We start from the raw sequence: 144,179 nt of genomic DNA on the forward strand, positions 1-144,179 counted from the left end.
GATCACAGAAGGTTAGTCTGCAGGTACAGCATGTAATAGATTGTGATGGTTTCTTGCGAGGGGAATTGAATACAAGAGTAGGGAGGTTATATTTCAGTTATACAGGGCAGTAGTGGGACCATATCTGGAGCACGGTGTACAGGACTGGTCTCCATACTTACAGGAGGACGTTAATGCATTGGAAGCAGTTTAGAGAAGGTTTCTCAGACTAATCCCTGGAATGAGCAGATTCCCTTCAGAGGAAAGGCTGGACAGGCTCGGCCTGTATCCTCTGGAGTTTAGTAGAGTCAGAGGTGGCCGAATTGAACCGTGTAAGATCCTGAGGGGATGTGACCGGGTGGATGTGGAAAAGGAGGTTTCCCCTTGTGGGAGACTCCAGAACGAGGGGTCAGAGGGGTCAGAGCGCCCATTTAAAACGGAGATGGGGGGGAGCATTTCTCTCTCTCAGAGGGCCACGGGTCTTTGGAATTCCCTTCCTCAAAAGGCAGTGGATACAGAACCTTTCAATCTTTTTGTGGCAGAGGGAGATAGATTCTCGATTCCTGAAAGATTATCTGGGGGGGGGGGGATATACAGGGATGGAAGGGGGAGGTTAAAATCAGATCAGTCACATTTTGTGGAGTGGGGGGGGGGCAGGCCCGAAGGCCCAAGCAGCCTATACGTATTCCTTGTTAGTAGGTTGGTGTGTTTTGTTGAGCTGACTGGTATAGTTTCAAAGCTGAAGCTTTGCTCTGTATGAGTTCCAATTGGACTCAGTCCAATGTCACTTCTCAGTTAAACCCCACTCTAGGCCATTAGCGTCGAGTAATGGAGGAATGATTCCACGTGTGCTACATTTCTGCAGGGTTGTTGTCTTGGTAAAGCAAAGATCTAGTTGCTTCTTCTGGGTGGACTTAAAAGATCCTCTGGCGAGGATTTTACTTCTGATCTCCTGGTCAAAATTCCTTCCTCCACTATCAACATCAAAACAGATGACCCTTTTTACAGATAATGGGGTCCATAAACCTTGGCCTTTAGTGACCTGCACCTCAGGTCCTGCAAGATATGAAGTAACAAAAAGCTTGGCCTGAAATTCAGGAGTGATGGAACTCACCCGCTCTGAAGTTCCAATTTATTCGCAGACTCACAGAATTCTGTCTTGACGTTTTGACTTTCTGCCAATCTCCTGCTTTCTCTGCTGGCACCCTGCACATCATTTCTATTTAAATAACCATAAAACGCCCCTCTCGAATGCCTCGATTTAACCTGCCTCCACCACATTTCTGAGCCATGTATTCCCGGCCCGAACTACTCCCTGGGCGAAGACAGGTTTTTTCTCACCTCGCGTTTAATTCTTTTGCAATGCACTTTACATCTGTGCCCACTGATTCTCGATCCGTTTTCTGAGTGGGAACACTTTTTTCCCTAACTACTCTACCCTGACCTCTCATGATTTTGAAAACTTCTCTTAGTCTGTTCCTGTTGAAGGTGAACTTCTTTGATCCATCCTCATAACTTTCTCATCCCTGGAACCATTCATATGCACTGTCTCCAATTCTTCCTTCCTCTAGTCCAGTGCCCAGACCTGTATACTATGGGTGGCACGGTGGCTCAGTGGTTAGCATTGCTGCCTCACAGCGCCAGAGACCCGGGTTCAATTCCCGCCTCAGGCGACTGACTGTGGGGAGTTTGCACATTCTCCCCGTGTCTGTGGGGGTTTCCTCCGGGTGCTCCGGTTTCCTCCCACAGTCCAAAGATGTGCAGGTTAGGTGAATTGGCCATGCTAAATTGCCCCTAGTGTTAGGTAAGGGGTAAATGTAGGGGTATGGGTGGGTTGCGTTTCGGCGGGTCAGTGTGGACTTGTTGGGCCGAAGGGCCTGTTTCCACACTGTAATGTAATCTAATCTAACAATCATCCAGCTGAGATTAATCTGTATCTTATATAAATTCATCTGAACTTGCCTCTTTTTAAACTCTACACCTCTATTTATAAAGCCCGGAATACACCCAGGTCTCTCTGCTGTTGCACGCCCCTTACAATACGCACACCCATTATATTAAACTCTCCATGTTTTTGATACCAAAATGTATACTTCTCTGCACTGACCATCCCATTGCCCACTTCTCCAAGTCATCAATGTCCTTCTGATTGTTCTCTCGCAGTTTACAGCTCTCCCAAGCTTCACTTCCTTTGCAAACTTTGATATTGCCCCTTGCAAGATGTTGACCATTTGCATACATCAGGAAAGGCCAGGATCCCAACACTAACCCCTGAGGAACTCCACTACAAACTTTTCTTCCATTGACCGTTTACTCTCATAATTGCCTTTCACTCAGCCAAATTTGTTACCATTTTGCTACTGTCCCTTTTAGTCGATGACCGAAGACTTTCCTCACGGGTCTGTTGTGTTGCATTGTATCTAGTGTCTTTAGGAAGCCTATGTACATCACATCAACAGCGTTACCCTCGTCAATCCTTTGTGTTCCCTCTTCAAATTCAGAGGTCACACAGGTTACAGTCCAACAGGTTTATTGGAAATCACGAGCTTTTGGAGCACTGTCAGGGGAACGCAGGGTTTCAGGACCTCTTGGACTGTAACCTGGTGTCATGTGACTTTGGCCACCCCAGTCCAACAACCGGCACCTCCACACTTTGGTTTCAAGTGGACAGGACCTGGGAAATGAATATTCAAGGCTACACATGCTATCGTAAGGACAGATTGATGGGCAGAGGGGGTGGGGTGGCCCTGTTGGTAAGGGATGATATTCAGTCCCTTGTGCGGGGGGGACCTCAAATCAGGGGATGTAGAGTCAGTATGGATAGAGCTGAGAAATTCGAAGGGTAGAAAGACCCTCTTGGGAGTTATCTACAGGCCCCCAAACAGTAGTATGGATGTAGGGTATAAGTTGAATAAGGAGCTGAAATTGGCCTGTCGCAAAGATATTACTACAGTTGTTATGGGGGATTTCAACATGCAGGTAGACTGGGAGAATCAGGATGGTATTGGACCTCAAGAAAGAGACTTTGTGGAGTGCCTCCGAGATGGATTCTTAGAACAGCTGGTTACCTCTTCAAAAACATTCAGCAATTTTGTTGGACATGATTTTTCCTTCATGAATGACTCTTCCAATTCGATCCACTTTTATCTGTGTGATTGTTAATTCTATCCTGAATAATCATCTCAAGTTAACTTGTCTGGGCTGTGATTGCTGAGCCAAACTTCACAACACGCTTTGAACAAGGACAGAGTGTTTGCAGTAAGGATAGGCGACAACACCTCCCCCACAATACTTTCAGCACCGGCTGCATACTCAGCCCCCTCCTATACTCCTTCCACACTCACAACTGTGGGGCCTATTTCTGTTCTAACTCCATTTGCAAGTTTGCTGATGACAACAGTTGCATTAAAGGTGTGGTTCGGGTCTCAAACGATGATGAGACGGAGCACAGGAAGGAGGCAGAGTGTGTAAGGGCATGGTGTGAAGACAACAATCTCTCCCTCAATGTCAGCAAGACAAAGGAGCTGGTCATTGACCTCAGGAAGGGCAGTGGAGGGCACACCCCTGTCTGTATCAATGGAGCTGAGGGGGAGGTGGTCAACAGTATCAAGTTCCAGGGAGTGATGATCGCCAACAATCTGTCCTGCTCCACCCACATTGACACAAGGGTCAAGAAAGCCCACCAATGCCTCTACGTCCTCAGGAAATTCGGCATGTCCACAAGGACTCTTACCGATTTTTACAGCTGCACTGTAGAAAGTATCCTATCCGAGTGCATCACAGCTTGGTACGGCAACTGCTCTGCCCAGGACTGTAAGAAATTACAGAGAGTCGTGAACCCAGCCCAGTCCCTCACACAACCCAACCTTCCATCCACTGACTCCGTCTACACTTCCCACTGCCTCGGGAAGGCAGCCAACATCATCAAAGGCCCCTCCCGCCCTGGATACACTCTCTTCCATCAGGCAGAAGATACAAAAGGATTAAAACACGCTCCAGCAGATTCAAGAACAGCTTCTTCCCCGCTGTTATCGGGCTTAAGAATGGGCCTCTCCTATACTAGAGTTGATCTTTTTTTCTGCACCTTCTCTGTAGCTGTAACGCTGTCTTCTGTATGCTGTTCTAGTACCCTCATGGACTGATGTAAGGAATGGTTAGTCTGAATTGCACACAAACCAATACTTTTCACTGTATCTCGGCACATGTGACAATAATGGATCAAAGACATCACCTGAACCAGACTGTCTGCATTCTCAATTATCCCATCAACTTGATCCTCATTGACCAAGGATAGGTTGAGTCAAGAGGAAGCTTTTTACTAAGCACCACAGAAATGGCAGGGTCAGCAACAGTCAAACCCAAGGCAGTCCCTGGTTGAGCATGAGGAATGTTTTATCTCATTTTTCTGTCAGCACTAAACAGCAGCATGTCATGACTGGCCGGGGTCCCTGAGTGATAAAGCATTGAAGAATGATAAATGGTAAAGAAGGAGACCACTCGGCCCATTGTGTCTGGGCTTGCTGTTTGTTAATCCAACTCACTGATACAAAGGCAAGGCCCCGCAGATGCTCAAAGTAGGATATATAGACCAATACATACATATACATACTATATATATATGTGCACACACATATACAGACCGATATACACACATACAGAGGAACCTCGATTATCCGAATATCAATTATCTGAATTTCGGATTATCCGACGAAGATCTCAATCTCAAGGTCCTGACAGAAACATTACATCTAAGTGGTGTTTCCAACCCTGATTGTGTCTTTTGTTTACAATGATTAAAGATGAACCCGGCTGACTGAAATACTGCCGAGAACAGTCCTGGACATTGACGGGAGCCCAGGCACCGTCTCCAAATGGCTGACCTCCCGCCCTTTCTCTCTCTCTCCCCTCACATTCTCACTGGAGTTCTACACAGGCATGTACCCCATGGAGGGGGTGGGGGGAGGGGACTGGGGCGTTCAGGGGACAGCAGGACAGGGGCGCGTGTGGGGGGGGTGGGGGGGGTGTCGGAGGTGTGCAGGGTGTCGGAGGCGAGGGGGAAGGCGGGTGGGGCGGTGGGTGTGCTGCTGTCTAGTCTCCTGAACGGGGAGCGGACATAGCAAGTGCTCACTCTGTCAATCCCATTGAACTGATGGGGTGGGAGGTGCTAGAGGCTTCAGTAATGCTGCAGCTCCCTTACACACAAGTGTGTGTCTGCTCAGAAACAAACCCTGAGACAGAGAGAGGGAGCAAGGCAGGCAGAGAGAGGAAATAGGCAACTACAGAAAACTACAGGCCCCAGAGGAGAGGCAATGAATCATTAACCGAATAATCAGTTACCTAAATGAAATAGTGCCTGCCCATCTCGTTCGGATAATCGAGGTTCCTCTGTATATTTATTTATTTATTTATATATCTATAAGGCTCTGGTCAGACCACATTTGGAGTATTGTGCGCAGTTTTGGGCCCTATATCTCAGGAAGGATGTACTGGCCCTGGAGCAGAGGAAGTTCACAAGAATGGTCCCAGGAATGAAAAGCTTAACATATGAGGGACGTTTGAGGACTCTGGGTTTAGACTCGGAGTTTAGAAGGATGAGGGGGGATCTAATTGAAACATATAGAATACTGAATGGCCTGGACAGAGTGGATGTTGGGAAGATATTCCTATTGGTAGGGGAGACTAGGACCCAAGGGCACAGACCTAGAGGAAAGGGAAGGCCTTTTAGAACGGAGATAAGGAGAAACTTCTTCAGCCAGAGAGTGGGGAATCTATGGAGTTCATTGCCACAGACAGGCATTGAGTAGATTTGAGAGTGAGATTGATTGGTTTTTGAGTATCAAGGGGATCAAGGGGTTACAGGGAGAAAGTGGGACAATGGGATTGAGAAACGTATCGGCCGTGATTAAATGGCGGAGCAGACTTGATGGGCCGAATGGCCTAAATTCTGCTCCTACGTCTTATAGTCTTATGGAAATATTGGAAACACTCACAGTTCAGGCACACATCTGGAGAGGAGAATAGAGGTGGGGTTACGACTGGGGGAACTGAGGAACAGCAGAAATGTAACAGAGTTTGAGCAAGTGACAGGGTGCAGATTAGCATCCAATCTTTCATTATTTAGTGGATAAAGTCAATATACAAAAGCTATGTCCTGATGGAGTGTGAATGACCCGGTCATGTCCATCTCCATCATTGGCCTCAACTAAGCTTTTCTGCGTTTCTTTCTGGCACGTGGCTATACCGCTCCCTAATGCAAATACAGATCACGAGCTCACCAGAAACAATTGGAAGCCAATGACGAGATTTTTACGAGTGCAGAGAGGAGCAACCTTCCGATTTGCTAATCCCAAGCAAACGAACAAAGACACAATGTCAAACACACACACAGACACAAAGTTGAAAAGGCGATAGTGAAACGGAAAATGAAAGTAGTATACAGCTTAAACATGGAAGTCAGGAGCAGGAATAAGCCATTCAACTCCTCAAACCTGCTCTGTTATTCATTATGCTCATTGCTGATCATCGAGCTCAATACTCTAATCCCACCCACTCCCATATCTCTTGAGCCCTTTAGCTTACAGTCCATAAGTTACATATGGTTAAGGCATGTGGTTTTAACCCGAGACCATGTTTGTTTAACTGATGTCTTGTATCCTCTGCAGCATGGAATATTCAATTGCATTTCAAATTCTTGGTGTCTTGGTAATTCTTTTTAATCAGCTCTGGGCACCGGGCACTTCTTGAGATGGTCAGAAAAACTATTTTTTAGCTGGTTCCAATTGTAAATCTCTCTCTCCTGCCTTCGTTGCTCAGCCCTTTGAGCGCAGGAGTTGGGACGTCATGTCCAGGTTACACAGGACATTGGTGAGGTCTCGTCTGGAGAACTGTGTCCACTTCTGGTCGTCCTGTTACAGGAAGGAGATTATTAAACTGGAGAGGGTTCAGAAGAGATTTACCGGGAGGCTGCCAGTTATGGAGGGTTTGAGTTATAAAGAAAGATTCAATAGGCTGGGACCTCTTTCACTGGAGTGTAGAAGGTTGAGAGGTGACTTTATAGAGGTTTATAAAATATGAGGAGCATAGAGAGAGTTAATGGTAGTTGTCTTTTCCTTAGGATGGGCAACTTTGAGACTAGGGGGTATATTTTTAAGGTGGGAGGAGAGATTTAAAAAAGACATGAGGGGCAAATCCTTTACACAAAGAGTGGTTCACATGTGGAATGAGGAAGTGATGGATGTGGGTACAATTACAATGTTTAAAAGATAACAGTCATGATTTGGAGATGCCAGTGTCAGACTGGGGTGGACAAAGTTAAAAATCACACAACACCAGGTTATAGTCCAACAGGTTTAATTGGAAGCACTAGCTTTCGGAGCGACGCTCCTTCTATCACCTCCTGATTAAGGAGCGTCATTCCGAAAGCTAGTGCTTCCTATTAAACCTGTTGGACTATAACCTGGTGTTGTGTGATTTTTAACATTTAAAAGCCATTTGGATAAGTACTTAAATAGGAAAGGGTTGGAGGGATAGGGGCCACGAGCAGGCAGGTGGGACCAGTTTAGTTTGGGATGATGGTTGGCATGGACTGGTTGGGCTGAAGGGTCTGTTTCCGTGCTGTATGACTCAATGACTCTACGCTCTGCCAGAAGCAGTTCCCTGAAATACAGCTGGTTTCCGAATTTCAATGGCTGAGTTCCTCGTTTTCAGGCTTGGAAATGGAAGATAATGCCTTTCATCTCCAATATGTGAAACTTATCATATAGGTGTAAGTTAAAATAGGATATGAGGGTCTCTTTGCATCTGACTGATGTCTTTGCATCAGTGCCTTTTGATAAAATGTTAATTTCACCTTAGATTATCTTTGTTTATTTCACATCGGTTTCACAACGCTGGGTTAACTAGCTGCTTTCTGGGATCATTTTCAGTCAGTGCTCCTTTTAAAACCATTCTGGACCACGAAGTCCTCAGTATTAAAATAAGACGATAACATTTGAAAATCATTTTTAAACTTTGGGACAGTGATCCACACATTCCACAGTTATATTCTGCATTTCAACTTGGATTCAAAGCCTGCTTTAGGAATATCAGCTGGACATCTCCCCTGAGCTGTGCTCCCCATCTGTATTTTAACCCTTCACCTCCCAGTTCTACCTCCATGGCACTTTTCCATAGGATATCCAGACCTGCAGCACATTGGTGTCTGCAACAAGACATAGAGTCATACAGCACGGGAACACACTCTTCGGTCCAACCTCCCGCATGGATCGAGGATTGGTTAACTCACAGGAGGCAACGGTGCAGATAAATGGGTGCTTTTCTGGTTAACAATCAGTGACTAGAGGTGTGCCTCAGGGAACAGTGCTGGGACCGCAGTTATCCACAAGTTACGTAGATGATTTGGAGTTGGGGATCACGTGAGGTGTGTCAACGTTTGCGGATGACACTAAGATGAGTGGTAGAGCAAGGTGTGCAGAGGACTGTGAAACTTTGCAAAGGGGCACAAAAAAGTTTATGTGAGTGGGCAAAGGTCTGGCAGATGGAGTACAATGTTAATAAATGTGAAGTCATCCATTTTGGTCGGATTAACAATAAAAAGGACTATTACTTGAATTGTAAAAAATGGCAGCATGCTGCTGCAGAGGGAGCTGGGTGTCCTTGTGCATGAATCACAGAGGGTTGGTCTGTAGGTACAACGGCTCATTAGGAAGGCAAATGGAACATTGTCCTTCTTACTAGAGGGACGGAGTTTAAAAGCAGGGAGGTTATGTTGCAGCTGTCCAAGGTGCTGGTGAGGCCACACCCGGAGAACTGTGCGCAGTTTTGGTCTCCTTACTTGGGAAAGGATGTACTGGTACTGGAGGGGGCACAGAGGTGATTCACTAGGTTGATTCTGGAGTTGAGGGGGTTGGCTTGTGAGGAGAGACAGAGGAGACTGGGATTATATTCATTGGAATTTCAAAGAATGAGGGAGGGGGGATCTTCGAGAAACATATAAAATTATGAAGGGAGTAGATAAGATAGAAGTAGAGAGGATGTTTGCACGGGTGGGTAAAAGTAGGACAAGAGGGCATAGCCTCAAAATTAGGGGGAACAGATTTAGGACTGAATTGAGAAGGAACGTCTTCACCCAGAGGGTTGTGAATCTGTGGAATTCCCTGCCCAGGGAAGTAGTTGAGGCTTCCTCAGTAAATGCTTCTGAAGCTAAGAGAAATCATTTTTTGAACAGTAAAAGAATTAAGAGTTGTGGTGAGAGTCAAAAAGCTCAGCCATGATCCTATTGAATGGTGGAGCAGGCTCGAAGGGCCAGATGGCCTACTCCTGCTCCTAGTTCTTTTGCTCTTATGAGGCCCTGACCGCCCTTGATCGACTGCGATGGGCTGGGCACGTCATCTGACATGAGATTCCCCAAGCAGGTGCTCTACTGCCAGCTCTGAAACAGCAGGCGAGCCCCAAGTAAAGTGCTTCGGCGACCCCCTCAAGGCCTTACTGGAGAAGTGCAGCATTCCCTCCGACACCTGGGAATCACTGGCCCAAGACCATCCAGAGTGAAGGAGGAGCATCCGGGAAGGCGTCGAGCGCCTCGAGACTTGCCCTTGGAAAAAAGCAGAAGCCAGGTGTAAGGAGCGTGGTGCCACACCAATGCCCCACTCACCCCTTCCCGTGACCACCTTCTGCCCCAAGTGTAACAGAGCTTGCTCACTGAGCTGGAAGGTTCATTTCCAGACATTTTGTCACCCTACTAGGTAACATCTTTAGCGGGCCTCAGGCGAAGCACTGTACATGACTCCTGCTTTCTATTTGTATGTTTGGGTTTCTTTGGGTTGGTGATGTCATTTCCTGTGCCAACATCATTTCCTGTGGTGATGTCATTTGCTGTTCTTTTTTCTCAGGGGGTGGTAGATGGGGGTCTAACTCGATGTGTTTGTTGATAGAGTTTCAACTATCTAAACTACAAACCTACATCCAGGACCTCAATCTGAGCTACAAATCTTCTCAAAACTCGCTGTAACAGAGGCTTGTGGTAGCTGCATCAGTCAGCAATGCTCCTGAGAGTGGAAGAGAGTCAACCTCATCTGCAATGGTGATGATGACACAGACATTAGACTACAACAAAGCAACACTGAGTAACATGTTATGCTTCAGGTGATCCTGAGGTAAGATGGAGTTTGAGATCTTTATACCCTCAGATCACATGGTATGAAACAGGGATGATATCATTGGCAAGGTATACTTATGCCCTGATTGTGATGACAGTTTAATCTCAGGCCCTTTATTGGAAGTTTATACAGTGATCTGACAATGGTTATTGAATGGGGCAATTGTCACAAACAGTCTTTGGGTGAGGATCCCCAACGTGTTGTGATTTCAGCGGGGATATCCCCAAAGGTGAGACAGGGTTAATTTTCGAGGAAAAGTTTGCTTCTTTCCAAAACACGAGAAAAGATCATAAAACATGGGACACATGCACACAGATTAGAAGTGAGAGCTGACTCTGAAAAAAACAAATCTGAAGCAGTTTGTTAAGGTGAGAAATGTTGGTAGCGCTGACGTTGGCAAGTGAGTGGTTGTTTGGAGAGTTTCCGTTCTGAGGCTTGATTAAACGAGTTTGCCGACTTTCCTCAAACAGTGGCTGATTTGATTTGGTCACAGCAACCAGGAAGACATTCTTTGGTTTTACCTGTAGGTGGGTAGCTATCAGCTGTGTCCCTTCATGCTTTAGTACAGTTGGGTTTGAACCAAAAACTAACATACTCTCACACATTCGCACACAGAGACTGAAATAACTGCACAGAGGCTGGTATCCCATCACCAAGTCACCCTGCATTTACTTGTGCACAGTACACTGGCTGTGGCCAGCCAGCTCAGAGTCACTTACTTTTCATTTTTTCTTGAGGAGACTCGAGTCTCCTGGTTGTAAATGTTTTGCCTTTGTTGAAAAAGCATCAAGTTCAGAAGGACATCCTTGAGGTAACGTATTTCTCACTTAAGTACATTACTGAGATATACAGCCAGGTCAGAGGGTCTCCAAAGTCTGAGGCTTTTTTTTTTAATTATGGGATTCCCTACAGTATAGAAACAGGCCCTTCGGCCCAACAAGTCCACACCAACCCTCCGAAGAGTAACCCACCCAGACCCATTCCCCTATATTTACCCCTGACCAATGCACCTGACACTATGGTCAGCTTAGCATGGCCAATTCACCTAACCTGCACATCTTTGGACTGTGGGAGGAAACCCACGCAGACACGGGGAGAACGTGAAAACTACACACAGACAGTCACCCAATGCTGGAATCGAACCCGGGTCCCTGGTGCTGGGAAGCAGCAGTGCTAAGCACTGAGCCACTGCGCTGCCCCCCTATCAGCCAGGATCCATATACCTGGGTCTTTGACGGTGGAGAGTTGAGATACCATTGTCCACTAGTCACAACCAAAGCTTGTGAAGGAGCGTCCTTGCTCACTGCGGTTGGATGTTCTCAGGTTGGCTCTAAGGCCCTAGGCCTCCCTCCCTCCCGGCTGGCCGCCATTTTGTCTCTGGTTGTTTTTTTTTGAGGAGATTCTAAATCTCCTGGTTTTTTTATTTGTTTTATTTTTCCCTCCCTCACACTACCGCCTAACTCCGGCAGTGCTTATATTTTTCCCCATGTTGTGTGTGTGCAGGTGTGAGACACAGTGAAAGACACAAGGTGCTCAAATCTTTATTCAGTTTCCACCACCAGGAAGAAAGGAAACACCCGAGTGGCCAGTGACGAGCAGGGCCCTTCTCAGAGGGCAATGCTGCATGATCAAACAGTGAAGGGGAGGGTAAGGATTAAATCAAAATAGAGTTGGACGGGGAAAGAATACACTCCACTCCCTGCGGCGCCCACCTCTCCCTGAACAGCTCAAGAGTGTTGGTAGACACCGTGTGCTCCTTCTCCAGGGACACCCGAGCACAGACATACCCACGGAAGAGGAGCAGGTAATCGGGCCGAACGACCCCCTCCACAGCCCGCTGCCTGGACCTGTTGTCTCTGGTTGCATTCATCAGCTGGGGATTTCCTGATTGACCCAGGTTAACAGCGGCCATCAATGACCTCGTAGTCAATGAGGTCAACCTGGTTCCAATCACTACAGAGACCAAAGATTGTAGTCGAGGTTGAACTCTCTTTTGTGAGTATTGCCGGAGGGCTAAGACATAAACATGTAGTTTGCTCAGAGCAGCCTTTCCTCCAACTCACATCGTGTCTGCAGTCTGGGACGCATCCCCCAGGAGATCACAGCTCAGCCTTTGAATAGATCTGTGTTGCAGTCCGAAGTTCCCTTGACACTCTTCAGGTGTGACAGTCTGTGCTTCCCCATAGGACTCGGTGCAAGGGATTTTCCCATACAACCACTGAAATGATTTACTCGACCATCTTTTGGCTTTATGTTCAAATGTATATGCGTACTTAAAAATTTAATATCCATGAGCAATTTGGAGTCATAATCCGTTGTGATGTAACATGGGTGAACTTTAATTGGTAAAGGAGTTAAAAGCCCCGAACACCGTGATATTTTCCCTTGAGGAAAAGGGAACAGGTAGCAAAATGGGCACCAATCATGGGACAGTAAATCGTACAGCCTTTGCTTTGTGTGACCATATTGATTTACGAAATGGCTCACAAATAAAAGGTAGGTCTGGAAATTAATATCGAAAAAGACTGCTGGGTATTATTTGATTAGTAAATGCAGATCATCTAATTATAATAATAAGCAAAAGTGGATCTCAAACAAGCCAGAATTAGATTATATCAGTCTAGGTGAATTTGAGGAAGACATCTCGGAGCCCTGTATTGATCCCTGGTGGGAGTTAAGTTAATTGGGGAAGTAAATTGCAAAATTGGATTGATAATTTGATGCTGTTTGTCTGAAAACCTACCCGGTGATTAGACATTTTGAAATCATATGTGATTCCAAGATTCTATAACTACTTAATAATGGATCCCAGAGTACTCATAAAATTAGATAATGTGACAAAAAGAAAGCAGCAAAGAACATGTTACAGATCCCTGTGGAGTTACCAATGACCTTCACAATACAAGAAACAGGAATGCTGGTTGAGTTTCCAAAACTCAACCCAAATAGCTGCTGAAATGGCTAAGAAATTGGAGGCCATGAATGAATCGTCAGACCCCCCCCCCCCCCCCCATTATGGATGGCGTGGTGGCTCAGTGGTTAGCACTGCTGTCTCACAGCGCCAGGGACCCAGGTTCAATTCCATCCTCGGGTGACTATCTATCGCTTCTGCGGGGGTTTCCTCCGGGTGCTCCGGTTTCTTCCCACAGTCCAAAGATGTGCAGGTTAGGTGAATTGGCCATGCTAAATTGTCCCATAGTGTCCAGGGATGGGCAGGTTAGGGTGGATTGGCCATGCTAAATTGTCCCATAGTGTCCAGGGATGGGTAGGTTAGGGTGGATTGGCCATGCTAAATTGTCCCATAGTGCCCAGGGATGGGCAGGTTAGGGTGGATTGGCCATGCTAAATTGTCCCATAGTGTCCAGGGATGGGCAGGTTAGGGTGGATTGGCCATGCTAAATTGTCCCATAGTGCCCAGGGATGGGCAGGTTAGGGTGGATTGGCCATGCTAAATTGTCCCATAGTGTCCAGGGATGGGTAGTTAGGGTGGATTGGCCATGCTAAATTGTCCCATAGTGTCCAGGGATGTGCAGGTTAGGGTGGTTTGGCCATGCTAAATTGTCCCATAGTGTCCAGGGATGGGCAGGTTAGGGTGGATTGGCCATGCTAAATTGTCCCATAATGTCCAGGGATGGGCAGGTTAGGTGAGTAAGCCATGGGAAGTGCAGGGTTACAGGGATAGGGTAGGGGTGTTGGGTATGGGTGGGAAGCACTTTGGAGGGTCGCTGTGGACTTGATAGCATGAATGACTTGCTGGTCTGCTTCCGTACAGTAGGGATTCTATGATCAAAGCCCCATGAGGGGAGACGATGGTGTTATAATGCCACTGGATGAGTAATTCAGAGACCTGGGTTAATGTTGCCAGCATATGGGTTCAATTCCCGCCATGGTAGCTGGTGGAATTTGGAAAGGAAAAGGGACTGGTGGCACAGTGGTGATGTCACTACCTCGAGGCCAGAAGATCCAGGTTCAAGCCCCACCTTTCGGTGTGCTGTCACATTGCCAAATGGGTCGATTTAAAAATAATCAGTCAACAGGGACTGTACACTTGAAAAACTCGACTATGAGGAGATTCTGAAAAGTTACAAAGGAGTTAAAGGCCATCAGAAATGAAGACAGGAGTAGGCCACACAGCTCCTTGTGCCTGCTCTGCCATTCAACTGGATCATGGCTGATCCAATTGTCCTCATCATCCTTGATTCCCCGACTGATCGAGAAGCTCTCTATCTCAGCCTTAAATATACACAAGGGCTCTGTCCCTACAGGTCTCTGTGGCAAGGAGTTCCAAACCCTATGAGAGAAGAAATTCCTCCTCATCTCAGTCTGAAATTGGTGACCTTTTATTCTAGCCCTTGACTCCCCCATGAGGGGAAACATTCTCTCAGCATTTACCCTGCCAAGCCCCTTAGGAATCCAACACTGAGATCACCTCTCATCCTTCTCAACTCCAGTGAGTAGAGTCCCAGCCTGTTTAACCTTTCCTCATCCCTCCACACCAGGGATCATCCGAGTGAACCTTCTCTGAACTGTCTCCAATGAAATGATATATTTCCTTATTTAAGGGACCAGAGCTGCTCGCAGTGTTCCAGACGTGGTCTCACCAGCACCTTGTACAGTTATAGTAAGACTTCCCTACTCTTACACTCCAACCCCCTTGGAATAAGGGCCAACATTCCATTAGCCTTCCTGATTCCCTGCTGCCCCTGTGTGCTAGCTTTCTGTGTTTCAGGCACAGGTCCCCTCACACCTCTTTGTGTTACAGCTTTCTGCAGTTTGTTGTGGTTCTGTTCGCCGAGCTGGGAATTTGTGTTGCAGACGTTTCGTCCCCTGTCTAGGTGACATCCTCAGTGCTTGGGAGCCTCTTGTGAAACGCTTCTGTGATGTTTCCTCCGGCATTTATAGTGGCCTGTCCCTGCCGCTTCCGGTTGTCAGTTCCAGCTGTCTGCTGCAGTGGCCGGTATATTGGGTCAGGTCGATGTGTTTGTTGATTGAATCTGTGGATGAGTGCCATGCCTCTAGGAATTCCCTGGCTGTTCTCTGCTTGGCTTGTCCTATAACAGTAGTGTTGTCCCAGTCAAACTCATGTTGCTTGTCATCTGTGTGTGTGGATACTAGGGATAGATGGTCGTGATAGCTGAACACCAACTAGCCACGAAACGACACGACCAGCTATCCTTAGTAGCCACACACGCAGATGACAAGCAACATGAATTCGACTGGGACAACACTACTATTATAGGACAAGCCAAACAGAAAACAGCCAGGGAATTCCTAGAGGCATGGCACTCATCCACAGGTTCAATCAACAAACACATCGACCTGGACCCAATATACCGGCCACTACAGCGGACAGCTGGAACTGACAACCGGAAGTGGCAGGGACAGGCCACTATAAACACCGGAGGAAAGATCACAGAAGTGCTTCACAAGAGGCTCCCAAGCACTGAGGATGTCACCTAGACAGGGGACGAAACATCTGCAACACAAATTCCCAGCTCGGCAAACACAACCACAACAACGAGCACCCGAGCTACAAATCTTCTCCCAAACTTTCTGCAGTTTCTCTCCATTCAGTTGTACAGCTACACAAGTGATGAGAAAGCATGAGTTATGAATGTGGCCAACCAGTTCAGTGAGTTTTCAGTAAAACCTATTGTAGAGAAGAACTGAAAGCACCAACATGATAAATGGAGAGAACTCATGTTTCATGGATGGTCGAGTTTGAATGCAAAAAATGTGGACCTTTCCTACTTTTATCATGGAATCCCTACAGTGTGGAAATAGGCCATTTGGCCGAACAACTCCACTCTGACCCACCGAAGACTTACCCACCCAGACCTATTCCCCTACCCTATTACTCTACATTTAGCCCTGACTAATGCACCAAACCTACATAACCCTGGACATTATGGGACAATTTAGCATGGCCAATCCACCCAAACCTGCACATCCCTGGACACTATGGGACAATTTAGCACGGCCAATCCATCTTAACCTGCACATCCCTGGGCACTATGGAACAGTTTAGCATGGCCAATCCACCCTAACCTGCACATCCCTGGGCACTATGGAACAGTTTAGCATGGCCAATCCACCCTAACCTGCACATCGCTGGGCACTATGGGACAATTTAGCATGGCCAATCCACCCTAACCTGCACATCCCTGGACACTATGGAACAGTTTAGCATGGCCAATCCACCCTAACCTGCACATCCCTGGGCACTATGGGACAATTTAGCATGGCCAATCCACCCTAACCTGCACATCCCTGGACTGTGAGAGGAAATCAGAGCACTCAGAGGGAGCCCACGCAGACACAGGGAGAATATACAACCTCCACACAGACAGTCACCCGAGGCTGGAATCGAACCCAGTTCCCTGGTGCTGTGAGGCAGCCGTGCTAACCACTGAGCCACCAAGCCACCCTCATTGCTTATTGAGGAGAAAGGACAAAATAAAGCTGCAGAAGGTGTGGATTGGACAGCAAAACGCTTCCTTGTATAATCAGCAATTGTCTATTTGCCATGAATCCAAACATTCATCACCATTACCACACAAATTGAAAGATAAAGTTTTGAAATGTGGACAGACAGGATTCATCAAAATGAAGACTGAGAGCATGGAATATCTCACACTGTGAACCCTTGGTTCTTGACTGGACAAAAGGTAGGAACATTAAACCATGATTGCAGCCCAAGGTAAATGAATCCCTTCATTTAGATTTGATTTATTATTGCCACATGTACCTCAGTACAGTGAAAAGTTGAGTTTTATATGCACCAAAGGCAGACTATACCATACAAAGTGTATTAGGGTGCTAGAACAGAGCCAGGAATACAGCGTTACGGATGCAGAGACGTTGCACCAAAAACAAATTCAACCTTAGATTTGAAATTTGCGCGGTCCATTGAGGAGTCTAATAACAGCGGGGAAGAAGCTGTTCCTGAATCTGTTGGTACATGTGTTTATGCTTCTCTGCCCGATGGAAGAGGTTGGAAGAGAGTGTACCCGGGGTGGGAGGGGTCTTTGCTGATGTTGCTGCCTTCCCGAGGCAGTGGGAAGTGTAGACGGAGCCAGTGGATGGAAGGTTGGGTTGTGTGAGGGACTGGGCTGTGCTCACAGCTCCCTGTAGTTTGTTACGGTCCTGGGCAGAGCAGTTGCTGTACCAAGCCGTGATGCATCCGGATCTATGGTGCATCTGTAAAAGTTGGTGAGGGTTCTCATGGGCTTGCCGCACTTCCTTAGCCCCCTGATTTGCTGTGCCTTCTTGGCTAACACATCAATGTCAGAGGTCCAGGACACATTGGTGATCGTCACTCCGAGGAACCTGATACTCTCGACCTCAGCTGCATTGATGTAGACAGGGGCGTGCCCTCCACTCTGCTTCCTGAACATCAACCCTCCCAAATGTGGAATGGCTTCCTTATCTGGGAAGCTATCTCTCATCTAATGCTGACATCAATGTGGCAATTCAACATTGAATTTGCGAGCATGCCTTCAGAAGCCTAAAGATGAGAGTCTTCAACATCCCTGCTGATCCCAAGATCCTTGTTTATATGGCACTCTCCTTCTGACTCTTCGATATAGCTCTGAATCTTGGACTTTGTGTAGACCCCACCTCCAGACCCTTGAGAAGCACCATCAATGCTGTTGGAGATGGATTCTCTGCATCACTTGGGAGGACAGGTATAGTAACATCAGAGACCGTGAAGCAGCCAATAGCAGCAGCCTCGAGGCCATGATCGTCTGAAAGCAACTCGGCTGGGCCGGCCATGTGCTTGGGATAATTGAGTTCCCACTGCCAAAGCAAGTCTTCCTCGCCCCAGCTCAGGGAAAGGCATTGGGATGAGAGGAGGTCAAAATAAGCATTTCGGAGACTCCCTGAAGGCTTCCCTTAAGACATACAGCGGAGATGTCAACATGTGGGAGTCTCTCGCTCAGAAGAAACCAACTTGGAGGAAGCTCCTGTCAAATGTACAGCGGGAGATGCGGCTCTCGGATTGTCCACACAAGACCCACTGAACCCCATGACCTGGGATACAGAATTTCCCAGGGGGACAGTCACACTCATTCGCTAGTGGTTGCTGATGGCACGGTTCCCTCCAAATAATATAGAGTCATGGAGATGTACAGCACGGAAACAGACCCTTCGGTCCAACTCGTCCATGCCGACCAGATATCCAAAATTAATCTTGTCCCATTTTGCAGCACTTGGCCCATATCCCTCTAAACCCTTCCTATTCATATACCCATCTGGATACCTTTTAAATGTTCATTGTACCAGCCTCCACCACTTCCTCTGGCAGCTCATTCCATACACGTACCACCCTCTGTGTGACAAAGCTGCCCCTTAGGTCCCTTTTAAATCTTTCCCCTCTCACCTTAAACCTATGCCCTCTAGTTTGGGACTCCCCCCTCCCGGGGAAAAAAGACCTTGGCTCTTCACCCCATCCCTGTCCCTCATGATTTTATAAACCTCTGTCAGGTCACCCCTCAGCCTCTGACACTCCAGGGAAAACAGCCCCAGCCTGTTCAGCCTCAAACCTTCCAACCCTGGCAACATCCTATTCTGCACCCTTTCAAGTTTCACAACATCTTTCCTATAGCCGGGAGACCAGAAGTGAACGCAGGATTCCAAAAGAGGCCTAACCAATGTCCTGCAGAGCTGCAACATGTCCTCCTATACTCAATGCACTGAGCAACAAAGACAACTGTATCAAATGTGTTCCTCACTGTCCTATCTACCATGTCATTTTGTCGTTTAATTCCAGGCCTAATTCTTAGAAGGGTTTAGATAAAGTGAATGAAGAAAAACTGAATCCAATTTGGATCAAGAATCAATGAAAGGGCACAGATGTAAGATAATTATTAAGCGAACACAGTGACAACATGACAAAACGTTTTTATGCAATGAGTGTTTATGCATATTCCCTAGTAGGTTAGAGAAAGGAATTGAATCAAACATGAGAGTGAGATGAATGAGTGGTAGCTCATCAGTGACATAGTTTTGGTGCGACAGACTTTGATGGGCTGAATGGCCTCTTCTCGACTGCATGATTCCATGATTGGATGAGCTCGCTCTTTGAAAGACTCAATGGACTGAATGCTATACCTTCAATGCTATACAATTCTATGATTCTCTAATTCTGTGCCCTTGTTTGTAATCCTCTTGTTGTAGAGGGGTGGGTGAGCTCATTTGTCAGAGTGGTCCCAACAGCATGGGTTCAGTACCCACAGCATGTGAGGTTGCCGTGCAGGTCTGTCCTTCTTGACCTCACCCCTTGCCTGAGACGTGGTCACCCTCAGGTTAAACCGCCAGTGGTTGCCTCTCAAATGAGAGAGTCGGGCTATGACGACTGAGAACAATAAATGCATCGGGTCAGACAGCACTCATGGAGAGAGAGCAAACTAACGTTTCGAGTCGAGATGAAATCAGACTCGAAACATTAGCTTGCTGTCTCTCCATAGATGCTCTGACGCACTGTGATCTCCAGCATTTGTTGTTTTTCAGTACAGATTCTAGCATCTGCAGTCATTTGCTCCCACACAGAGCGATGATGACTTTATTTGCTGTTGTTCCAATTCTCCCTCTTGTTCCTGTGCTCCTTGTACCTACTGGGTCCTGTTCTGATGAAAGGCCATTGGCCTTTCTCCACAAACACTGCCGGACTTGCCGAGTCAGAGTTGCCGGAAATACATTTCTGGAGCTTGCATCACATTTCATGCCCTGTGCTGCAGCCATGACTTGGCCAACATGTTGTACCTTGTGATGTCAGTTGGAAGGCAGAAAGACACATTACCAACTGGATGGTGCTTGGCTGTCAAACACCCATTTATTTTCTCCACTTTCAATATTTTTCCATCTGATCAAAGAAAATGACCAAAAAAAAAACATTTGCTTTTGATGTCCCTTTGACTTTATTTCTTCAAACTGGCAACAGCCTCAGGGTTAATCATCACTTCAAGGACACGCCAGGCCTAATCCTGGAAGATTGGCAACTTTTCTATTTAGAGTCACACAGCACAGAAACAGGCCTTTCGGCCCACATTGTCCATGCCGACCACTGAACTAGATCCATTTGCCTCTAAATCTTTCCTTATCTACTTCCAATTCTGGATTTTTTTCTGTATTCTTTTGTTTCAGATTCCTGTTCCTCATACTGTTCCAGTTCTTACTCCCATCGTAGGCACTGTTCGAGCTGTTACGCCCAATCCAAATCAACCTAGCTATCTCGCAGGGGGTTTGTGGAACAGCCATGGGTCCTGGCCCCATTTCTGAGGCCTATCTTGCACCATTAGATGATATTCCCTACAGTGTGGAAACAAGCCCTCCAAATTGTAGCCCGCCCAGACCCATTCCCCTCCCCTATATTTATCCGTGACTAACACACCTAACACTATGAGACAATTTAGCATGGCCAATCCACCCTAACCTGCACATCCCTGGGCACTATGGGACAATTTAGCATGGCCAATCCACCCTAACCTACACATCCCTGGGCACTATGGAACAATTTAGCATGGCCAATCCACCCTAACCTGCTCATCCCTGAGCACTATGGGACAATTTAGCATGGCCAATCCACCCTAACCTGCACATCCCTAGACACTATGGAACAATTTAGCATGGCCAATCCACCATAACCTGCAGCACCTGGGCACTATGGGACAACTTAGCATGGCCAATCCACCCTAACCTGCACATCCCTAGACACTATGGAACAATTTAGCATGGCCAATCCACCATAATCTGCACATCCCTGGGCACTATGGGACAATATAGCACGGCCAATCCACCCTAACCTACACATCCCTGAGCACTATGGGACAATTTAGCATGGCCAATCCAACCTAACCTGCACATCCCTGGGCACTATGGGACAATTTAGCATGGCCAATCCACCCTAACCTGCACATCCCTGGGCACTATGGGACAATTTAGCATGGCCAATCCACCCTAACCTACACATCCCTGGGCACGATGGGACAATTTAGCATGGCCAATCCACCCTAACCTGCACATCCCTGGGCACTATGTGACAATTTAGCATGGCCAATCCACCCTAATCTGCACATCCCTGGGCACTATGGGACAATTTAGCATGGCCAATCCACCCTAACCTGCACATCCCTGGGCACTATGGGACAATTTAGCATGGCCAATCCACCCTAACCTACACATCCCTGGACACTATAGAACAATTTAGCAAGGCCAATCCACCCTAACCTACACATCCCTGGGCACTATGAGAAAATTTAACATGGCCAATCCACCCTAACCTGCACATCCCTGGGCACTATGGGACAATTCAGCATGGCCAATCCACCCTAACGTACACATCCCTGGGCACTATGGGACAATTTAGCATGGCCAATCCACCCTAACCTACACATCCCTGTGACACTATGGGACAATTTAGCATGGCCAATCCACCCTAACCAACACATCCCTGAACACTATGGGGCAATTTAACACGGCCAATCCACCCTAACCTGCACATCACTGGGCACTATGGGACAATTTAACATTGTCAATCCACCCTAACCTACACATCCCTGGGCACTATGGGACAATTTAGCATGGCCAATCCACCCTAACCTGCACATCCCTGGGAACTATGGGACAATTTAGCATGGCCAATCCAACCTAAACTACACATCCCTGGGCACTATGGGACAATTTAACACGGCCAATCCACCCTAACCTGCACATCCCTGGACACTGTGGGACAAATTAGCTTGGCCAATCCACCCTAACCTGCACATCCCTGGACACTATGGGACAAATTAGCTTGGCCAATCCACCCTAACCTGCACATCCCTGGCCACTATGGGACAATTTAGCATGGCCAATCCACCCTAACCTACACATCCCTGGGCACTATGGGACAATTTAGCATGGCCAGTTCACCTTAACCTGCACATCTTTGGACTGTGGGAGGAAACCCATGTAGACCCGGGGAAGAATGTGCAAACTCCATTTAGACAGTTGCCCAAGGGTGGAATCGAACCCTGGGTCCCTGGCCCAGTGGGACTGCAGTACTAACCGCTGAGCACCATGCTGCCCGTTAGCAGGAGGTGAAAGTTGGCCCCAAGCACTTGTTTGCTGGGGCTCATGTCGCGCAGTGGTAGTGTCCCTATTGATTAAGAGATAGTCAAGTCCCACCTCCTCCAGAAGGGTGCAGGAACAACCCTGAGTAGATTGATTTGGGGGAAAAAAAACAACTTGTTTGCTCTTTGTCCAAGTTATTCAACTTCACTGCATGGGGGAGAGACAGAGAGAAGCAGAAACATGTCCCCATTCAACATTTGTGAAACCAATAAGCAGATATCTCTGCAAGGGAATATGGGAGCTTTAATTATTAATCATGATACAATCATGAATATTTAAAGCATAAATAAGTCCTTGCATTATTGTTACAGAACAGTTGAGTGAAGCGGAGACCAGGGGAGCATTAATTACAGTGACCCTCTATTGGCTGCATCTTTATGTAAAATTACTTGCATGGTTACACAATGAAAGGCTGGCAAATCTTAGTTACTTATCAGTCCCGAGTGAGGCGAGTAGTTGGAGGAGATTTTGAAGGGAATATTGGCCAGACGACCACTGTCCCTTGGTGAACCGAGCCATGGGATCTTTATTGTTTATCAGGATAGGGGAACACAATCAGAATTTAACAAGGCAGCGAAAAATACAGCGCTCCAATCTATGCAGTACACATTAAACCCACACTCAAATGACAGTGTGTCATTCTTCCCATGAGAATACCCCTGGGTTTCAGTAACATCTGCTTCTGTTACAATTTATGAATAATTCTGTGATCAATGTAGAGTGATAGATTAAAACTGTAGATTACCACATTTGAAGTATTGCTGGATTTCTTTCCTGCTAATTCGATTTAGAAGTGGAGATTAATTAACTTTAAAGTCCTTCTTCAGTACAGAGAAGAGTTCCAGTTCACTTGCGTCTTTGTTTGCTTCTCAGTTTGATTCCTGCAGTGCCTGATAAAGTTTGGCAAGTTTGCATGCATTCAGCACTTCCTGTTATTTATTCAGCGGGATGTGGCCTTCACTAACTGGACCAGCCTTGAGAAGGAGGTGCTGAGCAGCCATCTTGGACATTCAATTCAATGGGGCACTGTGTCCTCCATATTTCTTGCAATGCAACCCTTTCGTTTTTATACGCTAGGATTTTGGAAAGATAAGAACAGCTGTGATATTTTTGTTTGGACCACTTGTTGAAATAGGATATTGTACAGAGCTGAACAGTCAGAGGCAACTTCTGCTGTTTTTTTTCATAGAATCCCGACAGCGCAGATAGAAGCGATTCGGCACATTGGGTCTGCACTGTCCCTCTGAACAGCATCCCCCCAGATCCAGCTCTCCTACCCCATCCCTATAACCCCACATTGACCATGGCTAACCCACCTAGCCTGCACATCCCTGGACACTATGACACAACTTAGCATGACCAATCCAGCCTAACCTGTACACAATGGGGCAATTTAGCATGGCCAATCCCCCCTAACCTGTACATACCTGGACACTATGGGACAACATAGCATGGCCAATCCACCCTAACCTGTACATCCCTGGACACTATAAGGCAATTTAGCATGGCCAATCCACCCTAACCTGTACACTATGGGGAAATTGAATATGGTCAATCCATTTAACCTGTACATCCCTGAACACTACGAGGCAGTTTAGCACGGCCAATCCACCCTAACCTGTAAGCAATGGCCAATCCAACTAACCTACTTGGTTGGCCAATTCAACTCAGCCACATTAGGGAGATTTAAACAAGCCTTGGATAAGCACATGGATGATGATGGGATAGTGTAGGGGGACGAGCTGAGAATAGTTCACAGGTCGGCACAACATTGAGGGCCGAAGGGCCTGTCCTGCGCTGTATTGTTCGATGTTCTATGTTCTAACCTGCACATCCCTGAACACTACAGGGCAATTTAGCATGGCCAATCTACCCAACCTGCACATGGAGTCATAGAGATGTACAGTGCGGAAACCCTTCAGTCCAACTGGTCTATGCTGATCAAATTTGGTACATATCCCTCTAAACCCCTCCTATTCATATATCCATCCAGATGTTTTTTTTTAAATGTTGTAACCGTACCAGCCTCCACCACTTCCTCTGGCAGCTCATTCCACACACGCACCACCCTCTGTGTGAAAACGTTGCCCCTTAAGTCCTTTTTAAATCTTTCCCCTCTCACCTTAAATATTTGCCCTCTAATTTTGGACTCCCCTACCCTGGGGAAAAAGACCTTGTCTATTTACCCTATCCATGCCCCTCATGATTTTATAAACCTCTATGAGGTCACCCCTCAGCCTCTGATGCTCCAGGGAAAACAGCCCCAGTCTGTTCAGCCTCCTCCCATAGCTCAAGCCCTCCATCCCTGGCAACATCCTTGTAAATCTTTTCTGCACCCTTTCAAGTCTAACAACATCTTTCCTGTATCAGGGAGACTAGAATTGCATGCAGTATTCCAAAAATGGCCTCACCAATGTCCTGTACAGCTGCAACATGACTGCGGAGTGGTCACCCAGTCTCCGCTCGGTTCCCCAATGTACATTTATGTTCTGCCTGCATACAAGACCCCTGAGCTTCCAGTTGCCTGCCACTTTAACACCCCACCCTGTTCTCTGGCCAACAGCTCTGTCTCAGGCTTGCTGCAGTGCTCCAGTGAAGCTCAGCACAAGCTGGAAGAACGGCACCTCATTTTCCACTCGGGGACCCTGCAGCCCTCTGGACTCAATATTGAGATCAATAATTTGAGGGTCTGAACTCTCCCCTGTCCTAGCCCCTTACCCTACATGCCAATGCTTGTGATCACATGGTCTACCATTACACAATACCTATTGTTAACCACTAACAGTCTCCATCAACAGCTATTCACCCTCCCAGCCAGATCATTATCCACTCCTTCGTCTGTGCAACTGCTGTTCTCTCTGGAGGTAGGTTTGCTCGCTGAGCTGGAAGATTCATTTTCAGACGTTTCGTCACCAGACTAGGTAACATCTTTAGTGAGCCTCCGGACAAAGCATGTTTCCTGCTTTCTATTTATATGTTTGGGTTTCTTTGGGTTGGTGGTGCAATTTCCTGTGGTGATGACATTTCCTATGGTCATGTCATTTCCGGTTCTTTTTCTCAAGGGGTGGTAGATGGGATCCAAGTCAATGTGTTTGTTGATAGAGTTCCGGCTGGAATGTCATACTTCTAGGAATTCTGGTGCCTGTCGCTGTTTGGCTTGTCCTAGGATGGATGTGTTGTCCCAGCCGAAGTGGTGTCCTTCCTCATCCGTATGTAAGGATATTAGTGAGAGAGGGTCATGTTGTCCTCTCTCTTTGGGTTGTATCCCTGCCTATCATTTACTCCTTATCCCCTCAACCAACCTATCTGCAGCGTACAAACCGACTACCTTCAGCTACCTTTTCCTAGCTACCATCAGCTCTGAGGAAGGGTCACTCTGATTTTTCTTCTCAGGTGCTGCCAGACCAGCTGAGCTTTTCCAGCAACGTCTGTTTGCGTAGCTTTTCCCCAGGATAGGGGAGTCTAAAACTAGAGGGCATAGGTTTAAGGTGAGAGGGGAGAGATACCAAAGAGAATCCTGAGGGGCCATTTTATTTTTCACACAGAGGGCGGTGCGTGTCTGGAACAGGCTGACAGAGGAAGTGGTGGAGGCGAGTACGATTTTTTCGATTTAAGAAACATTTGGACAGGTACATGGATGGGATAGGTGTGGAGGGATAGGGACCAAATGGGAGCAAATGGGCCTCGACTAATTATGAAAACGGGGCAGCATGGACAAGTTGGGCTGAAGGGCCCATTTCCATGCTGCAAACCTCTATGCCTCTCTGGCTCTCCTTGTAAGCCTTTCTTACTTGCTGTCTTTCTGCAGTTCCAGAATGTCTGTAATAAGGTTCTTTTAGTAGTTTTGTTTCTGATTACATCTGGATGTTCCCCTCGAAAATTTCTTTCAGCTAACCAAGTCAAGATGAGTGGACCAACTCCACTCGTCTGTTGGTGACAACAGAGTTTGAATTTGTAAAAAAAAGATGACATTGCCAATTTAAGTGATAAGTACTTCACTGTGTGTAACCTGCTATAAGAAATAAGCAAGCCGGTTTTTCAGTTAATAAGTAAAGGCTTAGTTTTACCACTAAACTCAAGTCAGCAAGGGCACAGAAATTATTAACAAAAACGTTTTTATTGTCCAAAAACACCCAACTACTCAGGAATGCAAAAACTAACATGCAACATGATCTCCCCCTCTAGACATGCAAAACTCTGCAGAATATTTAACCTTAAGTCTTGGTAGCCATGATGTGGACATGCTGGTGTTGGGCTGGGGTGGACAAAGTTAAAAATCATACAACACCAGGTTATAATCCTTTGCCAGGTAGCTAGTGGGGCAGGATCATAGGACACAGAATTTATAGTAAAAGATCTTAGTGTCGTACAACTAATGCAAAGTATTGCACATAAAAAGGAGGTCCTCGAGGCCTGTAATATCTGAATTACTCCCAGTGCTACGAGCTAGTGAGGGTAGGAATAGGAGGATAGAGCAGATGAATGAGTGGCTGAGGAGCTGGTGCAGGGGAGAAGGATTCACATTTTTAAATCATTGGAATCTCTTCCAGGATAGAGGTGGCCTGAGCAAGCAGGATAGATTGCATATGATTTGGAAGGGAACTAACAGGATGATTTAAACCAGTCAGGTAGGGGGGGGGTTATGGTAGGACCCAGGGAGATAGTGAGGAAAGAGATCAATCTGAGACTGGTACAGTTGGGAAAGGGAGTGAGTCAAACTGTCAGGGCAGGAAGGAACAAAGCAGAGAACAAGGTAGGACTGATAAATTAAACTGCATTTATTTCAATGCAGGGGCCTAACAGGGAAGGCAGATGAACTAAGGACATGGTTAGGAACATGGGACTGGGATATCACAGCAATTACAGAAACATGGCTCAGGGATAGGCAGGACTGGCAGCTTAATGTTCCAGGATACAAATCCTACAGGAAGGATAGAAAGGGAGGCAAGAGAGGAGGGGGAGTGGCATTTTTGATAAGGGATAGCATTACAGCTGTGCTGAGGGAGGATATTCCCGGAAATAAATCCAGGGAAGTTATTTGGGTGGAACTGAGAAATAAGAAAGGGATGATCACCTTATTGGGATTGTATTATAGATCCCCCCAATAGTCAGAGGGAAATTGAGAAACAAACTTGTAAGGAGATCTCAGCTATCTGTAAGAATAATAGGGTAGTTATGGTAGGGGATTTTAACTTTCCAAACATCGACTGGGACTGCCATAGTGTTAAAGGTTTAGATGGAGAGGAATTTGTTTAGTGTGTACAAGAAAATTTTCTGATTCAGTATGTGGATGTACCTACTAGAGAAGGTGCAAAACATGACCTACTCTTGGGAAATCAGGCAGGGCAGGTGACTGAGGTGTCAGTGGGGGAGCACTTTGGGGCCAGCGACCATAATTCTATTAGTTTTAAAATAGTGATGGAAAAGGATAGACCAGATCTAAAAGTTGAAGTTCTAAATTGGAGAAAGGCCAATTTTGATGGTATTAGGCAAGAACTTTCAAAAGCTGATTGGGGGCAGATGTTCGCAGGTAAAGGGACGGCTGGAAAATGGGAAGCCTTCAGAAATGAGATAACAAGAATCCAGAGAAAGTATATTCCTGTCAGGGTGAAAGGGAAGGCTGGTAGGTTTAGGGAATGCTGGATGATGAAAGAAATTGAGGGTTTGGTTAAGAAAAAGAAGGAAGCATATGTCAGGTATAGACATGAGAGATCGAGTGAATCCTTAGACGAGTATAAAGGCAGTAGGAGTATACTTAAGAGGGAAATCAGGAGGGCAAAAAGGGGACATGAGATAGCTTTGGCAAATAGAGTTAAGAAGAATCCAAAGGGATTTTACAAATACATTAAGATAAAAGGGTGACTCGGGAGGGAATAGGGCCCCTCAAAGATCAGCAAGGTGGCTTTTGTGTGGAGCCACAGGAGATGGGAGAGATACTAAATAAATATTTTGCATCAGTGTTTACTGTGGAGAAGGACAAGGAAGACACAGAATGTGGGGAAATAGATGGTGACATCTTGAAAAATGTCCAGATTACAGAGGAGGAAGTGCTGGATGTCTTGAGATGCACAAAAGTGGATAAATCCCCAGGACCTGATCTAGTACCCTAGAACTCTGTGGGAAGCTAGAGAAGTGATCGCTGGGCCTCTTGCTGAGGTATATGTATCATCGATAACTACAAGTGAGGTGCCAGAAGACTGGAGGTTGGCTAACGTGGTACCACTGTTTAAGAAGGCTGGTAAGGACAAGCCAGGGAACTATAGACCGGTGAGCCTGATGTCCATGGTTGGCAAGTTGTTGGAGGGAATCCTGAGGGACAGGATTTACATGTTATTGGAAAGGCAAGGACTGATTTGGGATAGTCAACATGGCTTTGTGCGTGGGAAATCGTGGCTCACAAAACTGATTGAGTTTTTTGAGGAAGTAACAAAGAGGATTGATGAGGGCAGAGCTGTAGATGTGATCTATATGGACTTCAGTAAGGCGTTCGACAAGGTTCCCCATGGGAGACTGATTAGCAAGGTTAGATCTCATGGAATACAGGGAGAACGAGCCATTTGGATACAGAACTGGCTCAAAGGTAGAAGACAGAGGGTGGTGGTGGAGGGTTGTTTTTCAGACTGGAGGCCTGTGACCAGTGGAGTGCCACAAGGATCGGTGCTGGGTTTACTAATTTTCGTCATTTACATAAATGATTTGGATGCGAGCATAAGAGGTGTACAGTTAGTAAGTTTGCAGATGACACCAAAATTGGAGGTGTAGTGGACAGCAAAGAGGGTTACCTCAGATTACAATGCGATCTTAATCAGACGGGCCAATGGGCTGAGGGGTGGCAGATGGAGTTTAATTTAGATAAATGCAAGGTGCTGCATTTTGGAAAAGCAAATCTTAGCAGGACTTATATACTTTATGGTAAGGTCCGAGGGAGTGTTGCTGAACAAAGGGACCTTGTAGCGCAGGTTCATAGCTCCTTGAAAGTGGAGTCGCAGGTAGATAAGATAGTGAAGAGGTGTTTGTTATGCTTTCCTTTATTGGTCAGAGCATTGAGTACAGGAGTTGGGAGGTCATGTTGCAGCTGTACAGGACATTGGTTAGGCCACTGTTGGAATATTGTGTGCAATTCTGGTCTCCTTCCTATCGGAGGATGTTGTGAAACTTGAAAGGGTTCAGAAAAGATTTACAAGAATGTTGCCAGGGTTGGAGGGTTTGAGCTACAGGGACAGGCTGAACAGGCTGGGGCTGTTTTCCCTGGAGCGTCGGAGGCTGAGGGATGACCTTATAGAGGTTTATAAAATTATGAGGGGCATGGATAGGGTAAATAGGCAAGGGGTGGGGGTGTCCAGAGCTAGAGGGCATAGGTTTAGGGTGAGAGGAGAAAAATATAAAAGGGGTCTAACGGGCAACTTTTTCACACAGAGGGTGGTGCGTGTACAGAATGAGCTGCCAGAGGAAGTGGTGGAGGCTGGTACAATTACAGCATTTAAAAGGCATCCAGATGGGTATATGAATAGGAAGGGTTTGGAGGGATATGGGCCGGGTTGCTGGCAGGTGGGACGAGATTTGGTTAGGAAATCCGTTCGGCATGGACGAGTTGAACCGAATGGTCTGTTTCTCTGCTGTACATCTCCATGACTATGACTCAGACATACACACTCACGCCCTCTCACAGGCATACACTCTGTCACACTCGCACACACTCTCTCTCTCTGTCTCTCTCTCTCTCCCTCACACGCAGAGACACATTTCAATCTATGGGGTGAATTTGCATTTGCAAATATACACTATTTTGTTTGAAAAGCAACCCAATCTGTAGACAGTTCAGTCCATGTGATATTTTATAAATTCCCACTTTGGAAATTGACTCATTGCTGGGATGGAGACAGATTCTAACCACACACCTCGAATGCATCGCCTGAGCTGAGAGGTCACCTTTTCACTAATATAAAACCTTAAGTTATCTCAAGAATGTGACTTGAAAGAAGTTCTGGGATTTACATATTAATTAATTGAAACCTGCATCCTCATTCTAAGTGACTAAAGACTTAACAGCAATCTAGGTTTGTGCAATACTTTGCATTAGTTGTGTGTTACTTTGATCTTTTATTATAAATTGTCCTATGATCCTGCCCCACTAGCTACCTGATGATGGAGCAGCGTTCCGAAAGCTTGTACTTCTAAATAAACCTGGTTAAAAATCACACAACACCAGGTTATAGTCCAACAGGTTTATTTGGAAGCACTAGCTTTCGGAGCGCTGCTCCTTCATCAGGTGGTTGTGAAGTATAAGATGTAAGACACAGAATTTATTGCAAAAGTTTACAGCGTGATGTAACTGAAATTATATATTGCAAAAGACCTGGATTGTTTGTTAAGTCTCTCAGCTTTTAGAATGACCATGTTGGTTTCACTTCTTACATCTGAGCAGATCCGGTGTACGCGTAGGGCTTGTCCAGAGGGGTTGGCTGTTTTAATATGTTTCGAGTGGAAGCTGGAGACAACCAGTTCTTCATCCAGACACATGGAGCAGCCATGGGGATGAAATTTGTACCCACGATATGCCACCATTTTCATGCACAGGTTTGAACAAGACTTCTTCTCTACGCAACACTATACACCAACACTATACACCGGACATATTGACAACAGTTTCTTCCTCTGGACGCATGGCGAGGAGAAACAACTACAGTGATATCAACATGTTTCATCCCACCATCAAACTCACCACGGACTACTCTCTACCATCTGTCTCATTCTTGGACACATGTATCTCCATCAAGGACTGGCACCTCAGCACCACACTCTACCGCAAACCCATGGATAACCTCACAATGCTACACTTCTCCAGCTTCCATTCGAAACATATTAAAACAGCCGTCCCCTCTGGACAAGCCCTACGCGTACACCAGATCTGCTCAGATGTGGAGGAATGTGACGGGCACCTGGAAGTACTCAGGGATGCCCTCATAAGAACGGGGTACGATGCTCAATTCATCGACCGCCAGTTCCGACGTGCCACAGCGAGAAACCATAATGACCTCCTCAGGAGACAGACACGTGCTGCAACCGACAGGGTACCCTTCGTTGGTCAGTATTTCCCAGGAGCTGAAAAACTATGCCATGTTCTTCACAGCCTGCAACACATTATCAATGAGGATGAGCACCTCACCAAGACCTTCCCCACACCTCCACCTCTCGCCTTTAAACAACCACTAAACCTCAAACAGATCACGGTTCATAGCAAACTGCCTGGCCTTCAGGACAACACCATACAACCCTGTCACAGTAGATGCTGCAGGACGAGTCAGAGTGTTGACAGGGATACCACCATTACACGTGGGGACACCTCCCACCATGTACGTGGCAGCTACTCATGTGACTCAGCCAATGTTGTCTACCTCATACGCTGCAGGCAAGGATGTCCTGAGGCACGGTACATTGGTGAGACTGAGCAGAGGCTACGGCAATAGATGAATGGGCACCGCACACCAATCATCAGACAGGAGTGCTCCCTCCCAGTCAGAGAACACTTCAGCGGTCTGGGACATTTGACCTCAGACCTTCGGGTGACCGCCCTCCAAGGCAGACTTTGGGACAGACAACAGCGAAGATCGGTCGAGCAGAGGCTGATAGCCAAATTCGGTACCCATGGGGATTGCCTCAACCGGGACCTTGAGTTCACGTCACATTCAGGTGACCCCATTGCATCTCACACACACACACACACACACCCTCTCGCAGACATATACCTCTTTACACTCTCATCATCACGCCCCCCACTCCCCGACACACACACGTTTGTGGGGTGAATTTGTACTTGCAGAATTACATTTTATTTTGCTCAAAAACTCCATGTAAGATTCTGTAAATCTGTTTCTTTAGATTAGAATCAGCCTGAACGTTGTGTCACAGGCAGTCTCACCCAGGGCACCTCACACATTAAATGCATTATCTGGGCCGACATGACACCAATTGTTAAAGTTCACTTGAGAATGTAACTTGAAAAAAGTTCTGGGAGTTACATATGAAAGAACTGAAACCAACATGGTCATTCTAAAAGCTGAGAGACTTAACAAACAATCCAGGTCTTTTTCAATATATAATTTCAGTTACATCACACTGGGAACTTTTGCTATAAATTCTGTCTTACGACTTTATACTCCACAACCACCTGATGAAGGAGCAGCGCTCTGAAAGCTAGTGCTTCTAAATAAACCTGTTGGACTATAACCTGGTGTGGTGTGATTTTTCATATAAAATTTGGTCCCAGGGTTTCTCACTGGAGGAGCCATGGCTGATTGATTTCTCTTGTTCTCTTGCGGATAGTCGCGCTGAGTCAGAGCAACTGATTCAGTTGTTGATTCGGTTCCCTTTAAGAACTCACAGCTTGCAGGAGCAAAGTCTTCTGTTGGGCTTTCAAACCACAAACTTTAATGAGAGCAACTTGAGAGAAAGAGAGAGGGATCCATCTGTTTCTCACGGACTGTGACTTCAAAGCTTTACGATTACATCAATAAACTGGGTCAAGCTGTCTCTCTGAAAGCTTTGTTGACTGGATGTCTCCATCAAAGCAGCTACTGCTCTTTCCACTGCAACATTTTCACTTGGGTAGCCAGTGCAAATGGTCTACAAAGTGAGAGGGTTCAACAACAGGAGCAGGAATATCTGAGGATTTGAGTACAGGAGCAGGGATGTCTTGCTGCAGTTGGACAGGGCCTTAGTGAGATCACACCTGGAGTATTGTGTGCAGTTTGGGTCTCCTTATCTGAGGAAGGATATTCTTGCTATGAAGGGAATGCAATAAAGATTTCCCAGACTGATTCCTGGGATGGCAGGACAAACGTATGAAGAGAGACCGGATCGGTTAGGACTATATTCACTGGAGTTTAGAAGACCGAAGGCGATCACATAGAAACCTGTAAACTTCTGACAGGACGAGACGGGGTAAACACAGGAAGAATGTTCCCGATGGTGGGGGGAGTTCAGAACCAGGGGGTCACAGTCTAAGGACACGGGTTGGGCCATTCAGGATTGAGCTGAGGAGAAATGTCTTCACTGCCTGTGGAATTCTCTGCCACAGAAAGTGGTTGAAACCAAAACATTGAATGTTTCCAAGGAGTTAGATATAATTCCTAGGGCTAAGAGTATGGGGGAGAAATTGGAAACAGGGGACTGAGTTGGACAATCAACCACGATCCTATTGAATGGTGGAGCAGGGCCGAAGGGCCAAGTGGCCTACTCCTGTTCCTATTCTCTTTCTGTGTGTTATTTGGTTTAAAAGTACTCTTCTCAAAACACTTGAGAAATATAAAGATGTCAAGCCAATTATACATGTGTGTGTGGATAAACAAGTTCATACGACCAGCAAATGACACTAGAAATTACATATTTGAGAGAACACGTCTTCCGAGCAGTACATTTTCACATACACTCTAAGAGAAACAGGCAACACAAACAGAAACTGCTGGAGAAACTCAGCAGGTCTGGCAGCATCTGAGGACAGACAACAATAGTTCATGTTTTGGGTCCAGTAACCTTCTTCAGAAAGAGTATGTTCTCAGTCAGGTGCTTCTGAGGTCCAGGCAGTGAGTCACGATCAGTGGCTCCATAGCAGCCAGTCTGGGAGGGTGGAGTAGGTCTAACATGGTCAGGGAGATGGGCAGCCACCATTCAGGGCTCTGGACACTTCTTGTCCACGGCTGTCTGCTTAGGTAATTCAAGAGGGATGGTCCATAGTCTGTCTGTTGGTTCCATCCAGGGAAACTAAGGGTGATGGGAACATGTCTGTTAGCATTGGGACCTGCAGGCTGGTGGGGTGGGGAGGGGGGGGGGGGGCGGGGTGGATGCTGATTGTGAAGGGAGACAACAGTATCTGCATAAGGGGTTTTGGTATAGTATGGTTTGGTATAGTATGGATAGGAATGGCGTAATGGGGGAGGAAGACTCATCCACAGTCAGGGGCATCCTAGTTTCAAGGAGGGCAAAGTGTGTGACCTTTCTTGGCATGGTCAACTCATATGGGGAGGTGATGGCCTGGTAGTATTACCATAGGACTGTTAATCCAGAGACCCTGGGAATGTTCTGGGGACCTGGGTTCGAATCCCGCCACGGCAGATGGTGGCATTTGAGTTAAATAAATACCTGGGAATTAAGAACGTTATGGTGAATCCATTGCCAATTGTTGGGGGAAAAACCTATCTGGGCCACTAATGTCCTTCAGGGAAGGAAACTGCCCTCCTTACCTGGGCTGGGCCTACATGTGACTCCAGACCCACAGCCAATGCGGTTGGCTCTTAACTGCCCTCTGGGTAATTCGGATGGGCAATAAAGGCTGGCCTGGCCAGTGCTGCCCACATCCTGTCAGCGAATATTAAAAGAAAAGGGAGGTGCACCCTTTGGGTTGGTGGAGACCTGGAGGAGGCCAATCCTCTGGGAAGAATTATCAGGAAGGAATTTGGGATGTGCAGAGGTGCAGGCTGGAATGTGCACTGTTATGGACCAGACCAGACCTCCTCAAAATATTGTAAGAAGGTAACCTAGAGTCTAATGTTTTCTTATTTTAAAGGCAGATGTTCCGAATGCTATGTGAGTGGAACACAGTACTCGACGTTGAGCAAAACACAATTTATTTAAACACTCTAGTTAAAATACATTCAAAGAAAGAGGAATTTAGAATAACAACTCTAAAACTTAACAGAACAATAGATACAGTAACTATTACTTATTAACTGTTCTGGTGGAGTAACATCCAATAAACACACCCGTTGGCAAGAAAGAAAATTCAAAAGATTAGAAAATGGCTGTGACCACACCCAGAGTGGGTGGGATATGTGAGGGAGACGGATGGAAGACCCACCAATGATGGGGCTTTCGAAGGGCAAGAACATTCCACAGAACCATGTACTATCCAGGACACAGACCTGTGGGGTCCTTAATCCTTGGTGATCTTAATGCATTGGCTCCCTGTTTGCTGAGCAGCTCCCTGCCCTCAACATCACTGACCAACTCATTCACACCAGTATTGTTTTGGACATAGAGGCCAGGGAAAGAATCAAGATGTTTTAGGACTAGGGGCAATGGTAGCAGTGAGACCCATTGCCCTACGTTCATCTGGGTCATTTTGTTTCCAAGAAGCTCAACATAGACATGATCCATGGTCCATCCTGTGTGGGCATGATGTTCAGTGTGATGCTGGTATAGTTACATTGTGGGCTACACAGAGATTCAAACAAACAGATCTAGTACAAAAACAAGTAAGTTAATACAAATGTGATACTTCATATGCAGTGCATTGTCACTGAAGTGCCCTCCAAAGGTGTTCTTACCTTTCTCTCCTTCCCACTCTGTCTCAGTGCACATCTTGGCTCTGGGTGCTTACCTGGATAGTGCAGTCGATTATCCTTGGAGGATCAGCTGGATGATCCCAGAGGCATCTGTACCTGGATGTCCCTGAAATGTTGAGGTTCTTCTTACCAGAAGCAAGTGGATCCACCTCAGCTTGGACTTCCAAACATCAGGGTGGAGATAGTGGGCTCAGCCGCCCCGGGGCATCCTGAGAGGAGAATTCTGCAATGCCTTGCGTGTGGTTACTCCGCAACCGCCCGCTCTCCTCGTGAGGAAGGGACAGCTGGAGTCCTTGCCAGGTTCCCTGTCCCCCTCTCACCATGCCTTCAGTCCCAAGGACCAATGGTGAAGGTGATGGAATGCTGGTGTGAGCCCCTCTCCAATAGATCCCAAGAGTGCTGGATCTGACTCTCCAATGGCCACCACCAACCCCTCCATAGTACCAGCCAGACATTCTCCTGCTTGAGATAGTTGGGTTACCCACAGTGTAACTGCACCTCTACAGCATCTGGCCATTGAAGATCATTGTGTGCCATACACCTGTCCACCGCTCCTATTCCACCCTGTGCATGTCCCCCCACCCCAGCTCCTCGCCTGCTTGGTGCTGAGCAGAGATGTCCTGTGATGATTGACTTCCAACAACCACGACCATCGTCCTGGTGCGAGTATTGAATGAATATCTTTCACCTAACAATTAATTGCATAACCCCTTCAGAAAATTATAAATATTTCAAAATAACTCAAATAACTTTAGATTTGCTTAAGGGCAAATTACTGCAGATGCTGGAGATCACAGCAGGTCAGGCAGCATCCATGGAGAGCTAAGGTTTTTTTTGGATTAGATTAGATTACTTACAGTGTGGAAACAGGCCCTTCGGCCCAACAAGTCCACACCGACCCTCCGAAGCGCAACCCACTCAGACCCATTCCCCTACATTTACCCCTTCACCTAACACCACGGGCAATTTAGCATGGCCAACCTGCACATTTTTGGATTGTGGGAGGAAACCGGAGCACCCGGAGGAAACCCACGCAGACACAGGGAGAATGTGCAAACTCCACACAGAGATTCGCCTGAGACGGGAATTGAACCCAGGTCTCTGGCGCTGTGAGGCAGCCGTGCTAACCACTGTGCCACCGTGCCACCTACTAGGTCTAGCTGACTCTTCATCAGAACAAATTAGATTTGCTTACATTCATTTCAGATTTATTCTGAACCTAATCAGTCACGTGCAAACTGAAAGATTAAGGGAATGTTAAGTGAGTAGAGGTGTACCCCCATATCCGTGGGTGATACATTCCAAAACCTACTGCGGATGCTCAAAACCGCTGATAGTAGCGAATTGCTATCATTTAAATGGGAAATGTTCCACCCTGGCAGCCCTCTGGAATTATTTCTGGAATGTTCCATGTATTATTTTCCGATAACTGAAACGATGGAAACTGAATCCACGGATACGGAGGTTCTACTGTACTGGATGGATATTCCTACTTTCTTTGAAAAATTTTATATCTGTAACAAGTATAGTTTATAGTTTGGATTCAGTCATAAAAAGTAAGAACTGGCTACGTTCCCCTTTTGAGATTTATTTGCTTGTGTGACTCAAATTTTGGTTAACCACCAAGTCACATGCTTTTTCATTTGTGCACTGAAAACTTAAATTGTTCCCTACAGTATGGAAACAGGCCCTTTGGCCCAACAAGTCCACACCAATCCAGACCCGTTCCCCTATTACTCTACTTTACCCCTGACTAATCCACCTTAACCTACACAACCCTGAACACTTTGGGCAATTTAGCATGGCCAATTCATCCTAACCTGCACACCTTTGGATTGTGGGAGGAAACTGGAGCAGCCAGAGGAAGACACAGGGAGAATGTGCAAACTCCACGCAGTCGTCCAAGGCTGGAATCGAACCCAGTGCCTGGCGCTGTTAGGCAGCAGTACTAACCACTGAGCCATTGTGTCACCCCATCTAAATGGAAACAATAGAGACATCAGCATGTTCTGTATTAAGCATGCAGTGAACACAATTCCTAATCTCTGTTGGTAGAGGAATATTTACTGCAGATTTCCCCCAGACCCTTAGAAGATTTGGGAATTGAGCTAAAAATGAATGAGGAATAAATCTGTTAATGTATGGTAATAATCTAAACTGATTCGACTCCTTTGACCGAAAGCTGACCAGACTTAGTCGACCCAGTTACATGGCTTTGAGTCTGGCTCCCTCTAGTAGAAGTTGAGAAGAGTCAGTTGAGAGATACACCAACTGAGATAGCTCCGTGATTTGGAGATTCCCAAGTTGGACTGGGGTGTACAAAGTTAAAAATCACACAACACCAGGTTATAGACCAACAGGTTAATCCAACCTGTTGGACTATAACCTGGTGTTGTGTGATTTTTAACTTTGTACACCCCAGTCCAACAGCAGCATCTCCAAATCATGGCTACCATCGACACCACTAACTGCTGGCTTAAAGAAGATCACACATATCGAAACCTGTTGGACCATAACCTGTTGTTGTGTGATTTTTAACTAGGATAGCTCCAGATTTGGATCTCTGGTTATAGAGTCATAGAGATGTACAGCACGGAAACAGACCTTTCAGTCCAACACGTCCATGCCGACCAGATATCCCAACCCAACCTAGTCCCACCTGCCAGCATGTGGCCCATATCCCTCCAAACCCTTCCTATTCATATACCCATCCAAATGTCTCTTAAATGTTGCAATTGTACCAGCCTCCACCACTTCCTCTGGCAGCTCATTCCATACATGTACCACCCTCTGTGTGAAAACGTTGCCCCTTGGGTCTCTTTTATATCTTTCCCCTCTCACCCTAAACCTATGCCCTCTAGTTCTGGACTCCCTGACCCCAGGGAAAAGATTTTGTCTATTTATTCTATCCATGCCCCTCATAATTTTGTAAACCTTTATAAGGTCACCCCTCAGCCTCCGACACTCCAGGGAAAACAGCCCCAGCCTGTTCAGCCTCTCCCTATAGCTCAGATCCTCCAACCCTGGCAACATCCTTGTAAATCTTTTCTGAACCCCTTTCAAGTTTCACAACATCCTCCGTTAGGAAGGAGACCAGAATTGCATGCAATATTCCAACAGTGGCCTAACTAATGTCCTGTACAGCTGCAACATGACCTCCCAACTCCTGTATTCAATACTCTGACCAATAAAGGAAAGCATACCAAACGCCTCCTTCACTATCCTATCTACCTGTGACTCCACTTTCAAGGAGCTATGAACCTGTACTCCAAGGTCTCTTTGTTCAGCAACACTCCCTCGGACCTTACCATTAAGTGTATAAGTCCTGCTAAGATTTGCTTTCCCAAAATGCAGCCACTAGCATTTATCTGAATTAAATTCCATCTGTCACTTCTCAGCCCATTGGCCCATCTGATCAAGATACCATTGTAATCTGAGGTAACCCTCTTCGCTGTCCACTACACCTCCAATTTTGGTGTCATCTGCAAACTTACTAACTATACACCTCTTATGCTCACATCCAAATCATTTATGTAAATGACGAAAAGAAGTGGGCCCAGCCCCAATCCTTGTGACACTCCACTGGTCACAGGCCTCCAGTCTGAAAAACAACCCTCCACCACCACCCTCTGTCTTCTACCTTTGAGACACTTCTGTATCCAAATGGCTCGTCCTCCCTGTGTTCCATGAGATCTAACCTTGCTAATCAGTGTCCCATGGGGAACCTTGTCGAACACCTTACTGAAGTCCATATAGATCACATCTACCGCTCGACCCTCATCAATCCTCTTTGTTACTTCTTCAAAAAACTCAATCAAGTTTGTGAGACATTGTAACATTCCAAATGGTTCCTGCTGCCAATATTGTCATGGACAGTTGCAACTGTAAGTTATGGATTAGTGAGGACAAGGTCTTTCCCTCTTGTTGGTTCCCTCACTACGTGCTTCAGGCCCAGTCTGGCAAATACGTGTTTTCACAACATGACCAACTTGGCTCGTAGAAGTTTTACATTGATGTCCCCCACCCGGAGTACATTCTGTGGCCTTGCCACCTCAGTGCTTCTTCCAAGTGACCTTCAACCTGGAGAAGCTGAAGATTGAGGCAATGTTTCCTTGCCCATGTTTAACCTGCACAAAGTTGACTTAGGAGTCCTAGTTCAAGAATCTCTTCAGGTTAACAAGCAAGTTCACTTGGCAGTTAGGAAGGCAAATGCAATGTCCGCATTCATTCCAAGAGGGCGAGAATATCAGAGCAGGGATGTACTGCTGAGGCTGTATAAGGCTCTGGTCAGACCACATTTGGAAGATTGTGAGCAGTTTTGGGCCCTGTATCTAAGCATGTGCTGGCCTTGGAGGTGGGTCCAGAGGAAGTTCACAAGAATGATCCTGGGGATGAGGGGCATGTCCTAAGAGGAGGGGTTGAGGACTCTGGGTCTGTAATCAATGGAGTTGAGAAGAATGAGGGGGAATCTGATCGAAACTTACAGAATACTGAGAGGCCTGGATAGAGTGGACATGGAGAAGATGCATAGAAGGCTGGTCATGAAGGTGAGGTCGTGTGCGACCTCGGGAGAGCTAGCTAACTGGATTCAAATTGGCTCAATGGTAGGAAGTGATGGTTGAAAGTCGTTTCTCGGACTGGAGGCCTGTGACTAGTGGTGTGCCACAGGAATCAGTGCTGGGACATTTGTTATTTGTTATTTTCATAAATGATCTGGATGTGAATGTACAAGGCATGATTAGTAGGTTTGTGGATGGTACAAAATTAGGAGGTATCGTTGATAACGAGGAAGGTTATCAAAGATTACAGAGGGAACTTGATCAGATGAGAAAGTGGGCTGAGGACTGGCGAATGGAATTCAATCCAGATAAGTGTAAGGTGTTGCACCTTCGAACGTCAAACCAAGGTAGGACTTATACAGTAAATGGTAAGGTCTGGAGACTGTTGTGGAACAGAGGAACTTAGGAGTACATGTACATAGTTCATTGAATGTAGTGTCACAGGTAGACAGGGTGGTGAAGAAGCCATTTAGCATGCTGACCTTCATCGGTCAAGGCATTGAGTATAGGAGTTGGGACGCTCTGTTACAGTTGTATAAGTTGTTAGTGAGGCCACACTTGGAGTATTGTGTACAGTTTTGGTTACCCTGTTATAGGAAATACATAGTTAAACTGGAAAGAGTGCAGAGAAGATTTACGAGGCTGTTGTCAGGACTAGTAGGCCTGAGTTATCAGGAGAGGTTGGCCAGGATAGGACTTTACTCCTTGGAACATAGGAGAATGAGGTGTATAAAATCTTGAGGGGCATAGATAAGGATGAACGCATATAGTCTTTTTACCCAGGGATGGGGAACTGAAAACTAGAGGGCATAGGTTAAAGGTGAGAGGGGAATGATTTAGCAAGGACCTGATGGGCAATGTCTTCACGCAGAGAGTGGTGTGCGTATGGAACGGGCTGCCAGAGAAAGTGGTTGAGGCAGGTACAATAGCAACATTTAAAAAACCTTTGGATAGGTACATGGATGGGAGGGGTTTAGAGGGAAGTGGACCAAATGCGGGAAATTGGAACTAGCTAAATGGACGCTGGGGTCAGCATGTACCAGTTTGGGCCGAAGGGCCTATTTCCATGCTGTATTATTCTAGGAGTCTCTGACTTTTCACTCATAGGAGACACTAGGACCTGGGGGCACAGCCTCAGATTGAAGGGACGACCTTTTAGAACTGAGATGAGGAGGAATATCATCAGCCAGAGGGTGGGGAATCTGTGGAACACGTTGCAGCAGAGGGCTGTGGAGGCCAGGTCATTGAATACCTTTAAGACAGTGACAGATAGGTTGTTGATTGGAAAGGGGATCAAGGATTACAGGGAGAAGACAGGAGAATGGGGTTGAGAAACATTTCAGCCATGATCAAATGGCGGGCAGACTTGATGGGCTGAATGGCCTAATTCTGGTCTTGTATCTTATGGTGCAGATGGGATAGGACAGATTACATCTAGGGATGGCGATGGTGAACTCTGAGACGTTGGAAGATATAATTAGTATAACCATGCCAGGCTGTTACTTGACTCGCAGGTGGAACTGCCCTCCCACTGTGCATCGGCTCCCAGATGTTTGTAAGAAGGGTTTTGCTGAGGTGACTGGCCTGGGTTCACCTTGCGTGTTTCCAGTGCCTAAGTTGATGCTGTGTGGTCCAATCAGTTTGACCCCTTTTTGACCTTTCTGTGTACAGTCGGTTCTGCTATAAGGTCTCTTTCTTCAACATGAGTTGGCTTTAACTGTTATTTGTAGAACGCGAGCTTTCCTTACCTGTCTGGCTAGAACGTGATTCTGGCCCCACTAGTTCAGATGGTGCGGCCCTTGCGCGATTTTCTTATAACGCGAGATCGCACGAGAATGAAACTGTCACGTTATATCAGAACCGACTGTCGTTTTAATTTTAAATATCTTCTGTACATACAGAATGGCCACTTCAGGTTAAGAGCCAACTACATCGCTGTTGATCTGGAGTCACATGTTGGTCAGACAGTGTCAAGACAGCAGATTTCCTTCCCTAAATGGCATGAGTGAATGAGATGGGTTTAAGGAGGAGGATGAGGAGGAGGATGAAGGGAATATGGTGGAGAAGGGGAATGATAAACAGGACAATGAGGATGATGAAGATGAGGAGGAGAGGGAGAAGGGTGATAATGATGAGGAGGAGGATGAGCAGGAGTGGCAGGATGAGAAGGATGAGGAGGATGGTGGTCAGGAGGAGGAGTGGGAGGATGTTGAGAAGGATGATGATGGTGAGGATTAGGATGATCAGGTGGAGAAGGAGGAGGACGGGGAGGAGAGGGAAGAGGAGAGGATGATAAAGAGGAGGAGGATGATGATGATGAGGATGATGATTAGGAGGAGGATGAAGAGGGGGAGTATGATGAAGAGGGGAGGATGATGAAGAGGAGGATGATGATGAAGAGGGGAGGATGATGAAGAGGGGGAGGATGATGAAGAGGGGAGGATGATGAAGAGGGGGAGGATGATGAAGAGGGGAGGATGATGAAGAGGAGGATGATGATGAAGAGGGGGAGGATGATGAAGAGGAGGATGATGAAGAGGAGAATGATGATGAAGAGGAGGATGATGATGAAGAGGGGGAGGATGATGAAGAGGAGGATGATGATGAAGAGGAGGATGATGATGAAGAGGGGGAGGATGATGAAGAGGGGGAGGATGATGAAGAGGAGGATGATGATGAAGAGGGGGAGGATGATGAAGAGGGGGAGGATGATGAAGAGGGGGAGGATGATGAAGAGGGGAGGATGATGAAGAGGGGGATGATGATGAAGAGGGGGAGTATGATGAAGAGGGGAGGATAATGAAGAGGAGGATGATGAAGAGGAGGAGGATGATGAAGAAGAGGAGAATGATGATGAAGAGGGGGAGGATGATGAAGAGGGGGAGTATGATGAAGACAGGGAGGATAATGAAGAGGAGGATGATGAAGAGGGGGAGGATGATGATGAAGAGGAGAATGATGATGAAGATGGGGAGGATGATGATGATGAGGAGGAGGATGATGAAGAGGGGGAGGATGATGAAGAGGGGAGGATGATGAAGAGGGGGAGGATGATGAAGAGGGGAGGATGATGAAGAGGAGGATGATGATGAAGAGGGGGAGTATGATGAAGAGGGGGAGGATAATGAAGAGGGGAGGATGATGAAGAGGGGGTGGATGATGAAGAGGAGGATGATGATGAAGAGGGGAGGATGATGAAGAGGGGGAGGATAATGAAGAGGATGATGAAGAGGGGGAGGATGATGATGAAGAGGAGAATGATGATGAAGAGGGGGAGGATGATGAAGAGTGGGAGTATGATGAAGAGGGGGAGGATAATGAAGAGGAGGATGATGAAGAGGGGGAGGATGATGATGAAGAGGAGAATGATGATGAAGATGGGGAGGATGATGATGATGAGGAGGAGGATGATGAAGAGGGGGAGGATGATGAAGAGGGGAGGATGATGAAGAGGGGAGGATGATGAAGAGGGGGAGGATGATGAAGAGGAGGATGATGATGAAGAGGAGGATGATGATGAAGAGGGGGAGTATGATGAAGAGGGGGAGGATAATGAAGAGGGGAGGATGATGAAGAGGGGGTGGATGATGAAGAGGAGGATGATGATGAAGAGGGGAGGATGATGAACAGGGAGAGGATAATGAAGAGGAGGATGATGATGAAGAGGGGGAGGATGATGAAGAGGGGGTGGATGATGAAGAGGAGGATGATGATGAAGAGGGGAGGATGATGAAGAGGGGAGGATGATGAAGAGGGGGAGGATGATGAAGAGGAGGATGATGATGAAGAGGAGGATGATGATGAAGAGGGGGAGTATGATGAAGAGGGGGAGGATAATGAAGAGGGGAGGATGATGAAGAGGGGGTGGATGATGAAGAGGAGGATGATGATGAAGAGGGGAGGATGATGAACAGGGGGAGGATAATGAAGAGGAGGATGATGATGAAGAGGGGGAGGATGATGAAGAGGGGGTGGATGATGAAGAGGAGGATGATGATGAAGAGGGGAGGATGATGAAGAGGGGGAGGATAATGAAGAGGAGGATGATGATGAAGAGGGGGAGGATGATGAAGAGGGGGAATATGATGAAGAGGGGGAGGATGATGAAGAGGAGGATGATGATGAAGAGGGGGAATATGATGAAGAGGGGGAGGATGATGAAGAGGGGAGGATGATGAACAGGGGGAGGATAATGAAGAGGAGGATGATGATGAAGAGGGGGAGGATGATGAAGAGGGGGTGGATGATGAAGAGGAGGATGATGATGAAGAGGGGGAATATGATGAAGAGGGGGAGGATGATGAAGAGGGGGAGGATAATGAAGAGGGGAGGATGATGAAGGGGGAGTATGATGAAGAGGGGGATGATGATGAAGAGGAGGAAGATGATGAAGAGGGGGATGATGATGAAGAGGGGAAGGATGATGAAGAGGGGGAGGATGGTGAAGCGGGAGGATAATGAAGAGGAGGATGATGATGAAGAGGGGGAGGATGAAGAGGGGGAGGATGATGAAGAGGAAGAGTATGATGAAGAGGGGAGAATGATGAAGAGGAGGATGATGATGAAGAGGGGGAGGATGAAGAGTGGGAGGAAGATGAAGAGGGGGAGGATGATGAAGAGGGGGAGAATGATGAAGAGGGGGAGAATGATGAAGAGGGGAGAATGATGAAGAGGAGGATGATGATGAAGAGGAGGATGATGATGAAGAGGGGGAGGATGATGGTGAAGAGGATGATGGTGATGAAGAGGGGAAGGATGATGAAGGGGGAGTATGATGAAGAGGGGGAGGATGATGAAGAGGGGAGGATGATGAAGAGGGGGAGGATGATGAAGAGGGGGAGGATGATGAAGAGGAGGATGATGATGAAGAGGGAGAGATGATGAAGAGGGGAGGATGATGAAGAGGGGAGGATGATGAAGAGGGGAGAATGATGAAGAGGGGAGAATGATGAAGAGGGGGAGGATGATGAAGAGGGGGAGGATGATGAAGAGGGGAGGATGATGAAGAGGGGAGGATGATGAAGAGGGGAGAATGATGAAGAGGGGGAGGATGATGAAGAGGGGATGATGATGAAGAGGGGAGGATGATGAAGAGGGGAGGATGATGAAGAGGGGAGAATGATGAAGAGGGGGAGGATGATGAAGAGGGGATGATGATGAATTGCTAATTAGAAATGGTATAACGGCTGCAGAAAGGAAGTTTGAGGGGGATCTGCCTCTGGAGGTAGTATGGGCTGAAGTCAGAAATAGGAAAGGTGCAGTCACCTTGTTGGGTGTTTACTATAGGCCCCCCAATAGCAGCAGAGATGTGGAGAAACAGATTGGGAAACAGATTTTGGAAAGGTGCAGAAGCCACAGGGTCGTAGTCATGGGCGACTTCAACTTCCCAAATATTGATTGGAAGCTCTTTAGATCAAGTAGATTGGATGGGGCGGTGTTTGTGCAGTGTGTCCAGGAAGCTTTTCTAACGCAGTATGTAGATTGTCCAACCAGAGGGGAGGCCATTTGGATTTGGTACTCGGTAATGAACCGGGACAAGTGGTGGGCTTGTTAGTGGGTGAACATTTTGGTGATGGTGACCACAATTCTGTGACTTTCACCTTGGTTATGGAGAGAGATAGGTGCGTGCAACAGGGTAGGTTTTACAATTGGGGGAAGGGTAATTACGATGCTGTAAGGCAGGAATTGAGGAACATACGTTGGGAGCATAGGCTGTCAGGGAAGGATGTGGTAGAAATGTGGAACTTTTTCAAAGAGCAGATACGACGTGTCCATGATATGTATGTACCTATCAGGCAGGAAAGAAATGGTCGTGTGAGGGAGCCTTGGTTGACGAGAGAGGTTGAATGTCTGGTAAAGAGGAAGAAGGAGGCTTACATAAGGTTGAGGAAACAGGATTCAGACAGAGCAGTGGAGGGATACAGGATAGCCAGAAGGGACCTGAAGAAAGGGATTAGGAGAGCTAAGAGAGGGCATGAAAAATCGTTGGCGGATAGGATCAAGGATAACCCCAAGGCATTTTATGCGTATGTGAGAAACCTGAGAATGACGAGAACGAGGGTAGGTCCGATCAAGGACAGTAGTGGGAGACTGTGTATTGAGTCGAAAGAGATAGGAGAGGTCTTGAACAAGTACTTCTCTTCAGTATTTACGAATGAGAGGGACCGTATTGTAGAAGAGGAGAGTGTGAAATGGACTGGTAAGCCAGAAGAGATACTGTTAGGAAGGAAGATGTGTTGGACATTTTGAACAACTTGAGGATAGACAAGTCCCCCGGGCCTGACGGGATATATCCTAGGATTATGTGGGAAGCAAGAGAGGAAATTGCAGTACCGTTGGCAATGATCTTCTCGTCTTCACTGGCAACGGGGGTGGTACCAGGGGACTGGAGAGTAGCGAATGTTGTGCCCCTGTTCAAAAAAGGGAATAGGGATAACCCCGGGAATTACAGGCCTGTTAGTCTTACTTCTGTGGTAGGCAAAGTAATGGAAAGGGTACTGAGGGATAGGATTTATGAGTATCTGGAAAGTCACTGCTTGATTAGGGACAGCCAGCACGGATTTGTGAAGGGTAGGTCTTGCCTTACAAGTCTTATTGAATTCTTCGAGGAGGTGACCAAGCATGTGGATGAGGGTAGAGCAGTGGATGTAGTGTACATGGATTTTAGTAAGGCATTTGATAAGGTTCCCCATGGTAGGCTTATGCGGAAGGTCAGGAGGCATGGGATAGAGGGAGATTTGGCCAATTGGATAGAAAACTGGCTAACCGGTCGAGGGCAGAGAGTGGTGGTAGATGGTAAATATTCAGCCTGGAGCCCAGTTACAAGTGGAGTTCCGCAGGGATCAGTTCTGGGTCCTCTGCTGTTTGTAATTTTTATTAATGACTTAGATGAGGGAGTCGAAGGGTGGGTCAGTAAATTTGCAGATGATACGAAGATAGGTGGAGTTGTGGACAGTGAGGAGGGCTGTTGTCGGCTGCAGAGGGACTTAGATATGATGCAGAGCTGGGCTGAGGAGTGGCAGATGGAGTTCAACCCTGCCAAGTGTGAGGTTGTCCATTTTGGAAGAACAAATAAGAATGCGGAATACAGGGTTAATGGTAGGGTTCTTAGTCAGGTGGAGGAACAGAGGGATCTTGGGGTCTATGTACATAGATCTTTGAAGGTTGCCACTCAGGTGGATAGAGTTTGTAAGAAGGCCTATGGAGTATTATCGTTCATTAGCAGAGGGATTGAATTCAAGAGTCGTGAAGTGATGTTGCAGCTGTACAGGACTTTGGTTAGGCCACAGTTGGAGTACTGTGTGCAGTTCTGGTCGCCTCACTTTAGGAAAGATGTGGAAGCTTTGGAGAGGGTGCAGAGAAGATTTACCAGGATGTTGCCTGGAATGGAGAGGAAGTCGTACGAGGATAGGTTGAGAGTTCTCGGCCTTTTCTCGTTGGAACGGCGAAGGATGAGGGGTGACTTGATAGAGGTTTATAAGATGATCAGAGGAATAGATAGAGTAGACAGTCAGAAACTTTTTCCCCAGGTACAACAGAGTGTTACAAGGGGACATAAATTTAAGGTGAAGGGTGGAAGGTATAGGGGAGATGTCAGGGGTGGGTTCTTTACCCAGAGAGTGGTGGGGGCATGGAATGCGCTGCCCGTGGGAGTGGTAGAGTCGGAATCATTGGCGACCTTTAAGCGGCATTTGGATAGGTACATGGATGGGTACTTCATCTAGGTTAGAAGTTCGGCACAACATCGTGGGCCGAAGGGCCTGTTCTGTGCTGTATTGTTCTATGTTCTATGTTCTATGAAGAGGGGGAGGATGATGAAGAAGGGGAGGATGATGAAGAGGGGAGGATGATGAAGAGGGGAGAATGATGAAGAGGAGGATGATGATGAAGAGGAGGATGATGATGAAGAGGGGGGAGGATGATGGTGAAGAGGATGATGGTGATGAAGAGGGGAAGGATGATGAAGGGGGAGTATGATGAAGAGGGGGAGGATGATGAAGAGGAAGAGGACGATGAAGAGGGGGAGTATGATCAAGAGGGGGAGGATGATGAAGAGGGGGTGGATGATAAAGAGGAGGATGATGATGAAGAGGAGGATGATGATGAAGAGGGGAGGATGATGAAGAGGGGGAGGATGATAAAGAGGAGGATGATGATGAAGAGGTGGATGATGATGAAGGGGGGAGTATGATGAAGAGGGGGAGGATGATGAAGAGGGGAGGATGATGAAGAGGGGGAGGATGATGAAGAGGGGGTGGATGATAAAGAGGAGAATGATGATGAAGAGGGGGATGATGATGAAGAGGGGGAGGATGATGAAGAGGGGGAGGATGATGAAGAGGAGGATGATGACGAAGAGGGGGAGGATGATGAAGAGGAGGATGATGAAGGAGGATGATGACGAAGAGGGGGAGGATGATGAAGAGGAGGATGATGAAGAGGAGAATGATGATGAAGAGGAGGATGATGATGAAGAGGGGGAGGATGATGAAGAGGAGGATGATGATGAAGAGGAGGATGATGATGAAGAGGGGAGAATGATGAAGAGGGGGAGAATGATGAAGAGGAGGATGATGATGAAGAGGGCGAGGATGATGAAGAGGGGGAGGATGATGAAGAGGGGGAGGATGATGAAGGGGGGAGTATGAAGAAGAGGGGGAGAATAATGAAGAGGGGGATGATGATGAAGAGGAGGATGATGATGAAGAGGGGAGGATGATGAAGAGGGGGAGGTTGATAAAGAGGAGGATGATGATGAAGGGGGGAGTATGATGAAGAGGGGGAGGATGATGAAGAGGGGAGGATGATGAAGAGGGGAGGATGATGAAGAGGGGAGTATGATGAAGAGGGGGAGGATGATGAAGAGTGGGTGGATGATAAAGAGAAGGATGATGATGAAGAGGGGGAGGATGATGAAGAGGGGGAGGATGATGAAGAGGGGGAGGATGATGAAGAGGAGGATGATGACGAAGAGGGGGAGGATGATGAAGAGGAGGATGATGAAGAGGAGGATGATGATGAAGAGGAGGATGATGATGAAGAGGGGGAGGATGATGAAGAGGAGGATGATGATGAAGAGGAGGATGATGATGAAGAGGGGAGAATGATGAAGGGGGAGAATGATGAAGAGGAGGATGATGATGAAGAGGGCGAGGATGATGAAGAGGGGGAGGATGATGAAGAGGGGGAAGAGGATGATGAAGAGGAGGATGATGATGATGAGGAGGAGGATGATGAAGAGGGGAGGATGATAAAGAAGAGGATGATGATGAAGAGGAGGAAGATGATGAAGAGGGGGAGGATGATGAAGAGGAGGATGATGACGAAGAGGGGGAGGATAATGAAGAGGGGGAGGATGATGAAGAGGAGGATGATGATGAAGAGGGCGAGGATGATGAAGAGGGAGAGGATGATGAAGAGGGGAGGATGATGAAGAGGGAGAGGATGATGATGAAGAGGAGGATGATGATGAAGAGGGGGAGGATGATGAAGAGGGGGAGGATGATGAAGGGGGGAGGATGATGAAGAGGGAGAGGATAATGAAGAGGCAGAGGGTGATGAAGAGGGAGAGGATGATGATGAAGAGGAGGATGATGATGAAGAGGGGGAGGATGATGAAGAGGAGGATGATGATGAAGAGGGGGAGGATGATGAAGAGGTGGATGATGATGAAAAGGGGAGGATGATGAAGAGGGAGAGGATGATAATGAAGAGGAGGAGGATGATGAAGAGGGGGAGGAGGATGAAGAGGGGAAGGATGATGAAGAGGAGGATGATGATGAAGAGGAGGATGATGATGAAGAGGGGGAGGATGATGAAGAGGGGGAGGATGATGAAGAGGGGGACGATGATGAAGAGGGGAGGATGTTGAAGAGGGGGAGTATGATGAAGAGGGAGAGGATAATGAAGAGGGGAGGATGATGAAGGGGTAGTATGATGAAGAGGAGGATGATGATGAAGAGGGGGAGGATGATGAAGAGGAGGATGATGATGAAAAGGGGGAGGATAATGAAGAGGGGGAGGATGATGAAGAGGAGGATGATGATGAAGAGGAGGATGATGATGAAGAGGGGGAGGATGATAAAGAGGGGGAGGATGATGAAGAGGAGGATGATGAATAAGAGGAGGATGATGATGAAGAGGAGGAAGATGATGAAGAGGGGGAGGATGATGAAGAGGAGGATGATGACGAAGACGGGGAGGATGATGAAGAGGGGGAGGATGATGAAGAGGGGGAGGATGATGAAGAGGGGGAGGATGATGATGAAGAGGAGGAGGATGATGAAGAGGAGAAGGATGATGAAGAGGAGGATGACGATGAAGAGGGGGAGGATGATGAAGAGGGGAGGATGATAAAGAAGAGGATGATGATGAAGAGGAGGAAGATGATGAAGAGGGGGAGGATGATGAAGAGGAGGATGATGACGAAGAGGGGGAGGATGATGAAGAGGGGGAGAATGATGAAGAGGAGGATGATGATGAAGAGGGCGAGGATGATGAAGAGGGAGAGGATGATGAAGAGGGGAGGATGATGAAGAGGGAGAGGATGATGATGAAGAGGAGGATGATGATGAAGAGGGGGAGGATGATGAAGAGGGGGAGGATGATGAAGAGGGGGAGGATGATGAAGAGGGGGACGATGATGAAGAGGGGAGGATGATGAAGAGGGGGAGTATGATGAAGAGGGAGAGGATAATGAAGAGGGGAGGATGATGAAGGGGTAGTATGATGAAGAGGAGGATGATGATGAAGAGGGGGAGGATGATGAAGAGGGGGAGGATGATAAAGAGGAGGATGATGATGAAAAGGGGGAGGATAATGAAGAGGGGGAGGATGATGAAGAGGAGGATGATGATGAAGAGGAGGATGATGATGAAGAGGGGGAGGATGATAAAGAGGGGGAGGATGATGAAGAGGAGGATGATGAATAAGAGGAGGATGATGATGAAGAGGAGGAAGATGATGAAGAGGGGGAGGATGATGAAGAGGAGGATGATGACGAAGACGGGGAGGATGATGAAGAGGGGAGGATGATAAAGAGGGGGAGGATGATGAAGAGGGGGAGGATGATGAAGAGGGGGAGGATGATGATGAAGAGGAGGAGGATGATGAAGAGGAGAAGGATGATGAAGAGGAGGATGACGATGAAGAGGGGGAGGATGATGAAGAGGGGGAGTATGATGAAGAGGAGGATGATGATGAAGAGGAGGATGATGATGAAGAGGGGGAGGATGATGAAGAGGGGGAGGATGATGAAGAGGGGGTGGATGATGAAGAGGGGAGAATGATGAAGAGGGGAGAATGATGAAGAGGAGGATGATGATGAAGAGGGGAGGATGATGAAGAGGGGAGGATGATGAAGAGGGGGAGGTTGATGAAGAGGGGGAGGATGATGAAGAGGGGAGAATGATGAAGAGGTGGAGGATGATGAAGGGGGGAGGTTGATGAAGAGGAGGATGATGATGAAGAGGGGAGGATGATGAAGAGGGGGAGGTTGATGAAGAGGAGGATGATGATGCAGAGGGGAGGATGATGAAGAGGGGGAGGATGATGAAGAGGGGGAGGTTGATGAGGAGGGGGAGGTTGATGAAGAGGAGGGTGATGATGAAGAAGGGAGGATGATGAAGAGGGGAGAATGATGAAGAGGGGGAGGATGATGAAGTGGAGGATGATGATGAAGAGGGGGAGTATGATGAAGAGGAGGAGGTTGATGAAGAGGGGGAGGATGATGAAGAGGGGGAGGTTGATGAAGAGGAGGATGATGATGAAGAGGGGGAGTATGATGAAGAGGGGGAGGATGATGAAGAGGAGGATGATGATGAAGAGGGGAGGATGATGAAGTGGGGGAGGTTGATGAAGAGGAGGATGATGATGAAGAGGGGAGGATGATGAAAGGGGAGAATGATGAAGAGGGGGAGGATGATGAAGAGGAGGATGATGATGAAGAGGGGAGGATGATGAAGAGGGGAGGTTGATGAAGAGGGGGAGGTTGATGAAGAGGAGGATGATGATGAAGAGGGGGAGGATGATAAAGAGGGGGAGGATGATGAAGAGGAGGATGATGAATAAGAGGAGGATGATGATGAAGAGGAGGAAGATGATGAAGAGGGGGAGGATGATGAAGAGGAGGATGATGACGAAGACGGGGAGGATGATGAAGAGGGGAGGATGATGAAGAGGGGGAGGATGATGAAGAGGGGGAGGATGATGAAGAGGGGGAGGATGATGATGAAGAGGAGGAGGATGATGAAGAGGAGAAGGATGATGAAGAGGAGGATGACGATGAAGAGGGGGAGGATGATGAAGAGGGGGAGTATGATGAAGAGGAGGATGATGATGAAGAGGAGGATGATGATGAAGAGGGGGAGGATGATGAAGAGGGGGAGGATGATGAAGAGGGGGTGGATGATGAAGAGGGGAGAATGATGAAGAGGGGAGAATGATGAAGAGGAGGATGATGATGAAGAGGGGAGGATGATGAAGAGGGGAGGATGATGAAGAGGGGGAGGTTGATGAAGAGGGGGAGGATGATGAAGAGGGGAGAATGATGAAGAGGTGGAGGATGATGAAGGGGGGAGGTTGATGAAGAGGAGGATGATGATGAAGAGGGGAGGATGATGAAGAGGGGGAGGTTGATGAAGAGGAGGAGGTTGATGAAGAGGGGGAGGATGATGAAGAGGGGGAGGTTGATGAAGAGGAGGATGATGATGAAGAGGGGGAGTATGATGAAGAGGGGGAGGATGATGAAGAGGAGGATGATGATGAAGAGGGGAGGATGATGAAGTGGGGGAGGTTGATGAAGAGGAGGATGATGATGAAGAGGGGAGGATGATGAAGAGGGGAGAATGATGAAGAGGGGGAGGATGATGAAGAGGAGGATGATGATGAAGAGGGGAGGATGATGAAGAGGGGAGGTTGATGAAGAGGGGGAGGTTGATGAAGAGGAGGATGATGATGAAGAGGGGAGGATGATGAAGAGGGGAGAATGATGAAGAGGGTGAGGATGATGACGAGGAGGATGATGATGAAGAGGGGAGGATGATGAAGAGGGGGAGGATGATGAAGAGGGGGAGGTTGATGAAGAGGAGGATGATGATGAAGAGGGGGAGTATGATGAAGAGGGGGAGGATGATGAAGAGGGGAGAATGATGAAGAGGGGAGAATGATGAAGAGGAGGAGGATGATGATGAAGAGGGGGAGGATGATGAAGAGGGGGAGGATGATGAAGAGGGGGAGGATGATGAAGAGGAGGATGATGATGAAGAGGGGGAGGATGATGAAGAGGGGGAGGATGATGAAGAGGGGAGAATGATGAAGAGGGGAGTATGATGAAGAGGGGGAGGATGATGAAGAGGGGGAGGATGATGAAGAGGGGGAGGATGATGAAGAGGAGGATGATGATGAAGAGGGAGAGGATGATGAAGAGGGGATGATGATGAAGAGGGGATGATGATGAAGAGGGGGAGGATGATGAAGAGGGGGAGGATAATGAAGAGGGGGAGGATAATGATGATGAGGAGGAGGATAATGAAGAGGGGAAGGATGATGAAGAGGGGAATGATGATGAAGAGGGTGAGTATGATGAAGATGAAGAGGATGATGATGAGGAGAATGATGCTGACAAGGGGGAGATGATGAAGGGGTGGTTGATGAGGAGGAGCAGGGAGAGGATGATGATGATGAGGAGGATGATGATGATGAGAAGGCGAATGAGGAGGAGGTGGATGATGAGGAGGATGAGGAGAAGGATAAGGAGGAGGAGGATGAGGAGGAAGAGGAGAATGAGGAGGATAATGAGGAAGAGAAGAATGAGGAGGAGGAGGAAGTTTCTGATGATGATAATGATGTTGGGCCCGTGGTATTATCACTAGACCATAAATCCAGAGACCCACATAATGTTCTGGGGGCCTAGGTTTGAATCCAGCCATGGCTGATGGTAGCATTTGAATCCAATAAAAATCTCAAATTAAATGATGACCATGAATCCATTGTCATAAAGACCCATCTCGTTCACGAATGTATTTTAGGGAGGGAAATCTGCCATTCTTTCCTGGTTTGAGTTACATGTGACTGCAGACCCACAGCCAATGTGGTCGAGTCTCAACTGCCCTCAATGCCATTAGGGATGGACAATAAATGATGGCTCAGCCAGTGACATCCTTGTCCCATCAATGAATTAAGAAAAAACAGACTATCTTTCAATTCCAGATTTTAAAAAAATGGTGGAGTGGATAGGTGGAAAAGGAGCTGGGCAGGTCGGACAAGTCCGGACAAGTCAAGGGGGACAGTGTTGCTGGAGGTTAGAAACTAGGATGAGGTGAGGGAAGGGGAAATAAGGAAGCTGTTGAAGTCCACATTGATGTTCTGGGGTTGAAGTGTTCCGAGGCGGAAGATGAGGCGTTCTTCTTCCATGCGTCTGGTGGTGAGGGAGCGGCGGTGGAGGAGGCCCAGGACCTCCATATCCTCGGCAGAGTGGGAGGGGGAGTTGAAATGTTGAGCCACGGGGCGGTTTGGTTGATTGGTGCGTGTGTCTCGGAGATGTTCCCTAAAGCACTCTGCTAGGAGGCGCCCAGTCTCCCCAATGTAGAGGAGACCGCATCGGGAGCAACGGATACAATAAATGATATTAGTGGATGTGCAGGTAAAACTTTGATGGATGTGGAAGGCTCCTTTAGGGCCTTGGATGGAGGTGAGGGAGGAGGTGTTGGCACAGGTTTTACAGTTCCTGCGGTGGCAGGGGAAAGTGCCAGGATGGGAGGGTGGGTCGTAGGGGGGCGTGGACCTGACCAGGTAGTCACGGAGGGAACGGTCTTTGTGGAAGGCGGAGAGGGGTGGGGAGGGAAATATATCCCTGGTGGTGGGGTCTGTTTGGAGGTGGCGGAAATGTCGGCGGATGATTTGGTTTATGCGAAGGTTGGTAGGGTGGAACGTGAGCACCAGGGGCGTTCTGTTCTTGTTACGGTTGGAGGGGTGGGGTCTGAGGGCGGAGGTGCGGGATGTGGACGAGATGCGTTGGAGGGCATCTTTAACCACGTGGGAAGGGAAATTGCGGTCTCTAAAGAAGGAGGCCATCTGGTGTGTTCTATGGTGGAACTGCTCCTCCTGGGAGCAGATACGGCGGAGGCGGAGGAATTGGGAATACGGGATGGCATTTTTGCAAGAGGTAGGGTGGGAAGAGGTGTAATCCAGGTAGCTGTGGGAGTCGGTGGGTTTGTAGAAAATGTCAGCGTCAAGTCGGTCATCACTGATGGAGATGGAGAGGTCCAGGAAGGGGAGGGAGGTGTCAGAGATGGTCCAGGTAAATTTAAGGTCAGGGTGGAATGTGTTGGTGAAGTTGATGAACTGCTCAACCTCCTCGCGGGAGCACGAGGTGGCGCCAATGCAGTCATCAATGTAGCGGAGGAAGAGGAAGTACCTGTGAAGATTTGTTAAGTTCGGTTATGCAGAGATGAACTTGGTATTTCAAGTCATTTTCTAGGGCTAACAAGTGCTAATACTAAATGCGTTACACCAAGATACATCATGACCACGTTCCACCAGGGACACATAAGTATTAAAAACACAAGTAGGCTCGCAGGTGAATCTGTACTGGCCAGGATATTCAATAACTCACAAATGCTTGTGAGGGAGGCCTAACATACGAACCCCAGAGGGTGGCTATACATCAACCCAATGACCTATCCACTCCATGGACAACAAAGCCATTCACAGTGCATGGGTGAGATTACATCCCAGCGACAGATTACTGCTTTAACACTCCTGTAGTCAATAACTTAGCAACACAACAAGTGCAATGCTCACTGACACAATGAGCACTATTTTCAGTTTATTCAAAATCTTGGAAGGGATAGTGTCTGATGATTTCAAGTCATTTCAAGCAAACCATTTCAAGACAAGTATACTAAGTGGGGACTGACCCATATCACATTGTTACCTTATACTATCTATGGTGAACATATGATATGCTCCGACCAATTCAATGATCATTAAGTTCAAGCCACAAAATAGGACTGTCACTCCAATGGTTGCATGAAAATGCAGGGAAGGGATTATCATCCTCAGCATAAAATATATGCTTAGATGGCAAGTGCAAATGAGTTTACCCAACAGCCAACGGTAAGCAAGCGGTGAGAGAACTCCTAAGTGTAAGTCATATACACGCTCATGATATCATCACTGCATGTGACCTGAGGGTATAAAAATTGTATACTCTGTCTTAATTGGATCACCTGAAGAATTGCATGCCATTAGAAGCACACTGCTCTTTGTAATATAATAGCTTAATATTAGTCCAGATGATGTGCCTGTGAATGTAATATTTGTATAAACCAGGCAGTTGTAGTGTAATATGTTAGATTTTTCAATACCATGTTACACACAACAGCTTACTAGGATCATGCAAAATACCCTGGAGGCAAAAGCCACATCAAAGACCTGGAGATTGGAAAATCCAAATGAGCTTATTTTAATTGGACTTAATAAGGCTCTTTATTAGCTTGATCAGTAGCTACCAGCAACATGAGGGTGGGTAGCCTTGCTTACCTCAACAAAAATGCTCAGATGAGATGCTGATAGGCCTGATTTTAGTTTTACCCCTGTCAGTCTCTGAAACCTGTTTTGGCAAAGGCCAAGTGACTTATATTTCTGTAAGCCTTTCATTATTGTGAAACTAACTAAGGCACTAAGAATACAAGGAAACAAAATGTGAAACTCAGCCACATAAGAAGAATTCAAATTGCTGGACAATGGGATTAGAACAGGTGGATGTTTGACTGATGTGGAAAAGATGGTCCAAAGCCCATGGTGGCTCAATGGTTAGTACTGTGACCTTGCGATGCTAGGGACCTGGATTTAATCCCAGCCTTGGGTGACTGTCTGTGTAGAGTTTGCACGTTCTCCCTGTGTCTGTGTGGGTTTCCTCTCACAGACCAAAGATGTGCAGGTTAGGCGGATCGGTCATGGGAAATGTAGAGCAATAGGGTAGGAGAATGGGTCTGGGTGGGTTACTCTTAGTCATAGAGATATACAGCATGGAAACAGATCCTTCGGTCCAACCTGTCCATGCCGACCAGATATCCCAACCCAATCTAGTCCCACCTGCCAGCACCCGGCCCATATCCCTCCAAACCCTTCCTATTCATATACCCATCCAAATGCCTCTTAAATGTTGCAATTGTACCAGCCTCCACCACTTCCTCTGGCAGCTCATTCCATACACGTACCACCCTCTGCGTGAAAAGTATTCCCCTTAGGTCTCTTTGATATCTTTCCCCTCTCCCCTAAATCTATGCCCTTTGGTTCTGGACTCCCCCACCCCAGAGAAAAGACTTTGTCTATTTACCCTATCCTCAGAGGGTTAGTGTGGACTTGTTGGGCCAAATGGCCTGTTTCCACACTGTGCGGATTCTATGATACAAGGCCCTCTTTCTGTGCTGTAGGTTTTATGAAGTGTCAACAGATGAAACCTAAGCATATGGGCCTGAGCTGAGGAGAAACGTCTTCATCCAGACAGTGGGAATTCTGTGGAATTCTCTGCCACAGAAAGCGGTTGAGGTCAAAACATTGAATGTTTTCAAGAAGGAGGTTGATAATAGTTCTTAAAGCTCAGGGGATGAAAGGGTTTGGGGAGAATGTGGGAACAGGGGACTGAGTTGGACGATCAGACATATTGAATGGGGAAGCAGGCTTGATGGGCCGAATGACCTATTCATGCTCTGATTCTGAATTGCATTGGATTTATTGTCACTTGTACTGAGGCACAGTGAAAAGCTTGGTATTGCGAGCAATACAAGCAGATCACAGAGTTAAGTTGCATAGATCAGTAAATAATAGGTAAAAGGCGGCGCTTAGGGAGGAGAGGTTGATATGACTAAACAGAGAAATATTACAGTATGGGACTTTAGCAGTGGAAGGCATAGCCACCAATAGTAGTTAAAATTGGGGATGTACAAGAGGCCATTTGGATGAGTTTGGAGGTCTGGAAGGATTCCAGAGCTTGTGGAGGGGAGGAGTGAGACAGGGGTTCCAAGACCCATCACTTGCAGAACATCTCTTCCACATCTTCCTTCAATTCCGGTGAAAGGGCATGGACTGGAAACGATAACTTATTTTTTCTCTCCCCACAGAGGTTACCAGACCTGAAGATGACTGCCAGGGCACAGTGTTTTTTTTTCATATGTTAGAATTCCCGCATCTGCAAGATTTTTTTGCCTTTGGAGGGAAGTCGTCCCACCCCGCCTCCCGACGATTGACATTTCAGTCCAACAATCACCGAGCGGCAAATGTACTTGTTCAAGGGAAAGACGAGGGCTGGAGGCAGGTCTCCGCCATGACGGCCGTGGAATCGGACAATCGGAGAAGGCCTATCATTGGGAGTGACAAGAGCATTACCCACTCAGGCAGAGGCCGCGACCTTTCTGATCAATCAGCGTGCTGGAGCTGGAGAGGCCAGGGTTTGGTTGCCAGGCAGCCGCAAGCAAAGTTGGGCGGGGGGGGGGGGGTGCAGCGCCAGAGTGACGTGACACTGGAGCCACTCAGCTTTGAGATAACGTCGCGTCGCGGTTTGATTGGCCCCTGCGGGAGCCGTTGACCAATAGCCTCGGTGGAGAGGCGGGAGCAGTGCCATTAAAGTTCGGCTGAGCAGCCCAAGCTTCTCGGCGAATGTTTCAAGATGGCGGCTGCGGCAAGGGCCTTCGTACTTGCGAGCGTCTGGTCGATGCAGTTCGTGTGCCTATCGGCTTTCCTCAACATCGAAGAGCTCAACGAGATGAAATACGGAATCGAGATCCTCTCGGATCCTATCATTAAAGGACAGGCGAGTTGACGAGCGCTGCCCGAGCGGGGGTTGGTGCTGCTACCTCCAGTGTCGTTGGCCGGCGTGCCAACGGAGGCTTCTTATTGATAACTAACCTTTAGCGTGATTCCAATGTATTGACTTCACTTTCAGCTGGTTGAGTAAACGCTGGGTGACCTTTCGTTCTTTATTTGTCATGACCACATATCAGTGACGGTGATGTGGTGGAGGGAAAAGAATCTGTTCTTTGTCTTATGATGAATTCGTTTATTGTTTACATAATGTACTTTGGGCCATATGTCGACCTTGACTTGTGTAGTATAGCTGTTCGTAATATGATTTCAATGTTGCGTGATCTTCAAAGTAGTTATTTCTACTGTAGGCATCAGAGCTTTGTAGCATAGGAGGCCGCCTTGCCTTGTCTGTCTGTTGGTTAAAACAGCTGCCTTGCTGAATCCTAATTTCCAGTTCTTGGTCTTTAGCTCTGGAGCTCACAATGCATGTTCGCATGTCTTTTTCAAATCGCAAAACCTTTGTCTCTACCCCCGTTTCAGGCAGTGGGTTCCTTCACTATCTGGGTGAAAAAAATGTTTGACTCACTTCTGATCCTCCTGGTTAGTGAAACCTCTACTAACAAAAGTACATCATTCCTATCCACACTCCGTCCATTTTTAATTCCCTTTGTACCCAGTGCTGGATGAGGTAGACGAAGCAGTACTTGCCTGTTTAGGTTGGTTAAATTGCTTTGGAACAGGTCATCAGCCTGTCATCAAGCATGGCTGACCAGGAGACACTCCTGTTCTTACTGCCAACAGTAGACATGATGGAAGGATTTGCAGGTTGATAATCAACTTGTTTTGGCACATCTTAACATGGCTTCCTTGGCCATCAAGTTCTGGAATGGAACTCGAATGCTGCTCAAAGGGCGGGCGCTGTACCTTCTATGTTACAAGACCTCCATTTCCACTCCCTGGCCCCTTCATGATTTTCAGTACCTCAATCAAATATTCTCATGGCTGCTTCTGTTTCAAAAGTTTGCTTTGTATAATAAAAATTCTCCATTGCTGATGCCATCCTTAGTAAATCTCCATGCCCCCTCTAATGCAACCTCTCTTTTCTTATCCCCAAGGCCACTGTTGATAAACATATGGCTTCTTAACCACTGTGTTTGACCTGTTAGGGACCTTGAAGGTCCTATCTATTCCTCTCACTTTTTAGAATCCTATTAGTTTTCTTGTATGTTTCCTCAATTATTTGTCTATCCCAAAGGCATTATTTCACACGTTACTGGATTGAATTCCTTTTGCTGTTTTTCTGCTACCTGACCAGTGCATTGGTATCTTTCTATAGACTACAGCTTTCTTCCTTGAGGATCTCTCGACTAAATTCTTAGCGCCTGCGGATTTCTTAATTATGCCCTTACATTTAAGTTGGCATCATTGATATATACTACTCTTTGCATGGTACCTGGGACTGTGCTCTGCGGATCCCTACTGGAAGCGGTTGTATGTTTGCAAAATACCAGCTGACTGTTTGTTTGTTTGTTTTCCTATACTCCCTGCACTGAGCCAATTTTGGTTCTTTCCCTTTGATCCCATGGGCTGTCAATTTTTTGACCAGTCTATCAATGTGGGATATTGTCAAAAGCCTCCTTAAAACCTAGGTAGACTTAAAGGTGCTAATCTCTTTGATTGTCATTATAGAGTCCTACAGCACAGAGACAGGCCCTTCAGCATGGATGAGTTTGGGCCAACCAAAATGTCCATCCATACTAACCCCATTTCCCTGCACTTGGCCCATATCCTTCTAAACCTTTCCTATCTATGTATTTATCCAAATGCATTTTAAATGTTGTTAATGTGTACGCCTCAACCACTTATACTGGCAGCTTATTCCATATATGTACCACCCTCTATTTAAAAAAAAAGTTGCACCTCAGGTTCCTTTTTATTCTTTCTCCTCTAACCTTAAACTGATGCCCTCTTGTCCTCGATTTCCCCAACCCTGGGAAGAAGGCTGAGTGCATTCACCCTATCCATGAATACACCAGCTTTAGTTGTGTTAGTCATTCACCATCTAACATTTTTTAAAAAAAAAATCCATGCCAACTGTCCTTGATTAATCTGTATCTGATTTTCTCATCAGGTTAAGTTGACTGGTGAGTACTTCATCCGGTTAACTGTTGCTCACTTTTAAAGTAACTATCTAATGTCCAGAGAGGATGGGAAAATGATGGTCAGGGTCTTCACTGTTTCTTTCCTTAACAGGTTGGGATATATTTCATCCAGGGGAGAAAGTGAGGTCTGCAGATGCTGGAGATCAGAGATGGAAATGTGTTGCTGGAAAAGCGCAGCAGGTCAGGCAGCATCTAGGGAACAGGAGAATTGACGTTTCGGGCATTAGCCCTTCTTTTCCAGCAACACATTTCCATATATTTCATCCAGGTCTGGCAGTGTAATTACTTTCAAGGATGCTAAATAGCTCAATGTTTCCTGTCTGTTTATTCCATCTGACAGTTCTCATCTTTCCTTGTTAACTACAAAAGTGGCATTGTCCCTCTTTTGTGAAGACTGACACAAAGTAATCATTACAAAGCATGCTCATGTATATCTTCCTCCTCTGTACATAAGTTATCTTTTTTAATTGGCTTAACCTTTTCCTGAGTTACAGTTTTAACCTTTATGCATTTATACATCTTTGAGCTTTTGTGTCCAAATTAATGCCCCCTCTTTGCTTTCCTAATTTCCATTTTAATTTCACCTCTGCATTTTTCATACTCTAGGTTTTCTGCAGTATTGAACATTCAGTATCTGGTTTAATTTTTAAAACAAATATTTGCAGGATGTGAGCATTGCTGGCAAGGCCAGCACTTATTGCCAATCTGTAATTGCCCTTGAAGCAGTGGTGAGGCCCAGGTACACCCACAGTACTGTTAGGGAGGGAGGCCTAGGATTTTGCAACAGTGAAATTGCGCCATATGGTTGCTAAATCTGGATGGTGTAGGTTGGAGGGGAACTTGCAGATAGTGGTGTTCCCATGTATCTGTTGCCTTTGTCCTTCTATAGGTAGCCATGGTCATGAGGCTGGAAGGTGCTGATGATGATTAGGCCTAGAATATTATCCTGGTGAGCTTTTGAGCCAGGAGGCTGAAGTTCAAGTCCTACCTGTTCCAGAAGTGTGTAAAGATGTCTCTGAGCAGATTTGATAAAATACCTGTCCTGAAGAACTGGGGTCTTGTCAGGAGACCCAGGTTCAAATCTTACTTCAGAAGTGTGTAATAATGTCGCTGAACTGATTTACTAGAACATATGAAGAGTTCCTGCAGCAGTGTCCCAGTGCTAAGGTAATTTGCTTCAACAGCCACAACCTTTGTGCTCCGTATGACTCCAGCTCGTTCAGAGTTCTTTGCTGGATTCTCATCAACTTCAATTTGCTAAGAAGACTTGGTGAAATGATGTTAAGACTGACTGCCCCCAACTCAAGGCTCTAGTGAAGTGAGGAAAGCTGGCAGATACTAAACTGAGCATCTGTCAGCAGATTGTTGTTGTATTAAGTGTCTATAGATAACTCTGTGGTGATTCTTTCATCTCAATACTGATGATCGAGAATTGGTTAGGTGGTAATTAGTAGCACTGAGTTTGTGCTGTCTTTCGTGGACACAATGTACCTGGGCCACTTTCCAAATTGCCAGATAGGTGCCAGTATTTTTTTTTTTCTGGAGCAGCTTTGCCAGGAGTGCAACTTGTTCTCGACCAAGTCTTCAGGACCACTGCCAGAATATTGGCAAGGCCCATAGCATTTGCAATATTCAGTGCCTTCAGCTGTTTCTTGATATTGTGTGGAGGGAATCTCATTGGCTAGGTACGAGCGTCTGGGATGCTTGGGATCTCTGGAGGAGGCGGAGTTGGATCATCCACTCGCATTTCTGGATGACGTTTGTTGCAAATGCTTCAGCCTAATCTTTTGCACTGATGTGTTGGGTTCCCCCACTATTGAGGATGGGGATATTTGTGGAGCTGCCTCCTTTAGTTGTTTGACTGTCCATCACCATCATGATTGCACAACTTGGATCTGATCTGTTGGTTGTGTAATCTATTAGCCCCGTCTATTGCATGCTGCTCCCACTGTTTTGCATACAAATCGTCCTGTGTTGGAGCTTTCACCTTGGACCTTGTTTTTAGCTATGCCTATTGCTGCTTCTGGTAATACACTCTGACACTGTCTTTGAATTGGTGCTGGTCCCCTGGTTTGTTTCTAGGTTCATTCGAAAAAAGGAACGACTGACTGCGCAGTCAATACACAGGGCTGCCAGTCTAAATTGTGTGCTCAAATCTCGAGGCAGCTAAGATTTATGCCTATTTTGCCACGCTTTACACCTTTTAATATGTTAGTGTTTTTGACAATGTGTTTCTGTTTTGATCTAAGCAAGTGTAAAACAATTTAGTGTGGATGGGAGGTTATTTCAGATGATGGGTAATTTGTGCAGTGCTGACATACAGCAACAAAGGTTCCAATTGACGAAAGAAATAGGTTTACACTGGTGTATTCCTGTAATTTCACTCCAGTGAGCACACAGTCAATGCATTAAAAGGTAATTGAAATCCATTCTTTTGCTCAACAGACCTTGGTGTAGGCAGGTGATGAGAAATGTTAATTAGATTCTGGAATAGGTCTTGGCAGACAGAAGGAAATAGATTCAACAGCTTTTTCTGGTATCTGTTCTATCCTATAGAACTGAGGGTTTAATGTCTGACATTGCTACTTAATTTCTGCTGAATGAATGAGGGTTGAACTAATGTTGGGAGCATATTAAATCCATTTACAACAATGTTTACACTTTCAGCTGGAGCCTGGTCCAAATTCAGTCCTCGAATTGAACTGAAATGTGTCAAAGCAACACTCTGCTGCCTATTTGCCTTTAAGGTACACTGTAATTAATATACTAATGTAATTTGGGCAAAGTGATATGGTAGCTATTAGAAAAGTGGCATTTTGCCTGAATTGGAAAAGGCTGTAATTTGCACAGATTCAATCAAATGTGACTGTGACTGTCTCTGCATAAGGCCAGAAGATTTAGGAGCAGAAGTTAGACATTTGGTCCAATGAAATAATGATGATCTGATACAGTAGATTCCCCCCCCCCCCCCCCTGTCTGGAGAGAAAGCAGAATAAATGTTTCTGGTCCAATGACCCTTCAGAATGCTCTGCGCATCCATCACTGGACCTGAAATGTTAACCCTCCCCTCTCTCAAGATGCTGTCAGACCTGAGTTTCTCCAGCAATTTCTCTTTGATTACAGATTTCCAGCATCTGCAGTTCTTTTATTTTAGATTTTTATTTCCATTTGCCCCAGGAGTTAGCACTCCTTCTGGTAGGAGAAAATGGCTCGTGAGACTCCTCATCTAATCAATGCCGTGGGTGTTGATGGACCTGTGGTGTTGTCTTGGCTTTTTGTATTTTGTTTCCAATTTGTAGGTTGTGGGTGACGCTGGCAACTCTACGTGTTTTGGAGAAAGTGAGGACTGCAGATGCGGGAGGTCAGTGTCGAGAGTGTGGCACTGGAAAAGCACAGCAGGTCAGGCAGCATCAGGGGAGCAGGAGAATCGGCAGGATTCCTGATGAAGGGCTTATGGCCGAAACGTCGATTTTCTTTCTCCTCGGATACTGCCTGACCTGCTGTGCTTTTCCAGCACCACATTCTACTTTACATAGATTGCCCTGAGAAAATTGGACATCTTGTATAGCAGATGTTTTATTTTGTAAATGCCTCATACTGGCTCAGTTGAATAGAAATGTCCTCACCACAATAGGTGACTGCTCATTGAACACTCTCAACTAACTTGTTTTACCTGACTTCCAGCCTACGTTTCCTAGCTTTGCTATTTCTGTGAATCTAATCTCTTGACTGCTCTATTTAACTTAGTCAAACTTGAATGTATGTAGGATTAAGATGGCCCAAAATGTTTTACAACCAATGACCTCCTGCAATATTTCTACAGTTGTAATGGAGGCAGGCGTACACAGCAGTGTTCCACAAACCACTGACAGTGGGTTTTACAAACCCACCGACTCCCACAGCTACCTGGATTACACCTCTTCCCACCCTACCTCCTGCAAAAGTGCCATCCTGTATTCCCAATTCCTCTGCCTCCGCCGTATCTGCTCCCAGGAGGACCAGTTCCACCACAGAACACGCCAGATGGCCTCCTCCTTTAGAGACCGCAATTTCCCTTCCCATGTGGTTAAAGATGCCCTCCAACGCATCTTGTCCACATCCCGCCCCTCTGCCCTCAAACCCCACCCCTCCAACTGTAACAAGGACAGAACACCCCTGGTGCTCACCTTCCACCCTAACAACCTTCACACAAACCAAATCATCCACCGACATTTCCGCCACCTCCAAAAAGACCCCACCACCAGGGATATATTTCCCTCCCCACCCCTTTACGCCTTCTGCAAAGACCGTTCCCTCCGTGACTACCTCTTCAGGTCCACACCCATACACGCCCCACCCCAAAACAACCCACCCTCCCTTCTGGCACCCTCCCCTGCCACTGCAGGAATGGCAAAACCTGCGGATGCCTCCTAGCAGAGTGCTTTAGGGAACATCTCCGGGACACCGCACCAATCAATCCCACCGCCCTGTGGCCCAACATTTCAACTCCCCCTCCCACTCTCCCGAGGACATGGAGGTCCTGGGCCTCCTTCACCGCCGCTCCCTCACCACCAGACGCCTGGAGGAAGAACGCCTCATCTTCCACCTCGGAACACTTCAACCCCAGGGCATCAATGTGGACTTCAACAGTTTCCTCATTTCCCCTTCCCCCACCTCACCCTAGTTCCAAACTTCCAGCTCAGCACCGTCCCCATGACCTGTCCTACCTGCCTATCTTCCTTTCCACCTATCCACTCCACCCTCCTCTCTGACCTATCAGTTTCAGCCCCACCCCCTTTCACCCATTGTATTCTGCTACTTTCACCCCACCCCCCTCATTTATCCCTCTACTCTGCTGGCACCCTGCCTCTATTCCTGATGAAGTGCTTTTGCCCAAATCGTCGATTTTCCTGCTCCTTGGATGCTGCCTGACCTGTGCTTTTCCAGCACCACTCTAATTTAGACTGTGGTTTCCAGCATCTGCAGTCCTTTTTTTAACCTGTTCCACAGACCTCTCAGGCAAGTAACCGGATCGTTTCTTTCCCAATTGATGGACAAATATTGGCCAGTAGAACTTCCCTACACATGTAAATAATACCATTGGATCTCTTGGATCCATTGAAAAGGATAAACAGGGTCATGTTTGAAAGATTGCAGCTTGTTTTTTAATAAAGTACACTGTTTCTTCTATAGAGGCGTTACAATGATTATTGGTGTTTTTCTGCATAACCTACACAAACCCCAGTATGACTCCTAGTCAAAATCTGGCAATGTGACTGCTGGACTCTGAGCTTGCTCCATTCTAGGTTTTCATCTGTCATGTTTCAGTGCCTGTATTTTCAGCTGTTGTCTATGTTGGTCCGTTCTGTTGCATTGCTTTTCAAAAGGGAAAATTTGAGTCTCGATACTAAGGTCTCAATGCTGAGCTGCAATACTGATAATCCTGTGCTGGAAGATTTGAGGGGATTTAGTTAATCCTCAAGTGTCAAAAGGGAATGGTTAGATTGTGTAATCCAAGATAGCAGCAGTTGAGTAGGCTAGTCCACTCTGTCTGCTTTTCTTTTTCCTTGATCTCTTCCTTTTTTTTGGTTTATTTCTACTTACCTTCTGGAGAAAGCTCTGTCACGGAGACAGTGACCATCACAGCTTTGCCGGGTCCAGAGTTGGCAGCAGCTGGGGGTCCAGAGTGGAGAGTTTTGCGGTTGACAGCTTGTTGTGATCTGGAGCATGGCAGCAGCTGGAGACCTGGATCAGGACTTTGACAGTCGGAGATTGAGCTCAATGTAGCATCTGTGGCAATGGTGGGGAGAGTAGGCAGACTGAGGTCTCCTGGAGAGTGGACCAAAATGGAGGAGATCAAGCCCTTGGAGGGAGTGTGAACTCAGCATGGCTAAACACTTAAAGACAGAATTTTTAACTTAGTACTAAGAAGGACTGTAATATTTAACTCTGTTTCTTTATTTCCATACTTTGTGTCTGTACTATTGTACTGCGGTACCTTTGTATCTATAATGATGCCAGGAATGGCAACATTGTACACCTTTCCACTGTACTTTTGTACTAGAGTACATGTGACAAAGTAATCTAATTCTAAATTTGGATTACATCTTGGTTATTGTGTGAATGTTTCTTGCCGCTTGTCAGCCCAGGTCTTGTTGCATTCGAACGTGGTCTGCTTCAATACCTGAGGAATGGTGAATAGTGCTGAACATTGTGCGATCTTTGGTGAAAATCCCCATTTCTGAACTTGTGGTGGAGGGACAGTCATTGAAACTGAAGATGGTTGAGCCAAGGACACTACCCTGAGGAGCTTGTGCAGAAATACTCTGCAATTGATATGACTGACCTCCAACAACTGCAAGCATCTTCTGATGTGCGAGGTATGACCCCAACCAACAGAAGAGCCCCCCCCCCCCAATTCCGACTGACTCCAGCTTTGAGAGAGCTCCCTTGGTGCCACAATTGGTCTGAGGCAACCTTGATATCATGTGGAGTTACTCTCCTCTTGTCAGCTCTTTTGTCCATGTTTGGACCAAGGTTGTAGTGAAGTCAGGGGCTGAGTGGCCCTGGCAGAATCCAAACTGAGCGTCAGTGAGCAGGTTACTGTGATGCAAGCACCATTGGTGACACCTTCCATCACTTGACTGATCATTTGAGAGTTGACTGATCAGATGGTAATTGGTCTTGCCTCTGCTTTCTGCCCATGCGCAACAGTGCCAAGTGTTCACTCAGTAACTTTCTATGTAGTATGTGAAAGCGACTGAATTGGTCGTGCTGTGAATTGAGCACGCATACCTCACTGCTGTGTGCTGATACTTGGTGGTAGTTGATTGGGATACCAGTAAGAGGATTGTAGCAACTACATTCTTCGGGGAGTGCAAATTGTCAAAACTGTCAGGTGAAAAACTGAAGATCTATAATTTCTCAAAGGATTCACTGTTCAGAACAAATTTGAGCTCCTGTCCTGAAATGAGTGAAACCAAAAACCTTGCAAGTTAGACCCCAAAATAAACTTAGTTTCAAATTTCAGTTTCTTGGATCAGCATGGCCGACTCTGTTCTTGGCTCGAGCATTTCGTCCCTGCTTGAGTGGCAGCAGTACTACAATGAGCCACCTTCCTCTTTCAACAAGCCAAAATTAAACCCCTCACACTAATTTATGCAAATTGAAGAAACAGCTTAGCAGCTGTTCAATTCTAGTACTGTTGACTGACTGCCCTTGATTTCCAGAAACTTCTGTGCGTGCAGAATAGTGTGTGACGGGATCATTTGCAAGGCAGAAATGTCTTATAGTATCAAATGTTAGTGAGGGAGTGCAAAATTCAGCGGGTTAACCAATGCACAGACATCTTTAGGTTGTACTGAGTTGTTGATTTTTGCAGTGTCAAAAATGTCTGTTTTTCTTGGACTGAATGCAAGGGTTATTTGCAACATGTGGAATTGAGATTGAACAGGCTAGGACTTATACCGCTCAAAAAAGAAAGGTGACCTGGTAGGAGTGGTTTGATGGATTAGTCATGACAAGATACTTTATCTTGTGGTGACCAGGTGAAGGACCATAAGTATAAAGCAGCCATGAATAAATGAAATGGGAATTTAGAAGAAAGTTTCTTTTTAAGTTGCAAGTTGTTAGAATGTGGAACTTGCCCCCATAGGGAGTCAGACAAAAAGTGTAGATGCAATTTACGGGAAGCTAGATAAATGAAAGCGAAAGAAACAGATTTCCTGATATGTTCCACCACCTGGTTTATCTACCTTACTGTAATTTTGTCAGTACATATCCTTGTTCCTTTTCCTCTTATGTACAGGCCTAGTTTTCTTTTAGATGCATTGATATCGTTACCCTCAATAGCTTCTAGTGGTCATGAATTCTACAACCTTGTCATTGTTTGGTTAATTTTTCCCTATTTCTCCATTGAATTGATTGGCAAGTATCTAATTATGGTCCAATTTGGAATTCCATTTCCACTTCTGCTCTGTCCAACTCGCCCATCATTTTGAGGAGCTCTACAAGATCACCTCTAAGTATTTATTTGAAAGGTCTGCAGCCCTGTATGGTTCAGTCTTTCCCAATAGTTTGTATTATCTCAATTCTGGTGTCATCCTTGCAAATCTATTTTGGACGCACTTTTATGTTTTTGTCCTGTTTTGAATACGCAGCCTTCAAAAATACTGTTACTCACCAAGTAGTATTTCCTTTGCAGTTGTGGGTTTGATTATCTTGACAGTTATCAGGCTTTTTGAAATTTGGATGTGATGCTAGTTAGGCTGCGTTTCCTGTTCATTCCTAGCTAGCCACCAATACAGTACTCTGGCCAGGCCACTGCAGAAGACATTGCCATGGATAGGTTGGAAAGGTGACTTTGGTCTGCAATATGGTTTGACTTCCAATGTGATAATTATTGAAAAGTTCCAAATGCATCTTTGAGTTTTTCTCAGTATTCATGCTGTTATCAGGATTGTGATGCAACTGGTAACCTTTCTAGGCAAGCAAGGTGATATCGACACTCAACATACTTTGTAATTGTGCCATTTCTCAGATGCCTGAATTAATGCGGAGTATCAAAAAGCTCCGCATGAGAGGGAAAGCCACTGGGTATTGATTCAAAGTAGTGACTGTAGAGTCTGAAAAGGTCAGATCTAAAATTAAACCGTGCCAACCACTTGTTTAAATGAGTGGATGTTGTTATATAATAAAACCGAGCCGCCCCACATCGTGCTTCTCTATATTTGATTTGAAATGGTTTGTTCTGCTCTGCATTTAGCTAACCTATCGCTAAATCTGAAAGTAAACAGAGCTAATGGGTATTTAATTCTTGCAGTCAAATGTCAGGTTGTTCCTGATTTACCTGGAGCCATACCAAGAACAGAATTAAAAGGGAACAGTATTGTTTAGAGATTGCAAGATCCTATCTTGCCACAACAATAATGGCATGTGTAGTGTAACTTGAATCATTTTGATATTTTCATTTTAATAACTTGCTTCCATGCTAACTGATTTGTTTTTGTATGCTTATTTAATTACAAAATTCCTTCATGTTCATGCATGTTTTTGTGTCTGCAGTATGCTAAGCTTCATGTCATGTAGTTTTGGCAAACATCCAACCAAAGTCCTGAGTTGCCAAGTTGTGTTTTCCAGTTCCAGTGATGGGGTGCTGTGAGGAGTTAGTAATTGTGCTCTGTGTGCGTGGGTGGAGTGGGAGCAGGGGGAAAATGGAGAGCTGTTGCTGTCCTTTCGAACTGCCTAAATTCCTCTTTCAAAACAGTTTCTGTCACCTCGTTGGGAGATAGGCAGTGAAAGGACCTCATTATTAAATTGCTGTTTTTCCTACTCCGCTGTTTTCACCAAAAATTACATGTCTGGAACAGTGAGTTTTGACACCGGGTTATAGTCTAACAGGTTTAATTGGAAGCACTAGCTTTCGGAGTGCTGCTCCTTCATCAGGTGGTTGTGGAGAAGATGATTGTAAGACACAGAATTTATGGCAAAAGTTTACAGTTGTGATGTAACTGAAATTATATATTGAAAAAGGCCTGGATTGTTTAAGTCTCTCATCTTTTAAAATGACAAACAGTCCAGGTCTTTTTTCAATATATAATTTCAGTTACCTCACAACTGTAAACTTTTGCCATAAATTCTGTGTCTTACAGTCTTCTTCTCCACAACCACCTGATGAAGGAGCAGCACTCCGAAAGCTAGTGCTTCCAGTTAAACCTGTTGGGCTATAACCCGGTGTTGTGATTTTTAAACTTTGTACACCCCAGCTAACCCAAGTGAAAAGCCATAGCTCCTCACGCAGCATGTTTGAAATTTGCCATGTTCCGGTTTCTGAAACCAGCTTGCAGGCTTATCTCAAAACAAGAGTTGGCGTGGTGAACCTTTCTGCAAAATGGCTCGAGCACAGCGCTGTCTAGAACCAGTACATGGGGAGGTACCTGGAGGACAACCGGAACTAATGGAACAGAACTTCCAAGATTTGGTGCTTATGGAAGAGAAGGGAATATCAATCAGACTTCCCCTGATATCTCAACCTTTTTGAATACCATCCCCTTTGGACTGCTACTGTAGTTTAAGCTGTTTGTTTCTTCTCCCCATCTCATTAAATTTCAGTATTGTGGGAGAGTTAAATGAAATTCACAAATATGTGACTTTCTTTTTGAAAGAAAAGAAACTAATTGACTTTTGGCTTAAAAATTTCAATGCAAGTAAATATCAAAACTTAGCTATGCATTTATAAAATTGTATAAATGATGCCAGATATTCCTTAACGATTGGTTTAAATTCATAAAGTTATATAATTTTTTTGTGGTCCTGTTAGTTGAAATTAATACGAATGTTTAAGCCCTTTCCTGCTTCATGGTGATATTTCTAGATTTTTTAATGTATCTGAACAGGTTGATTTTCTGATGCATCTATGGAGCAGTTGGGGCTTGAACCCAGGCCTTCTGGCGCGCACTGGCATTACCACTGCACCACGAGAGCCCCTTGGGCAATATTTTCCCATGCCAACAGCTGCCCTGAAGCTGTAATTTGTGTTGAACATGAGCTGGTTTTACGGCATGTGAGGTTTTGCCTTTACATTTAAATAAACAGCATCTTGGTCATTGATGGAACTGTTTGATCCATTGCTCTGAGCTGGACTAGATATATGGTCTGGGGTCAAAAGAATTGCTGCGATTGCTGTCTAACTTTGCCTTTTTCCCCCTCGTTATCCAGACTCCATCCGACGATGTTGTCCTAGTATCTTCTAAATACAAGCAGATGTATGAGTGCAGGCTACCAGCTCAAGCCCTGAAATTTCAGCAAGAAGCTGAAGATGAGACGCAATCCTACTCTGGGCTAGGGATCTCTGAGCTATTGAAGCCGATGCATGCAGCACCTTGTCTTGTAAAGGTGAGGGTCTCGTTTTGGCAAAATGAAGTTAAATGTTTGTTGCTTTAAGTGAATATCTATTCTTTTTAAATCTGTGTCTATTAAGTAATTCTCTAGTCTTGCTGGTGTCCTTGCCCTCTTCCCAAGCAATTGAATTGTAAGAGCAAAGTTGTGCAGCACTAATGTCATAATACGTAGTATTTTTAATTGCTGTTTGAACAGATGCCTTCTCTCTCATCAAACTCTCTTCCACCGAACTCTTCCCCAATTTTCTTCACCTGGGGGATTTGCCATTTGCCGTGATACAATCCTGGCTCTGCAGACCCTGCGGTAGCTCTTCCTATTGGCTATTTTACCTGCAGGTTTGAAGCATTAAGTTTAGCCATGACCTAAGAGACCCCTACAATGTCCATGTATGCTTAAATCTACAACAACGACCAGGATTGGAAATCCTTTCCCTTTTCTTGAAAAGTTTCTCGTCCTTTTTTTTTTTGCTGGAGAATTTTCTTTTTGCCCTTTGGCTGATGATGGACTCCTGAATAGACCAGGGGTCAAACAAGAGATCCTTGATATCTGATGGTGAGGTTTACCAACTGCATTGTAGGATCGTGAACACTGCATGTAATTAGGGCTGTAACTCTTCCTTTGTGCCAGTGTACTGCAACCTGTTTCTGTTTTGTGTAACTTTCCAAGACCGTATTCAAATGTGAATTATTGTAGAGAGGCACATAGTGGCAGAAGTTGAAACCAGGGCCTAATCTCTTTTCAGAAGATGGATGTTTTACTTCACTAACACAATCATTATGTTTCCACATTAGTCCTTTGATTTGAGAAGATTGCTAAAAATGGTTTCTGGTAGTCTTGCATGTAGAACAACAATTGCAAATGGAGCCCAGCACATTGGCTTCTGCGAGCTGGCGGTGACTAGGTAATGAACTACACCATAAAATGTTAATTCCTACCCTATCCTCCAGTCTTCCAAATGTTGAAGTAGTAAGGAAAAGGAGCAACTAAACTGAAACAAAAGTAATGCTTTATCGACCGGGAAAAATATGACACTGTCCCATTCTTTTCCAACTAAAGTTACTGTGTTTTTGGTTTGGTTAAATTGCAGTTCGTTGTCAAATCTGTTTCATTGTTGGAGCTTGTTTTTCTTTGTTTACTTATAGACCAAAGACTGGTGGACATATGAATTTTGTTATGGCCAACATATCAAGCAATATCACACAGAAGGTAAATAAAAAATGCTTTTGTTAATATAATGTTGGATTTGGGTTGTTTGTAACTTCTCACTGGACTATGTTGGCTCTCAACTTTTCACATTCCCCCTCCTGCATTTTCTGAAACTTATTAGCACTAGAGGTGCTATATTTTCAAGCTGACTGCTATGATATTGACTCAGACCCCTTGGCATCATGGTAGCCTACATACTTACCAACACACTTAAACAGCAATTAATGAAGCGAAAGGATCCATTAGATACTACCAGTAAAACTAACATTGTTTACAACGTGCCATGCAAGATCTGTTTTAAAAAAAAACTACATTGGACAAACAAGCAGGAAACTTGCCACCAGGGTGCATGAACACCAACTAGCCACCAAAAGACATGACCCACTATCACTGCTTTCCATACATACAGACAAAGAAAAACACCACTTTGACTGGGACAACACACACATCCTAGGACAGGCAAAACAAAGACACGCACAAGAATTCTTAGAGGCATGGCATTCTAACCAGAACTCCATCAATTTAGATCCCGTCTACCTTCCCTTGGGGAGAAAAAAGAACTGGAAATGACATCACCCACCTTAAGAAACCAATACCTATAAATAGAGAGGTGGGACATACCACCAGCACTTCACTGAAGACTCTCACTGATGCTGTTACCTAGTCATGGTGACGAAACATCTGAAAACAAAGCTTCCAGCTCAGCGAGCGAGCTTACTTCTATACTTACCATCAACTTGAGCTACAAATCTTCTCAAAAGCTGTTGATCTTGTAAAACTGATCCAATTCCATTCTAGTGCAAAGCTGGTGTTCTACTTCCCTCTAACTTTTCTTAATTGGCGAGACTTACTGACAAAACTTGCACCCTTGTACTGAAATAAGCAGCTACAGGAGTTTGTAGCATTCTTGTATTGGTACTGGTCTTGGAGAAATAGCCACGAAGTCAAAACTTAACCAAAATCACAAAAATCATATATTCAGAATATTTAACATGTGTGCTGCCCACAGAAATGAGATTCAAAATATTTCTCTATAGTTAGGATATTCCCACTAATTTGGGTTGACTATAAACCAGTACAGCTCCCATATTTTTGACTGTTGTTGCCTGTGCAGAGAAATGGATATTTTACCTTCCCATTGCCAGCCTTACTCCCCAACCCATGTCGGCAATTGAAATGGTAGGTATCAACCTATCCCTGTCCTCCAGGTAAAGTTGCCCTAATCCCTTGGAGATGTTTGCACTAGGAACGTCTATATTATAATGCAAGCAATAATTGTAATAAAAGTGTGATTTTTCAACTATTTGTCTTCACTTTACTGTGTCAGTGCATATGCCTGATGCTGCTCAGCAGACTCTAACTCGAAGTAAATTTGTTTTATTTTATGAAAGTGTCTGTACTACATTAAGGCTGCCATTGTACAGCTTGTTGACAAATCACTGCATCTGCAGTGTTGGTCAGGGCCTGTTTATGCCGAGAGATTTCTGGCCTGAAAGCTTTCCTAAAGTTAGGGATAATGTTTTAACAGGCCAGCAATGTAAAAACTGTAATACTGACCTCTTAACAGGTGAGTTGAGAGATCAGGCAAGAACTTAATGGTGACTGAAGGCAAAGCACTGAATGCAAACGAGTAACATAGTAAGGAGCTGCCTCCAGAAGGTGAACTCTGCTGCAGGAGTCATTCTGGATTGACATGCGATGTTAAAGCGCTGCTGACATTGCCAGCTCTAGAATGTAAATGCAGTGTTCGTTTTGCACTGCATGCAGTTCTCAACATTTTTCCTTTCTTTTCAAGACAGAGTTTGCATTTTAGCTTTAATTTTTTTGTTGTGCTCAGATTCTGAAGTTAAAGGAGATGTGATGTATCTTGGGTTTTATGAATCTGAATTTGACTGGAACAATGAAACTGCCAAGGTAAGGATGAATTCCGATCATAGGTAGGCTAGTCTGATGTCAATCTGCTGCAGGTCCCAAAAGATCAATGCTTTAAGTAAATGCTGTTCGTGCTGTCCTTAGCCAATTTGCTTTGGCTGTTAATCTTACATCAGTTGAGTGATTAACTCTGTGGTTTTATTTTCACTTTTATTTTAAGCTGAATTTCTGAGGTTTGAACAAATCTAGACACTGAATGGTATGTGTCAGCTGTGGCTCAATGGTAGCCCCCTCACCTCAGTCAGAAAGTTGTGGGTTCCAGTCCCACTCTGGAGACTTGGCACTTCAGTGAAGTATTGTGTTGCACCATGGGAGGTGATGTCTTTCAAATGAGACGTTTAAACAAAATCATACTTGCTCCCTTCTGTAGACATTAAAGATCCCATGATGTTAGTCAAAGAAGAGTAAGGAAGTTTTCTTTAGTGGCCTGACCAGTGTCCACCTCTATCCACCAACTTCACTAAAACTGATTATCTGGTTGTTTCTCATTGCTGTTTATGGGACCTTGCTGTGCGCAAATTGGCAACCGCATTTCTTTACAATAACAACTGCACTTCAAAAGTACTTCATTGGCTATAGAACATCCTGAGGCCATGAATGGCGCAATAAAATGCAAGTTTTTTTCCCCACATATATAGTTCACCATTGCAGCATTGAATTGTGCGCAAATATCTATCTCTGATTTCCTTGCCTTAATAAATAGAAGCTATGCATTTTTGTTTTTGCTCTTTCTCGAGTACTGCAAGCCCATGGGACTGAAAGGTAAGATCATAGGGCAGTGCAATTGCAGCATTTTAATGCCTGGGCAGGTTTTACCTAATTTCTGTTTCATGTGGATATGGAGAATGACTGCTTGACAGAAATTTTGCAATTTTTTAAAAGACAAAATTCCCTCTGTCAAATGCTGAGCTAAAAATAAAGTGAAATCTTGCAGACGCTGGAATATATGAAATGAAAGTAGAAATGCTGGAAGTGCTCAGCTGATTAGCTTGCATCTGTGGAGAGAATAGCAATTCAATGTTTCTGGTTAGTGACTTTTTTAGAACATTATTGATGAGCGTTCTTCAACCTGAAACATTTAACTCTGTTTCACTCTGCACAGATTCTGCTTGACCTGTTGAGTATTTCCAGCATTTTCTGTTTAAATATTAAGCTAATCTTCCAGCGTTACCTTCTTTCGGTCAACAGCTAATCGATACTTTCTCATTCAGGCATTGTAATTAGCTAACTTTTGAAATGCAGTTTCATTTTTTAAAAAAGTGCATGATATTTGATGTCAAAGGTGTAAAAGCTTTCAGAATATATATATCTGATACCTTTTAATATTTTACTTCCTGCCTTCAGCCTGCAAATTTCAAAAATGTTGCATTAATTTGAAGTGACTCAACCTCCTGTTTCATTTGTAGGCATAACTGTGTTATTGTGTCAAACATTGTTTTATTGCTTGGGTAAGTGACCTTGTTGGCTCACGAATTAAACTAACAAGTCATTTGAGCCATATAGATGGAAAGTGCGAGGCTTGGTCTTCGATCTTAATTGACTTGCCTGATGTCAGTCAGAAGACGTCAGTCAGAAGACGTAGCCTTTGAGTTGGAAAGAGTAAATTGACCCGGGTTCCAATCGCTATGTATCCCAGCTGCCAGAAGCATGGATGTTGGCAGACTTAATTATGTTTCCTCCTGCTGCTCTGGTTGAATAACCTGTTTGAAATTTGTGAACCCGCATGTGAGAAATTATCACTTGATCAGCTCATGGAAGGTTGCTGGTGTCAATTGAATTTTACATCATAAAGGGGCAGAGAAAGGCCAATTATATCCAATGCGGTTTGCTTCCATTGTCACCCTGATGTGTTTTTTATCATCCATGGACCATTGGCACTTTAGGAGTTGAATGCATTTTTTTTCAGTTTATAGTTTTGAAACCTCAAGTTTATATACTTTTTAAGAATTCCCTTTATTTGCAGGCTTCAAAGCAGCATAAGTTGAAAAGATACCATAGTCAGACTTATGTAAATGGATCCAAATGTGACCTCAATGAAAAGCCAAGGGAGGCTGAAGTAAGGGTAAGTTTACAGGCTCTTCATCCTAGAAACTAACTGAAACTGTACACTTCAATCCAGGCAGCCCATTGTTTGAAGTGTTGAAACGCAGAAATTGCCTTAATTTAGTAAAGGCTTCCTTTCCAGTATTGATTGAAAAGTCAGCACTGCAGCATTCTGTTATTGCCAGTTAAGGTGAGGGGGTGGGGGGAAATGGAGCATTCATCCTAATGTATGGGTTCGCAATATGTTGCTGAGCAAAAGGAAATTAACCTGTGGGGTACTTGATGAAACACCGTAGACAGGTATAGCATGGTTTCAATTGTTTGTCTCAGCAGCATGTCTTGACTGTGACTTTAGCTGGTCTCCATTGTATCAGTGTGGCATTCATTAAGGAAATACATTAATCTAGTGGTTACTGTATTGAAGAGAGGACCCAGAAGTGAGGTTTAAATCCCATCAATTTGTGGCTTGGTGCCAAGAGCATAGTTATGGGAATGATTGATTTTTAAAAAATTAAAAACTTCAACTGTTTCACTAATATCCCTCCAAGAAACCATGCCACCCTTATCCAGTTCTGCCCACGTGACGCTTTTGGTTGACTTGTGCTGCTCTTGAGGGATCTATAAGTGGGAATAAATACTGCTTTGATCCTGTCATCTACACCCCAGTAAATTAACTAACTTGTTTCACATCAGCTGGTGTTGTAGCATGCATGAGTAATCACTGCAGTAAACTGCTTGAACTTGTCTGTTTGAGCTGTCCATTAAGACTTCCATTCCAGCAGTGTAGCTGGATTTCAGCCAAAACCTTCAAGTTGCAAAGCTGCTTTTGTACATTTTTTTTTTGTCACAACTCTTCAGTATGAAAGATAATCTAGGCTTCTACATAAAACTCACTTGTGCAGCAAGTCCCCTGCGTCTTGCTGTTTGCAAATGTTTTTGCTTGTATTTCCTCTCTCGTAGATCGAGACCTGTAGGGAATAGAGAAGAAACACAAACATGTGCAAACAGCCTGATGTTTGCTCCTGCAAACTAAGCTAATCACAATCTGTTTAAAGTAGTGTCATTGTGGATTAATAGCATGCTACTGCTTTGCAGGACTAAGTCTCTGATCGTGATTAGTTTAAGATGATCTGAAATAGCTGGGAGTCCAATACTAGAGTAATATAGATGTAACTGCAACATAGTAAGTGTAGATTCACTGACTGGCCTTTGTTTTCCTTGGGCAGTGCTAGTTCCTTTATGTAGTGCTATACCTAAATGTTCCATGTGGTGTCACTAATTGCATGTGTGACTAGCACTCTGCAAAGCTGCAATTGTATAATTTCAGTGGAAAAGGAAGCAGCCCTTTAAGGAGGTACTACATTATTTTTAAGAGTAACACTTTAAAATGGTTCAATTTTTCGGTCAACTAGGGAAGACTTGACCAGCATATGCCACCATCTGTTTCATCTCCACGTGCTCTATAGTAGATTAGATTAGATTACTTTACAGTACAGTGTGGAAACAGGCCCTTCGGCCCAATAAGTCCACACCGACCCGCCAAAGCGAAACCCACCCATACATTTGCCCCTTACCTAACTCTACGGGCAATTTAGCATGGCCAATTCACCTAACCTGCACATCTTTGGACTGTGGGAGGAAACCGGAGCACCCAGAGGAAACCCACGCAGACACGGGGAGAACATGCAAACTCCACACAGTCGCCTGAGGCGGGAACTGAACCCAGGTCTCTGGCGCTGTGAGGCAGTAGTGCTAACCACCGTGCCACCCACTGAAGCTTGCTTAAAGAAAGGAACTAGAGTTTAATGGAACATAGAAAAGTACAGGACAGGACAGGCTCTTCAGCCCAGAATGTTGTGCCAAGGATTATTCCTAATCTGAAATAGAATAACCTAACCTATGCCCCCCTCAATTCACTGCTGTCCATGTGCATGTCCAGCAGTCGCTTAAATGTCCCTAATGACTCTGCTTCCACCACCACCGCTGGCAACGCATTCCATGCATTCACAACTCTCTGCATAAAGAACCTACCTCTGATGTCTCCTTTATACCTTCCTCCTAATATCTTAAAACTATATCCCCTCTGGCTATCCATGCACCTCATTACCTTGTATACCTCGATCAGGTCACCTTTTTTTCCCTCCTCCTCCTCTCCAGAGAGAAAAGTCAGTTTAGTCAACCCCTCTTCGTTATATCTTATGATTTTGTTTTAATATATCGAAGCATCCATGTATCATCTCTTGGGACGTAGAATCCTATAGGTAAATTGGGGCGCTATGAGAAGGAAGCCATGATATTGTTTGGCGACAGTTTCCATAGAATAGCTTCTCAATGGAAATCCATGTTTGGTCCTTTTTTAATGACCTCTTAGTCTACATTTTTGTTAAAACTCATTTTTCTCTTTTTTGACTACATTTCCCTCCTAAATAATGCCCAACATATGCTGTACCCCTTTCAAAAAGCACCTGATTTGCACTTCTGCAGCTTCAGCCTACAATGTCCACACTTGCTGATTTGGACACTGGCTTCCTGCATTCTTTCACTTCTCTCCTCTACCCTTAGAAAATATTGGCATTTTTAACAGTGTATAAAGTGCTGGTGAAAATAGTCACTGTTGATAGTCCCTAGCAACAACAGTGAATTGTCATGATTTTCGATAACAGGAACAACTCCATTAAGAAACCTACCCAGGAGAGCTGGGAAATGTCATTGAGTCCCCCCGAGAAAAGGATCCTAATGTCTTCCAAATTGGCAGCCAACCAATCTCGGCCTCAGAATACAGTATGTGGAATTTCTCCTTGACGTGCCTGGATTTTGGGGAGACCTTGAAATGAATTGCTTCGAAGGCAGGGGAGTTATTGATCATGTTGATGGGTAAATGACTTGGGCCATTCCTATGCTAACAAAATGTTCTATTTTCTTTTTACTACTTGTATTCTTAATAGTTTATGTGCGAAGAAGGATCTGGGGATTACATAGCTCGAGTGGATGAACCTCAGTCATGTAATTACGTGCTAACCATACACACCACTCGGATTTGCCATCACCCTTACTTGCGCCCTGCTGTTGTTTCCAAGCCTCAACCAATTAAATGCCAACCTGCCCTCAGCCCAGAACAGTACGTAGAGTATGTCAAGGCCCAAGTCAGTAAGTACTAAAATTTTAATATCTTCAATCAGCAAGGGTGAGCTAATGATGTGTGCATGATTAGACCTGTACTGACACCAGTATTTTATGCATGATTGTATTTCCTTATGAAGGTATAACTGTAATGGCCTTGTTTCTAACGAAATTTAGTATTCTGATAATCCATGACTTTTATCTGTCCTACACTAATGCTTCATGTCCTTAACTTTGGAACCAAGCAGGAAACAATGGTTGGACATTAGTAACATTTACATCTAATCTAAAGTTAATGAAGTAACATTTAAGGTGGTGAGTGTATGGGATATGTATCCGGTTCACTCATTGCTCTCCCCTCCTTCACAATCTCAATTAAATTTGTATGTCACTTGCTGACCTTGCAGAAGACTCTGTCCTCTCTGTAAAGGGACCTTGGCTTTTCTCTGTTTGGGCTTGGGATGCCTGTTGATTTCTATTAAGGGAAGGTGCCTTATCAGCTGACACAACTCCTAGTGGAGTTGTTTGCTGCCAGGTCTGGTTAACAGGACCTTGGCTAAAGGTTATGGCAATAGACCTAAAAAGAGCGGCCTCTTAATGTAAATGCTACAAATAAGAAAATGGGGGGGGGGGGGAAGATGTGAATCCAGATGAGATGAGGGTATTTTTTAATGTTGAATGCTACTTTTTTACATTTCTTCTCAAAAAGCTTCAAATCATTATTTTTAAGATTGATTCCAGTGAGCAACAACAATATATCCGTAAATGGTGATTCAATGATGGGTTGAAGCAAAACAAATCCCCACCTGAGTTTTAAATAATTGCCCTTCTGATGTATTCTGCTGAGGTGCTGCTGATTAATGTTTCACTCCAGTTACATGTACAGTATATGTCCACTTGATAGTCCTGACTTCCCTCCAGTCCAACTGGATTTTTGTTTTGTTAAATTGTATCTTGCCCACCAGTACTAAACCAATCTCTCAGGATTGTTGGTCGTATTTTCAGGTGGACATTTGCATTCTGGGTTGTAACCTTGGTCTGATGTGCTTTGTTACTTAGTACTGCTTTATGGGAAATGGGTTCCTTGAGTAGTCTTTTTATAAGCCTTTTGTTTTAAACCATTTAGTACTCTCCCATCAATGACTAAAGGTGAACCACACCCATAAAAGTTTGAAATCTTTGATCTTTTAAACTCACCAGCTTCTGGTCTGATTTGAAATAAATTGCTGCTTCTGATTTTTGACTCTGGGACACTGGCTCTTCAGATTGAAGCAGTGTGTGTTTTGGCCTTTTACTAATGTTAATATCCTTTTAGAAATGCATTCTCAATGAGACATTCCCGACTTGTTACATCTGCTAGTTTTGCTGTAAGCAGTTGGTGGTCAGGGGCAATCTAAGGCCATAGTTTCTCAACTGTTTGCCTAAAAAGCAGCAAAATCTTTGTGAAAAATCAAACTGTGATTCTTCGAATGGTTCATTGTATAGGAACATCGGAGCAGGAGTCAGCTATTCAACCTGTGGAGTCTGCTTCACCATTCTAGATCATAGCTGAGCTACCTCAACACCACATCACCTGTGTGATCCACATACCCATGATGTTCATAACGAGAAACTTTTCAATCTCGATCTTGAATTTATCTAATCACGGAGCTTCAATGGCCCTCTGGGAGAGAGAATCCCAACGATTCACCACCCTCTGTCACTGAATTATTATTGGCACAGAAGGGAGCCATTTGCCCCATTATGCTTGTACTGTCTCTTCAAACACGCCCTGGCATTAATGCCAGTTTGTTCCTTGAATGGACTCTGCCTCCTTCATATTATCCAGACCTGAGCGACTTGTATCAATTTTCCTTTTCCTTAAATCGCCCTTGTTTCTTTTGCGCATCACTTTGAATTCATGCTCTCTCGTTTCTTTTTGTGAGCTTCTCCCGATCTGCTCGGTGATTTTGAATATATTTTTCTGAAATCTCCTTAACTGCCTTCTCTCTAAGGAGAGCCGTTGCAGCTCCTTCAGCCTATCCACATCAACGTTTCTCATTCTTGGAACCATTCTTGTAGATCACTTCTGCACACTCCACTGCATTTACATCTTTTCCATAAAGTGGCACCCAGAGCCATACACTGTACTCCAGCTGAGGTCTAACATGTGTCTTGAACATATTCAACATCACCTTCTGCTCTTGTACTCTATACTCTCTCTTAATGAAACCTAGAAATAGGTTTGCTTCATTAACCGTTCTCGCCACCTTCAATATGTTCACCATTCCCTCTGCTCCTGCACCCCCTTCACAATTGTACCCTCCCTAAGTTGCAGTCTCTCCATTGTTCTATACTATTGCACCAAATGCAAATGTGATACTGAGGTCCATAGGTTCACTGACTAGTAGCTGTGAGATTAAATAACTGTCAACTAATTGAGGTAATCTATCTCCATAAACTAGTTTACAACAGCCTCAAACATGACAATTGAAGGAAAAGAGGGGGTACATGGAGTGCAGTTGTTGATTGAAAACATTTTTTGCAATGATTTCAGTACTGATAACTTTTCTCTCCTCTCTTTCTTTTCCCCCCCCCCCCCCCCCCCCCCCCCCCCCGCGCACAGCTGATACCAAACGCAAAGTAGAAAAAATCTCTGAGGAGTTGAAAACCTTGGATGAAATGTTGTTGAAAGACCAAAATGCACAGACTGATGAAGAGAAAGACCTGACTCAGGAATCTGAAAACCAAACTGAGGAGCTTTCAGACACTGGTGAGAATGTATTGGAATTGGAAGGTATGGCTATCTCCACTTTCTGTAACCATACAAAAAGCATACAAGCTGATGTTTTGCATCCCAAAGTGTGGGCTGAAATCCTCCCATTTGTTCAGAAGTTGGCTCTATTTGGGATAAAGAGGGTGGTATATGATACAATGCAAGTCTAATGTTTGATGGGTTGGGGAAAGTGAGAACTGCAGATGCTGGAGATCAGAGTTGAGAGTGTGGTGCTGGAAAAGCACAGCAGGTCAGGCAGCATCCGAGAAGCAGGAAAATTGCCGTTTCAGGCATGAGCTTTTCCAGCACCACACTCTCGACTAATGTTTGGGTATGTGGTATCAGCATTTAATTGTAAGACAAAGCTCGCAAAGTATCAGTAGACACAACTATCACAGTGGGCTGAAAGTTGAGTGCTGTAGGTTCCTCTGGGAGACTTATTCAGTGTTGCTCCTGCTCTGAGTGGTTGTCTTGTTCATGCGGCTTGCATCCCATGTTACTGTTGGAGATGGGAGAGGGGACAGCAGAAGATCTTGCTGTATTTTTCCAATTCTCCCTTGATATGGGGAGGTATTCAAGGACTGGTGATGGTAAATATAATGCCCTCATTCAAACAATGAGAAAGCCTTCCTGCCTACTGCAAGTTAGTTAATTTAACATTGTGTTGGATTAGATTTTAGAACAAAGAATCAGCAGGCATTTAAGTTTGTTGAGGAAAGCCAGCACAGGTTTGTAAAAGGTGAATTGCACTTGACTAATCTAATTGAAATTAAAATTACAGATGTCGAAAGCAGGGACTGCACTGTAGATCTCAATGATGCTTTTGGCAAAGTACCACTTAAAACATTACTGAAACAAATTGTGCCTCTTGGTGTATCAAAAGTTTGACATCAGCTCTGAAAACAGCGCATCATAAGTGGCTGTTTTTCAGACTGGCGGAATGGCAACTATGAGCATGATAGCAATCGACTGCAATAAGCTGATAGGCTAGCCAACCAAAAAACCCCAAAGAACTGCTGATGCTGGCAACCAGAAACCGAAATCGTGGGAAAAACTCTGGCCTGGCGGCATCTGTGGACAGAAGTCTGTTCTGAAGGAGGATTGCTGGACCAAAACATTATCACTACTTTCTCTCCCCAGATGCTGCCAGCAATTTCTGTTTTTGATAGGCTAGCAAAAGTAGAGAAGAGTAGGTGGAGTTCAGCGCACAATTGCAGGGTGATGCGTTTTTGCAGAAGGCGGTTAAAAATAGTTCCAAAGTGTGCAGTGACAGAGTAACCTTGGGATGCACAAGCATTGACCATTGAAGGTAGCAGGAAATATTGAAATAGTAATTAGCAAAGCACATGAGCTCTCCGCCTTCTAAACCTCAGTAGGTAATACAAAAGCAGGGATGTTATGCTTATCCTTCATAAATCTCTGGCTCAGTCTGAGCTGGGATAATGATCCAGTTCTGGTCATAACCCACTAGGTCGGATCTGAGATGTGCTAGAATGGTTTCGGGCATGAGAAATTTTAGCTACAAGGTTAGGCTGACCAAGCTGGGATTGTTCTCCTTGAGGCCAAGGAGGTTGAGAGGAAAGTTAGATAAAGAATATGATAGGTTTGGGTAAGACAGACAAAAATAAACTGTTCCCATTAGCAGAAGACACTGGTTTAAGCTTTTAGGAGGGTATGTGAGGAAGAACTTCTTTTATGCAGCAAGTGGTAATGATTTAGAACTCGCTGCCTGTGAAGGTGGTGAAGAGAGAGACCGTGAATGATTTCAGAAGGATATTGGATGGACACTTGCAGGATCAGAAGGATAAAGTAAATAAATCGAATGGATTGCTCAGCAGGGCCGGCATGTACTCTGATCAAATAGCCTCTTGCGCTGTAACTCAGTGATTGTAATAATGTCAAATTTGTCGTCTCCTCCGATCCTCTGCCACTTCCCCATATCTAGGGAAAATTGGAAGAATGCAGCAAGATCTCCTGTTGACTCCTCTGCCATTTCCAATAGCAACCTCAGTGTTGATGTGTGATGGCTTGTTTCCACACTATCGGGATTTTATGATGACCCTGGGATGCAAACCACCCAGACCAGGCAACCACTCAAAGCATAACAAACATCCTGAGCATCTTTCCTTTTGTGTTGTCTTTTAACCAGCTGCATGCTAATATTACTGTTCTGTGCATAAATGGTAAACTTGCCAATGTTGGGTATTTGAAGTTTGAGCCAGTGATTTCAGTCTGCTGCTTTGACTCTGCTAAATTGCTGCTGGGAGTACAGCATCCTGCTTTTAGAGTGTTCATATACTCCAAAGATCTGCAGAAAATCACTTAAGATAGTACTCCTATGTCTATTTGTCTGTCATTTTTTTAATATTCAAACTGTCTCTCCGGACATCTCTCCATCTACCACCAATCTTTTGTGTTTTCTGTTTGGGGATTTGGAAGACCGTGAGGACTCATGTCAGCAGTACAGGAACTGATTCTGGTAATCCTGAAATAGAACAACAGTCATGTGTTTCGCTGGGACCAAGTAAATATTCAGTGACGAATAAACAGCCAGATCAGAAAGATGTAGTTCTGATAGAAGGTCTTTGACATGAAAGGTTATCTGTTTTTCTCCACAGTTGCTACCAGACCTGCTGTGTATCTTCATTATCATAGAATCCCTACTGTGGGGAAACAAGCCCTCTGCCCAACAAGCCTGCACTGACCCTCCAAAGCGTAACCTACCTAGACCCATTCACCTATCCTATATTTAACCCTGACTAATGCACCTAACTTACACATCCCTGAACACTGAGCAATTTAGCACGGCCATTTCACCTAACCTGCATGTCTTTGGATTGTGGTGGGAAACCGGAGCACCCAGAGGACACCCACGCCGGCACAGGGAGAATGTGCACACTCCGAACCATTTTCTGTTTTTATGTAAAATTTCCAGCATCTGCAGGATTTTGCTTTTGTGTTTTTTGTTCACTGAAATTGGAACTGAAACTGCCCCAGGTCATTTTACCAGAGGCTTGTTCTTGCTGTATGGCAGATTCACATCTTCAATCCCTTGTGCTAACTAATTGTATTGTACCCCAACAAAATCTGTGTAGTCGTTCCAACAGAAAATAGTCCTTCACTTGTGAATGTACCTACGATGAGTTTGCCGCCTTCACTTCAATCACAAAGCGCCTGTGACTATTAACTGACACAGCTGGGGTTTCTTTGAATTCCAGGAATTGAAACCTTAAATTCGCAGGAGGTAACTGAAGACGAGGATAATGGTGAGAAATTCTGGGACAAAATCAGCAAACCAGTGAGTGAGGAGGGTCCCCTTTCAGAAGAGAAGCTAGAAGAGGTATTGCAGGATTTTAAAAATCTATGTTATAGTGAGCCTTCATGTTGGGAGAGCAGTGGATTCTGTAATGATTTCTGTTAATAAACATTTTAAACTTTTGACAATGGTAGGCTGGATGTTGAAGTAGTGATACTGATTTTTGCATGCAAAGTTCTTATTTGCAAAGTACGAATCTAGTCAAAGCTATCAAAAAGCTTAGCTCTGTGCATATAATGTTCTCCTGTAATCTAGAATTTTACTATTCCAAGGGCTTGTGTCAAATCCCCAATCCATTATAATTTTAGCAAACTATAATCCTCAATATTGTTCCCTGCTTCCATATCTAAGTGATTTATAAGGTGGAGGCCTGAGGTGACTGCTACTTTTTGAGTGTGGTTTATAAATAGATAAAGATCTATTCCGATAGACAAATTTCCATTCTTCAAATTTGGGAGCATTGAATCTGGAAATACAGGGAAAAGAATGATACAAGTTTGTGTTAAAGAAGAGCACATTAAAATTCAAACTTGTCCCTTCATCATGAAACTTCTTTCCCTTGTATCGTGCTCTACTGTCTGAGTTTGGTTTATTACTTTTTGTGTAAAATTACCACACCTTGGGGGGTGGGGGGGAATAAAGTTTATTCTGGGTTTTCATAACACCTAAAGGAAGTTTTAACTACTCACTTCACAACAAGATGAGAGCTGAGTAAAAGAATGTATAAAGTGTTGAATAATCACTTCATATTTCTGCAGTGAATGTAGGCTTTGTTAAAGCCATGTGCCAAGATAAGCTCTCGTGGACCTAATCATGTTTTTTGGTATCCCTTGTCATGTTTGACACGTCATGCAGTGTGGAGTAAATAATGCAATGCACTTGGAGTCCAGTTTTCAATGTAACCCTGCATTCCATGGTGATCCAATGTATGCATTTGCCAGTATGTACCAGACGCTGTTATAATAGTTGATTCAAGCTATCACCTCTCTTTCATTGTCACTGTCAAAATCCTGGAGCTCCCTTCCTGACAATACTGTGGATGTACTTGTGCCAAGTGAACTGCAGCAGTTCAAGAAAGCAGCTCCCCACCCCATTCTCCAGGGCAACTAGGGATGGGCAATAAATGCTGACTGATGTAGTGACTCTGTCATGCTAAAAATCAATAACAACACTTCAAATTCCAGTTTGTTTTTGTGAAATTATGAAGGTTTTTACTTGTTCATAATTTACGCCTAGTCACTGGGTAAAGTATTATAGTTACCAATGCATTGGGTTAGGCATACATATCCTTTGCACTATTCCATGTGCAGCCTCGAAATTGGAAATATGCTTCACTGCCAGGGAGCAGTCTGAAATTGATATGCACTGAAAAGGGTTGGGAATCTATTCTTGAGACCCCTCAACCATAATGGCTCTTTTCCCTCAAACCTAGTACACCTGAGCATTTGCAATGCCATATGCATGTTTTAACTGAGCAAAATGCGGTAATGTTAAAGATATTGAGAGCTGGCATGTAACTTTTAATTGTCAGGTTTTTTAAGCCCTTGTTTTGACTTCTTGCAATGTTATATTCCCCCTTTTTTCTTTCAATTTATCTGTTTTAAAATGTGTCAATGCTTTTCTTTAATCTGAAATAATGCAGCACTGCTGATGCGCTCAATTTGATGGTGTTTGTCAGGATGGCTTATAGAGTCATAGAGCCATAGAGATGTACAGCATGGAAACAGACCCTTCGGTCCAACCCATCCATGCCGACCAGATATCCCAACCCAATCTAGTCCCACCTGCCAGCACCCGGCCCATATCCCTCCAAACCCTTCCTATTCATATAACCATCCAGATGCCTTTTAAATGTTGCAATTGTACCAGCCTCCACCACATCCTCTGGCAGCTCATTCCATACACCTACCACCCTCTGCGTGAAAATGTTGCCCCTTAGGTCTCTTTTATATCTTTCCCCTCTCACCCTAAACTATGCCCTCTAGTTCTGGACTCCCCGACCCCAGGTAAAAGACTTTGTCTATTTATCCTATCCATGCCCCTCATAATTTTGTAAACCTCTATAAGGTCACCCCTCAGCCTCTGACGCTCCAGGGAAATAAGCCCCAGCCTGTTCAGCCTCTCCCTGTAGCTCAGATCCTCCAACTCTGGCAACATCCTTGTAAATCTTTTCTGAACCCTTTCAAGTTTCACAACATCCTTCCTATAGGAAGGAGACCAGAATTGCACGCAATATTCCAACAGTGGCCTAACCAATGTCCTGTACAGCCGCAACATGACCTCCCAACTCCTGTATTCAATACTCTGACCAGTAAAGGAAAGCATACCAAACGCCATCTTCACTATCCTATCTACCTGCAACTCCACTTTCAAGGAGCTATGAACCTGCACTCCAAGGTCTCTTTGTTCATCAACACTCCCTCGGACCTTACCATTAAGTGTATAAGTCCTGCTAAGATTTGCTTTCCCAAAATGCAGCACCTCGCATTTATCTGAATTAAACTCCATCTGCCACTTCTCAGCCCTCAATGGGAAATTGGTAAGACTGCCCCCTTGAACCTCAGGGAGTAACAGTAATAGAATGTTTTTGTTTATTTGTTAGGCTGACTCTAAATTGAGTGATGCATTTAAAACTGGGGATGACAACCTTCAAGATGACCAAGGTAAATAAAATTATTACTATATATCATTGAGTTAAAACCCCTGAAAATCAAAGGACAAAGCAGTCCATTCAACTTTTCTCGAGCATAGTTAAACTTGAGCTAAACAACAATATTTGAGTTGTATAATTTACGAGCTAGTTGCTTTTAAAGTTCAGTTCTGACGTGACAGTGATCTTGTAATTTTTCCATGCACCCCCACCCACTTTCTATTCAGGCAAACAGGAAGTCCAGTTCAGAATAACCCGGAACCCAGAGGATCTGCTAAAGTTGATTCGAGAATTAAAAGACCAGACTGCAAAGGTACTGATGGAACATTCCAGTGGTATTGTCATTAAATGTTGATCTTGAAGCAAGGTGGTTACCTTTTTGTAGTCATCTTTTCTTTTTTTTGTTGGTATTCTGATTTAAAAATTATAATTTGCTTGTCTGGATGTTAATGGATGACGAGATTTTGTAGCAGTTTAACCATATCCCTTTTTGTGCTAAATGGACTTGATGGAATTTATTTTTCATCCTTGTTAGCATTCATTTCAATAAATATCACACTTCTTCGCTTAGTTGCTGTGTATTCCTACAGAGGGTGTAGAGCATAGAAACAGGCCATTTGGCCCAATAAATCCACACTGATGTTTATGCTTCATTCAAATCTCCTCCCATCTTTGCTCCCCTAAGTCATCATAACCCTCTATTCCTATCTCCTTGCCCAGTTTCTCCTGATATTCATCTACTGTATACTGTTTGCTTCAATCATTCCCTTTGGGATCAAGCACTGTATTCCCACCACTCTTTTTTTGGATGAAGAAATTTCTGACTTCCCTATTGGATTTCTTAGTCACTCTCTTAATGGCCTCTACTTTATGCCGTTCCCTACCAGAGGAAACCTAGATTTTGAAACAGTGGATACAAAGGCATTCATTAATTTTAAAGGCCTTTTTGTTTGGTCATCCCTCAGCTGGCTGGCTTCCAAGTATGGAGAAACCCAGCCTGTTCCTTCCCTGATGTGTTGACTTGCATGTTTCTGTATCATCCCTGTAAACCTTCTTTGCACCCTCCCCAGTTCTTCTCGCCTTTGTAAAATATAATCAAGCTGTTCATAGTACTGTGTGTGGTCCAAGAAAGGTTCAGTACAGGGCTAGCATAAATCCCCTACTAAAAATAAAGCTTAGTTCTTGGCTTGCTGTTTTTCTGATCTTAACCTCTTCATTTGTAGTAATTGTATTCCTGTTTCAAGGTCCCTTTGTTGCTCTATCCCACCTCGATTTACCTTCCAACTAATAAGTGACCTCTTTGTTCTTCCAACCAACCTTACTTAGCTGGTTTGAACTTCTCTTGCCAATTATTTGTCCACTTTGTAAATTCATTAAAATTCTCCTGTACCTAGTCACAGTCCTCCTTGGCACCAATGTTTCCTTCCGATCGGATGTTATCTGCAAATTTAGAGACATTTTTGATCTGCAGTTCAAATCATTGATGCAAATTTGAGAATGAGTGGTACCAGCACTGATCCTTGTGGCGCACTGCTTCCCACCTGTGAAGTTGCTCTGTGCGCCACTGATTTAGAACTTGAAGCCAGCTAGCCCCTGGCTCCACGTTCACTTCCTTCGTTAGTGTTTTATAGGTCACCTTTGAAAGGCCTCTTGAATTACAACTAGTTATATTTTCTGTTCCTCAAATTTTCAGCTTTCACTTTTGCTGTCTATGCTGGTTATTTATTATTATATTCCTCATTTCTAGATCTTCTATGTTTAAGTCTGAATGCCACTGTTTTCTACTCCCAGATGTTAAACTGACTGGCGTAAAATTTCCTGGACACATTATAGAGCACAGAAACAGACCCTTTGGTCCAACCAGTCCATGCCGACCATAATCCCCAAACTAAACTAGTCCCACCTGTCTGCGCCTGGCTCATATCCCTCCAAACCTTTCCTATTCATGTCCTCATCCAAATGTCTTTTAAACATTTATAATTGCACCTGCATTCACCACTTCCTCTTGCAGTTCTTTCCACAATTGAACTCCTGTGTTTATTTTTTAAAAAGCCCCTCTGTCTCTCTAAATGCAGGAATCAGATTCACTATCTGTCAGTCCTGAGACTAACCCTTGCTACCAAGTTATTAAATATAAATTGTAATGCTTCCGAGTTCATCCCTAGATTCTATTTAAAGCATGTAGATGCAATCGATCCATTCCCAGAATTTTGTTCTCTTTTGAGCTTGTTTAATTTATTTAGCTCATCCCTTTTATTAATACCCTTCCCTCATTGCTGCTCAAGTTTAGAGAAGCGAAGGAAGAAAAAGCAGGACAATTTCATAGGAAGCTTCCATTTCAGGTGGGGGTGGGGGGGGGGGGGGGGGAGAAAGAGGTTGTGCAAATAGTTTAAAAGATTATGAAACTACTGGTGTGGAGCCACTTGGTCTGGCGTTACGATGACAAAGTACTTAAGGGGAAGTTTATTTCTCTCATTTTCTTTCCACAAACCTGGTCCATTTAAAAATGGCAACTTTTAGGTTATTACTTGACAGACAATAACCAGTCTGCTTGGAATCGCCTGGATTGTCAATGTTGGCTATTCAACAATTGAGGAGGAGGAGAGTGAGGACTGCAGATTCTGGGTATCAGAGTCGAGAGTGTGTTGCTGGAAAAGCGCAGCATCCGAGGGGCAGGAGAATCGGCATTTCGGGCAAGAGCCCGAGACAGACTCTTAGTTGAATTCAGTTTTGTTCTCCCCCATGCACACTTTTTTTAATGATAAAACCACACATCAATCCCATTGCCAAGGCATGGTCAGAAATTCCAGACAATCCATCTTTTTTTTTGGCTGTTTTGTTTTTAGTAGTCATAGTATTAAAAAATTTGCTTGAACAGCAGTTGCAGAATATGATAAGTTCTGTGCCTTTTCTCTTTAAAACATAAAATCCGTTCACGTCTGATTTGAAGCATCAGTTCCATTGATAGTTAGATTGGAAGTGACCATGTACTTGAGAAATTCTAATTGCACTTGTGTATACTAATAAATGTATTCAGGTTAAAAATGCCCATGGGTTGACAAGTGTAGAGGATAGTGAAGTGTGTTTCCACTTGTGCATATGTCACACCTAAAACTCTTTTTTTTTTTTTTTTTTCTTTTTTTCCTTTTTGTTTGGTGTATGACAGCGGAAAGGTGATGAGGATAAGGATCCGGCTATGGATACCTCTGCAAGATCTTCTGACGAAACCACTGACCAAGACTTATCAGCAAAACAAGAGGAGATGATTGATAGTGAAGAAAATGAGCTCATTAAAGACTTTGAAAAGGAACTTGAAGACGTGTCCCTACCTAAATCAAAGATGTCTGAAATTAAAAGAGAAGTGAAGGAAGAAATGGAAAAAGAATTTGAAAATCTAATTGATGAAGTGAGTAATACGCACTGTGAATTTACAACCGTTTTCATGCAAGTTAAAAATCAGTAAACGTAGCTGATAAGACAGGGTCGGAACAAACCTTTTTTCAACTGGGTGCTGGTGTTAGAATGACACATTGGGGTGGGGGGTAGGAGGGGGGGGATTGGCACCAGCCAATGATGCCCAGTTAATGAGCTAGTGCAAGTGTGGTGGACTGAAAGACTGCCTGCTGCTGTAACACTTCCATGATTCTGTGACATGTGATATGCAAGGACATTTACTTCAAATAAACGAGTAGATCTGCATGATCCATGTCTTGTGCTGATTTGTCTCATTGCCCTATTTCTTTCATTGTAAGATGCTATTTTGCAGTTTCTAAAATGACCTGACTCTTTCAGTGGTTTGTGCAAGTTCACCGAGAGAAACTGGGCTAGAAAAAAAGAATTCTACCCTTGAGCTTGGCCACTGATTTGCAATCTGAGCTGAAAATGTGTTGCTGGTAAAGCACAGCAGGTCAGCCAGCATTCAAGGAACAGGAGAATCGACGTTTCGGGCATAAGCCCTTCATCAGGAATCAACAGCTAAAATAAAATTTGTGATGCGTATGTTTCATATGCAAGGGAAAATGTTTGCTTCAGCTCTCCTTGCAATGTCCTGGGTGGAAAGCCGAATAAATGACTCCTTTGATGTAACAGCCATTGGTCAAAATCGGAGGGAGGAAAGCTAGTTAAACTTTTTTGTGATGGTTCTGTTGCTCTCACTGCACTTGTATCGACAAGAAACCTCAGGTTCTGTTCATCACTTCCGAGATATCAATCGCCCTTTATATGGATAAGTAGAAAGATTTGCGTGTTCTCCAGCATTCTGTCAGCTGCATGTGTTCTTCCTGTTTGGCCACTCTACACGAGGGTAAAGTAATCTGAGTAGGGGCTTTGAAAATGTTAAGGTACTGTGTCTTAGTGGAATATTCTGAGACTTGAAGATGAATGGCACCATGCAGTTGTTGCTGTAGCCATATTAATGCCTTTTGCAGCATGCAATGAGGAATAACCCAAGACTTAATGTGATCTTCATCTTAAATGACAAGATGATAACATCTCTCCACATAATTTGTGTATTCTATGTAATCATTTGTTTGCATGGTGTAACCTTGGTGAGTAGCACGCGATTTAGTATTATACCCTGACGCAATCTAACATTTTTGTTCAGGCACAAGATGAGCTTGAAGCAGAGGGTCTCAAAGGGGAATTTGATCGCAATCAAGCCTCCAAGACCTTGGCCACGACCCTAAATAAACTCATCGACAAACTTGAAGAAAAGGAAGTTGCACATGGTGAAAAGGATAGTGACACATCAAAGGGAAGTCCCAGTCCTGCTTCCAAACAGACAGATGGTATGTGACATTGATTTCATTCACTGCCAGAATTCTTGTGGGGTTTTTGTTTCTACTCCCTTCGCGTACAGGCAGCAAATGTTATTAAACTACAGCATTACTAAGTGAGGTTTAGGGTGTAGGTTTGCTCGCTGAGCTGTAGGTTTGATATCCAGACGTTTCATTACCTGGCTCGGTAACATCATCAGTGGCGACCTCCAAGTGAAGTGAAGCTGTTGTCTCCTGCTTTCGATTTATATCTTTCTCCTGGATGGGGTTCCTGGGGTTTGTGGTGATGTCATTTCCTGAGGGGTTGATAGATGGTATCGAGATCTGTTTGTTTATGGCGTTGTGGTTGGAGTGCCAGACCTCTAGGAATTCTCTGGCATGTCTTTGCTTAGCCTGTCCCAGGATAGATGTGTTGTCCCAGTCGAAATAGTGTTTTTTTTTTTCATCCGTGTGTAGGGCTATGAGGGAGAGGGGGTCGTGTCTTTTTGTGGCTAGCTGATGTTCATGTATCCTGGTGGCTAACTTTCTTCCTGTTTTGTCCTACATAGTGTTTGTGGCAGTCCTTGCATGGAATTGTATAGACGACGTTGGCTTTGTCCATGGGTTGTACTGGGTCTTTTAAGTTTTAGTTTTTGTTTGAGAGTGTTGGTGGGTTTGTGTGCTACTAGGATTCCGAGGGGTCTCCGTAGTCTGGCTGTCATTTCTGAAACTTCTTTGATGTATGGTAAGGTGGTTAGGGTTTCTGGCTGTGTTTGGTCTGCTTGTCGTGGTTTGTTCTTGAGGAATCTGCGCACTGTGTTTTGAGGATCTGTTCTTCTTGAATACGTTGTATAGGTGGTTCTCTGTTTTTTGAAGTTTGTCTGTGCTGCAGTGTGAGGTGGCTCATTGGAATAGTGTTCTGATACAGCTTTGTGTGTGTTGGGATGGTTGCTGGTGTAGTTAAGTATTTGGTCAGTGTTTGTCGGTTTTCTGTATACGCAGGTTTGTAGTTCTCCGTTGTCCTTTCTTTCTACTGTGACATCCAGGAATGTGAGTTTGTTGTCTGTTTCTTCCTCCTTGGTGAACTTTATGCCTGTGAGGGTGTTGTTGATGATGATAAATGTCTCTTCTATCTTGACACCTTTGTCATCACAAAAGGAAACATCTATGTAGCGAACCCAGATTTTTGGTTTGATTGGTAGGGCTGCAAGGACTGCCACAAACACTACATAGGGCAAACAGGAAGAAAGTTAGCCACCAGGATACCCGAACACCAGCTAGCCACAAAAAGACACGACCCCCTCTCCCTCATAGCCCTACACACGGATGAAAAAAACCACCATTTTGACTGGGACAACACATCTATCCTGGGACAGGCTAAGCAAAGACATGCCAGAGAATTCCTAGAGGCCTGGCACTCCAACCACAACGCCATAAACAAACACATAGATCTAGATACCATCTATTAACCCCTCAGAAAACGAACAGGAAATGACATCACCACAAACCCCAGGAACCACATCCAGGAGAAAGATATAAATCGAAAGCAGGAGACAACAGCTTCGCTTCACTTGGAGGTGGCCACTGATGATGTTACCTAGCCAGGTAATGAAACGTCTGGATATCAAACCTACAGCTCAGCGAGCAAACCTATACCCTAAACCTCAACCTGAGCTACAAACCTTACTAAGTGAGTTCTTTGCTTTTGCCATTACGTGGGGAGAGGATGAATGAAAGAAGAGGGGAGATTGTAGATGGGATAATAGTAGAGGAGGCATATTTGGTGTCCATGTTGAGCAGCATTTTGAAGTTTGCAGATCTGCAATGTAGACGCACAAATGCTAGGCAAGGATAATTCCCACTTCATGACAATCCTTTCAAAAGGATGGTCCAGGTGGCACAAGCATGGCACATGGAGTTCAGTATGGTGATCCTTGAGAAGATGTGTTAATATTGAAAGGTCGTATGCAATAAAGTTTAGACAAACAGATGTACCTTGATCCATGTACACCAATCCTTCAAGATGGCAGGACTAGTTTAAAAAAAAATGCAGATGGCTTGCTTAGGTTTATAAATAGTGGTGTGTAATATTAAAAACAGTTTCATAACTCATTGGTTAGGCCTCTGGGCTAGAATTATCCAGAATACATACGCTCAGGAAATGCCTTAAGATAAGGAGGAGACTTACCAGGATGCTGTCAGAGTGAGAGACCTTGGTTATTGTGAGGAAGTTGGGAAAGGTTAAGATGCTGCTTTTTTTTGAAGCACAGGGTTAAGATGTCAGAGGTTTTGGTTTTCAAGATAGTGAAGGGGGTTTTGATGAGTAGAAAAGAGGTTTCTGCTGGCAATTTGGTAAGCAGCCAAATGTCTATTTGGACTAATTTGGAAGATGTGGAAGGGAGATGAAAACTCCACTGAATTGTCAGAATCTGGATCTCTCTTTTTTTTGTGGAGGGGGGGGGGGGGGAAGAAGAAATGTCAGTAGAAACTGATTCCATCAAGGAGTTGAAAAGGGAGGTAACAGGTATTTGGGGATGAGGAGCCTACAAGATTATAGTGAGGAGAAAAGGGGGCTCTGCAGCCATAACATGACTCCTCTGCCTTAACTTTCTATGATTCTACTTTATCTCTTCCTCTTTCATCACCCACAGCTTTTTTTTTTCCCCTTGAATGATTCCAGAGCTTTTGCCGTATACCTCATCTGGCATTGCATCTTGGGCAGTTTTGAAGGATATCCTGACATTAATTAAAAACTTTGTTCTTTTTCTAGTGGACAGTGGTGGCAGCAGTTTTAATCTTTTTTAACACTGCTTTGCAAGTCCCTATTGGTGTTCTCCTTTTTGAAAGGTGAAATGACTGTTTTTACAAAGATTTCCTGATCATGCTGACCTCTAATTTAAGGAACGCAACTCCTTGCTCTTTTTCCGCAACTTTCCCTGCGAACATTTATGCCTCCGATGTGTCTTGGTGATGGTTGGATTCACTCGGCAGTATGTGATCGGACCTGGTTTTCTGACTTGTTTTCTATTGTGTTGACGATATACTTCAGTTCATTTTATTAATTGCTGCTCAGTCAATGTTGGATATGTTGAGCTTGGTGTCAACTAAGGTCTCCATTTTAACAATGACCATTCCTGAGAATATGTTCTTTTTTTGTTCTTTCAATATCTGTTAATTTCATCTGCCTCTTGTATTTAAATGTTATGCATTTTACATTGCCTAATTTTCTGTCGTGACTATCTATACCTCCTTCCTAATTTAGCTTCATCTAAAAGTTTGAATAATTTGTAATTAATTTATAAATCCAAGTGTTTGATTTAAATATGTCAATTCTGAACCCTGGATCAGCCCATTCTGTATCTCTGCGTTGTCATGACTTCGTCGAGTACCTGTCCTTTCTATCATTGGCCATTGATGTTGAATTTCCACCGCTTTGAGCTAGCAAAAACTTTTTTGGTTGTTTGGGAAATCTAAGCACCCCCAGGTAGTAGAAGTTTCTGCAATTCCCTGAGATTGTAGCGGTGAGCAAAGTCTTCCCTTTAGAGTTTACTTTTGTTTGCTGGGTTATTTGAGAAATTTCATTATTTTGCACTGCAATTTGCCTTTATTTGCCTATTTTTCAGCCAACTGGAACAATAGCTTACTCATGATTACCAATGCCTCAAAAATCTCTCTTGTCTCACATCTTTGGGCTATGTGCCATCTATCTCTGCTTATTTAACTGGTTCTGAGCACCTTCAGCTGATTTGGAACTTTTTTTTTCTTTTCACGTTACTAATTCTACTCCCGAGGCACTAGACCCCACTCCAGGAGTGTTATTTGAATAATCGCCAGTAATCAAAGTCCTCCTCAAAATCTCTTCTGAAGTTGGTCTTAAAAGTATGGTATCTATGGGTTGTAGCTGGTAGTTTCAGACAGGAGCACAGCCAGTTTAAAAACTTCCAAGGTTTTTAAAAATGGATGTTGAAGTTTTGCATGGAGTCCTGTGCCCTGATGGTTTGTTAGAGCTACTCTCTTGTTAATTTCCTTAAAGTGTTAACAGCTATCCAAGTGTGGGGATGTAGGTATTTTTGTGGAAACTGCAATCTCAATGTTACAAAATGCTAGGATTTATGTACTGTCTTTTTTTTTTAATAAACTGGAATATCCTTTGTACCTTTGCGACTGACCTCTTGCTGCATTTCAGAAACTGATGAAGATACTGAGGGACACGTTAAAGTTCGAGTCACAAAAATCAACCCAGGCAGTCCACTCCATAAAGAAATGAAAGTGCGTGAAATGAGTGGCACAGACCCCCAGCTCAGGCAGATTCAGAATGTGGTGAAAGAGCAGCTGGAGAAAGCAGGATTGAAAGCAGAAGGTAGTTTGGAGACTATTTATACTGCTGCAACAGTAAGCCTTCCTGCATCTCCCCCTCCTGCCAATGGGAACGAAGTGTTGTCTTAAAATAAGACAGTGGAGGGCTTCTGACATTCCACCTCAGCAGTCCAGAAAATAAATTGTTCTACTGTAGAGCTTGGGTGTCTCTCAGCACTGCTCTCCCCCTGCGACATGAATTTGCATTTTGACTGGAAGTGATACCATGAGTTTCTGCCAGTGATAAGGAACCATGTGAAATGAGTTTGACAGCTTTTTGATGCAAAACCATACAAGCCCTATAATGGCTAAACTTAAGCTTTGTTTTGGGGAAATTAATAATGCGCATTCTGTGGAAGGATGTACACTGTCATGCTGAAATGCTGACAGAATAAAGCTGGTTTTCCCATCTGCATCTACCCCTCCCTCCCCATCAGTGGATGCCAGAAGTGGCACTACCTTCCTGTCCCCAGCCCTGATCTCCGTCCCCTTGATTAGCAGAAGGTGCAGAACGGTGGTGATGGTTTTATTTAACACTGCACTGTATTGTGACTTAGTCGTGCTCTCTGAGCACCTTGTCATCTTTGGGCACGTGTCTTTGAGCTGTGTCCATACATGTTGGGCCACTATGCAAGGGTTCAAAATAGCAATTTTGAGGCTGACTGGCTGCTATATGATTTTTCTTTTTCCATTGTGGTTCAATTCTCAGCATTTTGCCAGACTGTACAGGTTCAATCTAATTGATCATTAAATAAATTATCAGATGATAACACTGTGGAAATTTCAGTCGCTCAATTCCAAGGTCCATATATATATATAAAGGCTAGATACTAAATTATTGTAAGCCTAAAATTCTTTACAATGTGAGAGGGGAGTGACTGCCCTTTTTGTCAGTGCTGAATTTGACAGTGGCATCAAGGAGGCCTGGCAAAGCTGGAGTCTGTGGCAACTTGGTGTGGGAGTCGAGGGAAGGAGCTGTCCTCCGGTTGGAGTCTTATCTGGCACAAAGGAAGATGGTTGTGGTTGGTGGGGGGTGGGGAGGTGTCACCTAAGCTGCAGAAGTTCCTTAGGGTAGTGTCCTCGGCTTCACCAATTCTCTTCCACCATGAATTCTGAATTTGAGATGTTAACTGATTAATTTTCAGCACTCTTTATGACTCATCTGATGCTAAAGCAGTCCATCTCCATGTGCAGCAAATCCTGGACAGCTTTCAGATTACACTGATAGTTGGCACAAATATTTATTGCCATTTAAGTGCCAAGTAATGATCATCTGAAAGAAAAAAATGTCTGACCATCGTCCCATGCAATTCAATGACTTTATCATTACTGCCCCATTATCAACATCCTCAGGGTTGCTGTTGTTCAGAAACCGCTGGACCAGACTCTCCGACACAGAGACACACGTGTGTGTGCACAGACATGCACATGTACCTTCAAGTCACTCACCACCTGACTCCCCAAAGCCTGTCCCATCATCTACAAGGCACCAGTCAGGAGGGTGAGGGAATACTCCCCACTTGCCCCTGGATGGGGGCAGCTCCAACAACACTCAAGAAGCTCAACACCATCCAGGACAAAGCAGCCGCTTGATTGGCACCCTATTCTCACCGCCTTCAACTCCATCACTGACAGCAGTGTCCCATCTACAAGATACACTGCAAAATTCACTAAGGCTTCTTAGACAGCACCTTCCAAACCTAGACCACTTCCAGGCAGCAGGTCCATAAGGAGTCCCAACACTTGCAGGTTTCCTTCCCAGCCACTCCACATCCTGACTTGGAAGTATATCGCTGTTCCTTCACTGTCACTAAATGTATCTACGCCATGTGGACTTGTAACCCACTGCCATTTTCTCCAGGGCAATTAGGAATGGGCAATAAATGCTGCTGGCCTAGACCGTGACACCCACACCCCATGAAAGAATCTTTTTGCAGCAGTATTAGGATAACCTGAGGTTGATGTTTTAATTTGCTGGAATCGTGGTGCTCTCAGTTTTGCAATAGTTTAAACCTGTCTGCCCTCAATTTGTTGAGGAGCTGTTCCCCCTCAATTGAAGGGGAATTTGGTTTTCTTTAAAACAAAATATTGTCCTGAAATTTTGATTTGCCAGCAACCTGTTATTGAACATTTTTTTTTGTTTTGCCCTTTGCATAAGCCAAGGCCTTGATGGCTGGTCAACACCAGTAAAGTAAGCTCCTACACCCGACCTCTCCCCATGTATTTGAGGCAGTTTGCTTCTGTCTAATGTTCCAGTTGACAATGAAATGGGCATGTAGTTACGTAGTTCCTTCCATGACTACTGTTCCTGTACATTTACTAATTCTGTTTTGTCCTGTTTCTTAATTTATGCTCACTTAAAAGTTTGTGACGTGTTTATTCCAGATTATTGTCAGAGCTCATTTTAAATCCGACTTTCACAGGTTTTGAATGTGAAGGGATGGAGTGGTTTTTAAATTGGGCTGCCCATTTATTCACTTAACTAGCATGTTAGTGCAACTGTGGGGCATTGCTTCCACCGGGAGGAGAGTTCTGTTTCGGGTGTGGTCTCCGAAGTCCGGAAGGAAGTCCTGCAAATGTGCCGTTATTTTCGGGGTTTAAGGAAGTGGGAGTGAGCGGTGGTGGGTTCCATCATCTCGTTCAAGTTTAAAGCCACAGGAAGCAAGAGTGGTCTCCCAGTGGTGACACCATTCTGTACAAGATTAACATTTCATGCAATCTGAATAAGTGGCCGCAGCAAAGTTTAATTAGCAACGGAGCAGTTAAATAAGGGCTAAGATTGAAGCATTACCCACTAATTATAGCTTGAAATACTGAAGTATGCAGAATCTTACTGAACAGGATATAAATCTGTCCTTTGTGTACTTTTGTCAGACCTAAAGTAGCAATGACTGTGTAGTAATTAGAGGTACAAAAAAAGTCATTTTACTGGCTACAAAGAAAAGTTTTTGAATGAAATTGCTGTTTCTGCAGAGCAAGGTTGACGGGGTGTGATACTAATTCACTGTGTTAACACCTGGATATTTTTATTTCTCAGGTAAAATTGAAGTGAAGATTGTAACAACCAGATCACTTGGCGATGATGATGACATGCATTGGCTATCGGAAGAAGATACTAAATCCTTCCGAGAGCTTCTCATCAACTTACTGGTACCAATGTTTCTGCCTTTTTATGTTGTTACTAAAACAGAGGTAATGACTTAGTGGTTTTGATGGTTGGCAGGCAATCTAGAGACCTAGGATGCTCTGGGGTTGAGTTTGAATCCCACCACAATACATTGTGGAATTTGAATTCCACCACCCCTGGAAATGAAAGTGATGAGTGAGAAACCATTGTAGATTGTTTCGGGAACCAGGTAGGATTGGTTTTATTGTCCTTTTCAGGGAAGGAAATCTGCCATCGTTAGCTTGTCTGGCTGACGTGTGACTCCAGAATGACAGCAACATGGTTGACTCTTAACTGCTGTGAAAATAGCCAAGCAAGCTGTTCAGTTGCATCAACCTGTACAGGGGACACCTTGGAGTGAACAATAAATACTGTGCTAGCAAGTGATGCCCACATAGTCATAGAGGTTGCCAGCACAGAAAAAAGCCCTTCAGCCCGTAGTCTGCACTGGCAAAAAAAAGCACCTAATATTCAAATTCTATTTACCAGCCCTTGGCCCGACAGCAAGTATGCATCTGAATCCTACCTGTTTACATCCCACGAATAAACCTTTTTTTAAAAAAAGGCAGTGAGCAAGATTGGTGTTTTCCCTACGGAGTGTTCGGAGCAGTAATCTCCAGTGCCTTCTCAATTCATAGACACAAGGGTGAATTTGTTAAGACCCTGACCCCACAGAGGGGGTGTCAGTGGGCTGTTTGAGAATAACACTGATATTTTACATGCTCTATTCTCACCCTAAACCTATGCCCTCTAGTTCTGGACTGTCCCACCCCAGGAAAGAGTCTGTTATCCTATCCATGCCCCTTAACTTTGTAAACCTCTAAGGTCACTCCTCAGCCTCCGCTCCAGGGAGAACAGCCCCAGCCTGTTCAGCCTCTCCCTATAGCTCCAAACCCTCCAACCCTGGCAACAACATCCTTGTAAATCTTTTCTGAACCCTTTCAAGTTTCACATCATCTTTCCGATAGGAAGGAGACCAGAATTGCACGCAATATTCCAACAGTGGCCTAACCAATGTCCTGTACAGTCGCAACATGACCAGTTCTTAAAGTTCAACTGACAGTATGTTTTTGTTTTAAGGATTGCTTGTATCCAAATTATGAACAAGCTCAAACTGTTACTTCTGATATAATACAAGGGAATTGAGTGAAAAATCCAATTCAGTGCTATCAATCTTTTTTGCTAAACTATTCCTCCCCCACCCAAGGCATGTGATATTGGCCTTCTCATTTATTGCCAGTCTGAGTGCCAACGTAATGGGATCCAAGCCCCCAGTGCAGGGCACCTGACCAAGGAGGACGTTCCACAAGCAAACTCTGTAATGGAGCAGGAGTAACAGCAGTCTGGCTGCAAGCATCTGAAGGGACACCAAGAAAGACTCAACATAACATAAACAGCAATTGCTGGTAACGCTTAGCAGGTCTGGCAGCAGCTGTGGAGAGAAAGCAGTTAACAGTTTGGGTCCTTGTGGAAGGATGACGGGAGAGAAGGGAAATAGGTGTCTGGAGGTGACTGCTAATGACACTCTGGTTGTGAATGCTGGTGGGATGGTAGGTCAGGGCAAGGGGGATGCTCGCTGTTGCTGGAAAGGGGTGGGGGTGGGTGGGAAATGAGGGCTAAAGCACGGGAGATTGGTAGGACCCGGCTGTGGGCCCTGTCAGCTATGGTGTTGGGGAATCCTCGGTTGAGAAAGAACGACATTGTGGTGGACTCCTTGTTGAAGTTGGCACCTTCCACAAGGGCTAATCCCTTCAGGACACCCTGGTTTCCCTCCCCCCTCCTTCACGTACACACAACACCTTCCCTTGCAATTGTTTCCTCCCTCCCTCCTCCGTATCCAAGGAGGAGGGAGGTGAGGCAGTGCTTTACCTGCACTTCCCACAATCTAGACTACTGCATTCACTGCTCACAATGTGCTCTCCTGTACGCAGGGGAAATGAAGCGTTGCCTGGGGAACCGGTTCGTAGAACACCGACGTTCTGTCCGCAATAAGAAACCGAGCTTCCAATTACCTGCCACTTTAACACCCCACCCTGTTCCAATGTCTCTGTCTCAGGCTTGCTGCAGTGCTCCAGTGAAGCTCTGTGCAAGCTGCAAGAACAGCACTTGATTTTCCACTTGGAACCCAGCAGCCTTTTGGGCTCAATATTGTGCTAAACAATATTAGGGCATAAGACACCTTCTCCCATGGTGTTACTGTACCCCCAAACACTCGCTGGAAATATGTTGCTGGAAAAGCGCAGCAGGTCAGGCAGCATCCAGGGAACAGGAGAATCGACGTTTCGGGCATAAGCCCTTCTTCAGGAATGAGGATTGCCCGAAACGTCGATTCTCCTGTTCCCTGGATGCTACCTGACCTGCTGCGCTTTTCCAGCAACACATTTTCAGCTCTGATCTCCAGCATCTGCAGACCTCACTTTCTCCTCCATGCTAAATTGTCCCATAGTGCCCAGGGATGTGCAGGTTAGGGTGGATTGGCCATACTAAACTGTTCCATAGTGCCCAGGGATGTGCAGGTTAGGGTGGATTGGCAATGCTAAATTGTCCCACAGTGCCTAGGGATGTGTAGGTTAGGGTGGATTGGCCATGCTAAATTGTCGCTGAAAATGTGTTGCTGGAAAAGTGCAGCAGGTCAGGCAGCATCCAAGGAACAGGAGAATCGACGTTTCGGGCATAAGCCCTTCTTCAGGAATGAGGATTGCCCGAAATGTCGATTCTCCTGTTCCCTGGATGCTGCCTGACCTGCTGCGCTTTTCCAGCAACACATTTCCAGCTCTGATCTCCAGCATCTGCAGACCTCACTTTCTCCCCAAACACTCGGCCTTGTTATCACATGGTCTGCTGTTACATGCAACCTATTGTTAGCCAATAACCGTCCTCATTAGTAGCTACATAATTCTCCTTGGCTGGTTGTTATCCACTCCTTTGTCTGTCTGTCTAACTGTTCTCTCTCTTTGAGATCTATCCCCACCTATCGTTTACACCTTACCCCCTTCTTACCCTTCTACAAAAAAAAAGTGTTTTCCGAGCTACCCTCAGTTCTGAGGAAGAGTCACTTGACCTGCAACGTTAACTAACTCTGAAAACTTGCTGAGCTTTACCAGCCATTTCTAGTTTTGTCTCTGACTTGCCAAATCTGCAGTTCTTTTGGTTTTTATGAAGGAAAGGCAGTGCTGTGAAAAGGGAAAACATTGAGCAGAGTCGTGACTTTTTGTTTTTGCTTTTTGAAACCTGGTAGCTCAGATTAACAGCTATTGACAAATGGAAATGCCCTGACTGTGTATAATTGGAAATCTAAAGTAGTTTATGTATTTTCTTCCCCAACAGACTGGTGGTACTGAAGAAGTTTACAAAGAACAGCAGAGACAGCAACAGCTGGAAGATAACTACCGTTTTGTGTGGGGGGAAAGCCAAGAAGAAGCACAGTCATCAAGTAGCACAGATTCCGATGATATGGACTTCTAGGGATACGTAACTTAGTATAAAGCAAATACATCTTCGGGTGTTAGCGCACGAACCAGTCAATTTGCACTTTGCCATGTGTAATGGCACGTTTTGTGATCACCGATCACTAGATAATAAACAAACCTGCAGACGAACAGTCAGAAATGTGCATTTTTATTGATCGGCTAAAGTGGAATTTTACGTTTGTCTGCTGCAGTCATCTTTTTGTGGTGGAACTGGTACAGATGAGTAGTGCTACAAACATATGAATGTATATCTTGGTAATGAATCTAATCAGCAAAACACTGAGGCAGGCATTCATTCTCCTTGGCCAACAGACAATTAGAAGTAAGGAGAGGCCATTAATGTGAAGAGTGAGCAATGAATGTAATATTTTTGTCCCAAAATGGAATTTCTATTTTAAGTCGAAAGTAGATAGCTGAAAAAAACTGTCAGGCAGCTGAGCAACCTGGTGGCAGAGATCAGAGTGCTTATTACATCAGTACAGTGTTAGAGTCCTGGACAGTCCAACTTCGGATAAAGCCAACAACTCCAGTCTTTAGATGCCATCGCTAGCTTCCAGTGAAGTACTTGTTTCCTGATGGTAACATTCTGCCAAGTTGCAAAGCCAGACACCAGAAATAATTGTCTCCTTTTTGGTTTTATATTTCTAAACCCGTGACCTGGATTACCTAGTCGCCATCTTGGAGATGGTGCCGTGCTGCTGAGATGAGCAGAGCCAACATTATCCATCCTTTTATTGATCAGATATTGTGGCTGTCAGATAAGTCTCTGGCAGCTAGCCTGTCATTTTTATTGAAGTTCTGTGTATATGTTTGTCTCCTAATAATTTTCTTTTTGTGCTAACTGCTTTGTAAATCTTAAAAAAAACCTTTGAGCTTTGTGAATAATGCAGCAGTTTGCCATACTTAGACCAAGTCGGTATCTACTTCCACCAATTCTGGAAAATATTTGGGCAACACTGTGATTGCATAATGGTTAAACACTATGTAAACAGGATACAGTGTTTTTATTAAACATTTTTTGACTTACTCAAACACTTGGTGAAAGTTTTTTAAAACCCAACATTGGGTTGTATTTGCTTTTCAACCCTTTGACGGCAAGAGCTTTTGATTAATACATTGAAATTAAGCCATCTAAGCTTAGAATTTGGACAAATGTGAGTTGATCAGAGCCAGTGTGTATTTTCCAACAGGCAAGTCATGTCTAACAAGCATTAGTTGAAATCTTAAAGGATTTATCAAGTATGGGCTTCCAGAGGCAAATGCAGTTAGGCAGTGCAGTTAACTCTTGATGGTAAAATGACTAGGAAGTTGGAGTAGAGATAACAGAAGGTTCTCAAGTTGATAGGGTATGACTTAAGTGCTGGACCTTACAGGTCCACACTGGGGCTTAGACATTTTTAAAATCAATATTCGACATAACTTGGATGAAAGAGTGGAGAACTGTTTTTGAGTGTGCTGATGAGGTTTGAGTGGCAGAATGGATAGGGACAGCAAGCTGCAAAAGGCAGGTCGCTAGATTGAGTAGACTTGCAGGAGGCTGGAAGAACGCAGCAAGCCAGGCAGCATCAGGAGGTGGAGAAGTCAATGTTTCGGCTGTAACCCTTCAGGACTGAATAAGGGTTACACCTGAAGCATCAGCTTCTCCACTTCCTGCTGCTGCCTGGCTTGCTGTGTCCCAGCCTCCTGCCTGTCTATTTTGGATTCCAGCGCCTGCAGGATTTTTGGTTCTGACACGAGATTGAGTAGGCAAAACACTGACCGATGAGAGTTCAATATAAGGAAGAGTGAGGCTACTCGTTTTAGACCTAAAGAGTTAGTGGAAGTGAGGACCTGGTGGTGCGGAGAGATTTAGAGGATTATACAGACTTCGTTGTAGGTGCAAAGCACTTGAATAGATTAATGGAATATTGACCTTTATTTCAAATGAGAACGTGCAAAGCAACATCCTCAAGAATTATACACTGGCTTAAAAAGGTTGAATTAAAGGATAGATGGTGTAGACTAGGTTTATATTCCCTTGAATATTTGGGGAAAAAAGGCAATTATCTATTTGTGGTGCTGATCATTAATGGCCATTGGAGGGTAGGTTGAGACTAATTCTTCTACTAGGAGAGTCTAGAGCAAGGTGACAACCGTTTCAAATCCAAGCCAGGACATTGAAAGATAACATTAGGAAATCCTCCTTCTCTGGCCTTCTCAGGACATTGACTCAAAAGGTTCACTGTTTATCTCTCTCTAGCTGCTGACTTTGACCAGCATTTTGTTTCTTTTTAAATTTCTGATTCCCAGCAGCCGCAGTACATTTTTTTTTGTGTATCTGTCATACACGTTTTGAGTGGAATACGTCCTGGCTTCTCAAAATCTTTTACTCATGAATTTCAGGTGAACCTGTACTTCAAAACGACTTTTGCAGTCCACGAAAGTCCGGCCTGGTTTTTCAATCCGTTTTGGTACCCGCTGCATAGTTTTATTTGGGTGAACCAAGTGTTCTCATGAATTTGACTGCAGCAATCTTAAATAGCCAGGATGAAAGTGAGGACTGCAGATCAGTCAAGTGTGTGGTGCTGGAGACGCACAGCAGGGTCAGGCTGTATCAGAGAAGCAGGAGAGTCGACCTTTCAGGCAAAAGCCCTTCATCACGAATAGAAATAGCCACGCCAATACAATTGCTTCCAATCACCCATTTTTTAAGTGTTTTTTTGAAATTGTTGGTTAACAATGACACCATTGTACAATAATTGGCACATGATCATGCAATTTTTCATACTGTGTATGTGACTGCTCCACGTTTGGCATCCAGCAACTTTCTTGTGACCGGAGAATTAAATGCTAATGTTAAGCAGCTAAAGAAATGACCAGTCCAGTCAAAATGGGAAGGAAGGACATTTTGAGTCATTTAAGACCTTGCATTCACAATTGGAATTATCAACTGAGATCAGTGTGGTGCCTGCGATATTTCTTGGGGGCAGGTTTTGCATAAATGCGAATACTATCCCTGATGTGGAGGTGCCGGTGTTGGACTGGGGTGTACAAAGTTTAAAAATCCCACAACACCAGGTTATATTCCAACAGGTTTAATTGGGAGCAGTAGCTTTCGGAGCGACGCTCCACAACCACCTGATGTGAGCGGCGCTCTGAAAGCTAGTGTGCTTCCAATTAAACCTGTTGGACTATAACCTGGTGTTGTGATTTTTAACTTTGGTCATGTTTCAAACATAGTATTTGCAAAAAAATCAATATCCTGCTCAGCCATTTCAATGCCAATCACAAAGGTTTTGAAGGAGCTATTAAAAAGCAAGACTTTCACTTTTATTAATCATCAAAGCTTTGGTACTCGTGTTTAGTCTAGATTGCTGTATTTTAATTTTTGCCTCTACTTTTGGTCTGGGCAGTAGATCGGGTTGGGATGACGTTCACTCGAGTGCCTGCTTCCTTATCTTTGCAACGAGAGTATCTTACAGTAAATGACTACTTTCTCCACCACCCTCCTGCCACCAAAGCCTGTCCACTGTCTAAAAGACACAAGTCTGTGATGGAATATCCTGACTTTATCGTAGTACGATACAGCATAACAGTCCCTTCGGTCCAACTTGTCCATGCAGACCAGATATCCTAAATTAGTCTAGTCCCATTGGCCCATATCCCTCCAAACCCTTCCTATTCATATACCCATCCAGGTGCCTTTTAAATGTTGTAACTGTACCAGCCTCCACCACTTCCTCTGGCAGCTCATTCCATACACGCACCAGACTTTATGAAAAAGTTGCCCCGCAGGTCTCTTTTATATCTTTCCCCTCTCACCCTAAACCTATGCCCTCTAGTTCTGGGACTCTCGCCCCCCCCCCCCCGCCCCTCCCCCAACCCAAGGAAATGACCTTGTCTATTTACCCTATCTATGCCTCTGACGATTTTACAAACCTCTATAAGGTCACCCCTCAGCCTCGGCTGCTCCAGGGAAAATAGCCCCAGCCTATTCAGCTTCTCTATTGCTCAAACCCTCCAATCCTGGTAACATCCTTGTAAGTCTTTTCTGAACCCTTTCAGCTTTCACAACATCCTTTTGATAGGAAGGAGACCAGAATTGCATGCAATATTCCAACAGTGGCCTAACCGGGTGGCACAGTGGTTAGCACTGCTGCCTCACAGCGCCAGAGACCCGGGTTCAATTCCCGACTCAGGCGACTGACTGTGTGGAGTTTGCACGTTCTTCCCGTGTCTGTGTGGGTTTCCTCCGGGTGCTCCGGTTTCCTCCCACAGTCACAAAGATGTGCAGGTTAGGTGAATTGGCCATGCTAAATTGCCCTTAGTGTTAGGTAAGGGGTAAATGTAGGGGTATGGGTGGGTTGCGCTTCGGCGGATCGGTGTGGATTTGTTGGGCCGAAGGGCCTGTTTCCACACTGTGATTAGATTAGATTAGATTACTTAATGTCCTGTACAGCCGCAACATGACCTCCCAACTCCTGTACTCAGTACTCTGACCAATAAAGGAAAGCATACCAAACGCCTTCTTCACTATCCTATCTACCTGCGACTCCACTTTCAAGGGGCTATGAACCTGCACTCCAAGGTCTCTTTGTTCAGCAATGCTGAACCATTAAGTGTTTAAGTGCTGCCTTGATTTGCCTTTCCAAAATGTGGCACCTTGCATTTATCTAAGCTCTATCTGTCACTCCTCAGCCCATTGGCCCATCTTGATCAAGATCCTGTTGTAATCTGAGGCAACCTTCTTCACCGTCCACTACACCTCCGATTTTGGTGTCATCTGCAAATTTACTTACCATTACCTCCTATGTTTGCACCCGATCATTTATATAAATGATGAAAGGCAGTGGACCCAGCACCGATCCTTGTGGCACCCCACTGGTCACAGGCCTCCAGTCGAAAAAAACAACCCTCCAGCACCACCCTCTGCCTTCTACCTTTTGAGCCAGTTCTGTATCCAAATGGCTAGTTCTCCCAGTATTCCAATGAGATCTAACCTTGTTAAACAGCCTACTCTGAGGAACCTTTCCAAATGCCTTACCGAAGTTCATATAGACCATATCTACCGCTCTGCCCTTATCAATCCTCTTTGTTACTACTACAAAAAAAACTTGCCTGGGTGGGTGCAGCACCAACAACACTCAAAGCTCAACACCACCCAGCACAAAATGACTTTGCAGCTTCCGTACAGCCGAAAAACTATTTTGAGGAACTGTTATGCGTGACTTGACACATTTTATGATGACCCTGTTTAAAAACCACCTAGCTTTCATTTATCTGCAATCATTTTGCTGTTTTATCCGCACTCAAATCTTTGCTTGGTGATAATTCTGTGAAATGTCTTGGAACACGTTATTATGTTAAAGGTGCAATTATAAAAAAAATCTAAGTTGTTCTTATGAAAATGGCCTGGTACTTTCAACTGACCACCTGCTTCCTCTTGATGGCGATGCTGAGCCAGTCATGCTCCTAGTTGTGAAAGCAGCACTTATGCCGCCTGCGTAACAATGTGACATAGCTTAAAAGCAGCAGTATTTAATATTATAAATTTAAAACATGAGGTTTTGGTTTTTTTTTTGTCCCATGGGCAATGCTTGAGGTGCGCAGGTAATTAATATCCGTGGGACACCTCTGAATTCCACAATGACTGATCAGCAGACGATCTCAAATTCCTGCTAATTTGAACGTACTCCCTTTAAGAGTGAGTGTTCATCTCTGAATGCTACAGATTTTATTCACAATAGGGCATGCAGCTTTAGGACAACATTAATAGGCATGGACCAGCAAGAGGCATTAATATGTACTTTCCTCCAGCTCGCTTTGACAAAAAATCCACAGTTCTCCATGGCTTAGTAAGTTGGAGACACTTTATCTTTTTCCGATTTCAAACAAGTGCCATTTTGTTGCGAGTGATGGTCATCCCATCTAGTTGTTTAGTGTCTAATCCACTTCTTTTTAGCTTCCATCTGTTTAATACTTCACTTTTTTTAAAAAAGAAAGTATATATTGTGGGGTTTGGGCATTACTGGGATAATCAGAGTTTAATTGCCTGTCCCTAGTTGCCCCCTTGAGAAGGTGGGGGTGAGCTGCCATCTTGAACCGCTGCAGTCCATGTGCTGTGGGTTGACCCATAATGCCCTGAGGGAGGGAATTCCAGGATTTTGACCCAGCGACACTGAAGGAACGGCGATATATTTCCAAGTCAGGATGGTGTGGGGCTCAGAGGGGAACTTGCAGGGGGTGGTGTTCCCATATATCCGCTGCCCTTGTCCTTCTAGATGGAAGTGGTGGTGGGTTTGGAAGGTGCTGTCTGAGGATCTTTGGTGAGTTTCTGCAGCGCATCTTGTAGATGGGACACACTGCTGTTACTGAGCGTCAGTGGGGGAGGGAGTAGATGCTTAAGTTGGTGGATGGGGTTCTGATGAAGTGGACTGCTTTGTCCTGGATGGCATGGAGCTTTTAGAATGTTGGGAGTTTGTCTTTCAGGCATCTCCCTTTTTAAAAGAGCTTAGAGACAGTAATGACTCGTGGTACAAAAGCCTGTTCTCTGATAGAGTGGGTGGCATGCAGGAACAAATCAGCAAATTGCCACTCTTGGATGCTAAGACTATAAGAAATGGGAACAAGATAGGTACTGTTTGGCCCCTCAAGCCATTCAGCCCATCGAGTCTGCTCCACCACTCGATCATCGCTGATATGCTCCTCAGCCCCATTTTCCTGCCTTCTCTCCATATCCCTCCAACCCATCACCAATTAAAACTCTGTCTTAACTCCTGCTTAAACCTACTCACTGTCCCAGCATCCACCGCCCTTTGGGGTAACTAATTCCCACAGATTCACAACCCTCTGGAAGAAGTTTCTCCTCAACTCTGTTTTAAATTTGTCAAAGATTATGACCTCTTGTCCCAGAATGCCCCTCAAGGAGGAAGCATCCACTCCAGGTCTGTTTTATCCACGCTTCCCATCATCTTAATTACCTCAATTTGATCTCCTCTTATTCTTCTAAATTCCAGAGAGTATAGGCCTAAACTGTTCAATCTCTCTTCGTCCGACAAACCTCTGGGATCAATCGGGTAAACTTCCTCGGAACTGCCTCCCAGGCTGCTACATTGTCCTCAAATAAGGAGACCAAAACTGTGCACAATACTCCAGGTGCAGTCACAGCAATGCCTTGTATAATTGCAACAGTGCTTCCTTATCTTATATTCTATTCCTTTAGCTGTAAAAGCCAATGTTCCATTGGCTTTCTTTACCTGCTGTATCTGTGTGCGAGTTTTCTGTGCCTCATGAACGAGTACACCCAGCTCCCTCTGCACTGGAGCACCCCGAACTCTCTCCCCGCTTCGATAATAAGTCACCTTCCCATTTTTCCGACCAAAATGCAGCACCTTACACTTATCAGCATTAAACTCCATCCGCCACATTTTGGCCCACTCTCCTAACCGATTGACATCCATTTGTAAGGTTATTATTTCCTCATTGCAATTTACCGTCCCGCCTACTATTGTGCCATCCGCAAATTTGGCTACAGAGCCTTCTATCCCTGTATCCGAGTCGTTAATGTAGATTGGAAATAGCTGGGACCCGAGAATTGAACCCAGTGGCACCCCCCACTAGTTACATCTTGCCATCCAGAGAAAAAACCCATTTACCCCGACTCTCTGTCAACAGCCAGTCATCTATCCAGGCCAATAGATTACCCCGAATCCCATAAGATCCAACCTCGTAATTACCCTTTTGTGGGGCACCTTATCAAACTACATCTACATGATCTCCATCATTATTGCTGGTTACATCTTTGAAGAACTCTAGCAAATCAGTCAAACATGATTTACCCTTCATAAAACCATGCTGACTCTGATGGATAGTTGTTATGGTTCTGTTCGCCGAGCTGGGAATTTGTGTTGCAGACGTTTCGTCCCCTGTCTAGGTGACATCCTCAGTGCTTGGGAGCCTCCTGTGAAGCGCTTCTGTGGTGTTTCCTCCGGCATTTATAGTGGCCTGTCCCTGCCGCTTCCGGTTGTCAGTTCCAGCTGTTCAGTTCGGTGTTCTCTGTACCATCACGTCTAGGAATGGGAGTTGGTTGTCCTTTTCTTCCTCTCTAGTGACTGCTGGAGGGCACATCAGGAATGTGCCCTTGGATGTAGGCCGTCAGGCCTGGGGGACCTGTTTGCCTCAATCCTAATGGTTTGCTGAGCATCTTTTCCCTATTGATGTTGATTGTTCTAAGTCCTACCCTTTCTATACCCTCTGACCTGCCTGTTCCAATGGGAATCGTACTATTGTTCTCCACTGTGAAAACTAAGACAAAGTATTGATTCAGCATCTCTGTCATCTCAGTGTTCCCCACTATTAACTCTCCGGTTTCATCCTCCAAGGGACCAACATTGACATTAGCGACTCTCTTCCCTTTTATATACCTGTAGAAGCTTTTGCTATCCTTTTTCGTATTTTGTGCTAGTTTTCTTTCATAATTTACCTACGCTTTTTTTTTAGTATCCCTTTGTTTATGTTTGAAAGTTTCCCAATCTTCCAGCCTGCCGCTGGCCTTTGCAATCTGGTACACTTTAGTTTCAGACTTTATATTGTCCTTGACCTTCTTGTTTAGCCATGGATGTTTTTGACCCCACTTCCCCCGCCAATCACCACCATCTTTCTTCCTCACTGGGAAATATTTTAGTTGTCAGGAATTGAGTAGCTCCTTAAACATTTGCCACTGCTCATCAACTGTCTTACCTTTTAGCCTTCCTGTCCAATCTACTTGAGCCAAATCTGTCCTCATGCCAATGTAATTTCCTTTGTTTAATTCCAGAACACTACTGTGGGACTCCACTTTCTCACCTCCAAACTAAATTTTGAATTCTATCATACTGTGGTCACTACTCCCTAGAGTGCCTTTAACTATGATGTCATCAATCCTGATTACATGATACCAAATCCAGAGTAGCCTGCTCCCTGCTTGGTTTCACAATGTACTGTTTCAAGAAACAATCTCTCATACAGTCAATGAACTCTGCCTCCTGGCTACCCTTGCCAGTTTGATTCTTCCAATCACCCACGATTATTGCTGTACCTTTCTTGTAAGTCTCTAATATTTCCTGCTTTATACTGTGCCCCACTGTGGAGCTACTGTTTGGGGACCCATAGATTACTGGAGTGCAGGTTCATAGCTCCTTGAAAGTGGAGTTGCAAGTAGATAGGATAGTGAAGAAGGCGTTTGGTATGCTTTCCTTTATTGGTCAGAGTATTGAGTACAGGAGTTGGGAGGTCATGTTGCGGCTGTACAGGACATTGGTTAGGCCACTGTTGGAATATTGTGTGCAATTCTGGTCTCTTTCCTATTGGAAAGATGTTGTGAAACTTGAAAGGGGTTCAGAAAAGATTTACAAGGATGTTGCCAGGGTTGGAGGGTTTGAGCTACAGGGAGAAGCTGAACAGGCTGGGGCTGGAGCATCGGAGGCTGAGGGGTGACCTTATCAAGGTTTATAAAATTATAAGGGGCATGGCTAGGGTAAATAGACAAGTCTTTTCCCTGGGGTCGGGGAGTCTAGAACTAGAGGGCATAGGTTTAGGGTGAGAGGGGAAAGATATAAAAGAGACCAAAGGGGCAACGTTTTCACACAGAAGGTGGTACGTGTATGGAATGAGCTGCCAGAGGGTGTGGTGGAGGCTGGTACAATTACAACATTTAAGAGGCACCTGGATGGGTATATGAATAGGAAGGGTTGGGACGGGTATGTGCCGGGTGCTGGCAGGTGGGACTAGATTGGGTTGGGATATCTGGTAGGCATGGACGGGTTGGGCCGAAGGGTCTGTTTCCATGCTGTACATCTCTATGACTCTATGACTCTAAGTACTTCCCTTTCCTCTTTCTTATTTTTACTGATTCCAAATGTTGATCTCCCGTGCTTAGGTCATTTCTCATTACAGCACTGATCCCTTCCATCCCCAGCAAGGCCATATCACCTCCTTCTCCTTTCAGTCTGTGTATCTGAAATGCTGAGTACCCTCGGATATTCAATTGCCAGACCTGGTAGTCATGTCTCAATAATCGCTACCAAATCGGACCCTTTTGTTTGTATTTGCGACATTAACTCATTAATTTTGTTTCGAGTGCTTTGTACATTTAGATACAAAGCTTTAAAATTTGTTCTACTGGTATATTTCCCTACTTTTAAAAATAATTCCTTGGTGCTGATCTGTCCTGCACCTTTATTGTCTGGTAACCATCCACCACATCGCACTCTTGCCTCCTCCTTTATTGTGGGTTTTCTAAGTTCCCCTCCAACTGAACCTCACCCACCCCACCCACCCCCATTTAGTTTAAAGCCTTGTCTACGGTCTGAGTTATGCGATTCGCTCAGACACTGGTCCAAACACGATTCAGATGAAGACCATCCCCATTGGAGCAGGTCTCTTCTTCCCCAGTACTGGTGCCAATGTCCCATGCATTGAAGCCCATTTCTCCCACACCAATCTTCGCGCCACGCATTTACCTTAAGCTTACTGACCCTGTGCCAATTAGCTCATGGCTCAGGTAGTAATCCAGAGGTAATTACCCTTTTTGGTTCTGCTTAATGATTTAGCTCCTTTTAGCAGAACCTCTGCCCCAGTTTATCTAATGTCGTTGGTACCTATGCGGACCACGACCGTGGCTGATCTGAGATGCTTAACATCCACTGTCCTTCCCTTTCCCCATAACCCTTGATCAAGAATCTCTCTACCTCAGCCTTAAATATACACAAGGACTCTGCCCCCACAGCTCTCTGTGGCAAGGAGTTCTAAACTGAGAGAAGAAATTTCTCCTCATCTCAGTCTTGAATTGGTGCTCTTAGACTCCCCCAGGAGGGGAAACATCCTCGCAGTATTTACCCTGTCAAGCCCCTTAAGTATCCAATATCTTCCACTGAGATCACCTCTCCTCCTTCTCAACTCCAGTGAGTAGAGTCCCAGCCTGTTTAACCTTTCCTCATCCCTCCACACCAGGGATCATCCGAGTGAACCTTCTCTGAACTGTCTCCAATGAAATGATATCTTTCCTTAAATAAGGGACCAGAGCTGCTCGCAGTGCTCCAGACGTGGTCTCACCAGCACCTTACAGTGTCACCATAGTCTGACCAGACCAGAGGGGATGCTCTCTCATGAGAGAGAGAGAAGTGATTTAACCTGAGGGCCACCAGACCTCAGGCGAGGGAAGAGGTTGAGGAGGAGAGTGTTTCAGGCACCAGTTCCCCGCACGTCCCTTTGTGTTGCAGCTTTCAGCAGTTTCTCTCCATTTAAGTGATATTTTGTTTTTTTGTCCTCCCTCCCATGGCTGGCAGTGACAGTCACTTCCCTGTGTTTGAACCAGGTACTGGTGCATGCTTACATTGGTTCCCTGAAGCATACAACACAGCTGGTATTCAAAAAAAACATTTTCAGGGCGGTGTGGACTTGCTGGGCCGAAGGGCCTGTTTCCATACTGTAGGGGATCTAATCTAATCTCAAACAAAAATGGTCCTTCCAATCTACAAGGTCATCTTTGTCCCGAAGGTGCTCCTCAGTAGTTTGAAGAAGGGATATTATGAGAGTGCACAGGAACTAAACTACAACCGTCACAATGGTGCAGATTGAAAAACACCAGAGACCTTTGCCAGAAGTGATCCGAAGTGAATGAACGCCAAGGCTAATGGAGGAGACATGGGTTGGGATGATAAGAAGGAAGATCATTGCGATAAGTTTGAGGGAGGGTTTGAAAGGGCACGCAGAGTGTGATGGAGAGGGTTTGCAGGGGTAGGAGGTGCAGAGCTTGGGGTTGGAAACATGGAGGCCGCAGTAAGTGAGTGGATGCGATTGGGTTGTAATGGGCTTTTCGGAGATCGGAAGGGCTGAGGTCATGGAGACAAACTGAGAATTTTAACATTGGCTCCCCGTTACAGAGGCGAATCATACAATCCCGATGGTGTGGAAACAGGCCATTTGGCCCAACAAGTCCACAGCAACCCTCTGAAGAGTAACCCATCCAGACCCATTCCCCATTATTCTACATTTACCCCTGACTAATACATCCTAAACACTATAGCAATTTAACATGGTTAATTCACCCTAACCTGCACATCTTTGGACTGTGGGAGGAAACCGGAGCACCCGGAGGAAACCCACACAGACACGGGGAGAACGTGCAAACTCCACACAGACAGTTGCCCGAGGCTGGAATCGAACCCGGGTCTCTGGCGCTGTGAGGCAGCAGTGCTAACCCCTGAGCTACTGTGCTGCCCATATGTTGGGATGATTGACACGTTTTAGAATATAGTCAGCACAGGTTTGGATCAGCTGATGTTTATGGAGGGTGAGAGATTGGAGACCAGCCAGAAGAACATCGGTCAGTCAAATCTCGATGCAACAGCGTTGGCTTCAGCAACAGATGAGCAGAGGCTGGGGTGGCAGATGGACATGACTCAGTTCCGTCTCTGTGGCAGTCTTAGCACAGATGCAGAGGGGGTCTTGTAGAAGAATGGATATTGTCCTCGCTTCGGAGCACGAAGCTCCAAGTTCAAATCCCACTGCAGGACTTGAATGCTTTAAGCAAGGCACACACATGAGATGGTCAAGCAGGTTGAACATTAACCTGCCAACGCATGACCAAGTCATTGCGTGTATTTCAGACAGACATAGAGAAGTTCTTGCTTGGTAAGGGCTTCAAGGGTTACAGGGAGAAGGCAGGAGCATGGGGTTGAGCAATGTAACAGCCATGATCAAATGGTACAGTAGACTCAATGGGCCGAATGACCTAATTCTGTTCCTATCTCTTATGGTCTTATGGATAAGAATGCTACTTAGCGCAGTGATGGAAAGAAACTAGAACGGCCATTATTGCCATCTACTATTCCCATTCCATCCTCGGTGTTGTTGCAGTGTTATGATCCCAGTTAATATTAATATTGAACAAGTCAGATCCTAGAGTGAAAACTGGCTTGATAGATCTGTTTTTCTTTTAAGCCGTGCTGGGTACTGAGCACGTTCACAGGAGCCTGTTTTAACACAAAGAATGAAACGCTTGTTAAACAAGAGAAGCGGGAACTATATTATACTGGACAGAAAAGATGGGAAGGTTGCATTGCAAGCACTGAAGTGATTCAAACTCAACAACATCAAAAATAAAAAGCCCAGCGAACATTTATCACTATCTTCACACTAAGGCTTCCTGATCAGGCTGCCACAGCTTGCTTTTGGCTCATGTCTGTGCGCTCACTAGCTGCTTTTTCTTCGCTTCAGCTGGTATCTGTCTTGAAGACACTTAAAACAAACTGCAGCCTGCTCTCACTTCAGGACACCCCCAGGCTGTTGAAACCCACAATTTCCAGCGGTCTCACAGGACTTCTTTCTTGAGATTTTAATGCCTCTGCCTTCACTTTCTGATATACACACACACACACATGCAGGCTGACTGACGGACTCCCTCCTCAATGTTTCTGTCTGTGTGTGACACCGGAGCCCTGTTGCTAGACGACAGCAATTTGTTTGTATTTTTTAATATTCTAAATTACTAACTCCCATCCCTTCACTTAAAGGGTAGTACAGCCTCGTTAAAATGCACGTGAGTAAACAAGATTCAGACTTCTCAATGCTGGTAAGAATAAGAGTCACAGAGTCATCCCGCACAGAAACAGACCCTTCGGTCCAACCCGTCCATGCCGACCAGATATCCCAACCCAATCTAGTCCCACCTGCCAGCACCCGGCCCATATCCCTCCAAACCCTTCCTATTCATGTACCCATCCAGATGCCTTTTAAATGTTGTCATTGTACCAGCCTCCACCACTTCCTCTGGCAGCTCATTCCATACACGTACCACCCTCTGTGTGAAAAAGTTGCCCCTTAGGTCCCTTTTAATTTTTTTCCCCTCTCACCCTAAACCTTTTAGTTCTGGGCTCCCCCACCCCAGGGAGAAGACCTTGTCTATTTATCCTATCCATGCCCCTCATAATTTTATAAACCTCGATAAGGTCACCCCTCAGCCTCCGACGCTCCAGGGAAAACAGCCCCAGCCTGTTCAGCCTCTCCCTATAGCTCAAACCCTCCAACCCTGGCAACATCCTTGTAAATTGTTTCTGAACCCTTTCTAATTTCACAACATCCTTCCGATAGGAAGGAGGCCAGAATTGCACGCAATATTCCAACAGTGGCCTAACCAATGTCCTGTACAGCCGCAACATGACCTCCCAACTCCTGTACTCAATGCTCTGACCAATAAAGGAAAGCATACCAAACGCCGCCTTCACTATCCTATCTACCTGCGACTCCACTTTCAAGGAGCTATGAACCTGCACTCCAAGGTCTCTTTGTTCAGCAACACTGCCTAGGACCTTATCATTCATTTACCTATCTCCTGTGATTGCACACATAGATGGCCTCGTTGAACTTTAAGGGGCCCTATTCTTTTGCCCTTAATATTGGATTCTCCTTAACCTTAACTGCCAAAGCTATCTGATGTCACCTTTTTGCCCTGTTAATTTCCCTCGAGTGTACTCCCACACCCTCTATACTCCTCAAGGGATTTACTTGATCCTAGCTGTCTATACCGGAAATACGCATCCTCCTTTTTCTTGACCAGAGCCTCGATATCTCTGGTCCTCCAGTGCTCCCTCCTCCTGCCATCCTTGTCCATCACATGAACAGGAACGTGTTGTCCCTGAATATTCGTTATCATAGAATCCCAACAGGTTATTTGGCCCAACAAGTCCACACCCACCCTCCAAAGAGCAACCCACCCAGACCCATTCCCCTACTCCTAATACTTTATATTTCCCCCCCCCCCCGACTAATGCACCTTACCTTCACATCTCTGAACACTATGGGGCAACTTAGCATGGCCAATCCACCCTAACCTGCACATCTTTGGACTGTGGGAGGAAGCCCACAGAAACGCGCAAACTTCTCACAGACAGTAGTCCGAAGCTGGAATCGAACCTGGGTCCCTGGCGCCGTGAGGCAGCAGTGCTAACCACTGAGCCACCGTGCCGTACTTTTGAAAGCTTCCCAATTGCCAGACGTCCCTTTACCTGCGAACATTGTCCTCCAAATCAACTTTGAAAGGTCCTGTCTAATACCATCAACACCAAAAATTAAACTGAAACACTGTTTCCCTGCATCTTCACACAGACTACGAGCTATCGGTGAAAGGTATACTTGAGTTTCTAGAAACAACTGTGATTCCTTTGCAGAGTGGTTGATTCAGTCAGCTGAATGGGCAATGTGGATCAGATTGATACCCTTCAGCACAAGGTTTAATCCCCATTTGGGGCTGGGGTGGATTTGGGAGCGGTCCTGGGGCCAAGACTTCAGGCAGCACGGAGGAAGCTCATCCTGGGATCAGCGATGACACTTACACTTTGGGATTAGATTGGTTTGGACTCAGGTGGCTGCCAGACAAGAGATTGGCGCTGGTAATGAGGGAACAGTTTGGAGCTGGGAATGCAAACGGTGGCTGCTCTCTTCCGAATGGATTCGCTGGCTACGGCGGGATAAGACAAGACTGGAACCAAATGGGTACAGTGCCATCTAACTGGACAAAGGAAGAGAGGTTTTGGAGAGATGGTCAACCGTGTCGAAGGCTGTTATCAGGATGGGGAGAGATAGCTTGTATCACAATCACGCATTTTGAGAGAATAACAACAATATGGACTATTATTTAAATGGTGAAAAATGGCAGCATGTTGCTTTGTAGAGGGAGCTGGGTGTCCTTGTGCATGAATCACAGAAGGTTGGTCTGCTGGTACAACAGGTAAATAAGGAGGCAAATGGAACATTGCTAGGGGGGATGGAGTTTATAAGCAGGGAGGTTATGTTGCAGCTGTCCAAGGTGCTGGTGAGGCCACACCTGGAGTACTGCGTGCAGTTTTGGTCTCCTTACTTGAGAAAGGACGGACTGGCCCTGGAGGGGGAGCAGAGGAGGTTCACTAGGTTGATTCCGGAGTTGAGGGGGCCGGCTTGTGAGGAGAGATTGAATAGACTGGGGGTTCATTGGAATTTAGAGGAATGAGGGGGGTTTCTTCGAGAAACATATAAAATAAGGAGGGGAATACATAAGATAAAAGCAGGGAGGTTGAAACTATAACTAAGGGGCATAGCCTCAAACTAAGGAGGAGCCGATTTCGGACTGAGTTCAGGAGGAACTTCCTCACCCAGAGGGTTGTGAATCCGTGGAATTCCCTGCCCAGGGAAGCAGTTGAGGCTATCTCACTGAATGTTTTTGAGGTGATGATAGATAGATTTTCGAACAGGAAAGGGTGTAAGGGTTACGGTGAGAGGGCGGGTAAGCGGAGCTGAGGTCACGAGAAGATCAGCCATGATCTTATTGAATGGTGGGAGCAGGCTGGATAGGCCGGACGGCCTACTCCTGCTCCTGCTTCTCACGGAAAGGATGTGCAACTTGTAAGAGCTGCGGAAGCAAGGTGGAGCCCTGGTTAGTGACCCATGGCAGAGAGACTGGGCAGCTGACATAAGGCTTGAGGACTTTACACAGGACATGGGGCATTGGAGATGAGGCAGCACTTAAAGGAACAGAACGCGATGTTGGGTGGGGATGGGGGGGAGCGCGACGTGAGGCACAAACACCTCACACTCAGAGGGAGGAGGGGCAAGTGTGACGAAGTGGTGGTGAGCCCCCCCTCCGTTCACTTAAACCAAGCCCCCAGAAAAGTTCACCTCGTGTTGTAATCTGTTAAAGTATGAGTGACAGAGAACTCCCCAAATTCCACTATTTAAAGAAAATAACATCAAATTATTTTTTAACTCTAAAAGTGAACATTAAACAGCAACTATTCACAACTGTTAGCTCCCCCTTTCTCTTAACTGCTTATTATCTGCCACAAACTCTATAACAATATGCTGTTCCAGTAAAACACTTATTCAAATTGCATCAACTTAATTTCAACACCCCACAGCCTCTGTCATCTTTAGTGTCTTTCTTCTTCCAGCTGAGGATCTCCCTGGGTTGTCTCCTTTATTTTTACTGTGAATATATTTCACATGAAAAGGTACCTTTTAGGTAGAGATAGAGAGTGTTTCCTAACTTCTTGGATCCATCTCTATGGCAGTTGTTCTCTCTCCAGTTTTCAAAATGTCCGCATTTTTATATCCCCAACATTGGATCGTCTCATTGGTTCGATGTCGGCAAAACAATAAATTCCTACTCGATTGGGTTTTCATATGGTTCTGTTCGCCGAGCTGGGAATTTGTGTTGCAGACGTTTCGTCCCCTGTCTAGGTGACATCCTCAGTGCTTGGGAGCCTCCTGTGAAGCGCTTCTGTGATCTTTCCTCCGGCATTTGTAGTGGTTTGAATCTGCCGCTTCCGGTTGTCAGTTCCAGCTGTCCGCTGCAGTGGTCGATATATAGGGTCCAGGTCGATGTGTTTGTTGATTGAATCTGTGGATGAGTGCCATGCCTCTAGGAATTCCCTGGCTGTTCTCTGTTTGGCTTGTCCTATAATAGCCACACACGCAGATGACAAGCAACGTGAATTCGACTGGGACAACACTACTATTATAGGACAAGCCAAACAGAGAACAGCCAGGGAATTCCTAGAGGCATGGCACTCATCCACAGATTCAATCAATAAGCACATCGACCTGGACCCAATATACCGGCCACTGCAACGGACAGCTGGAACTGATAACCGGAAGCAGCAGATTCAAACCACTACAAATGCCGGAGGAAACACCACAGAAGCGCTTCACAGGAGGCTCCCAAGCACTGAGGATGTCACCTAGACAGGGGACGAAACGTCTGCAACACAAATTTCCAGCTCGGTGAACAGAACCACAACAACGAGCACCCGAGCTACAAATCTTCTCACAAACTTTGGGTTTTCATATCCTGGGGCATAATTTCAACTGATTGGTTCAATTCAAATTGTTGTCAAAACAGCCACCAAAACTCAGGTATCCATTTCACAGTCAAATGTTATACATTTTAAATTTTCCAGTACACTCTGGGACTGTCATCTAGTCATATCACACAGTTACTTATAAGCTGTCAGTTCAGAACAGCAGTCACTCGCTTCTTAAAGGTACAGTACACGCCTTCAACTTCATAACGGAAGAGAGGTTTAAGGAATTGGAGAAAAGAAGCCAATAATAGTTGATATCCATGTGGTAGATAAAGGAGAGTGAAACCAATAGTGCTTGAAGAGCAAATTCCTCCCATATTAAAATGCAGACATACAGTATTAATGGCATATTCGGATAGTGTGTATAAGGGCTCCTGTCGCACAGTGATACTGTCTCTACCACGTGGTCTGGGTTCAAGTCCCATCCATTATGAGGCATATTTTTTAATTTCACATATATGGGAGGAGTTGTATGGTCTGGTCAAACGAGATGAAGATAAACACCAACACATTCCACGATTTTAGTGAAACTTGATGTGGAGGTGCCGGTGTTGAACTGGGGTGGACAAAATCTGAACTTTGTCCCGTTGGCAGAGTGGGGAGACAGATTCAATGGGGGAGGTGATGATCCAGAAACTCAGCTAATGCTCTGGGGACCCGGGTTCGAATCTTGCCACGGCAGATGGTGGCATTTGAGTAAAAATAAGCCAAAAAAGGACCTGGAATCCAGAAGCGACTGATGACCATGGAAAAATCTCATTCGGTTTGTGAATGTCCTTCAGGGAAGGAAACTGCCATCCTCACCTGGTCTGGGCCTACATATAACTCCAGACCCACAGCCAAAGTGGTTGACTCTTAACTGCCCTCTGGGTAATTAGGGATAGGTAATAAATGCTGGGCCTAGCCATGTTCTGTGAATGAGTATCAATAAAAATGTAGTTCCTTCGCAGTCAATGGGATTGGGCACTGAATAAAACAAGCAGATGATCAAATGTTCTATACTACTGCAGCGAGCACATTTTGACCTGTCGTTTTGTTTTTGGAGGGAGCAGTAGTTGTACCTGCTGCATTCTCATTGTTATTCCCTCTCATCTCCCCTTTGATAAGGCTGTTTGTCACCGCCATTAGAGACCGTGGGGCTTATGAGGCTGTCTTCTGGCCCAGCTAGGAATAGGTACAATCGAAACACAGCTTTCAATTACATCCCCCCAACCCCTCCCCCACTGCTCACCTCCCGGTCCTGAGGCAGAATGCCCCTTCCCTACAGCCTTCTGACTAGAAAAGGCAGAATCCAGCCGTGAACACTCCACGGGCTGTTTCAACAAACTGTGACAAGATGACCCAATTCCTGCCATAGCTCATCATGAGTCATTTGGTAACGACTTAATTACTGTTGTCAAATAAAACAATGCCCTTTTTATAGCAAGGGGCTGGTTTTGTGAAGAATTGTCTTTCGCACTATAATTTAAAATATAAATAATTGATAAAATGGTATGGAGATTACTGTGGGATTTCATCCTTAGCAGTTAAAGGGACTAACTTGGGTGTGACACAGCGGGAGTTTTGTTTCGTCTGCAGTTTACGAATTTTGGTACTGCGTTTCTTCGTTTTAAAATAGATTATTTTAATAAAGATTCCAGCCTTCTGTAACTGCATGCTGCATTTTATTCTTTTGGCACAGCGCAATTTAATTCGGAGTAAAGCTCTGCAGGACAACACAGATCAGTCAGTGACGAGAACAGCAGCAAGGACAGTAGTTACTTCACACACCCGAACAGCCAGAACAACAAATAGGTCACACCAGGGTTGCAACAAATCCAACGCACCTACACAGCCTGTGCTAACCACCGTAGGTATCCATCAGTGTCTGCCTTTTGTGGATATGTCATGGGGTTGGGGGATAAACTTGTGGAGAGGCAATTGTTTTCATTCACGGGATGTGCACGTCACTGATGAGGCCAACATCAGTCGAGAAAGGGTCCGTTTTTTCCACTCTCAGTGCGTGACTCTAAATTATGATACAGCCAAAACTTGTGGATTGTGGATGGGAACTTACTTTTACCTCAGTCATGTAGAAAACATTTGGCATTGTCAGTGTTTGACTGGATTGGAAGTGATGGGAAGGGAGGTAGTGAAGAAAGCGTTCAGCATGCTTGCCTTTATTGGTCAGTGCATCGAGTGTGCAGTGAAGGGTATGTTGGTTAGTCTGATAGGATAAAGGGCCCACACAACATCGAGGGCTGAAGGGTCTGTACTTTGCTGTGCTGTTCTATGCGTGTAGGAGTTGGGAGGTCATGTTGCGGCTATACAGGAGATTGGTGAAGCCACTTTTGGAATACTGCATGCAATCCTGGTATAGGAAGGGCGTTGTGAAACTTGAAAGGGCTCAGAAAAGATTTACAAGGATGTTGCCAGGGTTGGAGGGTTTGAGCTACAGGGAGAGGCTGAACAGGCTGGGGCTGTTTTCCCCTGGAACATTGAGGGGTGACCTTGCATAGGTTTAGAAAATCACAAGGGGCACGGATAGGGTAAATAGAGACGGGTCTTTTGCCCAGGGTATGGGTGTCCAGAAAGGGCATAGGTTGAAGGTGAGAGGGGCAAGATTGAAAAGGAACCTAAGGGGTGGGTTTTTCACACAGAGAGTGGTACGTGTGTATGGAATGAGCTGCCAGAGGAAGTGGTGGAGGCTGGTACAATTACAACATTTAAAAGGCATCTGGATGGATATATGAATAGGAAGGGTTTGGAGGGATATGGGCCGGGTGCTGGCAAATGGGATTAGATTAATTTAGGATAGCTGGTCAGCAAGTAGGATCAAAGGGTCTGATCTGTGCTGCACATCTCCATGACTCTATGATTGGTTGAAATGGATATTCTGTGCAATGACAAAGAGAAAACATGTGAAAGGCAAAATAGTCATGAAGCTGATTGGCATGAGAAAGATACCATTCTGTGAGCGGTACACCTGAAGCCGCAAGCCCTACTGTGGATTTGTTACCGTCTGGATAAGTTAGCAGCAGTTGAAGTGCTAGAGGCGTTAACAGCAGGGGAGATTATAGCGCTGAATCGATAAGAAGCACAGCTGGAGTTTTTATTTGGAGTGGGCACAGGAGATCACAAAACAAAAGCAAGGAATAAGCTCTGGGCGGAAATGAGGGCAGCTCCCGAAGCAGTTCCTGATCTTGGCCACACAGTTCCCTCTCTTTGCCTTGGCTCACGATTGAAGATAGTCACTGAGTTCGCCAAGGGGCTTCGATCACAGATGCAAATCTACCGTCAATTTAATTCTCGATTTTATACAACAGAGATAGCGGTGTATTTGGAAAGGTGCGCAGTTTGGGAGGGGCAGCCATCGCTTTCTGGGAATGCTCCACATCCCTTCCAAGGTTAAATGGACCTGCAGGCCCTAAAGACAGATCAAAGGCTCGTTTAATTTCACTTCATTCACGGCGCGACCCCCCCCCCCCCCCCCCATTAGAAACCAAGCCTGACTTTGTTCCCTGTCGAAATTCCACAGGGAGAAAAGAACATACGACACACACACACGTTGAGCACGGTCACTAGACATGGGTTCGAGACACACGTCTGACCTGCAGCCGCTTTCAACTGAACCGAGGAAGCAAACTGGGGAAGGCAGCTCACACCCTGGAGCGCCTCCTTCTGGCTGGTCTCGGAGTTTCTCTGACAGACGCTGGGCTGGGGAGGGGCTCCACGCTTGGGATGGGTTTCCCTCAGAGACCGGAACAGAGTTCATATTTTAGCTCCTTGATTTCAATTCTGATTGTAAAAGCTATCGGTGTTTCTCTCTCTCTCTCTCTCCCCACACTAATGCTGCCAGACCGAGAATCATAGAATCCCCACCAGCGTGGAAACAGGCCATTTGACCCATCAAATCCAGACGAACATCCCACCCAGATCCATCCCGACTGCACAACCCTGCATTTTCCCCATGGCCAATCCACCCTAACCTGCACATCCCTGGACACTATGGGACAATTTAGCACGGCCAATCCACCCTAACCTGCACATCCCTGAGCACTATGGGACAATTTAGCACGGCCAATCCACCCTAACCTGCACATCCCTGGACACTATGGGACAATTTAGCACGGCCAATCCACCCTAACCTGCACATCCCTGGACACTATGGGACAATTTAGCACGGCCAATCCACCCTAACCTGCACATCCCTGGGCACTATGGGAACAATTTAGCACGGCCAATCCACCCTAACCTGCACATCCCTGGGCACTATGGGACAATTTAGCATGGCCAATCCACCCTAACCTGCACATCCCTGGGCACTATGGGACAATTTAGCATGGCCAATCCACCCTAACCTGCACATCCCTGGACACTATGGGACAATTTAGCACGGCCAATCCACCCTAACCTGCACATCCCTGGGCACTATGGGACAATTTAGCATGGCCAATCCACCCTAACCTGCACATCCCTGGGCACTATGGGACAATTTAGCATGGCCAATCCACCCTAACCTGCACATCCCTGGGCACTATGGGACAATTTAGCATGGCCAATCCACCCTAACCTGCACATCCCTGGGCACTATGGGACAATTTAGCATGGCCAATCCACCCTAACCTGCACATCCCTGGGCACTATGGGACAATTTAGCATGGCCAATCCACCCTAACCTGCACATCCCTGGGCACTATGGGACAATTTAGCATGGCCAATCCACCCTAACCTGCACATCCCTGGGCACTATGGGACAATTTAGCATGGCCAATCCACCCTAACCTGCACATCCCTGGACACTATGGGACAATTTAGCACGGCCAATCCACCCTAACCTGCACATCCCTGGGCACTATGGGACAATTTAGCATGGCCAATCCACCCTAACCTGCACATCCCTGGGCACTATGGGACAATTTAGCATGGCCAATCCACCCTAACCCGCACATCCCTGGGCACTATGGGACAATTTAGCATGGCCAATCCACCCTAACCCTCACATCCCTGGGCACTATGGGACAGTTTAGCACGGCCAATCCACCCTAACCTGCACATCCCTGGGCACTATGGGACAATTTAGTATGGCCAATCCACCCTAACCTGCACATCCCTGGGCACTATGGGACAATTTAGTATGGCCAATCCACCCTAACCTGCACATCCCTGGGCACTATGGGACAATTTAGTATGGCCAATCCACCCTAACCTGCACATCCCTGGGCACTATGGGACAGTTTAGCACGGCCAATCCACCCTAACCTGCACATCCCTGAGCACTGTGGGACAGTTTAGCACGGCCAATCCACCTTAACCTGCACATCCCTGGACACCATGGGACAATTTAGCATGGCCAATCCACCCTAACCTGCACATCCCTGGGCACTATGGGACAGTTTAGCACGGCCAATCCACCCTAACCTGCACATCCCTGGGCACTATGGGACAATTTAGCACGGCCAATCCACCCTAACCTGCACATCCCTGGGCACTGTGGGACAGTTTAGCACGGCCAATCCACCTTAACCTGCACATCCCTGGACACCATGGGACAATTTAGCACGGCCAATCCACCCTAACCTGCACATCCCTGGGCACTATGGGACAGTTTAGCACGGCCAATCCACCCTAACCTGCACATCCCTGGGCACTGTGGGACAGTTTAGCACGGCCAATCCACCTTAACCTGCACATCCCTGGACACCATGGGACAATTTAGCACGGCCAATCCACCCTACCCTGCACATCCCTAGGCACTATGGGACAATTTAGCATGGCCAATCCCACCCTAACCTGCACATCCCTGGGAACTATGGGACAGTTTAGCACGGCCAATCTACCCTAACCTGCACATCCCTGGGCACTATGGGACAATTTAGCACGGCCAATCCACCCTAACCTGCACATCCCTGGGCACTATGGGACAGTTTAGCACGGCCAATCCACCCTAACCTGCACATCCCTGGGCACTATGGGACAATTTAGCACGGCCAATCCACCCTAACCTGCACATCCCTGGGCACTATGGGACAATTTAGCACGGCCAATCCACCCTAACCTGCACATCCCTGGGCACTATGGGACAATTTAGCACGGCCAATCCACCCTAACCTGCACATCCCTGGGCACTATGGGACAATTTAGCACGGCCAATCCACCCTAACCTGCACATCCCTGGGCACTATGGGACAGTTTAGCACGGCCAATCCACCCTAACCTGCACATCCCTGGGCACTGTGGGACAGTTTAGCACGGCCAATCCACCTTAACCTGCACATCCCTGGACACCATGGGACAATTTAGCATGGCCAATCCACCCTAACCTGCACATCCCTGGGCACTATGGGACAATTTAGCATGGCCAATCCCACCCTAACCTGCACATCCCTGGGAACTATGGGACAGTTTAGCACGGCCAATCTACCCTAACCTGCACATCCCTGGGCACTATGGGACAATTTAGCACGGCCAATCCACCCTAACCTGCACATCCCTGGGCACTATGGGACAGTTTAGCACGGCCAATCCACCCTAACCTGCACATCCCTGGGCACTATGGGACAGTTTAGCACGGCCAATCCACCCTAACCTGCACATCCCTGGGCACTATGGGACAGTTTAGCACGGCCAATCCACCCTAACCTGCACATCCCTGGGCACTATGGGACAATTTAGCACGGCCAATCCGCCCTAACCTGCACATCCCTGGGCACTATGGGACAATTTAGCATGGCCAATCCACCCTAACCTGCACATCCCTGGGCACTATGGGACAATTTAGCATGGCCAATCCCACCCTAACCTGCACATCCCTGGGAACTATGGGACAATTTAGCATGGCCAATCCACCCTAACCTGCACATCCCTGGGCACTATGGGACAATTTAGCACGGCCAATCCACCCTAACCTGCACACCCCTGGGCACTATGGGACAGTTTAGCACGGCCAATCCACCCTAACCTGCACATCCCTGGGCACTATGGGACAATTTAGTACGGCCAATCCACCCTAACCTGCCCATCCCTGGGCACTATGGGACAATTTAGCATGGCCAATCCACCCTAACCTGCACATCCCTGGGCACTATGGGACAATTTAGCATGGCCAATCCACCCTAACCTGCACATCCCTGGGCACTATGGGACATTTTAGCACGGCCAATCCACCCTAACCTGCACACCCCTGGGCACTATGGGACAATTTAGCATGGCCAATCCACCCTAACCTGCACATCCCTGGGCACTATGGGACAATTTAGCATGGCCAATCCACCCTAACCAGCACATCTTTGGTCTGGGTCCCTGGCGCTGGGAGGCAGCAGTGCTAACCACTGAGCCACTGTGCTGCCCCTAGTTTGTGCAGCTCTTCGAAACACAATCTGCTCATTGACATTTGAAAGATGTAAAATAATTACCTCAGTTTGCACTTGGCGGGTGCAGTGAACTCTTTTTCCCCAGGAGCATCTTTATTTAGAGTAGCCAATGTATCTGTTTAAACGTGATACTTGAAATTGTTATTTTGCTTCTAGCTGTGGCTCAGTAGGAGCAGCATCACATCTGAACCTGTAAATTCACACCATCTTCCTCTCGATGGTGCACATAATCTAGGGCAACACTCCCAGTGCAGTACCTCAGGGGGTGCTGGACTGTCAGAGGTGCCATCTTTCAGTGAGGTGTTAAACTAAGGCCCCGTCTGATGGGTTGGCAGATCCTCTCGCACACTCGGAAAAGCCAACGCAACAAACGAACTGTCGTCACTGCTTGTGCGAGCTTGCTTTGCGCAAAATGGCTGCCGCTGCCCTTCGAAGGAGCTCATTGCAGACAATGGTACTTGACCATTTTTAAATCATTGCGCGCTTATCAGAAAGTGATCCACAACGACAAGTCTTTTATCTGTCTTGTAGCAAGCCCGAGTGATGTAATGTTTATGTTAAAATATAGCACAGAGAGCATCGGTTTTCGTTAGGCTGCTTAACAGTTATGCCAATTGGCTGTTCTGCTCGGAAAGAGTTTGTCGGACGTTTGCACACATGGGAAAGACTGAGGCGTGACAGGTTTGTTCCCACAGTTACACCTGTTCTACACATTAGCAGTTTCTTTTTTTTTTCCGTGTTCTCTTGCTTTCAGGTGTAGGCAAGCCCCAGGCTGCAACAGTGCGAGCAGGCCAAGCTGCAGCAGCAGTGGTGGCGGCAACACATTAGCAGTTAATGCAATCATGGCGATTTGAAAGAAAACACTTTGTGCTGTACAGCAGAGTTGAAAAACAAATTCAAAAAGGTATCCACTCCGCCTCCTAAATTGTGCTCCCCAGGATTCGTCAACATGTTCGCTCTGTGCAGAGTGAGCCAGTCAGGCCCTGCTCTATCCCTACTTGCGGAGCGTTTCAGAGAACACCTCTGGGACACCCGGACCAACCAACCCAACCACCCTGTGGCTCAACACTTCAACTCCCCCTCCCACTCCACCAAGGATATGCAGGTCCTTGGACTCCTCCATCGCCAGACCATAGCAACACGACGGTTGGCGGAAGAGCGCCTCATCTTCCGCCTAGGAACCCTCCAACCACAAGGGATGAACTCGGATTTCTCTAGTTTCCTTATTTCCCCTCCCCCCCACCTTGTCTCAGTCAAATCCATCGAACTCAGCACCGCCTTCCTAACCTGCAATCTTCTTCCTGACCTCTCTGCCCCCACGCCCACTCCGGCCTATCACCCTCACCTTGACCTCTTTCCACCTATCACATTTCCAACGCCCCTCCCCCAAGTCCCTCCTCCCTACCTTTTATCTTAGCCTGCTGGACACACTTTCCTCATTCCTGAAGAAGGGCTTATGCCGAAACGTCGATTCTCCTGTTCCCTGGATGCTGCCTGACCTGCTGCGCTTTTCCAGCAACACATTTTCAGCTCTATCCCTATGGCCTTGCAAATTTATTTCCATCATGTGGCTATCCAATTTCCTCTTGAAATCATTCATTATCTCCCCCCCCCACTCACATGCAACAACATCCAGTTCATTGCCACTCACTGTTTCTTCCCCACACCCTACTCCGGTAGCTCTGAAAGCTGCCTCCCCCTCACAGCATTAGTTAATGGGAGCAGTTCCTCGTTGTCTACCTTATGTAAACTTGTTATAGTCTTGTCCACCTCGATCCAATCTCCTCTCAATCTCCAAGGAAACCAATCCCAGCTTCTCCCACTCTAACCTTGTCACTAAAGTTCCCCGTTGCTGGAAACATTCTGGTAAATCCCTTCTGCCCCATCTCGAGTATCCCACACTTCCTTCTGAAAGGCTGGAGACCAGAACTGGACACAGTGTTCTCACTGGAGCCTAACCAGAGCTATATAAAGTCATAGTCATAGAGTCATAGAGATGTACAGCATGGAAACAGACCCGTCCATGCCGACCTGTCCATGCCGACCAGATATCCCAATCCAATCTACTCCCACCTGCCAGCACCTAGCCCGTATCCCTCCAAACCCTTCCTATTCATATACCCATCCAAATGCCTCTTGGGCAGCACGGTGGCACAGTGGTTAGCACTGCTGCCTCACAGCGCCAGAGACCCGGGTTCAATTCCTGCCTCAGGCGACTGACTGTGTGGAGTTTGCACATTCTCCCCGTGTCTGCGTGGGTTTCCTCCGGGTGCTCCGGTTTCCTCCCACAGTCCAAAAATGTGCAGGTTAGGGTGGATTGGCCATGCTAAATTGTCCCATAGTGCCCAGGGATGTGTAGGTTAGGGTGGATTGGCCATGCTAAATTGTCCCATAGTGTCCAGGGATGTGCAGGTTAGGGTGGATTGGCCATGCTAAATTGTCCCATAGTGTCCAGGGATGTGCAGGTTAGGGTGGATTGGCCATGCTAAATTGTCCCATAGTGCCCAGGGATGTGCAGGTTAGGGTGGATTGGCCATGCTAAATTGTCCCATAGTGTCCAGGGATGTGCAGGTTAGGGTGGATTGGCCATGCTAAATTGTCCCATAGTGCCCAGGGATGTGTAGGTTAGGGTGGATTGGCCATGCTAAATTGTCCCATAGTGCCCAGGGATGTGCAGGTTAGGGTGGATTGGCCATGCTAAATTGTCCCATAGTGCCCAGGGACGTGTAGGTTAGGGTGAATAGGCCATGCTAAATTGCCCGTAGTGTTAGGTGTAGGGGAATGGGTCTGGGTGAGTTGCGGGTTGGCGTGGACTTGTTGGGCTGAAGGGCCTGTTTCCACACTGTAAGGAAGTAATCTAATCTAAAATGTTGCAATTGTTCCAACCTCTGGCAGCTCATTCCACCCTCTACATCTACCACCCTCTGCGTGAAAATGTTTCCCCTTAGGTCTCTTTTATATCTTTCTCCTCTCACCCTAAACCTCTACCTTCTAGTTCCGGTCTCCCTGACCCCAGGGAAAAGACTTTGTCTATTTATCCTATCCATGCCCCTCATGATTTTATAAACCTCTATAAGGTCACCCCTCAGCCTCCGATGCTCCAGGGAAAACAGCCCCAGCCTGTTCAGCCTCTCCCTATAGCTCAATTCCTCCAACCCTGGCAACATCCTTGTAAGTCTTTTCTGAACCCTTTCAAGTTTCACAACATCTTTCCGATAGAATGGAGACCAGAATTGCACACAATATTCCAACAGTGGCCTAACCAATATCCTGTACAGCCGCAATATGACCTCCCAACTCCTGTACTCAATACTCTGACCAATACAGGAAAGCATACCAAATGCCTTTATCACTATCCTATCTACCTGCGACTCCACTTTCAAGGAGCTATGAACCTGCACTCCAAGGTCTCTTTGTTCAGCAACACTCTCTAGGACCTTACCATTAAGTGTATAAGTCCTGCTAAGATTTGCTTTTCCAAAATACAGCACCTTGCATTTATCTAAATTAAACTCCATCTTCTCAGCCCATTGGCCCATCTGATCAAGACCCCATTCAGTGTACACTCCACCTCCAATTTTGGTGTCATCTGCAAACTTACTAACTGTATCTCTTATGCTCGCATCCAAATCATTTATATAAATGACGAAAAGTCTTGGACCCAGCACCGATCCTTGTGGCACTCCACTGGTCACAGGCCTCCAGTCTGAAAAACAACCCTCCACCACCACCCTCTGTCTTCTACCTTTGAGCCAGTTCTAAGATTTATTTTAGATTTGACTCCCTACAGTGTGGAAACAGGCCCTTCGGCCTAACAAGTCCACACCGACCCGCCGAAGCGCAACCCACCCAGACCCATTCCCCTCTGACTAATCCACCTAACACTACGGGCAATTTAGCGTGGCCAATTCACCTAACCTGCACATCTTTGGACTGTGGGAGGAAACTGGAGCACCCGGAGGAAACCCACACAGACACGGGGAGAACGTGCAAACTCCACACAGTCAGTCGTTCGAGGCTGGCATTGAACCTGGGACTCTGGTGCTGTGAGGCAGCAGTGCTAACCACTGTGCCACCGTGCCGCCCCATCTGTATCCAAATGGCTAGTTCTCCCTGTATTCCATGAGATCTAACCTTGCTAACCAGTCTCCCATGGGGAACCTTGTCGAACGCCTTACTGAAGTCCATGTAGATCACATCTACCGCTCTGCCCTCATCAATCCTCTTTGTTACTTCTTCAAAAAACTCAAACAAGTTTGTGAGACATCATTTCCCACGCACAAAGCCATGTTGACTTTCCCGAATCAGTCCTTGCCTTTCCAAATACATGTACATCCTGTCCCTCAGGATTCCCTCCAACAACTTGCCCACCACCGAGGTCAGGCTCACCGGTCTATAGTTCCCTGGCTTGTCCTTACCACCCTTCTTAAACAGTGGCACCACGTTAGCCAACCTCCAGTCTTCCAGCACCTCACCTGTGACTATCGATGATACAAATATCTCAGCAAGAGGCCCAGCAATCACTTCTCTAGCTTCCCACAGAGTTCTAGGGTACATCTGATCAGGTCCTGGGGATTTATCCACCTTTATGTGTTTCAAGACATCCAGCACTTCCTCCTCTGTAATCTGGACATTTTGCAAAATGTCACCATCTATTTCCCTACAGTCTATATCTTCCATATCCTTTTCCACAGTAAACACTGATGCAAAATACTCATTTAGTATCTCCCCCATTTTCTACAAAGGCCGCCTTGCTGATCTTTGAGGGGCCCTATTCTCTCCCTAGTTACCCTTTTGTCCTTAATGTATTTGTAAAAACCCTTTGGATTCTCCTTAATTCTATTTGCCAAAGCTATCTCATGTCCGTGTTTTGCCCTCCTGATTTCCCTCTTAAGTATACTCCTACTGCCTTTATACTCTTCTAAGGATTCACTCGATCTATCCTGTCTATACCTGACATATGCTTCCTTCCTTTTCTTAACCAAACCCTCAATTTCTTTAGTCATCCAGTATTCCCTATACCTACCAGCCTTCCCTTTTACCCTGACAGGAATATACTTTCTCTGGATTCTCGTTATCTCATTTCTGAAGGCTTCCCATTTTCCAGCCATCCCTTTACCTGCAAACATCTGCCTCCAATCAGCTTTTGAAAGTTCCTGCCTAATACCATCAAAATTGGCCTTTCTCCAATTTAGAACTTCAACTTTTAGATCTGGTCTATCCTTTTCCATCACTATTTTAAATCTAATAGGATTATGGTCGCTGGCCCCAAAGTGCTCCCCCCACTGACACCTCAGTCACCTGCCCTGCCTTATTTCCCAAGAGTAGGTCACGTTTTGCACCTTCTCTAGTAGGTACATCCACATACTGAATCAGAATTTTTTCTTGTACACACTTAAACAAATTCCTCTCTATCTAAACCCTTAACACTATGGCAGTCCCAGTCTATGTTTGGAAGGTTAAAATCCCCTACCATAACCACCCTGGATGTAGGTTTGCTCGCTGAGCTGGAAGGTTCATTTCCAGATGTTTCGTCTCACTACTAGGTGACATCTTCAGTGGGCCTCAGGCGAAGCACTGCTGCTGATTCTGCCCTCGGATGGATGTGTTGTCCCAGTCAAAGTGGTGCCCTTCCTCATCTGTATGTGAGGATACTAGTGAGAGAGGGTCATGTCGTTTTGTGGCTAGTTGATGTTCACGTCTCCTGGTGGCTAGTTTTCTGCCTGTTTGTCCAATGTAGTTACAGTCTTTGCATGGTATTTTTAACTCATTCAGGGGATGTGAGATATTACTGGCTCAGCCAGCATTTATTGCCCATCCCTAATTGCCCAGAGGGCAGTTACGTGTCAACCAGATTGGCCATGTGGCCTGGAGTTACATTTAGGCCCAGACCAGGTAAGGATGGCAGTTCCCCCTCCCTAATGACCTTTGTTGAACCAGATGGGTTTTCCCCCTGCATTGCAAACTCTTTCTTTAATTGAATTTAGGATTCAACCTGCAGCACCTGTGTCTCTGGATTTCCAGCCCAGCGATTATACCTTTAGGCCGTCGCCTCCCCCTGTATGCTGAAAGCAGTCCCCAACATCGGCCAACCCATTCCCCCCTCCCCATTATATCCATCATCGATCTTTCCCCTTTCCTTGGCTCACCATCCCTTTCACTGTCAAACTGCCATTCTCTCTCTCTGGGCTCTGTTTCCTCTCATTTCTTCCCCCCTCCCCCCCCTCCCACTTACCCCTCTGTCATCAGCATAAATACCACCTTCTCTCAGCTTCTATCAGTTCTGAAGAAGGGAGACTGGATTTGACCTTTCTCCCCGTGCTGGAAGGGGGCGTGCGCGTTGAAGGTAGGATATGGACCCTCCAAATTCCCGACAAGAAATAGCACCCCCCCTCCCCCCCAACCCCGTCCCAACACACATCACTTACCTTCGGTTCCCCTCGACATTGGAAATCCAGGGGTGAGTTCATCAGGCCTACAGCCTCTTTCGTGGCGCTGCTGGGATGAAACATCGGGGTCTTGATTCCAGGGCAGTGGCCTTGCCAATGCCTGATTGGTGTGCGATTGATTGGAACAGGCAGCACCAGTCTCGCATCCCGGTTCTCTCACCAACTGATGAGATCTCTCTCCAGTCCATCCCCCCCGACGTCCTCCCCACCCATTCCCCATGCCTCAGTCAGAATCGGCCAATGGGTGGATCATATCCAGGGATGGTATATATTCTGTTTCACCTGACTGTCCTCCACTGACTCCATTTTGCTGGAGAAATAATCCTGCGCTTATCAGGAGCCTTAGCTATGAGTGGCATCCCATCTTTGAGGAGAAAGTGAGGTCTGCAGATGCTGGAGATCCGAGCTGGAAATGTGTTGCTGGAAAAGCGCAGCAGGTCAGGCAGCATCCAGGGAACAGGAGAATCGACGTTTCGGGCATAAGCCCTTCTTCAGGAAGAAGGGCTTATGCCCGAAACGTCGATTCTCCTGTTCCCTGGATGCTGCCTGACCTGCTGCGCTTTTCCAGCAACACATTTCCAGCTGGCATCCCATCTCCCAATCACTGGCACTGCAGCCTTGGCCTTTATAAAGCCCTCCTAAAGATTCGTCCCAACCTAACATAACTGCCAAGAAACCTATAAGTTAAAGTGAATAAGTAACAAGATTCATCCTCACCAAGCTCTGTGTTCCGTCTCCCCATCAGGCCAACAAAGAAATCGTTCATATCTCCTGCAGAAAGAGAACACGTCAGCCCTTTAATCATCCACTGCTTTTGCTTCTCAGCTCCAGCTACACAATTTGCACATATATGAATGTGACTGTGCTCGATGTCTTATGCTAGGGGAATCTTAGTGCTGTCATACCTCATTCACTGTTTGTTTATCGTGGTTTAAATCCAAAATGGAGTACATTGGGATCTGTCTGAAAGACAGAGCACTCCATATTAACAGGAGTGTGGGTCTAATCCTTTATGGCGCTCGCTTTGATGCCATATTAAGGCGTCTATACAGCTGAAGATAACATCATTGACACCCCTGCCAAGTGTTTCTTCCTCCCCCAACCCAACATCCCAGTATACCTCCCTCGTTCTCCTGAAGGTTACCCATGCTGGGTGGCACTGGTTGACGTGATCTTGCCCATCGTCCATACCTAAAGCCAGGCAAGGAAATCTGCCGCCCTTACCCAGGCCTGGGCCCACGCATGACTCCAGACTCCACAGCCAATGAGGCGGACTCTTCACTGTCCTCTGAAATTGCCAGGCAAACTATGCCAGTTGTGCCAAGACACCAAAGGAGAAGAAAACCAGGCGAGTCACTTGGCACCAACCAAGGCGCCTGGCACACCCAGCCCAACTGGGCCCTGCCACTGCCCATGGGACCTGTGCCACTGACAAGTTGCGCAGCAGAGGGATAGAATCCTACCTCACAGGCAAAATCCCAGATAACCCAGATAACCCAGCAGGCTTATGGCCCAGTGTATATCATCAGTATTGACACCCAATCCCATGGTGTCAGGTTAAACATGGGCAAGGAAACCTCCTGCTGATTATTAGATTACTTACTTACAGTGTGGAAACAGGCCCTTCGGCCCAACAAGTCCACACCGACCCTCCGAAGAGCAACCCACCCATTCCCCTACATTTACCCCTAACACTACGGGCAATTTAGCATGGCCAATTCACCCAACCTTCACATCTTTGGATTGTGGGAGGAAACCGGAGCTCCCGGAGGAAACCCACGCAGACACGGGGAGAATGTGCAAACTCCACACAGTCAGTCGCCTGAGTCGGGAATTGAACCCGGGTCTCTGGCGCCGTGAGGGAGCAGCGTACCATCCTCCCTTGGCTGATGAATCAGTACTCCTCCGTGTTGAACAACACTTAGAGGAAGCACTGAGGGTGGCAAGGTCACAGAATCTACCCTGGGTGGGGGATCTCAATGTCCACCACCAAGAGTGGCTCAGCAGCAGTATTACTGATCGAGCTGGTCAGGTCCTAAAGGACATAGCTGCTAGACAAGAGGGAAAAACATATTGGCCCTGGCTATGGGCCCAGACAACATTCCAGCAATAGGACTGAAGACTTGTGCTCCAGAACCTGCTGCTCCCCGAGCCAAGCTGTTCCAGTACAGTTATAACACTGGCATCTACCCGACAATGTGGAAAATTGCCCAGGTATGTCCTGTACACAGAAAGCAGGACAAATCCAACCCGGCCAATTACCGCCCCATCAGTCTCCTCTCGATCATCAGGAAAGTGATGGAAGGTGTCACCAACAGTGCTATCAAGCAGCACCTGCTCAGCAATACCCTGCTCAGTGACACCCAGTTTGGGTCCCCCCTCAGAATTGCAGAACCATTACAGTGGAGAAGAAGGCCATTCAGCCCATTGACCTTGCACTGGCTCAGAGCATTTTAATTTAGTGCTGAGCTTCTGCTTTTCCCTCCAACCTGGGCATGGTTATTGGGTTAGGAACAATCCAATTTCCCTCTTGAATCTTTCAATTGAATCCGCCTCCACCACATGTAGGCCAGACCAGGTAAGGAGGGCAGATTTCCTTCCCGAAAGGGCATGAGTGAACCAGATGGGTTTTTTCCCAACCATGGATTCATGGGCATCAGGAGATTCTTAATTCCAGATTTTTACTGAATTCAAATGCCACCACCTGCCATTTAAACCCAAGTCCCCAGAGCATTAGCTGAGTTTCTGGATGACTAGTCATAGTGATAGGGTTCAATGGAGGGGTGATGGTACTATCTACCACCCATCTGCCCACTCCACCAACTGGACAAAGTCCACACTTGGACTAACAAGTGGCAATTAACAATTATAACATGCATATGCCAGGCAATGACCCTCTCCAACAAGAAAGAACTTATCTATGTCCCCTTGATTGAAATACTATCACTGAATCTCTTCTATCAACATCCTGGGGGTTACCATTGTTCAGACTCAGAACTGGACTCCCCACATAAACACAGTAGCTACAAGAGCAGGTCCGAGGCTGGGAATCCTGCAGTGAGTAACTCCCCTCCTGTCTCCCCAAAGCCTGTCCCACAAGGCACAAGTCAGGAGTGTGATGGAATACTCCCCACTTGCCCCTGGATGGGAGCAGCTCCAACAACACTCAAGAAGCTCAACACCATCCAGGACAAAGCAGCCACTTGATTGGCCCCACATCCACAAACATCCACTCCCTCCCCCCACCGACGCTCAGTAGCAGCAGTGTGTACCATCTACAAGATGCCCTGCAGAAACTCACCAAAGACCCTCAGACAGCACCTTCCAAACCCACGACCACTTCCATCGAGAAGGACAAGGGCAGCAGATACATGGGAACACCACCCCCTGCAAGTTCCCCTCCGAGCCCCTCACCATCCTTCAGTGTCACTGGGTCAAAATCCTGGAATTCCCTCCCTCAGGGCATTGTGGGTCAACCCACAGCACACGGACTGCAGCGGCTCAAGATGGCAGCTCACCCCCACCTTCTCAAGGGGGCAACTAGGGACAGGGTAATAAATGCTGGGTCAACCACCAACTGCCAGGTCCCACAAAGAAATTCAAAATTCACATGCCTTGCAACCCCATGATCTCAACTACGTCCCCCTTCTCTCTGCTATAAGCTAAATATATCTGGGGTTTATCAGATCAAATGACAGAAATGGCCCAGCCAAACCATTTGAGTGAGGCCAGGGAGTTGTGCAGGAACAGGCAGGGGGTGGAAGGCGAGAGCATTAAAAACAACTGTCAGACGGCCGGAAAACCCGTTCACCAACACTTACGTTTCAGAGCCGGAGGAATTTCCTTTGTACCTGCGCACACACACACACACACACACAAAAAAGAGAGAAGTTTGTGTAAATTTGCCATATTTCTGTCAGGATTGACCGTCTGTTTGTGCAGTCAGTACAATATTGTCATGTTTTCTTTTTCACTGGTTTTCCACCTCAGTTTCTCAGAAGTGATTTTGCTCAAGGGGATTACTTCCCTCACCCTGAATACCGATGCTTTGCGGATGCAGTGTGCCAGTGAGCTTTGGCACGCGGAACGGAGCCTGGGAGCAGAATGCCCACTTGTCCTCCTCACCAGCTGTTTGCACACTGCGCCACCAACCAGTCTCGCTGGTGTGCCAATTCCGATGGCCATTTATTCTGCTTCTCAGGATACAGGCGCCATTAACAGTGCCAATGGCCTAGAGGTATGCAATTGGCGCATTGGGCTTATGCCCTTCCTCTGATGCCCATGCTGCCAAAACTGCCGCCACTGGCAGCGCAACTGCATTGCCAGACTCTGGGGAAATATTCCGCCAGTTTACAGCGGCCATGTTGTTCGTCCATGCCAACCAAGCAGTCTCACTTCATGAATATCTAGAGCTGTAAAGCATCGGTGGACAAAGATGCCTGAGTCGTATCCTTTAAGGCAGGGAATCTGCTCCCCTTCCCCATTCAGGCCTCCCTGCAGCCCCTCGCCAGCTTCTCTGTTCAGCTCTGTTCTGGCACGGGCCAGAAATGCCAACCATGCCCACAGCCTGAGGAGGAGCAGAAACCCGGTCACGCTAGACTTGCTCATTGAGCTCATTGCTCGTTGTACTTGCCTGCCATTCTCCTTCCCATCAATCCTACAAATCCGTCATAGGATTGGCCGTCATAGAAACGCTTCGGGAAGAGGGGCAGCAGGTGTTCCGAATCCGTGTTGTCCTGGAAGAGAAAACGGGAGATTCAGCAGCAGCTGCCCATTAACAGACAGGTTGGGTCATTGTTCCTCCTAATTCCCTCCTCCCCTTCGTCCAGCTGTACTCCAAACTGACATGCCCTCTGGAATTTCCTGCACATACTCAGGGCATTGAGCAAACTCAAAGCCAATTTATTTTACGCTTCCACAACTGGAACCTTGAGGTTAGGGCCAGAATATCAGATTCCAAGGCGCACCCATATTTTTAATACATTAACTAAAGAATCACAGAGCTTGCATTTGGATAATGCTTTTGACCAACACTGGCCGTGGAAAAGCACATAGCAACCAGAGAAAGAGTTTTCAAAGCACAAGCATTTGGAAGGTAGGGCCCGTGGCAGCAAAATGCATACAGCACGTTCTCACAAACAGCAAGGCACTCATGACCAACCCTTCGGTGTTTACACCAATGTAGACTCAGGGATTCAATATGGGCTGCAAGGGATAACTCCGCCACTCGGCTTTAAATTGAACAGCTAGACAGCACCTCAGTCTCATCTGAAAGATGGCACCTCCGACAGTGCGGCACTCCATAGGTACTGACCCTCCGACAGTGCGGCACTCCCTCAGCACTGACCCTCTGACAGTGCGGCACTCCCTCAGCACTGACCCTCCGACAGTGCAGCACTCCCTCAGCACTGACCCTCCGACAATGCGGCACTCCCTCAGCACTGACCCTCCGACAGTGCGGCACTCCCTCAGTACTGACCCTCCGACAATGCGGCACTCCCTCAGCACTGACCGTCCGACAGTGCGGCACTCCCTCAGTACTGACCCTCCGACAGTGCGGCACTCCCTCAGCACTGACCCTCCGACAGTGCGGCACTCTCTCAGTACTGACCCTCCGACAGTGCGGCACTCCCTCAGTACTGACCCTCCGACAATGCGGCACTCCCTCAGCACTGACCGTCCGACAGTGCGGCACTCCCTCAGTACTGACCCTCCGACAATGCGGCACTCCCTCAGTACTGACCCTCCGACAGTGCGGCACTCCCTCAGTACTGACCCTCCGACAGTGCGGCACTCCCTCAGTACTGACCCTCCGACAGTGCGGCACTCCCTCAGCACTGACCCTCCGATAGCGCAACACTCCCTCAGTACTGACCCTCTGACAGTGCAGCACTCCCTCAGTACTGACCCTCCAACAGTGCGGCTCTCCCTCAGTACTGACCCTCCGACAGTGCTGCAGTCCCTCAGCACTGACCCTCTGACAGTGCAGCACTCCCTCAGCACTGACCCTCCGACAGTGCGGCACTCCCTCAGTACTGACCCTCCGACAGTGCGGCACTCCCTCAGCACTGACCATCCGACAGTGCAGTACTCCCTCAGTACTGATCCTCTGACAGTGCGGCACTCCCTCAGCGCTGACCCTCCGACAGTGCCCACTCCCTCAGTACTGACCCTCCGACAGTGCAGCACTCCCTCAGCACTGACCCTCCAACAGTGCGGCACTCCCTCAGCACTGACCCTCCAACAGTGCGGCACTCCCTCAGCACTGACCCTCCAACAGTGCGGCACTCCCTCAGCACTGACCCTCCGACAGTGCAGCACTCCCTCAGCACTGACCCTCCGACAGTGCGGCACTGCCTCAGCACTGACCCTCCGACAGTGCGGCACTGCCTCAGCACTGACCCTGAACTCCCTGACTGTACTCATTCTCCCCTTTAGATGTCTGCTTAGAGTGGCCAGGATGGTTTGCATTCCAGTTTTCCAAAGGACGTAATCTTCTCATCTTCCCAGGAATGGGACGAGTGGTGTCTGAGGGTCAGAGATATCGACAAGGAAGTTTGCAACAAATGTCCAGCTGCAACTGACCAACTGGCGTGCTGTTCAACTGACGCTGGGTAAGGTCTTCGAAAGAATATCTTGGGGGGTAGAGGTTTGTGATTCTTAAGGAGGGCAGCTATGGATCTGTACAAAGCAGAGCTTGCTTGATGAATGCAGTTAACAAAGTAACAGAGATTGATGGAGGGAATGCTGTCTCTCTGGGCTCCATTTGACACATAAGAGACTGATTCGCCAAACTGAGACGACTAGAATACTGGGATCGGTATCCAAATGATGGCTAGGAATGATCCAACTAGGAAGCAGAGACAATGAATTGCTTGGCTATTTGAATGGAAGCAAACTTGGAAGGCGACGGGGGATAGACCAAGGAATGTGTGACTGGAAAGAGCTGGGATGGACTCTGTGTGCTGAACGGCCACCTCTGTCCTCCAATGAGGTTACAGCTTCTTGCACCCTTTGTTCTATAAGTACTTTTCCCATTTTGAAAGCGTCTGTTTAACTTCTTCCTACTTCCCTTGGCGTCATATAAAACGTTAATTTCTCTCAGTGCTCGGGGGCTCTTGGTGCATGAACCAGAGAAAATGGGTCTGCACGAAGGCAAATGGAATCCTGGCATTTATTGAAAAAGCTGGAAAGGCGCAGCAGGTCAGGCAGCATCCAAGGAGCAGGAGAATCGACGTTTCGGGCCCTGAAGAAGGGCTTATGCCCGAAACGTCGATTCTCCTGTTCCTCGGATGCTGCCTGACCTGCTGCGCTTTTCCAGCAACACATTGTCAGCTCTGATCCCCAGCATCTGCAGACCTCACTTTCTCCTCATTTATTGAAAAAGGATTGGGTTAGAAAAGTCAAGAAATGTTGTCACAAATATATAAGGCATTGGTGAGTCCACCTCTGGAATATTTTGGTCTCCTTATTTGAGGAAGGATGTGGTGGCACTGGAGGCAGTTCAGATTAGATTACTTACAGTGTGGAAACAGGCCCTTCGGCCCAACAAGTCCACACCGACCCTCCAAAAAGCAACCCACCCAGACCCGTTTCCCCGCCACCTAACACTACGGGCAATTTAGCACGGCCAATTCACCCTAACCTGCACATCTTTGGACTGTGAGAGGAAACCCACACAGACACGGGGAGAATGTGCAAACTCCACACAGACAGTCGCCTGAGGCTGGAATTGAACCCAGGCCTCTGGCACTGTGAGGCA

General features: G+C 45.8%; 1 protein-coding gene and 1 non-coding gene across 4 annotated transcripts; one reads left to right on the plus strand and one right to left on the minus strand.

Annotated features, from left to right (window-relative positions):
* The first annotated feature begins 58,804 nt into the window (after positions 1 to 58,804).
* os9 (OS9 endoplasmic reticulum lectin) lies at positions 58,805 to 105,796 on the plus strand. 3 transcript variants are annotated; one of them, XM_043682092.2, is made up of 15 exons: positions 58,805 to 58,963; positions 71,814 to 71,990; positions 73,139 to 73,202; positions 75,040 to 75,116; positions 77,098 to 77,196; positions 80,123 to 80,324; positions 82,903 to 83,073; positions 86,271 to 86,392; positions 88,971 to 89,031; positions 89,246 to 89,331; positions 92,185 to 92,424; positions 93,622 to 93,805; positions 97,959 to 98,132; positions 101,166 to 101,278; positions 104,622 to 105,796. In XM_043682092.2, exons 1-15 carry the CDS (start codon positions 58,820 to 58,822, stop codon positions 104,757 to 104,759), a joined length of 2,052 nt encoding a protein of 683 aa, XP_043538027.1. In that variant the 5' UTR covers positions 58,805 to 58,819; the 3' UTR covers positions 104,760 to 105,796. The 3 variants fall into 3 exon arrangements, with proteins under 3 accessions (XP_043538027.1, XP_043538029.1, XP_043538030.1); XM_043682094.2 differs by having other exon boundaries at positions 82,903 to 83,049; XM_043682095.2 differs by lacking the exon at positions 97,959 to 98,132.
* Positions 105,797 to 125,867: 20,071 nt separating this feature from the next.
* LOC122546777 (uncharacterized) lies at positions 125,868 to 141,164 on the minus strand. Its single transcript, XR_015755690.1, has 4 exons — positions 141,051 to 141,164; positions 140,239 to 140,268; positions 137,135 to 137,188; positions 125,868 to 126,022 (listed from the first exon to the last, which is right to left on the minus strand). It is a non-coding gene; the product is annotated as an uncharacterized LOC122546777 (transcript).
* Between the last annotated feature and the right edge of the window lie 3,015 nt (positions 141,165 to 144,179).

This window comes from Chiloscyllium plagiosum, unplaced genomic scaffold (assembly GCF_037043375.1).
Source record: "Chiloscyllium plagiosum isolate Xiang-an unplaced genomic scaffold, Cpla_swu_hap1 HiC_scaffold_53X, whole genome shotgun sequence".
NCBI classification, from domain to species: Eukaryota; Metazoa; Chordata; class Chondrichthyes; order Orectolobiformes; family Hemiscylliidae; genus Chiloscyllium; species Chiloscyllium plagiosum.

Bases quoted from the DNA above. Each gene is read 5' to 3' on its own strand.
- os9 (XM_043682092.2), top strand. From the start codon at position 58,820: ATGGCGGCTGCGGCAAGGGCCTTCGTACTTGCGAGCGTCTGGTCGATG. The intron at 89,332-92,184 runs GTACTGATGGAA...GGTGTATGACAG, and splicing joins TAAAAGACCAGACTGCAAAG to CGGAAAGGTGATGAGGATAA. The intron at 101,279-104,621 runs GTACCAATGTTT...CTTCCCCAACAG, and splicing joins AGCTTCTCATCAACTTACTG to ACTGGTGGTACTGAAGAAGT.